General features: G+C 37.0%; 8 protein-coding genes and 1 long non-coding RNA gene across 17 annotated transcripts; 3 read left to right on the top strand and 6 right to left on the bottom strand.

Annotated features, from left to right (window-relative positions):
- Nucleotides 1-23,520: 23,520 nt before the first annotated feature.
- Nucleotides 23,521-30,393, bottom strand: LOC110800060 (uncharacterized). Of its 4 annotated transcripts, none has more exons than XM_056840004.1 (11): nt 29,927-30,393; nt 29,589-29,840; nt 28,870-29,043; nt 26,449-26,481; nt 26,294-26,338; nt 26,041-26,200; nt 25,813-25,949; nt 24,294-24,326; nt 24,149-24,193; nt 23,888-24,047; nt 23,521-23,784 (listed from the first exon to the last, which is right to left on the bottom strand). In XM_056840004.1, exons 1-11 carry the CDS (start codon nt 30,249-30,251, stop codon nt 23,760-23,762), a joined length of 1,389 nt encoding a protein of 462 aa, XP_056695982.1. In that variant the 5' UTR covers nt 30,252-30,393; the 3' UTR covers nt 23,521-23,759. The 4 variants fall into 4 exon arrangements, with proteins under 4 accessions (XP_056695982.1, XP_056695981.1, XP_056695983.1 ...); XM_056840003.1 differs by having other exon boundaries at nt 28,861-29,043; nt 29,927-30,392; XM_056840005.1 differs by lacking the exon at nt 26,449-26,481 and having other exon boundaries at nt 28,861-29,043.
- A 282-nt stretch (nt 30,394-30,675) lies between these two features.
- Nucleotides 30,676-32,296, bottom strand: LOC110800054 (non-specific lipid transfer protein GPI-anchored 20). Its single transcript, XM_022005338.2, has 4 exons — nt 31,837-32,296; nt 31,405-31,434; nt 31,198-31,257; nt 30,676-31,071 (listed from the first exon to the last, which is right to left on the bottom strand). Exons 1-4 carry the CDS (start codon nt 32,165-32,167, stop codon nt 30,854-30,856), a joined length of 639 nt encoding a protein of 212 aa, XP_021861030.1. The 5' UTR covers nt 32,168-32,296; the 3' UTR covers nt 30,676-30,853.
- A 1,416-nt stretch (nt 32,297-33,712) lies between these two features.
- LOC110800051 (non-specific lipid transfer protein GPI-anchored 5-like) lies at nt 33,713-34,579 on the top strand. The gene is made up of 2 exons (XM_022005336.2): nt 33,713-34,131; nt 34,331-34,579. The coding sequence occupies exons 1-2, from the start codon at nt 33,804-33,806 to the stop codon at nt 34,438-34,440; spliced, it is 438 nt and encodes a 145-aa protein (XP_021861028.1). The 5' UTR covers nt 33,713-33,803; the 3' UTR covers nt 34,441-34,579.
- A 24,008-nt stretch (nt 34,580-58,587) lies between these two features.
- LOC110800062 (mediator of RNA polymerase II transcription subunit 30) lies at nt 58,588-68,691 on the top strand. 3 transcript variants are annotated; one of them, XM_022005347.2, is made up of 6 exons: nt 58,588-58,756; nt 58,963-59,029; nt 59,292-59,458; nt 66,313-66,685; nt 67,583-67,663; nt 68,016-68,691. In XM_022005347.2, exons 4-6 carry the CDS (start codon nt 66,335-66,337, stop codon nt 68,118-68,120), a joined length of 537 nt encoding a protein of 178 aa, XP_021861039.1. In that variant the 5' UTR covers nt 58,588-58,756; nt 58,963-59,029; nt 59,292-59,458; nt 66,313-66,334; the 3' UTR covers nt 68,121-68,691. The 3 variants fall into 3 exon arrangements, with proteins under 3 accessions (XP_021861039.1, XP_021861038.1, XP_056695980.1); XM_022005346.2 differs by having other exon boundaries at nt 66,310-66,685; XM_056840002.1 differs by lacking the exons at nt 58,588-58,756; nt 58,963-59,029; nt 59,292-59,458 and having other exon boundaries at nt 59,485-66,685.
- Nucleotides 68,692-70,783: 2,092 nt separating this feature from the next.
- On the bottom strand, nt 70,784-74,010 carry LOC110793041 (MLO-like protein 15). Of its 2 annotated transcripts, XM_056840001.1 has the most exons (13): nt 73,767-74,010; nt 73,480-73,694; nt 73,115-73,231; nt 72,971-73,028; nt 72,774-72,859; nt 72,498-72,572; nt 72,280-72,368; nt 72,132-72,181; nt 72,009-72,049; nt 71,625-71,834; nt 71,462-71,529; nt 71,301-71,361; nt 70,784-71,176 (listed from the first exon to the last, which is right to left on the bottom strand). In XM_056840001.1, exons 2-13 carry the CDS (start codon nt 73,687-73,689, stop codon nt 71,051-71,053), a joined length of 1,191 nt encoding a protein of 396 aa, XP_056695979.1. In that variant the 5' UTR covers nt 73,690-73,694; nt 73,767-74,010; the 3' UTR covers nt 70,784-71,050. The 2 variants fall into 2 exon arrangements, with proteins under 2 accessions (XP_056695979.1, XP_021853557.1); XM_021997865.2 differs by having other exon boundaries at nt 73,480-74,010.
- A 425-nt stretch (nt 74,011-74,435) lies between these two features.
- Nucleotides 74,436-79,551, bottom strand: LOC110793047 (MLO-like protein 1). Its single transcript, XM_021997874.2, has 15 exons — nt 77,859-79,551; nt 77,609-77,758; nt 77,436-77,493; nt 77,086-77,291; nt 76,883-76,999; nt 76,738-76,798; nt 76,429-76,517; nt 76,202-76,276; nt 76,020-76,108; nt 75,874-75,923; nt 75,609-75,649; nt 75,167-75,376; nt 75,021-75,088; nt 74,867-74,927; nt 74,436-74,766 (listed from the first exon to the last, which is right to left on the bottom strand). Exons 2-15 carry the CDS (start codon nt 77,729-77,731, stop codon nt 74,626-74,628), a joined length of 1,389 nt encoding a protein of 462 aa, XP_021853566.1. The 5' UTR covers nt 77,732-77,758; nt 77,859-79,551; the 3' UTR covers nt 74,436-74,625.
- Nucleotides 79,552-80,581: 1,030 nt separating this feature from the next.
- LOC110793046 (protein CDC73 homolog) lies at nt 80,582-88,698 on the bottom strand. Its single transcript, XM_021997872.2, has 4 exons — nt 87,583-88,698; nt 86,739-86,821; nt 86,491-86,605; nt 80,582-81,140 (listed from the first exon to the last, which is right to left on the bottom strand). Exons 1-3 carry the CDS (start codon nt 88,622-88,624, stop codon nt 86,516-86,518), a joined length of 1,215 nt encoding a protein of 404 aa, XP_021853564.1. The 5' UTR covers nt 88,625-88,698; the 3' UTR covers nt 80,582-81,140; nt 86,491-86,515.
- A 3,293-nt stretch (nt 88,699-91,991) lies between these two features.
- On the bottom strand, nt 91,992-98,364 carry LOC110793039 (uncharacterized). 2 transcript variants are annotated; one of them, XR_008930259.1, is made up of 7 exons: nt 97,808-98,364; nt 96,621-96,680; nt 96,165-96,286; nt 95,502-95,749; nt 95,257-95,316; nt 94,891-95,092; nt 91,992-92,247 (listed from the first exon to the last, which is right to left on the bottom strand). It is a non-coding gene; the product is annotated as an uncharacterized lncRNA (long non-coding RNA). The 2 variants fall into 2 exon arrangements; XR_002534571.2 differs by having other exon boundaries at nt 96,165-96,327; nt 97,808-98,363.
- Nucleotides 98,365-104,440: 6,076 nt separating this feature from the next.
- On the top strand, nt 104,441-127,235 carry LOC110793045 (folate-biopterin transporter 1, chloroplastic). Of its 2 annotated transcripts, XM_021997871.2 has the most exons (10): nt 104,441-104,663; nt 105,746-106,677; nt 110,486-110,721; nt 114,645-114,709; nt 114,797-114,959; nt 119,812-119,960; nt 120,043-120,297; nt 125,723-125,891; nt 125,968-126,060; nt 126,465-127,235. In XM_021997871.2, exons 2-10 carry the CDS (start codon nt 106,431-106,433, stop codon nt 126,762-126,764), a joined length of 1,677 nt encoding a protein of 558 aa, XP_021853563.2. In that variant the 5' UTR covers nt 104,441-104,663; nt 105,746-106,430; the 3' UTR covers nt 126,765-127,235. The 2 variants fall into 2 exon arrangements, with proteins under 2 accessions (XP_021853563.2, XP_056695977.1); XM_056839999.1 differs by lacking the exons at nt 104,441-104,663; nt 105,746-106,677 and adding an exon at nt 109,836-109,851.
- The last annotated feature ends 16,944 nt before the right edge of the window (nt 127,236-144,179 follow it).

Below are 144,179 nucleotides of genomic sequence, written 5' to 3'. Positions count from 1 at the left end.
TTCTTGCTCAAGTAGTAAATGGCTCGCTCGGATCCATGTACACACTGTGAGAGCATAGCTGTAACACCCCCAATTTACTAACTATAAATAAATAAGAATATAAAAGACTTTATAATAACATTGCAGAAGCTTACACCTAAATCGGAGGTATCACCGCCACACTTGACCACATTGTCAAGTGTTAAGGCTTACAAAACTCAAACTATTACAACTCAATTACTAGGTGATCTATTTACAACTGTACAACTGTCATAAAAGACTAAACGGTGACACTTGAGCTCATTTAACTTCTAACTGCAATCCTTCACGATCAATCTGCTCCAGTCATCTTGACTGCTCACCATAGAGGACAAATTCCAAAAGGATCGTCACAGGGCCACCATAAGAAAAAGACATGGCCGCAAACACACATAGCAAATAAACACACACGACAGCAAAAGCTGGGTAATCACCTGTTACAAACAGAAACATGCTAAAATAGAATAATAAAGTCTCATGTAAATAATGTAGTATGAAACTACATTTCAAGTACGATCCCAAAGATAAAACTAACTCCATACTCTATGGAAACTATAAATTTCTCTTCATATGAACCTCGATTATAATGATATGATCTTTTCCTCTACTAAACGTACTCAACCCAATAGGTTCCATATTTGCTCTTTGTTCTATACCTAGCCTTGGACATGGGTAATTCGAATAATAAACCAACAAGTATAAAAACTTGAAACTCTCAATAGCTGCTAGAAAGACTCTCTGAGTCAAGACCACTTTTGGACCAAATCCCACTTTTGGGATACTAAGAAAATAAAGATTGTATCTTGCTCCTCTACTAATGGTTATCATCTCCTTACCAAACATGCCAAGGACTAAGGTCTATAACATTGAGCCTCAAACCAAAAATAACCGCAACCTTTTCTCATTATATATATGAACAATAAACCCATCATGGGTTAAATTTATACACTTCTCAATTACGGCACAAGATCCCAAATTTAAACAATATATAACTCTGATGGGTAACTAATAACACTTATCAAGATCAACAGTCTAATATTTCCCAAACTAATTGAGTAAAACTCACGCAGGTCTAATATTCTTCAAAAGACCATATACATCTAGCATCATCAGTAACTCATATTACCTATCTAAAGAATCTAAACCAAAACTTAATGATATGGTATTATAAAAAAATAAACTAAACATAATTCCTAAAGAGTAATCGAAACATGGATTACACTCATGTATACTCAATCAATGAAGCAGCACACTTTGAATCATATATCATAACAATATCGAATGAGACCAAACACATAAAACTAATTAACAGATTCCAATGCCGCATAAACGAGACCCTAATTCAGTAAAACTCCAAGAGATGCATGATTACTCATAATTAATACGAAGAATAACATATATACACAAACAACTCCAATGTACTAAGTGTGTGTGATTACAAATAATAATATACACGAACAATTAGAAGGGACTAAGTGTGATTACCTTTCAATAAAAACAACCATATAAACAATAGATCGCAACATACACGATAACACAAGCCGTTGGATCACGCGAGAGGCTTTCTACATGACTGTAAACGGAAGTACGCTACAAATGAGTGATTTGTGGCACATGACATTATTAGTGGTGATGGAAATGTAGAGGTAAATGATAATGGAGGAATTGATGGAAAAAGGTCAATTCTTTCCCACTCTAATTATAAGAAACTCACACACAAAACTCTGCAAGTGCATATAGAAAACGGCAGAGGCAAAACATAACCTTCCTGTACAAAATAATTAGGGTTACGAAATATATATAGGTGCTTATATTTAGAGTCCTACTAATTTTAAAATAGTGTTTTTAAACTTCGGAAATTATTAAAAGAGACTAACTAAAAACGGAAATAATTATATTTTGACTATAAAATATATTTTATAAAATTATAAAATATTGGGGGTATTACAATCTATCCCCCTTAAAAGAAGTTTCGTCCTGAAACTAAAATTGGAAAATTTTAGGGTATTACAATCTACCCTCCTTAAAAGAAGTTTCGTCCCGAAACTTAAAATTAGAAAAATATAAAAAATTATACATACCCTATTTAAAAGAAGGTTTTCCCGAAACTTAAGTTAGAAAAACTTTGTGACTTTAACTTCAAAAGCTTAAAAAAAACAATATATATATATATATATATATATATATATATATATATATAAATAAAAAAAATAAAATTTATTCCAAATTTTAATATAAAAAGTATTAGGGATATTACAATAGCTCCTGCTGCAGTATCCGTGACGGTTAGGTATAGGCGTAAAGGGATTCCGGGCAAAGGCGGGGAAAGGACGGGTGGTTTGCTTAGATATTCTTTGATTTTATCGAAGGCAATTTGGCATTGTTCATCCCATTCGGCTTTTTCTTCTTTTCTTAATTTTTTGAATATTGGCTCGCAAGTCATAGTAAGCTTGGAAATGAACCTACTAATGTATTGCAGCTTTCCTAGGAAGCCACTTATCTGTTTTTCAGTTTTCGGTGGGGGCATTTCGGTAATGGCTTTGATCTTGGATGGGTCAATCTCGATTCCTCGCGTACTAACAACATATCCTAGCAACTTTCCAGATGTTACTCCGAACACACATTTTTGTGGATTTAGTCTCATGTTATATTTCAAGATTCGGGTGAAGAACTTTCTAAGTGCCGGGAGGTGACCGTGCCGGTCTTTAGATTTGACGATCATGTCGTCTACATAGACCTCGATTTCTTTGTGTATCATGTCATGGAGTAACGTGGTGGCTGTTCTTTGATAGGTGGCCCTTGCGTTTTTCAAACCAAAAGGCATTACAGTGTAACAATATGTACCCCAAGGGGTAATGAAGGTTGTTTTTTCCATGTCTTCTTCTTCCATAAGTATTTGGTTATATCCGGCGTACCCGTCCATAAAGGAGAGAAGCGCGTGTTCTGCGGTGTTGTCTACTAGTATGTCAATGTGAGGTAGAGGGAAGTCATCTTTGGGACTGGCTTTGTTGAGGTCTCGAAAGTCTACGCACATCCGCACTCGTCCATCTTTTTTAGCTACGGGGACAATATTGGCCACCCATTCTGGGTAGTTGGAGACTTTTATGAAGCCGGCGTCTAATTGTTTAGTGACTTCTTCTTTTATTTTCAAGGCTATCTCTGGTTTGAGCCGCCGTAGCTTTTGTTTTACTGGCGTCATTTTGGGATCTATCGGAATTTTATGCTTAGCGATTTCTCGATCTATTCCTGGCATGTCTTTGTAGGACCAAGCAAAGACACCCTCGAATTCCCGCAAAGTGGAGATTAGATCGGCCTTTTCAGTGGGAGTTAAGGTGAGGCCAATTTTAATGATTTTAGGATTTTCTTCTGTTCCAATATTTACCGATTCTGTGTCCTCAATTATAGGAGTTTTGAGTTCTTGTTCATTTACAGCTTTTATTAGTTCGGTATATTCCTCTCTTGGCTCTTTTTCGCGCTCATTAGTGGCGAGACATTCTGCATTATTACTCGGATTTTTAAGCGGCATATACTCAAAAGTTTTGTTTATCTTATTAAAGTCATGAAGCATTACATCAAAAAGATCTCCCGGAGTAGATATTTCCGGGTCTAAACTATTTTTGGGAGGGGTTACAATTTTGCTAGGTTCGGACTCGGAGTCAGACTCGGATTCAGACTCTAATTCTTCGTACATCGGACCCTCTCCTGCGGATATCTTGAACTTCATCCCACGAGCGTTAGTCCATTTGAAAGTCTTGCGCCACCCTCGTTGGATTTGGTCATCTTTTGAGGGTGATGGAGCGATCAATTTAGTAGGATCGAACAATTCATCTTGAAGAGCTAATGCCATAATTTCTGTTTCATTCTTCGCTCTTTTCTTTTCTAACCCAAACAATAGCCCGAAAGCATGTGAGTTGAGGAGCGTTTTTGGCATAGCACGATTCTTTGAGGCGAGTGGCCTTTGAGAACGTAAAGGGTCGTGTTCCAGAGCATGCATCTCTTGGGTTTGTGCGACCTCTAGGTATAGATGTTCGGGATATGCTTCTTCCATCGCGTTCCTTGATGGCTATCACGGGTAGGTATTCAGGGGCCCTGCATTATCGTTGTGGAGTAGGAGACACATTAGTTTGTTTCGTGAGTCGGTTTTTTTAGACATTCTATGACTACCCTTAAGTCGGACTAGTATATTTGGACTGCTATGTGTGCACTTTGAACTCTTTATATTTTCGAAAATCTTTTCCCGTGTGACATTCATAATTATTAGCATGTTCGGTTTTTAGTGCCGAGCATTGTCGTCGTAGGAGGCCTAACTACGACGCAAAGAGTTATTAATTTTTTACGAGTCGCTTTTGAAATCGAGTGCTTTTCTTACGCCCTCGTAGAAATTCTTTTTACGAACGTTTTTTTGTGCTACGTATTTTCCTTTTGCGCGGGCACCGAGGCTGCTGCGCCTGACCAGAAGGCCAAGCAGCAACTTCAGCGCCCAGCGTAGGGCGTGAGAAATTCTGGCGCCCAGCCAGGGGCGTTGAAAATGCGTCCCTGGCTGGTTCTCGTTTTCTGTTTGCATCTACTTTTGTTTACGCGACTTCGATTTTGCGTGCTTGCCTAATAACGTCCTTTACACGTTGTGCAGCGTTTGTGGGATTCGTTACAGGCCATCCCGAGCGTCGCTTATTTTTGTGGCGATCGTTCGGGTTTGCGGAACACGTGTTTCGGTATAACTCTTTGGCAAATTGGTTTATGAATGTTTGGGCAATCTTTAAGGTCGTTGGTTTTTCTAGGACAGTTTGTCACACACAATCATATATTTCGCTACACATAACTAACATTCCATCATGAGGCAATAATAATATGTCATGTAGTTTATGATAGGCTTGTATGGGTAGTTATCTGCGCCTGGTTTGGTACCGCTTCTATCGTAGATCCAACACATGCCCCGGTCGAGGTAGTGTCTTCAGCAGACGAATTTCGCTCAAGAGGCCAACCCGTAAGTGCAAGCCAAGGGGGCATGCAGGCGAGAGGGACCTAATGAGCGAGCGATTGGGTTTGGGACGGGTGTACTACTAGCGAAAGTGCCGAGTGGACAACATTCGAAGCGTATGCACCCCCCGGTTGGCGATGGGTATCCTTAGTCCCAACTCCCAAGATGAAACACCAAGGGAGCCAAGATTCGTTATGCGGTTCTGTCCGTTCACATTAATATGCTGATTTTCAGGTCGTCCCAACTTGATTGGGAAATAAACGCGGGGTAGGATCGTTTCACCCTTCGGCTATTTTGATTACCTACAAGCACGAGTATTTCCTTCACTTTCCCCAGTGGAGTCGCCACTGTGAAGGGGTCGAAAAAGCACGAGGCTAATGCGTGACCTCGTCCCTCGTGGGTGTGACGCTTCTTTTTGTCAAATCAAGTGTAATTGGATTTCATGTGAGTTTACACCCAATTGACTAGTAATATAGGAGTCGCCATTCAGTTTTTAACGACAATGAGAAAAACTAACAAAACCCGGTTATCGTGACATAAAGGGAGTGCAATTATGTTTGACCACGACTGTAATCCCCCGTAATTTTATTATATTTTATTTATATATTTTAACGTATATTTAATATATTTAAATGTAATTTACGAATTTTAGAAATGAATATGTAATTAAAATATAATTATGTTATTACATTTTGAATATTTTAATGATTTATGAAATCAAAATTGATTTTGAATTTTACGTTAAAACGAATTCGGATTTTGAAATCACGTTCTATTGAAATCAGAAAGCAAATCCTAACCATTTCGGATTCAGCAACCTAAATTCTACTCCTAGCCCAATTGGGCAAAGCCCAAACCAACAAAACCCAAAAACCATACTCCCTTCTCTTTTCCTCATTCACGTAAAAAAAAAAAAAAAAAAAAAAAAAAAAAAAAAAAAAAAAAAAAAAAAAACAAAACAAAAAAACAAACAAACAAACCAAACCCTCCTCTCTCTTCCCTCCATACTCACGTGAAACAAAAAAAGAAAGAAAAGAGGAAACCCTCCTCTCTCGTCCTCTCTCCCTCCACGCCGTCGCCGAGCCACCCAACACTCCTCAGCCACCGGCGACCTCACCGGTAATCCTCTTCTTTTTTCGTCTTCCCTCTTTCCTTTCTTCCTCTGTTTTCGGTCCTTCCCTCCCCCTCGTTTTTTTCGTGCTTCCCTTAATGCTTGCGTGTTCTCAGCCCCGCTCGCGCAGCAGCCACCGCACGCCGCCGCCGTGCCCAGCCCCTCGTCGTGAGCCACCACCTACCAGCCGGCCGAACCTCTCTCCTCTTTGGTTCTTGGTTATTTCTTAAACCCTAAGTAACTAATTATTTTAAATTAATTATAATTGTTAATTTAAATTATGTTCTTGATATTAAATTCATAATTTTTATGGTTTGAACATGATTTTCAGATGTTGGTTGAGTTTATAAACGAATTAATTTCAAGTTTTGCTTGATTGAATTATAAGTTAGGGCTTATTATGATTTATTAATTTGAATTATGTTTCCTTGAATTAAAGCTATGGGTTTTGTGATTTAAATTATGAATTTAAGATTATATGAATTTTATAATAAAGTTATTAATTTTCAGATTATGTAATTACATTGAAATATTGGTTTTGATTGTTTAAAGTATGAAATTCAAGGTTTTTATGATTATTAATCATGATGAGTTGAGTGTGGATTATTGAATTGGTTGTTTTGAGATACTAGGAACGTAGATTGACCATGGTGAAGCTTTTAAATGAATTTATATTGCTGAAAATTTAAAGTACGATGTTTGCAAAAGTTTTCAACGAATTTCAATCACTAATTCAATAATTATGATTCTAGGAAATCAAATGTTTAAGTTTTGATATTGGGAAAAGTTCTAAATATGTTTAGGATGCATTTAGAATGCTCTCTTATGGTTATCAATGATTAGGAATTGATTGGGAATATTTGTTGGTTGTTTTAGGCGGAGAATTCTCTTTAGGCGACTTTTGAAAGTGTTAAAGTGGCCTATCAATTTGTTTATACAAGGTACGTACATACCTGCGTGCTTGGAATGTGTGCTAATTGTTGAAATCATGTTGATATTATTGTTGAACTTGGTGATGTTGATATTATAGACAAACTTGGTTATATGGAATGCGCATGTTTAATACTGTTGGACAAACTTATTGAACTTGTTTTGCACTAAGAGAACTGTAACATGTTGGTATGGATTATTGGTACAAACATGTTGGTTAGGAACACTAGATTATTCTATATGATTGGTTTGGATCGATTGGTTGTTGTTCCCTTTTTAGCTTTTCACTACTTTATGAGGGCCGAGGACCTTGTTTAGTAAGTTGAAACTTTATACCCATATACAGGGTTGATCATGGTTAAAGGAAAGGTTGGGTAAATTGGAATGAGTCTTGATTGATGCCTTTATGATCACGTACTTAATTCCAAGATAAAAACAGTTGTGAACGAATGTGGATTATATGCCTTATGTGATTGTTGAGTCATAACAGAGTATCAATTTGTAAATCATGTAAAGTGAAACTGAGTAGCAATAGCTTTAGACTGTGCACGTCTAAAGTGACGGACAAACAGGAGTTGGGGTTCATGGTGGTAGCCCATGGCCTTTCTGGGACCGGATTGATCACCGTGTCCTATTTTTATTTAAACGTTCCTCGATATCGCAGGTCACTGAGGTTACGGAGTCGCGCCCGTACCTCGTCTTCCTTAGTGAAGACTTCTGGATGGACAACTCGGTCCATTGTCTATTTCAACTAAAATAATATTATTGTTATAAGTCTAGCTTAGTCTAGTCAAGTATGGTCGTCAATTTATCATGTTTTGTCTGCCCTTAATTATGTTCATTAGTATCATGTTAGGGTTGTTCGTTTAATAGAATCATGTTAGGATTACTATTGATTTAGTATGTAGTACTCAGCTTTGCTGATTACGTACTTTTGCTTGTGCATGTTGATCATGGCTATGCCTTATTGATCCTGTGATGACCCAATCTTTGGTGAGCAGTCTCTAAGGATCAATAAGCATTGTCCATCTGCAGGTTTGAAGATGATGCATCATTGGGATCGGGATTAGAGAGCTCGTAGTTATATTTGTTTTATTAAGTGATTTGGTTTGTTAACTTAGATTTGAAAGTTGTCGTACTATTCGTATTTCCTTATTTCCGTTAATTGGTTTTGGACTTAATATTAATATGTAATCGATTATTTATGAACCTAAAAGTTAGTTTTATGTTTTCCGCTGCAAAATTCTGAATAAGTCGTTACGTTTTCACACGGGCGATAATGCCTTGATAATTCTCTATAGTTATATTTATAAAAGGGTTGTTTTAGAAAAAGGGAATTGTCGGGGTGTTACAAAGTGGTATCAGAGCTAAGGTTTTACTTTAATAAATTTTTAGGCGCCTAACTATCTAGTTATTTAAAATAAAATTCTTAAAAATCGAGCTTCTACGTATTATAGTGTTCAAAAAATTGGTACTTTTTTTTTGGGGGGCAGATTTCCTTTTATCTTGTTTGAAAGTATATAATATTTCTTATTTAAGTTCGAAATCAAATTATTTATTCGAATTAAAGTGACTTTCGAAATTTTTATTCTTTTTCTTATTATTTATTATTCAAAAAAAAAATGAGTACAATTTTTTTTAGAAGTTCAAATTTTTTTTTTTTTTTTTTTAAAAGTTGTTTCAAAAGTTAGAATTCGTTATTTAGGAAATATAAATTTTTTTTCGAATAAAAAAAAAATTATTTTCGAATTTATTCGCTACGCATTTCCTTATTTTATTTTACTTTATTTATTTCATATTTATATTTATGTTATTATTTTATGTTATAATTTTCTTATATTATCGTCCTTTTACTCTGTTATTTAAATTATCCCAATGCTTTAGTTTATGAGAGATGAGTAATATAAGAAGGGCATATAGGATAGAATTATATGTGCATTAGTAGCTAGTCAATGCTAGCATAAGAAATTAATTGTTATGTACGTGCATGTGTTTATTGTTTAAATGTTGCAATTATATGTGCATAATAGAAATTGTTTGCTCCCACCAAACTTATTGTGTTATCGAATTTTGATTATGATTTATGTGGGAATAATGTGGGACAAGTCGCCCAACGGTAGTTTAAATTTATTACGTAGCGCTTTTATTTCATTTTGGGACAAGTACGTTATTATGGTTTAGAGATTGTTATTAATATTCTTTTAGGAAATACAAGTTTCTTTTGAGGAATTAAAGTTAAATATTTAATTATCCAAGTGGTCAATGATTTAGTTTGGGCACGCGAAGTGGAATAATTTCTTTTATTATTATTATTATTATTATTATTATTATTTGTGATGATTGAATTTGATTTGTTTCCCTCGATCGGATGTCCTTTATGTGAATGTCGTTCGCGAATGATCGAGGAGAATTATTTTGCAATGATTGTTGCACCGTCGTAAATGATTTTATGTGAATATTGTTTATTGAGGCGATCTCTATGGTCAAATCAAATATTGCTTGATATAGAATGACATGTAAGTGATGTTTAGAACCTAAGATAGAATATATTAATTTCAGGTCGTGTTATAGAATGGCCAACAATAATGACCTAGTTGTTGCTATTTGCCTCTTGGCGGAAAAGCTGATCCAAGAGAGAACTGAGCGTCCCGATTCTGTTAGGGACATGTTTGAGAGACTAGCCAAAGTTAAGTCACCATAATTTAAGGGGCAAAACGATCTTACTTTTTAGAGAACTAGGTTAGAGAGTTTGAAAAATTGTTTGGGGCTGTGAACTGTCCTGAGAATATGAGAGTGGGTCAAGTTGTCATGTATTTGAAAGATTGAAGCTGAGTTATGGTGGAGAGAGAATAGAGTTAGGCTTAGCACTGCTGAAAGATTCAATTAGGATTCAATTGTTACTGCCTTAAGAGGAAGTTTTACCGTACCTTTTATGAGAAAACAAAAAGTTTAGGAATTCATAAACCTTAGTATGGGGAACATGACCATCGATGAATACTATAGAAGATTTATAGCATGACCACCTTAGGATTAGGTGGGGAAACCTTTACATCTCTGGATATTGTGTATGGAGAAGCTGCTCATATTTATGGTTTGCAGCCTAGAAGGGACAAGAAAAATGTTGTTGTCGGGGAGAAAAGAAAAGAGGAGAAGAGAAAAGAGTTTAATGCTGGGGAAAACCAAGGGAATTTCAAGAGAAGTATGAATGAAAATGGGAATGGGAATGGAAACTTTCAAGGAAGGAACAAGCAGGGTCACAACAATAAGAACCAATATGAGAGAGTGTATCACTGTAAGATGTGCAATAACAACCATCCTGGTAGGAATTGTAAGGGAGAATTAATGAACTGTAACTATTGTCAGAAAAAGGGGCATAGGAAGTATGAGTGCTTTACTAAGCAGAAAAAGGAACAAAATGGTAATGAAGTGGTAACCAGGTGAAGTCGGGATTTAACCAGTCCAGAAATTAGAGTTCGAAGCCTATAGGGTCGCAAGACAGCCAAGGAAACCTCCATAAGTCTGCTAATTAGAATAACAACCATAACAAAGCCCCGGGTAAACTGTCTGTGATAAGTCGAAATGAAGCTGAACGACCTGTTGACTTAGTTTCTGTTACTTTTCTATTAACTCCGTGCTAGTTAGAAAGTTATTTGATCCGGGGAAAGCTTATTCTTTTGTTTCGTCATCTCGTATTAAGAGTCTGAAGTTAGTAGATTTTGAGGTGATTGATTTACCTGTTAGTATACCTACTGGTGTAACCTTAAGGTGTACCAAGTTATTTAAGAACTTTCCTTTGAAGATAAAAGATTGCGTTTTCTTTCTGACTTGATAGAGTTTAATGAGAAACCTAGATGTAATTCTGGGAATGGACTGGCCAAGTTTTTGCAAGGCTAAGGTAGATTGTGAAATTCCGAAAGTAAGTTTAAGGAACCCTATGGGAAGGTTGACCTCATGTGGATGTTTTGAGAAGTCCAAGAACCTTAGTTATTTCTGTAATGCAAGTGAGGAAATTGATGAATAGAGAGTGTGAACGATTTTTCTGTAGTGTGTTAGAGGTGAGTAAAGAAGTTGGAGTTAAAATCGAGGATGTTGCCATTGTGAGTGGATTCATTGATGTGTTTCCGAGTGAAATTGCAAGTATGTTACCAGCTAGAGCATTTGAGTTCACTATAGAGTTAAATCCTGAAACGACACTTATAAATGATCTAATTAGGACACAATTGCAAGAGTTGTTTCCTTAAGGAGTATGTTAGGCCTAGTGCGTCACCGTGAGGAGCTCATGTGTTGTTTATTAAGGAGAAAGATAAGAGTATGGAATTATGCATCGAATTTAGGGAGCTAAACACCATCAAGAACAAGTATCATTTGCCTAGAATAGATGACATATTGGATCAATGAATTGGGCGAGTGTGTTCTCGAAGACTGATTTGTGTTTGAAGTATCACCAATTGAGGATAGCTGATAAGGGACTAAGACCTCATTAGGACTCGTTATTGTCATTATGGGTTTAGAATAATGTCTTTTGGGTTAACCAATGCACCTACCATAATTATGGATTTGATGAATAAGATTTTCTACGAATTCCAAATTAAGTTCGTTATTATGTTATTGATGATATCCCGATTTGTTCAAGGAATGAGAAAGAGCATGACAAACACTTGAGAATTACTTGGAGACGCTTAGAAAGAATCTAGTTTTATTAAATGAAGTATACAAATCTTGAAGTCATATGTGTATAAGTGACACCGACGGAAAAGTGAAGGACTAAATTGCTTGAGAGCTATGTTACGTAAGGGAATAAATTTAAGAGAAAATTTGAGTGGTCCAGGATCGTTAGAAATCATTTGTTGTCTTGAAAAGATGGTAATGTATGAATTGGTGAAAGTGCTAAGAGTTAAGCCCAAGAGTTATACATCCATGAAAGCCGTAATGAGGATCACTAGAAAGAGAAAGCGGAGTAGAAGGAGTTTCTGTAGATCCTACTAAGAATCAAGTTGTGAGTGAGTGACCAACTCCAAAGGAACGTGTCTGATATCTGAAGTTTCCTAGGCCTAGCTGACTATTATAGGGAGTTTGTGAAAGATTTTCGAACAAAGAAAAACCAATGACCAACTTGTTGAAAAAGGAATCGAAATTCAAGTGGAGTGAGAAATGTGAAGAAGCTTTCCAGATTTTAAAGGAATGTTTGACCTCTGCACCTGTCGTCACGACAATTGAAACCTTATGAAATCAATTACCCTACCCTTGATCTAGAGTTAGTTGTTATTGTGTTCACTTTGAATGATTTGGAGACATTATCTTTATGGGGCAACATTTGAGATCCTCACCATAAAAGTCTGAAGCTTTGGCAAAAAGGTCTAGTGAATCTTGGGGGCGACATTGAAAATGAGTACTGCTTTCCACCTGCGATCGATGGACAAACTGAGATTACTAACGGAAAATATGTTGAGAGCCTGTGTTATTGACTTTAAGGGTAATTGGGAAGACCATCTAAATTCGATTGAATTTCTTGCAACAATAGTTACTATGTGAGCTTTAAGATAGCACCTATTGAGGCATTGTGTGGAAAGAAGTGTAGAAATCCCACTTGCTACGATTTTAGTGGAAATATAGCATTGGGGAAATGATTCGATGAAGTAGAAATATCCAAAGTTATTCCCTGAGATGAGTTACGAGGGCGTAACTCGTTTTCTTTAAGGGGGGTAGAATGCGATAGAAATTCGCGCTTTTTACCTATTTGTATGGTATTTTTATGCATTTTTATGCTTATTTTTAGCAACTTATTCATGCTGATGCAAAGTACATAGATTCTCCGCATAAGAAAATGTGTTCGTGAATATTACAAGTAACTTTAAGTTGGCAAAAGAGTGCACATGAGTGGCACAAGTACTTCTCCAATAAGAATAAGTTGAAAAGTTTGGAAAGATATGTGAATTTCCGTGTTAAGTTTCGGGACGAAACTTCTTTTAAGAGGGGTAGATTGTAATCCCCCGTAATTTTATTATATTTTATTTATATATTTTAACGTATATTTAATATATTTAAATGTAATTTACGAATTTTAGAAATGAATATGTAATTAAAATATAATTATGTTATTACATTTTGAATATTTTAATGATTTATGAAATCAAAATTGATTTTGAATTTTACGTTAAAACGAATTCGGATTTTGAAATCACGTTCTATTGAAATCAGAAAGCAAATCCTAACCATTTCGGATTCAGCAACCTAAATTCTACTCCTAGCCCAATTGGGCAAAGCCCAAACCAACAAAACCCAAAAACCATACTCCCTTCTCTTTTCCTCATTCACGTAAAAAAAAAAAAAAAAAAAAAAAAAAAAAAAAAAAAAAAAAAAAACAAAACAAAAAAACAAACAAACAAACCAAACCCTCCTCTCTCTTCCCTCCATACTCACGTGAAACAAAAAAAGAAAGAAAAGAGGAAACCCTCCTCTCTCGTCCTCTCTCCCTCCACGCCGTCGCCGAGCCGCCCAACACTCCTCAGCCACCGGCGACCTCACCGGTAATCCTCTTCTTTTTTCGTTTTCCCTCTTTCCTTTCTTCCTCTGTTTTCGGTCCTTCACTCCCCCTCGTTTTTTTCGTGCTTCCCTTAATGCTTGCGTGTTCTCAGCCCCGCTCGCGCAGCAGCCACCGCACGCCGCCGCCGTGCCCAGCCCCTCGTCGTGAGCCACCACCTACCAGTCGGCCGAACCTCTCTCCTCTTTGGTTCTTGGTTATTTCTTAAACCCTAAGTAACTAATTATTTTAAATTAATTATAATTGTTAATTTAAATTATGTTCTTGATATTAAATTCATAATTTTTATGGTTTGAACATGATTTTCAGATGTTGGTTGAGTTTATAAACGAATTAATTTCAATTTTTGGTTGATTGAATTATAAGTTAGGGCTTATTATGATTTATTAATTTGAATTATGTTTCCTTGAATTAAAGCTATGGGTTTTGTGATTTAAATTATGAATTTAAGATTATATGAATTTTATAATAAAGTTATTAATTTTCAGATTATGTAATTACATTGAAATATTGGTTTTGATTGTTTAAAGTATGAAATTCAAGGTTTTTATGATTATTAATCATGATGAGTTGAGTGTGGATTATTGAATTGGTTGTTTTGAGATACTAGGAACGTAGATTGACCATGGTGAAGCTTTTAAATGAATTTATATTGCTGAAAATTTAAAGTACGATGTTTGCAAAAGTTTTCAACGAATTTCAATCACTAATTCAATAATTATGATTCTAGGAAATCAAATGTTTAAGTTTTGATATTGGGGAAAGTTCTAAATATGTTTAGTATGCATTTAGAATGCTCTCTTATGGTTATCAATGATTAGGAATTGATTGGGAATATTTGTTGGTTGTTTTAGGCGGAGAATTCTCTTTAGGACTTTTGAAAGTGTTAAAGTGGCCTATCAATTTGTTTATACAAGGTACGTACATACCTGCGTGCTTGGAATGTGTGCTAATTGTTGAAATCATGTTGATATTATTGTTGAACTTGGTGATGTTGATATTATAGACAAACTTGGTTATATGGAATGTGCATGTTTAATACTGTTGGACAAACTTATTGAACTTGTTTTGCACTAAGAGAACTGTAACATGTTGGTATGGATTATTGGTACAAACATGTTGGTTGGGAACACTAGATTATTCTATATGATTGGTTTGGATCGATTGGTTGTTGTTCCCTTTTTAGCTTTTCACTACTTTATGAGGGTCGAGGACCTTGTTTAGTAAGTTGAAACTTTATACCCATATACAGGGTTGATCATGGTTAAAGGAAAGGTTGGGTAAATTGGAATGAGTCTTGATTGATGCCTTTATGATCACGTACTTAATTCCAAGATAAAAACAGTTGTGAACGAATGTGGATTATATGCCTTATGTGATTGTTGAGTCATAACAGAGTATCAATTTGTAAATCATGTAAAGTGAAACTGAGTAGCAATAGCTTTAGACTGTGCACGTCTAAAGTGACGGAAAAACAGGAGTTGGGGTTCATGGTGGTAGCCCATGGCCTTTTCTGGGACCGGATTGATCACCGTGTCCTATTTTTATTTAAACGTTCCTCGATATCGCAGGTCACTGAGGTTACGGAGTCGCGCCCGTACCTCGTCTTCCTTAGTGAAGACTTCTGGATGGACAACTCGGTCCATTGTCTATTTCAACTAAAATAATATTATTGTTATAAGTCTAGCTTAGTCTAGTCAAGTATGATCGTCAATTTATCATGTTTTGTCTGCCCTTAATTATGTTCATTAGTATCATGTTAGGGTTGTTCGTTTAATAGAATCATGTTAGGATTACTATTGATTTAGTATGTAGTACTCAGCTTTGCTGATTACGTGCTTTTGCTTGTGCATGTTGATCATGGCTATGCCTTATTGATCCTGTGATGACCCAATCTTTGGTGAGCAGTCTCTAAGGATCAATAAGCATTGTCCATCTGCAGGTTTGAAGATGATGCATCATTGGGATCGGGATTAGAGAGCTCGTAGTTATATTTGTTTTATTAAGTGATTTGGTTTGTTAACTTAGATTTGAAAGTTGTCGTACTATTCGTATTTCCTTATTTCCGTTAATTGGTTTTGGACTTAATATTAATATGTAATCGATTATTTATGAACCTAAAAGTTAGTTTTATGTTTTCCGCTGCAAAATTCTGAATAAGCCGTTACGTTTTCACACGGGCGATAATGCCTTGATAATTCTCTATAGTTATATTTATAAAAGGGTTGTTTTAGAAAAAGGGAATTGTCGGGGTGTTACAACGACGGCCGTAGGTTCCCTTGTGATCCCTGGTGGTGGGGATCGCTCAACGTACACCCGCAGGGTAGAGATTGAGGGTTCGGGGGACTGTAACTACCGAGAGGAGTACTCGCTCTTCGATAACTCCAGAGGCAGGATATCCTTAGTAGCTCAGCATAAATAATTGAAGGGACATGCGTTAACTATTAAACTAATCTGAGTTGATTTTATCAATATGCAACATATAGTACTAGATCGAACGCGATTATCTGATTTAGATTGTTTTAAGGGACCTAGCATGATAATCCAATTTCCCAAAAATATCATATTTATTAAGCGTGATCGAACAATCAGATTTCAGTTAGTTTAACAGTTCATAAAAGGGTGAGGAAAGAAATTAAACCATGGAAAAGGGACACATTACGACGCACCCTTGAGAGGTGCGTCATGGTTCTCAGAAAACTAACCACTTTGACTTTGCTATTTCTCCTTTTATTTAACGAATCTCAAATTATGGGACGGGATACGTTCTATTCGATTTATGGATCGATTGCGACAGAACGCGTGATCAGTTTTGCAGCGTGAGGCTTAGGCTTAGGGGTTTAGAGTCAATACTCATAATATAATTGTGTGTTGTTGTTCTTTTCACGTCGAACTTAAGGCCCTATTTATAGAAAAGAGTTCGTGGAAAGATAGAATTGCAGAACCCTAATCCACGAGAAATTAGGAAAAAACACGTACCAGGTATTTTCAGCGCCCAGGCCTGGGCGCCGAAGGTTTCGGCGCCCAGAGCCAGGCTTTGAAAATAGGATCTGGGCTGTTTTTCTTAGTCAGATTCGGATTCCTAGAATCCGGAGTATTTGAGATTTAATTGAGTCCTTTAGTGCGTATTAACCTTGTGACGGGATGCGTCTGGGCCCGTTACGAACTCTAGGCTCGTTAGGATTTTAATTAATACGTGACTCTTACTTTCGAATCATATTAGGAATAGGATTCTCTCGCAATTTCTATCTCTTTTAGGATTTATGTTGGAGTGTAACACCTAATTCTGACAGGTTTCTATCTTTTATGACTTGCCACTTTTAACAACTACCCATTACGGCAGTTACTATTTTTAGCAGGTTTCCATAAATAGAAGGTTTCTATAAATAGCAGGTTTTGGGTGAAATGAAAAGGGGAATTGAGATTCGTTATTTTATAGGAGATGCGTTGTCAAGTGGAGATTTACGTTTTCATCATCGAACCTTCCCTTTCGGGAATGGGGACAAAAGTAGGTGTCTACAGAGACCCCCTTTCTCCATATCTTTTTATCATGTGCGCAGAACTATTAACTAGAAAACTTAGCTTTCATTGCCTTAATGGTCAAAGGCTAATAGGGGTTACTCCAGGCAATTCACGCATGAAAATTCCCTCCCTCACTTTTGCTGACGACACGATGATATTTGCTAAAGCCTCTACTCAAAGTTGTGAAATTATAAAAACTATTTTAAACAAATATTGCCAAATGTCCGGCCAAATAGTCAACTATAATAAATTTGCATTCCAATGCACTAAGAATGTCCCCCAAGATGACTTAGAGGAGTTTAAGGTAATTATCCAAATGGAAAATTCAAGCTCTCTCGGTAACTATCTTGGATGTCCAATTATTGATAGTATAGTGACAAATGAAACATTTGCTAGCATTTTCACTTCCACTAAAAACCAACTAACAAAGTAGAAAGCTAATTCCCTTTCCCAAGCCGGAAGGTTTAATCCAGTCAAATTTAGCGTCTAAAGCTACATACCAAATGCAAAGCTTCACTCTCCCACATTCCATTAACTTGAAGCTAGACAAAGTTTATAGACAATTCTTTTGGAATAAGGACCCAACTTCCAAAACCCCGAATTTGGCAAGTTGGGATCGAATTTGTAAACCAAAGTCCTGGGGAGGATTGGGTTTTAGGAAGGCGGAAGTCAACAATAAATCCATGCAACTAAAGCTTCTATGGAGGATTATTTCTTCCCCATAAACTCTATGGGTTCAACTTGTTAAAAACAAATATCTTAAATGTGCTTCGTTGTTAGATTACGTCCCGTCCTCAAGTGTTTTTTTGGCAATGGCGTAACATAATGATGTTGAGACCCGTCCTTAAAAAATAAATTCGGTGACAAGTAGGTCAAGGATCAAACATTGATTTTTGGGAAGATAATTGGGTTTTTCCGTCCCCCTTTAGAAGCTTCTCTTCTAGTAATCAATCCCACGGAAAACAAAAAGTCTCAGAATTCATAACCTTAGATAAGCAATGGGATGCACATAAATTACGACAAGTGGTTTATCCCACTATAATGTCTAAAATAATGTCAATACCTATCCCTAGGAATGATATCTAAGACAAAATGTTTTGGGGCCCCGACCCAAGTGGCAACTTTGCAACTAAAACAGCTGCTTGCTTAGTGCAAGGTCTTTCTCTGGAAACGGAAAACAAAGTTCCTTTTAACTGGATTTGGAAACTAAATATAGCCCCGATAATTAAAAAAATTCTTTGGAAGATGTGTAGTGATGCTATCCCCACAAAATAAAGACTTTTTAGAAGTCATGTTTCGGTTCCTCTCGAGTGCCAATTTTGTTCCCACCATACAGAAACTAGTGATCATTTGTTCCTCTCTTGCCCATTTGGTGAGGATCTTCTTAGCCATCTCAACCATTCACATGGTTGGTGTCTCACTTCACTTGATCCCCATGTTTCCTTGCTTGATAACTTAATTCACATTAAGGACATCCTAGGGTGGGATTACATAGCAACATTAGCTACAATTTGTTGGTATATTTGGTATACTAGAAATTCCATAGTGTTTAAAAATAAAACAAGGTAAGTCTCGGAAATTATTTGCTTAATAATTAACCACATAAAGACGTGGTCCGACATTGAAGATCAAGCCTCTCTTTCCTCTCTTTCTAAGAAAAGTGCGGTCCAAGAAAAAAAACAAGTGTCGTGGAATCGACCTCCTTCTGGTTACTTTAAATTAAATTTTGATGGTTCCAAAAGAGGAAGTTCATCCACAAGTTTGGGGTTTGTTATTCGCAATGATGAAGGAGCGTTGTTAGTGGCGGGAGCCAAAGCTCTTCACCGGAGGACTCCATCCTATTTGTTGAAGTTTCGGCACTCCGAGAAGGAATCAAAAGTGCGGTGGCGATGGGGTCCAAAAATCTTATTATTGAAGGGGATAACTTGGTGGTGATCAACTCGATGAACCGAATTTGGAAGCTCATATGGGAGATTAGTGGGCTCGTCAAGGATGCTAGTCGGGAATTGTCGAATTTGGATTCATTTTCGGTCATTCATTGTTACCGAGAAGCCAATCAAGCAGCAGATTTCTTGGTGGCGAAAGGAAGCTCTTGTCCTACTATGTCGTTATGGTTTTTGTCTTTTGATCATTCCCTCTCCATCATCATCCGAAAGGATGAGTTAGGTTTTCCCTATCAAAGGGGTTAACCTGGTTTCTTTTCCTTATCAACAAAAAAAAATGCCCCCCTTATAAATAAATTTCACTACCAACTATTATTCGTTATGTCACTCACACAACAAACTATATTATCAATTCGTCATACATTTTTCAAAGGTAATACTACCTCCCTTTTATAAAGATATTTACAGTTACTGTTTGCACAAATATTAAGATAAAAGTAGAAAAGTTGGTTGAATATAATAAAATATGGATACAGTAAGATAAAGTGAGTGGGAAATTGGTAAGGTAGTAAATATCCATGTCCAAACATAGAATAAAGCAAAGTGAAAAGAATATTATGAAACGGACTAAAACGGAAAGTGTAAAGATCATTTTGAAACGAAGTTAGTATGTTTTTACTTTATGTATTGTTCCTCTTTTTCTATGGCCGGTATAATATCAAATTTCCTCATTTATTCCTCATTTGTTTTGATTGTTTAATTGCTAATTATTTTTTTCTTGCTATTTTTAGATTAATTATATTGTATGTTACATTTTCCCTCAAAAAAAAAATTTGTCGTTGATTGTTTCCCCAAAATATTATTTAAAGTAAGTTTATAATAATCGTATCTTAATGTAGGGTAAGAGTAATGGACATAAAATGGTTCTATTTACACTAATTACATATTTGTGGTACCATAAACAAATTTTTATTTTGTGATACCTAAAAGTTGTATGTCGAATGATTAAATTTTTCATACACTTTGTGTAATGCTCTCGTGCATTGCACATACAAAATTGCAAGTTTGTTAAAAAGCTTACCCAGAGTTCATTTTCTTAGACTTCAATGTTTTATAAGGGTATTAATAATAAATTTTTACTGCACCTCTTGATGAGCGGCATTTATGTCGCTATTAACTAATGAATTCTTTATCCTTTTCATTACTTTTTGCTTGATTTTGCATGCATACTTTTATATCCATTTATATGCTACTTACTAGCTTTGGTCTTGCATAGGTTACATTGGATCATTCCATGGTTTTCAAGAAGAAATAGCAAAAAAACAGAGTTGTGCGCGCGCAGAGGTGCCACATGTGCGCGCGCACGAAGAAGGAATTCATAGTAAGCCAGAAACAGAGTCTGTGCGTACACATAAGAGTGTGTGCGCGCGCACAAAATGCTGAATTTGATCAGTTACTCTTCAAGGATACGTGCGCGCGCACACCCTCAACCTGTGCGCGCGCACATGCATGTTCAAAGGCCTTCAACATTTGCAGCAGTCTCATCACAAGTGTGCGCGCGCACAAATATTTTTTGTGCACGCACAGGACAGAGATTTTTGGTCTTCGCTTTGTGCGCACACACACCATCAACTGTGCGCCCCCACGTACCCTCTTGTGTGCGCGCGCATATATATTTTGTGCGCGCGCACAGTGACGCGAGATGAAATTTTCTTTTTAATTTGTGCTAAATTAGGAAAGCATATAAATAGACGTCTTTTTCTAATTTTTTAAAAAAAGTTCTATTGTAGTTCTAATTTTTAGATTTCCTTAGCTTATAGAGAGAGAAACACTTAGCTTATTTCATTGTATTTGAATCTCAACTTCAATGGTGGATAAATCTCAAGCTTTTAGTAAATTTCTTTCTTCTTACTCTTTTCATTGTCATTATTGTTTTTCCTCTATTGCTTTTCAATATTGCTTACTTATTATTGCTCTTCATCTTCCTAGTTTAGAATTCCATGTTTTTTTATTAGTTGATTTTAATTTTGTTTTGTTCAATTAGCATGATTAATTGTTTGATTTCAACTCTTAGCTTCATTTTCAATGTTTATGACTCTTGAGTAGTTTCATGCTAGGGATAGGGTGAAGCTTGGGAATTAATTAGGGATTTTTTGAAGGGAATTCATGATGATGTTGTGATTAAACTTTGATTTGATAATTAGGATTTCCATGTCTAGTTAGATTAGTAGTTGCAAATGCTAATTGTAGTTAGTTGATTGGAATGCTTCATGCATGTTAGTTTGGCAAGAAGTTGTGAATAAGTATGAGCATGTGGATGAACTAGTTCTAATTGTTAGTTATCTAGTCTAGGGGCATGCGAGAGCTCTCCCTCGGATTTAGGCAACTTAATGCGTTCTATCCGAGAGGTGGCAAATGCAACATTATCCGGTTTCCCCCTAATTGTCATGTCTTTGCAATATCAAAGTGATTGAACCTTCGTCATTCCCTAATGAAACCAACACTATCCCCAATTCCCTAGTTTATTCCATTTGATTTCTTCTTCTAATTAGTTGTTAGCTTGTCACGATTCTATTTCCTTTTCATTTCTAAATTAGCTTGATCTTGTTGAACTCTCTCATACCGTTCTCTTGGGACGATCCCTACACTTGCCACTATAGTCAATATAGTTGGTTTATTTAGGTGGTTTATAAATATTGTTTGTTTGGTTGGTTCTCGTATAACGACGCGGAAAGCGCCTATCACCTCTATTATCCCACATTAGAGAAAAATGAATATAATCTATCTATCTATCTATCTATCTATCTATCTATCAATTATCCACGGAGTATTACTTTATACTAAAATAGACACTATCCCTAGAAAAAATAGACACTAGTAATGACACGTGTCATTTCCTGGTGCAAAATGTTCTCGCCAAAATCCATTTTCCTAAAAAGTATATATGTTTTATGTTATTTTTATTCTCTATCCTCTTTTATAAACAATTTATGTATGGAAAGAAATACTAGTTTATAAATTATGGCAATAATAGATATCACATAGTAATAGTTTTGCTAAATATATTTTGGTAATATTTTAGTCAAATCGGTACATTAATAATAGAAAAATACAAATTCACATATCTATTATCTATCTATTACTCTTTATACTAAAACAGACACCAGAAATAACACGTGTCATTTTCTGGTGCAAAATTTTTCCGCAAAAAATCATTTCCTAAAAAGTGTATTTGTTTTATTTCATTTTTACTCTCAATCCTTTTATATAAACTATTTATGTATGGAAAAAATATTAGTTTGTAAATTATGAAAATAATAGATACCACGTAATAATAATTTTGCTAAATATTTTTTTGGTATTATTTTAGTCAAATCGGTATGTTAATAATGGAAAGTATATTACTCAATATTTTGGTCAATATAGTATATTACGCATATAAAATATGCATATTAGATAAATAAATTTAAATGAGTATGTTCAAAATTTTATAATTATGCAGTAGTTTGACGGATATTCAATTAAATATTTTATAAAAAAAATGATCAAAAATTCCGTGCGTTCACGAGATCTAATCTAGATACGCATATAATATGCATATTAGATGAACTAATTAAATGAGTATGTTCAAAATTTAATAATTATGCAGTAGTTTGGTGATATTCAGTTAAATATTTTGTAAAAAAAATATCCGTGCGTGCACGAGATATAATCTAGTTGGAGAAATGAGAAAGACGTAAAATATTATTCGGGACCTCATCCCTTAATTTATGTATCGATCGTTATGGTGGGCACATAACGACGTAAATGATTGTTGATAGGAATCTAGTATTTATTATAGAATATTGCGATTTGTAGACCGTGCATTGCACGAGTACTATAGTAGTCTACTACAATTAAATTAGTTATCTATAAGCCTATAAACAATAAAATTTTGTGGGTTTCACCAGTAGCACTAATGCATTTTCAAAGGCAAGGGAATGTTTAGAGTCACAAAGTCTACAAAGTAGCAGAGAGCCAAGCCTTGCTCTTCGTGGCTAGATTTTTATGATAATGTCATGGTTATACATTTCTAGTTATTCGGTTTCATACTAGGACATATTTTGTGTAAAATGAAATAAGAAGTTTATGCTTGACTCAGCATATAGGAACATGTGTCATTTATCTCACACAACTATGGACGAGGCAGGGCAATGAGATACCTACGGAGCATGGACGGTTTGATGCTGCAAAGCAAGAATATATTGACAATAGCTCCCACAAGGGATATTCAGTTCCTCAGAGGTAGAATTTATGATGATAACTGGTGTTTTGATGCTTCAATGCAAGAGAATTTTAAGGGTGCAGCAGAGCATAGGTCAAGAGCTACCCTCAGAAAATGATATAAGGATGAATATGAATAGTCTGATGGCTGGAAGTGATTATTTGTTTTATATATCCTCATAATATTTTTTTTCTTGCTAATGTTGGTGAAGATGACTTGCTTTGATGCCATAATAGATACTTCATGACAAACTGATCTAAATAGCAAGCAGGGTAGACAACTAATTACATTTGTGTTATTGCTGTAATAGTGTGTAATGTAAATTGCGGATGCAGTGTAAATTGTTCTAAAAGGTCAGTAGAGAAGCTATCTCAAAGATTGACTTGACATGCTTAACATCTAAACAAATAATTCCTTTCTTTCACTATTTTTGGTTACCAACAAGGAGCTTATGCTGAACTGCTGAACCTGTACATCTAAGAAGAACATATCCGGAGTAGTTGGGAACAGGGTTAACAAGCTCCATCAGCTCCTAATCTGTACATTTGACAGAATTCAAACAACATGAGCTCCACCTGTTACCGTTGAGCGTTTTATGTAAACTACAAATGTAGTGCCTGGTTTATTTGAAAAAGAATACCTGGAGAGAATCAAAGAAAGAGGAGTACTCAAGCTGATCCTTGTTGCTGATGAAGCTTGAGAAGAGTCCAAAAGCAATCCTGGTGGTGCTGGATGTAAAATATCAGCTGCTATTGGTGTCAAGTCCATTTCTGCAGATGGAAGCAGAGGAGTTGGAGAACCTGCAAATCACCACCAACCCAAGGATTATTACAGTACTACTACTAATCACTCGCTTATGTAGAAACTATGATCAAGACTGGTAAATGGTAAGTCAAATTACCGGAGAATTGCTCAGTACAACTAGCATCAATTCCAGATTCTGGACCTGCAGTCATGAGTTCGATGCATTATTTTCTTCATGGTTTCCATCTTTGTTTCCTTAAAAACTCAATTAGCAAATTAAACAATATATGCCAACATAGTACCTGCGCTTTGGAGAGGGGGTGATGCCTCTGAATCTGGCCAAAAGAAGAAGCAGGAAAAGGCAAAACTATTATTCCAGGGAAATGATGGCTTGTTCGTTACAAGGTCCTAAAACAAGTTTATAGTAATATGATTGTGCGAAAAGAAGCCTTCACTTAAAAAGACTGTCCATTGAATTCCTTTAGCACAGAAATTGTCATAGTTTATACTCAATTGTGACGGTACCATGATCTAGTTTAGCCAAGTACTGTCTCATTTGATTGTTGTAGACAGTAGTTCTGTTCTGATTAGTCCGAATGGAGGGTTTCAATTTTCTGCCAACTATACCAACTTATCTTTCGTTACCCCTAATTCTGACAGAATCTGAAGTTCATTACAGTCAATGAGGCAAAGACATCCATCTAATAACATCCATAAAGCCGAAACTAAAAAATCCTACTGAGTCGAATATCATTCATCCAGAACTAACTACATCCAGTGAATTAATACGTATTCAACCCTTTACATTGAGCTGTCTTTTATAATAAGTCGAAACTCATTGCACTGTATAACTAGAGAGCAAGTCATTTCACATTTTCCCTCGGAAAAAAAAAACATCATTACACATTTCAACCAGAAACTCAATATACTGGAACACCTCTAGTGATGTAAATAGATCATCGCTATCATTCATTTTGAACGAAAAAACCCATATAATTGGACATAGTAGAAGGCTTGAAGATGCATCACCCCCCAACACCAAAATATGAGGAACTAGCTAACCTCCTTAAATTAGCATGTGACCAAAACAAGCCCTTCTAACCTCCACCCTAGGAAGAAAATAGTCAAATACAGCTGATGTTTTAGTAGATTGCAGGTAGAACCTAACACACCAAGAATAAACCCGAGTACACTGGTACACCTAGCTCTAAGTGTACTCGGGTACAAGATAGATTTTGTACAACCGCACCATTGACGCTGCCAAAGTACCTCAACACCACAAGTGAAAAAAACAACCAAACATCCCTCATCATTTCACTTTACCCAAACCACCACTCTTTGATTTCCAAAATAAAATATATTGTAAACTGCACAAGCACACACATCATAGCACTATCACAAACAACTAGTTCACAAAGTCACTCCAAAAGTAAATCGACAGTAGCAAACAGAAATCGCGTTAACCAACTTCATATTTTGTTTTGACAAATCATAGTGAAGGGTCGAAAATGAATCACAAAACCTATTGATCACAAACAACGGACTAGCAATTCATATTAACTGTATTTATAAGATAATGGCAGAAGTTTCCCAAATGTGGGATTCAACCTTTTTAGGTTCCCTTTTGATTAATTTTAACTACGGAAGTACGGAGTATATCAATTTAAGTTACAAAGTAAAACTACAAAAATCAAATTAAATACCAAAATTAGGGCTGAACAAATTCTAACTCAAACAAATACAAATTCTTAATGAAATCAAAGAAGCTGGAACACTAATGAAATAAAAGAAATCAAAAGCAAGAAAATGAACAAAACAAACCTGAGCAGAATAATTCGAGAGAGAAATTGATCAAGGAATCGAAGTTACTCTGGCGAGGAGGACAAACGGAGGAGAGAGAGAAGAATTCTAAAAAACACGAGCTCCACTGCCTCCACCTGATGAGCGTTTTATGTAAACTGCAAAATGTTGGCTAACCCATGGTCAGCATAAGAAAAAAAAAAAACAGCAAATATAGTCTCGTCTCATTGTAAATTGAGGCAGGAATACCTGGAGAGAATCAAAGAAAGAGGAGTACTGAAGCTGATCCGTGTTGCTGATGAAGCTTGATAAGAGTCCAAAAGCAATCCTGGTAGCGGTGGATGTAAAATATCAGCTGCTATTGGTGTCAAGTCCATTTCTGCAGATGGAGACAGAGGAGTTGGAGAACCTGCAAAAAATACCATCAAACCCAGGATTATTACAGTACTCACTCTCATATATAGAAACTATGATCAAGACTGGTAAGTGGAAAGGAAAATACCGGAGAATTGCTCAGTAGAACTAGGATCAACTCCAGATTCTGGACCTGCATTCATGATTTTGGTGCAATTATTTTCTTTATGGTTTGCATCTTTGTTTGCTTGATTCCTTAAAAAATCAATTAGCGAGTTAAGCCAATATATACCGACATAGTACCTGCGCTTTGGAAAGGGGGTGATGCCTCTAAATCTGGCCAATAGAAGAAGCAGGAAAAGGTAAAACTATTAGTCCAGGGAAATGATGGCTTGTTTGATACAAGGTCCTAAAACAAGTTTATAGTAATATGATTGTGTGTAAAGAAGCTTTCACTTATAAAGACTGTCCATTGAATTCCTTTAGCATGGAAAATGTCATTGTTCTTACTCAATTGCGACGGTACCATAATCTAGTTTTGCCAAGTACTATTTCATCTGAGTGTTATAGACACTAGTTCTCATCTGATTACTCTGAATGGAGGGTTCCAATTATCTGCAAACTATACCAACTCATCTTTCATTATCCCGAATTCTGACAGAATCTGAAGTTCAGTACACCCAAAGAGGCAAAGACATCTATAATCTACATCTAATAACATCCATAAACCTGAAACTAATAAAACCTACTAAGTCGAAAATCATTACATCTAGAACTAACTACATCCGATGAGTTAATACTTATTAAACCCCTTACATTGAGCTGCCTTTTATAATAAGTCAAAACTCATTGCACTCTGGCCAGTTCATTTCACATTCTCCCTCGGAATAAAATTTCATTACACATTTCAACCAGAAACACAATATACTGGAACACCTCTAGAGATGTAGATCGATCGTTGCAATCATTCATTTGAGATGAAAATACCCATGTAATTGTACATAGTTGAAGATGCATCACCCCCTAAAACCAAAATATGAGTACCTAGCTCACCTCCTTAAATTAGCATGTGTACTGAAACAAGCCCTTCTAACCTCCACCCTAGGAAGAAAATAGTCAAATACTGCTGATGCTGTAGTAGATTGCATATAGAAACTAATGCGCCAAAAATAAACGTGAGTACAATGGTACACCTAGCTCTATGTGTACTCCGGATAGATAGATTTGTACAACGCACCATTGACACTGCCAAAACACCACAAGTGCAAAAAACAACCAAACATCCCTGATCATTTCGCTTTACCCAAACACCAATTTTGATTTCCAAAATAAAAAATATTGTATACTGCACAAGCACAGCACTAACACAAACAACTAGTTCACCAAATCACTCCGAAAGTAAATCAGCACTAACAAACCGAAATCGCATTGGAATCACAGCCAAATTCATATTTTGTTTTGACGAATCATAACGGTGGATGGAAGAAAATGAATCGCAACACCAATTGATAAGAAACGACGGACTAGCAATTCATATTACATGTATTTATAATATAATGCCAGAATTTTCCCAAAATGTGGGATTCAACTTTTTTTTTTTTTTTTGGGTTCCTTTTTGATTAATTTTAACTACGGAGAAGCTACACAAAAATCTAATTAATTACCAAAATTAGGGTTGAACAAATTCCAACTCAAACAAATGCAAATTCTAAAAGTACTCAAAGTAGCTGGAACACTAATAAAATCAAAAGCAAGAAAATGAATAAAACAAACCTGAGCAGAATAATTCGAGAGAGAAATCGATTAAGGAATTGAAGTTACTCTGGCGAGGAAGAGGACAAACGGAGGAGAGAGAGAAGATTTTCAAGTCGTTGAGCGGGGCGCCGAGAATAGGAGGTTGAAGAAGAAGATAACACAAGCAGTGTCCACGGCCAGAAATGAGGATATTGTTGTAGTTGCTACAACAATCGTTGGAAGCATTGGAGGAGAAGTTGCTTGGAGGAGATGCAGTGTATGGAAGACATGGTGAGAAAGAGACCAATTCGTTGCTGCAATTTTCTGACTCCATTGTTGAGGTGGAGAAGGAGAGAGGAAGGAGATTAATTGAGAGGAGAACAATGAGGAGAGAGAAAATTAGAGAGTTGATGACAGCCATTGTTGAGTAATTGAGTTGCTGTGACCTCGGAGATGGGTTTCTGTGGAAAATGAGCTAATGTATAACGGTTTTATATTGTTTGTGGCGGGAAAAAAGGTTTTTTATTGAATTTTTTTCAAGGAGTCTAAGAGATGCAACAGTATAAATTATAATTAAATACAGTAGTAATTACTACTCAATATACTAATATACCCTGATTACTAATATCTTGTAGTATATTGCCTTGATTGATTTTCATCTGAAGAAGGGAATAATAGCCTCGGTGGTGGCCGGTATAATGGTCTCGCGCCGTCACGTTCTATCGACTGACACAAGTCACGATACAGTACAACCTACATGTAAGTCATTTATGTCTCGTATTTGCTTCTTTGCCTAAACTTAATTTTCTTAATTTTTTCGGGTGGAAATTTTTATTTTGTAACATGCTTTCCTAACCAAAGATGTGGCCCAAGAACAACTCAATCACATGCCTCGTACTTTCTCTGTGTTGTGCTTTATGGTATGTATTGTTCATGTGCGCGCACTAAGGGAAGAAAATGAATGTGTGAAGTGAGAAGTACCTTCCTTACCCCCACCTCCATCAAAGGAAAAGCGAGTCTGATCATCAGTGACCTGAGCAAACCCCAGATTCATAGAAATAGGTGTTCTAGGATCCCTTTTCCTTCTAGAGACCACTCTCCAGCCATCATCCTCCCCTTGGGTTGTTTTCGGGATAATTGTACACCCGCGTAAAGGGTAGACACCTATATATTACAAGGAAGCTAATTCAAAATAAGGCAAATATTTTTTCAAGATCACACATAAACGTGAAATCAAGAGTAAATTGGAAATGGGGTCGGGTGTTAGTGGTAATAAGAGGCTAGGGTGTAGTTCTATTGAATTGTATTGTTTCTGTCTCTTTGTTTCAGAGTCAATGTTGTTCATCCACATTTTCCTCCTAGATAGTTTAATTGTGTAAATGAAGATATACTTCCAATGTATGAAAACGGTAGCCAAAATGTGCTAGGCTTCACCACATGAATATATAACTTGAAATAAATTAAAACTAGCATGATAAAAGAAATTCATTGGTTACAAAATCATATTCATCTTTCAATTTCTCTTTTTAGTTAGGCATCCTTCATTTCTCATTACACAGTTACACTTAAACATATCTTCTGACTACAAATAGATGAAGAGTCAAAACATCACAAAGCAAATTTAATTAGGGTATTAAAAAAACCAAGGAATAAACAGCTTAAGAAAACAAGCAAATGAGGAAGCAGAAAAGATGAGGTCTCTTGACTACCAGATGAAGACACATTGTTCTGATTCTCCACTACATGTAGCGTTGAAGTAGCGTTTTTGCTCGGATGTGGCTGTTGCTGTTGCTCCACCACAGTAGAATTGGCATTTGGTGTATTGGGGTCCAATGAACCGCCAATTTCTTGAGGAGGAGGAGGAGGAGGTAGAGGCACTAGGGGCGTTTGTTGAGCTGTACTTATTTCCTTGGGTGGACTGTTTGGTGGAATTGGAAGAGATATCGGCGTTGTACCTAAATCTTCAACGATGAAACGAAGATTTGTGTTAAAAAAACCCAGCAAAATCCTTTCTATGTTGTTGTAGTTGATAGAAAAGAAAGTATACCTCGGCACATTGTCAATGGAGGGACCATAATGTAGCAGCCTGCAGACAAGGACAAAGAGAAAATGGTGGTTAATTGAGGAGCATCAGTCATGAATACGGAGCATAAACAGTGGAACCCAACTCGAAGAGCTTGGTTAAGGGCTCTGCAGCAAGGCTCCAAGAACACATATTCTCCTTGTTGGTTCAAACACTTATCAAGATGTAGGCTCTCAAATGAGCAACCCAGGTCCTGAGATACTATCCTATCAGGGTAAACACACAATATTAAGGTTGTTGCTACAACTAATTTTATGCACATCTTCGCCGTGAATCCCATTACATCCATGGAAGTTCATTACCAAGTGTTTCAACCTACACTATATATTTGCTTTGTGCTATTGAGGGGCAGTTTGCACTTCCTCATTCCATTTTCATGATTCCAACATTGCCCCTTTCCTTTTTTTTCGATTAGTTTTGCCCATCTTCTGCGTCTTAACAATAGTTTTAATAAAATGATGGGGTGGGATTAGTAATTTCAAAGGAGTCACACGAATGGAAAACCCATGTCATGGAAAGGTGAAGGGTGGCAACTATGAGGGAAGGTTAAATGAATGACTTATCGCACAATCAAAGCATTGACTGTATGACTAATAGGTTGAATGAACTGGTAGCCATTCATGTGCATTTTGATCACACACCAAATGTGTGTATCTTCTCTGAATCAAGACCATCTATTAAGTTTCTATGCTGATTTGCACACAGACACAGTATAAGGATAACAATAAAATTTTATTTCACAATAACATGTACATAAATATTTCCTGATAATTAAACAATCAACCTTACAATAAGAAGAAATGAACACACACCCGAAACTAATAATCACAGCTCTCAAAAGAATGATCCTCATCCATATATTACGCAACAGAAACAGAAACAGAAAATGGTCTAGTAGTACTTCATCATCGCGACAGCAACTGATAGAAGCAGGACGGCAGGTGAAATACTCAGAGAAGGCATTGCTGCTGAAGGATTGAGAGAAGAACCCGCTCCTGTAGCTGTGGATGTTGGTGGCAGAGAACCATCTGCTGTAGATGGTGGAGTTAGAGTTGGATTTGCATCAGAGACTGGAGCCAAGGCTGGTGTGTCCGATGTAGGAACTGTACCTGTTATATAGTTAAACAACAGATCAGAATCAGTCTAAACACTGTACTAGCTAGCTAGTATTACAGATTAACTTTTCTCATATAATATATGGAACTGAAACTAAGTTGATGATAAAAGATACTAACCCACGGGACTAGGAGAGATGGAAGATGCAGGGGAAGCAGATGGGCCGAAGGCAGCAGGACCTGCAAGCATCAATAAACATTTATCCAATTAACTAGTCACTAATATATTAGTCAACGACAGAAACTTTAAACAAAGATATTCTAGTTATTTGATTTGATAGTGAGGTTTCATGAAATGAGAAGAGAAAGGATAAGAAGTAATTGTACCTGGAGCTGGAACTGGAGCACCAGGAGAAGCTGAAATCATAGGGAAATTCATTAGGATCAAACACAATAATACTCCCTCCGTTCCTAAATACTTGTCCTGTTTCTAAATATAACGTTCCCTTATAAGTGTTATGTTTCTATTTTTGAACATACACTTTTCCCATTTTTTCTTACACATTCTACAATTTTCCCACTTTCCAATCCCCCATCAAATTTTATTTGTACTTTATCAATAAACAATTATCTACTTTATGCTTTCCCCCAAAGAAAAACACTCCTAATCATTCTTACACCCTTCTCAGCATTCATCCAAATATGACACATATTTAGGAATAGAGGGAGTAGTTACGAAAATTAGCCTCAAATATTGCAAGCAAGTAAACAGGATCCCTTTAGTAAGAAACGGAAGTAGAGGGGTTATAGTAATATCACCTTTGCATTGAAGTGGAACACCAGGTTGTTTGCAAGCCCTGGGGAGAGAAATAGCAGTGGTGCGGTTGATAGGAAGGCGGAAAGGAACACCTCCAGTAACAATTTGACAAACACAGTCAGTACCATTGCTCATAAGATTCCTTAACGAGTTACAGCAATCGGTTGTTGGTGATGATCCGGTGCCACTGCTGTTGGTAAGATAGTTTACGCAAGGAGTAAAGCTTGATAGCATTGAGGCTGTACAAGGGGAAGTAGGAATTTGTGCATAAGCAACAATATTTAGTACCATAAAAGAAGCTGCTAATACTAGAACACCTTTCATCATTTCCATGAGGACTTAATTTTCTTGCAAATTTTAAGTAACAGAAATAAGAAAGATTATTGTATTGATTAATCAATTAAGTATTTCTGAGTTTGGTGATTTTGAGGAGGATTAGTATGCAGTAATTTATAGACAATTTTGTGCTACTTGTATTAGGAGCTGAAAAGAGAGAATATTTGGTAGTTTTAAAGTGGGTTAGGAGCTCAACTACTTATAACTAATTTCTAATTACTATAGGAGACGACTAAGGTTAGGTGAGTTTTACCTGTTTTTGGGGTTAGCCATCTGACTTTGGATATTGCTCATTTTAATGATTGCTCATTAGCTTAAGTAACAGTTATTGTCGATTACGACACTTATAACTGTTTTTGGCATCAGAATAACCCACTCTATTGAATTACTGCAGTTAGAAAACGGACAGGAAGAGTTTTGAGGAAGCTAAGCTCGGGTTAGGATTACATTCATGTCAAAATTTTAAATATTATTCCTATGTCCGGCTAAAGCTAAACGACCACTACAAGTTTCAAAGTATAAATAGTCATTTTCTAATTTTAAATGCTACGGACTATTCTATTCATTCCTATATCGATGTAATTATAATTAAATTTTGATTGAATGTTAAAAACATATACTCTCTCCATCCCACAATAATGTTTTAGTTCAGAATTTCGACACTATTCATAATTGAAAAGAATCTTCTAAATTCTTTTTAATGTATAAGAAAACATATTCATATGTGATTCGTCTTAAGATCGAAGTACTTTAAGAATATCAAAATTTTATATTTTTTAATAATGTGCAATTAGAGATAAAAATGATATAAAATATGCACTGGCAAACATAAAAGTAAAATTCAAACATCATTATGGAACGTAGAAAGTAATTGTAAAATATCGTTTACTACTATTCTAGATCAGATCAAAGTGAATAATATTATACTTGGTAGTAAAAGTAATATTGGTACAAAAATACTAGCTAGTATGAATATGGGATAGTGTCCAATATAAACACTCAACCAATGCCAAAAAATTGGTATCATATATTCATCGTATGATATTAGTTTTGGGTTAGGTAACCTTCTCATAATCCTTCAGCTGGACCTGCGCCATGTGTATTATAGAAGCCACCAGGCCATATTTATATTATTGTCACGATTTTAATTGACTTAATTATATTTGAAAACACGACAATTTAAAACCACAAATGTAGATATATATTTGCACTGGCCTGAAAATGACCACAAAGGGTTCAATTTGTCTTTAAGGTAGTTAACCGGTCAATAAACAACTTTCTTAGTTCACTGTTCACCTAGTACGTGCCCAAACTGCTGCATTAAACTCGAGCCCAAAACTACTTAAAATTGCAAAAACAAATTCATTATATTTGAAAACACGACAATTTAAAACCACAAATGTAGATATATATTTGCACTGGCCTGAAAATGACCACAAAGGGTTCAATTTGTCTTTAAGGTAGTTAACCGGTCAATAAACAACTTTCTTAGTTCACTGTTCACCTAGTACGTGCCCAAACTGCTGCATTAAACTCGAGCCCAAAACTACTTAAAATTGCAAAAACAAATTCAGATATTCATAGAAAATTGAAGTTTCTGGTAAGCTTATTATTATACATCAAATATAGAATAATGGGTGTAGGACAGTTAGGAATAATGAGTATGATAATTATGGTTGTAGTGACATTTTGGGGAGTGGTTAGTAATGCACAGCCAAGCTGCCCTGGTGCGTTAACGTCGTTGACACCTTGCTTGAGCTTTAGCCTTCGAAATTCGTCAACACCGTCTTCTTCTTGTTGCTCCGAGTTAGCTAATATGCTACAGACGGCGCCGGTGTGTCTTTGTAACGTGCTTAATGGTGTTGGTGGCCAACTACTTGGTGGTTTCCTTAATCGGACACTCGCTCAAGCTCTTCCTAGTGCGTGTAATATCCAAACTCCACCTATTACTCAATGCGATGGTAACTCATCAATACTCTATTACTCAAATATTTAGTCATCAAATATATAAATTTTACATTATAACACAGCACAAGTGATCGATCTGTATCTTTTTAAGTTTTTCAAAGTTTTTTTAAATCTTTACATCACATGAGATAATACAATTTATCTTTCCATAAATAAATACGGAGTATTAATTTAATTTAATTTAATTTGCAGGAATGGGCTCTCAAGGTACAGGTGATGGTCAGTACTCTCAAGGATCCATACTAAAGATACCATTGTTGCTTATTGCTATCTTCTTCACATTAGTGGCGTCACATTTTTAATAAATTATCTTGTCATTTTACAAAATTCCCTTATATTATGTACCACCAATTATACGAGTAATATTCTTTCAATTTGTATGGCTGCTGCCTGTTTTTGTAATTACATGCACTATATATATTACAATTTACTTACATTCAATTAAAAAAATTACAATTGATTCTTACCGAGTACGTAGTAAATACCAATAAGTTCATGGTCTATTAGTTTAGATTGAGCGGAACCGAATACGAAATACTCAAATACATTATTGTCCCAAGCTCTACAACGTAAATATTTTGATGGTATGTTGAAGGAGAGGTCGGATGTATCTAATGCGAGCAAGGGTATTCTTAATAATGTTGATGTACTTTAAAAAGTATCAACATGGCAGTGGCAAATTGGCTATAGTAGGAACCAATCAATTTGTCAAATCATAAAATGGGCCGAGTCCATCTCTTATTGCCCCAGTGATGTTGATGATATCGAGGAACTAAATTTCAATATCAGAGAGTGAGAACATTTGAAGTTCTGGTTTGTAAGCAATGCACATATAGAAGTAGCCATTCAACCCTGCTTGTTCATTCATTCATTTTGTGATAAAAACTGTTTTAACAAGGAGCATTACAATGCCTTATATAGGCAGCGTATCTACATGAAAGTTGGTGCCCTAAAACACCTCACTAATCCCTAGACATGTGACTAAGGAAAAAGACAAAATAGTAGATACACTTTCACATGGGACAGCTTAAGGAAATAACAACTATATGGCCCTAAACTACTACTACAAACTGGGCTGGGCTTCAGTTGTGGCTCATTGAGGCCACTATTCTCAACACTCCCCCCTCCCCCCCAAGCTGAGAGTGAGGAGGAAGAACACACTCCCAGCTTGGAGAGAAGGTGATGGTGTTGCTTTGTAGACAACAGCTTGGTGAACACATCAGCAAGCTGGTTTGTAGCGTGCACATAAGTAGGTTTGATGACCCCATCAGCTGCTTTGTCTCTGATAAAGTGACAGTTAATGTCAACATGTTATGTTTTCTCATGGTGCACTAGATTAGCAGCTATAGCCAGAGCAGCTTGATTATCACACATGATAGGAGTTTTTTTGAGATTTTTCACCCCTAAGTCGTTGAGGAGCTATTTCAACCAATATTTTTTTTTTATGATAGTAATTAGTAACATATAGTGCAGTGTATAATTTGCAATTTTTTCCATGTTACGTGATTGATAATTTTCATATTAATATTAGAAAATCAATAGTAATAGTGCAGTGTATTATTTTCAATTCTTGCCATAATAAATGAACTTGTAATATTACTTGTAATATACTCCGTACATTGTTCTATGATATGGAAGGAAACAAATTAGAAAATTTATAGTTTTTAAAAGTTTCTTTAATGGAGTAGACATTATAAAATTAAATTAAAAAAAAGTCAAAGACACATCGAGAGATGACACGTGTCAATCATGATGTGTATTTTAGTACATAGTTATTGAAGTTATTGATTGATTAAAAAATATATATTTAATTAGATAATAAAAAAATTGTTGATTAACATATGATTAATTATTAATGAATAATTTTAAAAATTTTAAAAACAATTTTTAAAATGTTATTACGAGGTAAAGTAAGGAGAAGAGATAAAATAAATAAAAATCCATTGTTTTTTTTTTTGATTCATCGGAGGTTAAGAAACCAAGAAAAGAAAAAGAAAGCACAAACAACTACATCTAGAGGGGGACTAGCCGTGGAATAGCCACGCCTCTCCTGTCCTCACTAATTATTCTACCAAGCTCTACCGGTGCATTATGGAAAATATAAGTCTCGATGTGGTGAGCGGCTCCATGGTTTGCAAGCCAATCTGCTGCTCGATTTCCTTCTCTATAGACATGTAGGAGCTTCACTGTCCATTCTGGACACTCAATCCTTGTGAGACAATCTTGGAGTAGGTGTGTGCATTCGCTGCGGCTTATAGTTCTGTTTAGAAGGGCCTGCACACATGCCAAATTATCCATTTGGACAAGTAGCTTCTTGATATGTAAGCTCTTTGCCAGTTCCAAGCCTTTAGATAATGCCTTAACCTCTGCCATGAAGGCTGAACATTGCCCAAAGCTTGCTGCAAAGGCAGACACGAACACTCCCCTGTGGTCTCTAATTATACCACCACCCCCAGCCGGGCCTGGTGTCCCTTTCGCGGCTCCATCCACATTCAGAGAATACCAGCCATCATGAGGTGGAGTCCATCTGATATAAGTTTCATTCTTTGGTCTGCTTCCATTGCTAGTTACATCATACATTCCATCAATAACTCTACGAGTCTCATCGTACCGCACTTGGAGAAAGGCTCCTTGGTCGATTGGTATAGCATCTTGTCGCCCAAAAATTGCATTGTTTCTCCATCTCCAAATCCACCATAGAGCAATGCCAAAGTATGTAGCCCAGACCGGGTAACCTTCCTCATCTTTGTGGTTCAAGTTTTCACTCACCCATTTCTTCAAGGGGCTGTGATAGAAGTGAGCATGGTCTGCAGGCCCCCCTAGTCTGTTCCATATTACTTTAGCCATGGGACAATCTCGAATGATGTGGAGTGTTGAATCCTCTCTTGCATCACATATAGCACATCGTGGGTTATCCGTCATGTTCCTCTTGAACCTGTTCAGGTTCCCCATAACTCGATCATGACAAACAACCCACATGAAGGCACGTATACGTTGTTGGACCGGAGCCGACCAAATCATGTTCCAGCAATCATCATCTATGGAGTCACTGTCATTTCTCATTATACTAATTGCAGACTTAATGGAAAATTTACCTTTAGAGTTGCCTTGCCAATAGATAAGATCTGCTAAGTTAGGGTCATTCTTTAACTCATGTGCTTGAATGAGTTTTAGATGTTCCTGCTCTAAATAGGGGGCGAATACCTCCCATTTCCATCCTTGTTCATGAGACCACATTTCCTCCACCGTGGCACCCGCAATGTCAGCAGGTATAGGTTGTGTTACTACCTCACATAGCGGCACTGCAGCAGCCCATTTATGGTCCCAGAATAGCGTGTTTGCACCATTCCCTACCGCGCTTCTCATTCCTTCACATAGAACCTTGGAGTTTGTTGTGATACCTCCCCAAACATTAGAGCTGACGGCCTTGGGAACAAACATGTCGACATCACATCTTCCTTTACAGTACTTATACCGGAGGACCCGAGACCATAAAGATGTAGGTTCATTAAGTACTCTCCATCCTAATTTAGTCAGGAACGCCGCATTGGCTTGCCGACTCGATTTTACAGCAATGCCACCTTTCTCAATTGGTTTTTGGAGGTTTTCCCACGAAATAAGGTGTGTGGTCCTCCTTTCATCCGTTCCTCCCCATATGAACCGTTTGATCCTCTTGTCAATGCCATCACAAGTCCCTTTTGGTAACTTAGCTGTTTGCATTGAATACATTGCCATAGTTGAGATAGTTGAATTAGCCAACGTAATTCGGCCCGCAAGTGAAAGATACTTGGCCTTCCAACCTGTTAACCTTCTGTCAATTTTTTCACATAGGTGACTAAAGGTTTCCTTGGTTACACGGCTCGTAAGAGTGGGCATCCCAAGGTATAGGCCTAAGTCTTGTGTTGATTCCATGCCAAGTTTATTGCAAATTTCCTGCTGTACTCGTGGGTCAGTGTTGTTGGAGAAGTACACTCGAGACTTGGGGAGGCTAACCTTCTGCCCAGATGCTCCACAGAACCTCTCTAGACATTCACGAATGACCATGGCCTGATCCTCCTTAGCTTCTGCAAATAATACCACGTCGTCTGCAAAGAATAGGTTGGATAGGAGTGGGCCGTTACGACTTGCTCTTATAGGTTTCCAACGGTTCTCAACAATAGCTTCTTCGATGGTTTGGTAAAACCGTTCCATACACATAACAAACAAGTACGGAGAAAGAGGATCGCCTTGTCTTACTCCTCTAGTGGGCTTAAAACTGTCAGTAGGTTCTCCATTCCAGAGTACCCGAAGGGAGGCTGTCGTAACACACTCCATGATTATATTTACCAATAAGAGTGGTAAGTTCATTTGCAGCATTGTATCTCTAATGAAAGACCACCTAAGGCGATCATATGCTTTCTCAAAGTCGATTTTAATTGCCATGTACCCTGTTGCTCCTTGCTTCTTTCTCATTGTGTGCAGGACTTCTTGAAAATCACTATGTTGTCTGTTATTTATCGTCCCGGAATAAAGCTAGCTTGGGTGTTGGATATGAAGAAAGGGAGATGAGGCTTGAGCCTATTAACAATTACTTTTGTAATGATCTTATAAGCAACGTTGCACAGACCGATAGGACGAAACTGAGAGGCCAACTCTGGGTGTTCTGTTTTCGGGATCAAAACTATAAAGGTCTCATTAATGAGCTCTGGCATTCGTTTACCTGACAAGACCTCCATAACTTGCTTGTGAACGCTAGGTGCAATCAAGTCCCAATTCTTTTGATAAAAAAGAGCTTGATACCCATCCGGACCCGGGGCTTTGAGTGCTCCTAGTTGCTTGATTACCATGTCAATTTCAATTGTGGAGAAGGGTTTTGAGATAGTGTCCCAATCCCTACGTGGTAGCTCCTGGAACACGTCATGTGGTACGTCAATATGGTAGGTGCTTCCTTCTTCTTTGAAAAGTTTGGTGAAGTATGATACAAAGTGGTTTTTAACCAAATCTTTTTCATGTATCCATAGCCCATCATCACCTTTTACAGCTACTACTTTGTTTTTCCATCGACATATTATAGTGCTTAATTGGAAAAAACTGGTGTTGCGATCACCATTTTTAATCCAATCTATTCGAGCTTTTTGGTACCACATAAGCTCTTCCCTTTCTAGTATGTCATCCAGTTCACGACGGAGCCTGCTTTCCAACTTGAGAAGACCTCTATCATGCTGAGTTGATAAGATAGCTTGTATTCCAGAGATACGAGCCATAATATGTCTCTTTTGCCTGAAGATATTACCAAATACTTCCCGGTTCCATGTTTGTAATTCTACTGACAGCTTCCCGAGGGCCCTCATCAAAGTTTCGTTCTTGTCCCATTTATCGTGGATCAGTTCTTGGAATTTTTCATGAGTGAGCCAAGATGCTTGGAATTTGAAAGGTCTATTCAAGCTCTTCAGTGGGGTAAAACCATTCGGAGAAACAAGAATGGGGCAATGGTCTGATTGTAATGCAGGCAAGTGTTTAACTTTGGCCTTGTCAAATCGCATACTCCAGTCTCCGTTGCAAAGTGCTCTATCTAGTCTTCCACTATGGCGTGTTTCAGGTGTCAGTCCCCTGGCCCAGGTGTGTGCTGCACCCGCAAATTCTACTTCCACCAACTGCATATCATCAATCCAGTCATTGAACAACCTTGACCTTCTAGTTGTCTCAGAGCATGAACTACTCCTTTCAGAAGGAAACCGTGTGTCATTAAAATCTCCTGCTAGTAGCCAGGGTTTGTTATGGGTTCGAGCAAATTCTTTAAGTTCATCCCATAATTCTTTCCTTTTTGAAGGATCCGGGCTTGCATAGACAGCAGTAAAGTACCACGGTTGAGCTCCCACCCTAGTTATGTTCATGGTAATGTGTTGATGGTGTTTAAGGATAGGTTCAACCGTGACAAATTCCGGTTTCCAGTAAATCCAAATGCCACCACTGAACCCCATTGCATCAACTCTTGTGTGCCCACCATAGCCTATGATTGAGGCAATTTTTTGGGCCTGATTTCCCCCCATGTGTGTTTCAATTAGGGCTAGAACATTAGGCTTGTGCATTCGGACTACTTCCTTGAGTGCTGAAGTGAAGGCTGTGTTTCCCGCTCCTTGTACGTTCCACACCATACAAGAGATCGGTAAGTTATCCGGAGCAATATTCGGGATTCTATCTTCCATTAAAACTGGTATTGATGATAAGGAAGTCATATATGCTTGACTGATTAAGCGCATGATACGGTTAATCTCAATGGGTAGCATCAAGTTCACCACCAATTCTGGCAGTTCCGGGGCAGACTCCAGCCACGAGTCCATCCTTACCTCCAATACATGAGTCAGGGGGTTCGCCTGCACCAGGTATAGCTCGTCCGTCGCTTTCCCTACACAGAGAGTCTTCTCTGTTGGAACTGATAATTGGACGATGTGGGGGAGTGGAGGTATCATCTGAGGGATCTTGGGGTTGGCGAGATTGTGCTTGAATTTCTTTGCTTCGAACAGCTTGAGTTATAGCTTGGGATTGGGCTTGGAATATAATCATATCATTCTCTTTTCCCTGGGTTGTTGCTTTTATGGTAGGCGTTGAGAGATTTTGGATAGAATTAGGATCAATGTCATTGAGCACATTGAGGAGTCCTTGATTGGAAGATTTCCTTTTTTCTTGATATATTTTGTTACCTCCTTTAGGTAATGTGGATTTTTGGCTTTGACAGGAACTTCTTCCTAATTGGAAGGGATTATTATTTTTCATGAAATTTGGAATATTTTGAGAGGTTGCACCCAAATCAACCGTTGACATATTGACTAATTCGTCAGTCGAATAATTTCCTTCCATATCATCCTTATCTTTACCCTCAGTTGTATCTTGGTTCGAATTTTCTTGGTTTTCCAGTACCGCAAATCTCGAGCCAATCCCTTCAGTCACGCCTGAAATCACGCCTTTCTTATTTACTGCATTATTCTCCTTGCTTTGACCACTTCTTCCGGTAGTCCTGTCATCACTTCCGGTAACTTTTCCGGCTGCATTATTCTGTTTTTCCGTTCTTGGGATCCTTTTTGAAACAGGTTTCTTGACCAACATCCAAGAGCCAAAATCCTCCAGTTCTTCCGGGTTATTTTTCTTTGGTTGTTCAGAGATTCTTGTTTCAATCAACCGGGTGTGAATATCTTCCATGGCAGCCTGATTTTCAATGTGCAAGGTTGGGCAGTTTTCCTCATTATGTCCCATGATCCCACATTTAAAGCATATCATCTTAATCCCCTCATATTGCACTCTCCATACCTTCCCTTTCAACCAGAATTTAGAGAGTAGAGGCTTAGTGAGGTCAATTTCAACACTCAGTCTTGTGAACTGTCCTCTGTCAGCTTGGGCAGTTGATTTATCAACTCGCAATACCTTTCCAATCTTAGAACCAATTTTATGGAGGAAGTTGATGTCAAAGTACTCTACCGAGAGATTGGGTATTCTCACCCAGCAGTAAGTATTTTTAGGGGAGCATTATCTGGAACAAAGTTCGGCACCCACTTACGAATTGTTAGGTAGCAGTCGTCTAACATGAAGGAAATAATGCCCTTGGTCCAAGTATGCATTCTATGTTAAGTCTAATAAATGCGGTTCAGTATTAATTAACAAGTTAATAATTCAGTGAGATCAAGTGAGCTGAATGCCTAGCTAGAGGCCGCTTCAGTTCAAGTGGAATTAATGATATTAATCCACAGCTTACTCTTGACTGAACCCGTAGGGTCACACAAATAGTACGTAAACGGATCAAGTATTTAATGGCATTAAATACTCCATCTATGAATATTCGGAACCGACGGATCTTGGTTTCAGTGGGAGCTAAGATCGTCACAGGCAAGAAATGAATACTCCGGAAACGATGATATTGCCGGAAACGGAAATATGGATCGTATCGGAAATATGAATATTATCCAAGTCGTAGATGTTGCCGGAAACGGAAACATGGTACGTATCGGAAAATATTATTGGAAATGGAAATATTACCAGAATCGGAAATATTGCCGGAAACGGAAATATTGTCAGAATCGGAAATATTGCCAGAATCGGAATATAATTCCGAAAACGGAAATATTAAATATTTGTTCGAAACGGAAATTAATTCCGGAATCGGAAATATTAAATATTGTTCGTATCGGAAATAGATTCCGGAAATGGAAATTTAATCGGAAGCGTATCGTACGAATTAGCATCGGACGAGGCCTGCCGGACGAAGGCCCAGCACGAAGCCAGGCCATCGCCCAGCAAGCACGCACGCCACAGCCCAGCGCGCACAAGGCCGCGCATGCGTGGGCCGCGCTGCGTGGGCTGCTGCTCGCATGCGTGGGCAGCCCTTGTGGCTGCCGTGTGTGTGTGAGTTTGAGCTCATGCGAGATTCCTGAATCTGCAAGAGTCAGTGTATGATTAAATGTCTATTCCTATTGGATAAATTGATTAAGTAGAATTCATGTAGAATTCTAATTCCAATTAATTCGCATCCTACTAGGATTACGATTCCTTTTCCATAACTCTATAAATAAAGGCCTAGGGGTCATAATTTATACATAAGTTTCAAAGTATTCAAAAGTGAGGTTTTTGAGAGAAAATTCAAACACCCATCTTGCCCCAAAAGTGCCGAATTTTCTGAGTACCTTAAGGGCGATTCTAGTTGGTCAATCTTAAGGCGGATCCGGACGTGCTGTGGACTTTCTACGGAGGGACGACACTTGGAGTCCTAAAAGACTTGTTCTTGTTCGGTTCGGGCGCAGCTAGGGAAGGCACGCAACAAAGAGTATGCATCTAATTATGCTATATGATTATGTGTAAATAATATGTTTCCTGGGTTAATGGTTGTTTCCGCATGATCTATGTAAATGTCATATGTATCATAACCTAACAGTGGTATCACGAGCCCCTTATTATTTTCATAATCTAAATTGCATGAACATGGTTAAATATTACAAATTTGCAAGAATTAAAAGGGGTGATTAATTTTCGTAATTGTTAATTAATTGCAAATTGCGTTTATTTAATTATATGTACGCAGTTTTTCGGCAGTTTCTTCATTACTCATCCGAATTGAGTGATTTTTGTGTCAATTCCGCATGTAAAAGGCATTCTAAAATTTTGACAAAAATAGTATTTTTCTGCCGAACCCAGAATTCTCAAATTCGAAGCCTAACTATGACTTTTCGAAGGTTTTAGTTTTTCGGATGCAAAATTTCGTAAATTTAAGATGTTAAATTAAATATTTGCGATTCTTGTTGATAAATCTTGAATTTTTGATTGACCTACTGCATATGTTTAACAAGTTTGAATGCCTAGTCTTGTTAATTATGCAATCTAATTTGTAATTATGATTAATTTGTTGAAAATTAGAATAATTTAGAATTAATTTGATTTTCATAATTAATTGTAATTTAATTAGAAACCTATGATTAAAAACCACCATAAAAATTGTAAATTTACGATAAATTTTAAATTTTTATGACCTAGACTTGAATCCATATCAATCGGAAATCAATTGGATAATAAATTTTCGATTTTTCGCCCTAAAATTATGAAATTAATATTATTTATTAATTTGTCATTAATTTTAAATATAAATTTTAAATTTTTATGCGATTCGTTCAAATAACTTGCACGCACGAAGCAATGGACGCTTCGTGTTACCCTTAAGGGGTGTTGTATAATGCGGGCATGCGACGACGAGCAAGGGAGCTCGTCGCCCGTGCGGCACGAATGCAATGAGCAAGGGCGTAGTGCACGAGCACAAGGCAGCAGCCCTGCCTTGTGTCGTGTGCCACGAGCAATGAACGGATGGGCATGGGCGAGGGGCGAGCCAAGGCAGTCGCGTGTGGGCAGCAAGCGAGCTGCGCCACAGCGCGCGCTGCCTCGCACAACAGCGCGCAGCCTCGTGCGCAGCGAGCGCAAGCTCGCGTGCCACGAGCGCTGCGCACAGCATCACTCGCGCGCACAGCGCGCGACGTCGCCCGCCCAGCGAGCGATGTCGCGCACCAGCGAGCGATGGCTCGCGCGCGCGCAGCGAGCGATCTCGCGCGCCAGCGAGCGATGGCTCGCGCGCACCAGCGAGCGATCTCGCGCGCCAGCGAGCGATCTCGCGCGCCAGCGAGCGAACCAGCGCGCCCAGCGAGCGATCTCGCGCGCGCACTGCGAGCGATAGCTCGCGTGCGATGGGGCGCTGTGCGGAGGCTTGCGGATAGGACAGCAGCAGCTATGCGACGAGCGCATGGGCTGCGCGCACATGGCCAGCAATGGCTGTGTGCGTACGGCCCATGGGCGTGCAACGCGTAGGGTGTTTGCGTTTCGATTAGATCGTTTTTGAATGTTTAATTTGAAAATTTCAGTTCACGTAATTTTAATTGATTTTAAAATTAATAATTTGAATTAATTTCTTGGATTTTAATTTTGAATATTATAATTATAATAAATGGAATTTATTCTAATTATTTTACTAAAATTAAAATCATGAATTAATTTAAATGCGACTGAAATTAAATTAAATTTTGGATTCAATTATAAATTTATATGAGCTTTAAATTTTAATTAAATTTGTATGTTTCCGGTTAGACTAGAAATACAATTTTATGTTTAAAATTAGTAAAGCATATGAATTTATTGGTTTGAGTGGGAGCACTTTTTAGTCATAAACTCTTGATTAGGTCTACAAATCCTTAAGGTTAAAACAACTCGATTAGAATTAATAAGGACTGAATAATTGGTAGATTATTGGTGCCCTTGATTAATTGCTGCAAATGTTTACGTGATGCATAATGTGTTTAACTAACCAGCTATGTGGGCCATTCATGATAATGAATGGGTGAATGGTATATATTGTATATGTACTGTTTTGCAGGTTATGAAGTGACTAGTATGGCCCAAATAGGATAGAAAATATGGTCTGCGTACCATTAATTTGAATGTAATTGGTCTAAAGTACCAAAATTGTTTTTCAATTCAAATATGGTCTGCGTACCATCAAATAGTTGTAATTAGTTATAACTTATCCTATTTGAAGAAAATGGTGCCTCCCACGGAGATTTTCAAGACGGACTTTGAAGTCAAAGCTTCAAGATGAAGTCGGGCCATACTAGATCACAAATATCTTATGCATGTTTTAAGTTATTTATTGCTTTAAATATGTCTTAAAATGCATGAGATCAAAAGCTTGATTATGTTGCATGATTAAGGATTTTAGTTCACTTAAAATCTAACCAACATAGTAAGAGCCTTAAGTTCCAAACTTAAAAATTGAGTTAAAAGGTGCCATGCCAAAATATACACTTGCTTGGATATCCTTTACATCAATCTAGTAATAGTTTTCGCTCAGCGAGGTGTTACTTATTGGTCCTAAAGGGGCAAGGTACACAAATAATTGTGAGTACATGTTAGTTTTGGTGAAACTCAACGATATAAGTAAGGAGTCCTTTTATGTCGTGGCAAATTCGATAGGTTTACCTAATAAGTTCTTAGACGTACCTATCAACCAAGAATAGTTTCTAGACTATTAGCAAAAGGCTTTTGCTTACCTAAGATGTTCTAGGATTAAGTCGACAAACTGTGCTTAGTTCTTCAATGATTTTAGGATCTTGGAATCATTTTATTCACACCTGCCGGAACACATAACTTGAATAAAATGCTTAATAAACATTGAATTATGCATGAATGCTAGAATTTAAGTTTATTAAGAGAAACTGTGAATGGTTATTTATTTGTTTATTCTTTTCAATTGTAGTTTTTAATATGGCAAACAACAATTCATTCAACATTCGATCAATTCTCGAAAAGGAGAAGTTGAACGGGAAAAACTTCCTTGACTGGCAAAGGAACTTGCAAATAGTTCTTATGCAGGAAGAAAAGGAGTATGTCCTAGATGAGGCGATGCCCGAAGCTCCAGGCGACGGGATCACTCAGGCAGCCCTCAATCGTTGGATTGATGCCAACAAGGATGTGAAATGTCTAATGCTCGCCACCATGAGTGCGGATCTGCAGAAAACGTTCATCAACTCAGATGCTTTCACAATCATCAGTGAGTTGAAGAACATGTTCCAAGATCTGGCTCGAGTCGAAAGATTCGAGACTCATAGGCAAATTCTTGAGACCAAGCTTAAGAAAGGCGAGCCCGTAAGTCCACATGTTCTCAAAATGATTGGACTCATTGAGAATATGAGTCGGCTGGATCAGCAATTTTCTCAGGAAATGGCTATAGACACCATCCTCCATTCTCTTCATAGCGGGTATGATCAGTTCAAACTGAACTACAGTATGAATAGTCTGGACAAAACGCTCACTGAGCTTCACGGTATGCTGAAGACCGCTGAAAAGACGCTCAAAAGTGATAAGCAAGATGTGCTTATGGTGCGTGGGGGCAAGTTCAAGAAATCTGGAAAGAAGAGGAATGCTAAGAAAGGTGGCAACAAGGCCAGCCCAACTAAGCAAACTGGCGCCAAATCTGCAAAGAGGAAGGTCAGTCAACCCACTTCTGAATCCGAATGCTTCTACTGCAAGAAGAAGGGGCATTGGAAGAGAGATTGCTTGAAGCTAAAGGAAGATCAGAAGAACGGAACAGTCGTTCCATCTTCAGGTATTTTCGTTATAGACTGTATACTTGCTAATTCAACTTCTTGGGTATTAGATACAGGTTGTGGCTCACACTTATGTTCCAATCCACAGGGACTAAGAAGAAGTAGAAAGTTAAGCAAGGGAGAAGTCGACCTACGAGTGGGAAATGGAGCACGGATTGCTGCATTAGCCGTAGGAACTTACTATTTGTCGTTGCCCTCCGGGCTAGTTTTGGAACTGGAAGAATGTTTCCATGTTCCAAGTCTTACTAAAAACATCATTTCAGTTTCTTGCTTAGATGCTAAGGGATTTTCCTTTATAATAAAAGGCAATAGTTGTTCGTTTTATTTTAAAGAGATGTTTTATGGATCTGCTAGATTAGTCAATGGACTTTATTTATTAGATCACGACAAACAAGTATATAACATAAATACCAAAAAGGCCAAAAAGGATGATTCAGATCTCACCTATCTGTGGCATTGTCGATTAGGCCATATAAACTTGAAACGCTTAGAAAGACTTCAAAGGGAAGGAATTCTAGAACCATTTGACTTAGAGGATTATGGTAAATGCGAATCATGTTTACTTGGCAAAATGACAAAGCAACCTTTCTCTAAAGTTGGAGAAAGAGCAAATGAACTATTGGGTTTAATCCATACAGATGTATGTGGACCAATGAGTACAAATGCTAGAGGTGGTTTCAGCTACTTTATCACTTTCACTGATGACTTCAGTAGGTATGGTTATGTCTACCTAATGAAGCATAAGTCTGAATCCTTTGACAAATTCAAGGAATTTCAGAGTGAAGTAGAGAATCAATTAGGCAAGAAGATCAAGGCACTGCGGTCTGATAGAGGCGGTGAATATCTGAGCTATGAATTTGATGACCATCTGAAAGAATGTGGAATTCTATCAGAATTGACTCCTCCTGGAACACCACAATGGAACGGTGTGTCAGAACGGAGGAACAGAACCTTGCTAGACATGGTCAGGTCAATGATGGGTCAGGCCGAACTTCCATTAGAATTTTGGGGACATGCACTAAATACAGCTGCACTCACTATAAATAGAGCTCCGTCTAAAGCTGTCAAAAAGACTCCATACGAACTATGGTTTGGAAAGCCTCCAAATGTGTCTTTTCTTAAGATTTGGGGATGTGAAGTATACGTCAAACGATTAATTTCAGACAAACTTCATCCAAAATCTGACAAATGTATCCTTGTGGGCTATCCAAAGGAAACAAAGGGGTATTACTTCTACAATACATCTGAGAACAAAGTGTTTGTTGCTCGAGATGGTGTCTTTTTGGAGAAAGATCACATTTCCAAAATGACAAGTGGGAGAAAAGTAGACCTCGAAGAAATTCGAGTCGAACAACAAACTCTAGAGAATGCTCAAGATGACATTCAAGATGAAACTCAGAGATCTTTAGAAGAATCTGGTGAGAATCATGGTCAATCTAGAAATGTTACCCCGCGTAGATCGCAAAGATATAGATCTCAACCGGAAAGGTACTTAGGTATTTTGACGAACGAGAGCTATGACGTTCTATTACTTGAAAGTGATGAACCTGCGACTTACAAGCAAGCTATGACGAGCCCTAGCTCCAAGCAATGGCAAGAAGCCATGCAATCTGAATTAGACTCCATGTCTGAAAACCAAGTATGGGATTTGGTCGATTTGCCAGATGGCAACCAAGCCATTGGAAGCAAATGGGTTTTCAAACTGAAAAAGGACAAGGATGGGAAACTTGAAGTTTTCAAAGCTAGATTGGTTGCGAAAGGTTACAGGCAAGTCCACGGTGTGGATTACGATGAAACCTTTTCACCAGTTGCAATGCTAAAGTCTATTCGAATAATGTTAGCAATCGCTGCATATTACGATTACGAAATATGGCAGATGGATGTCAAAACTGCTTTCTTAAACGGCGTTTTAACAGAAACTGTGTTTATGACACAGCCTGAAGGTTTTGAGGATCCAAAGAATGCTAAAAAGGTATGCAAGCTAAAGAAGTCAATCTACGGATTGAAGCAGGCATCCAGGAGCTGGAATATACGTTTTGATGAAGCAGTCAGTGACTTTGGTTTCATCAAGAACGCGGACGAATCTTGTGTATACAAGAAGGTCAGTGGGAGCAAAATTGCTTTCCTAGTATTATATGTCGACGACATATTGCTTATCGGAAATGACATTCCTATGTTGAACTCTGTCAAGATTTGGCTTGGGAAATGTTTTTCGATGAAGGATCTAGGAGAAGCACAGTACATATTGGGCATCAAGATTTACAGAGATAGATCTAAAAAGATGATTGGACTTAGTCAAAGCACTTATATCAATAAGGTGCTTGATAGGTTCAAGATGGCGGACTCCAAGCGAGGCTACCTACCCATGTCTCATGGAATGACTCTAAGCAAGACTCAGTGCCCAAAAACACTTGATGAGCGTAGACGAATGAATGGGATTCCATATGCATCATTGATTGGTTCAATAATGTATGCTATGATATGTACACGCCCGGATGTCGCGTACGCACTCAGTGCTACGAGCAGATACCAGTCAGACCCAGGAGAGGCGCATTGGACTGCTGCCAAGAACATTCTGAAGTACCTGAAAAGGCACAAAGATGACTTCCTGGTCTATGGTGGAGATGATGAATTAATTGTTAAAGGCTATACGGACGCAAGTTTCCAAACCGACAAAGATGATTTCAGATCACAGTCTGGGTTTGTCTTCTGCCTCAACGGAGGAGCAGTAAGCTGGAAAAGTGCTAAGCAAAGCACCATTGCGGATTCTACAACTGAAGCGGAGTACATTGCTGCACATGAAGCAGCAAAGGAAGCTATATGGCTAAGGAAGTTCATAGGAGAACTTGGTGTAGTCCCCTCCATTAAAGGACCAATAGCCCTGTATTGTGATAATAACGGAGCTATTGCACAGGCAAAAGAGCCTAGACACCACCAGAGAGTCAAGCATGTACTTCGTAGATTTCACCTTCTACGAGAGTTCGTTGAAAGAAAAGAAGTCGAGATAAGCAAAATTGGAACTGATGACAACATATCAGATCCATTAACTAAACCTCTGCCGCAAGCGAAGCACAACTCGCACACTGCAGCTATGGGAATCAAGCATATTGGAGAATGGCTTTGATGTCTCTGTTTAATGTTTTAAAGTTTTAGAGTTTAAATCTTTGTAAAACATTATTGGTTAATCATTCACAATAAATGAAAGGAATTCATTTTTCCATTTAATTTGTGGTTTATTAAATGATGAGTCCCTTCAACTTGACGATATATTCAAGATAGACTGTCAGGACCAGTCCTGTGACTAAGAAATGTCTATCAAGTGAACTTGAATGTCAAAGGTTGAAAATGGTCCCTAGTCGGAGTTTTCTATAAAATTGGACGCATAGAAAACGTTAGACGATTAGAATGCAAGATGACTAGTAGTTCTGTTTCTTGAACTATGTGGACATGGCAATGTCATAATCATTTGCATAGATACTTACTTTGGGAAGACTAGTATCGGACAAGACCTATGAAACTTTACTGTAAGAGATGAAAGTCTGTCATAAGTAAATTTCATTAAATTATTAGACACTAAATCCTCAATACCTGAGTGATTTGAGATTACTTGTTTGAGAACTGGTTGCTTTGACGTTGACCAACCGTCGCACCGTAAAAGGAGGCTATAAAGGCAACGCTCAGGTAATCACCTATCAAACGAAGTCTAATCTCAAGATCGCAAGATTGGGATTGTCCTCCCATAAATCGGGATGAGATGCTTAAAAGTTGTACAAGGCCACTCGGAGAGCTAGAAACTGTGAAATGCATGGCCGTGCTCGGATGAATCATAGGCTATGATTATCTGTTTATTTGATCAGTTGAACTCTGAAACCGAGGAACACCTCTGGACATAATAAGGATGACAACTCTTACCTTATGTTCAAGAGCAAGCATCGAGCGACAAAGGAATTAGGAAATGCACACTTGTCCCTAAGGACAAGTGGGAGACTGAAGGAAATAATGCCCTTGGTCCAAGTATGCATTCTATGTTAAGTCTAATAAATGCGGTTCAGTATTAATTAACAAGTTAATAATTCAGTGAGATCAAGTGAGCTGAATGCCTAGCTAGAGGCCGCTTCAGTTCAAGTGGAATTAATGATATTAATCCACAGCTTACTCTTGACTGAACCCGTAGGGTCACACAAATAGTACGTAAACGGATCAAGTATTTAATGGCATTAAATACTCCATCTATGAATATTCGGAACCGACGGATCTTGGTTTCAGTGGGAGCTAAGATCGTCACAGGCAAGAAATGAATACTCCGGAAACGATGATATTGCCGGAAACGGAAATATGGATCGTATCGGAAATATGAATATTATCCAAGTCGTAGATGTTGCCGGAAACGGAAACATGGTACGTATCGGAAAATATTATTGGAAATGGAAATATTACCAGAATCGGAAATATTGCCGGAAACGGAAATATTGTCAGAATCGGAAATATTGCCAGAATCGGAATATAATTCCGAAAACGGAAATATTAAATATTTGTTCGAAACGGAAATTAATTCCGGAATCGGAAATATTAAATATTGTTCGTATCGGAAATAGATTCCGGAAATGGAAATTTAATCGGAAGCGTATCGTACGAATTAGCATCGGACGAGGCCTGCCGGACGAAGGCCCAGCACGAAGCCAGGCCATCGCCCAGCAAGCACGCACGCCACAGCCCAGCGCGCACAAGGCCGCGCATGCGTGGGCCGCGCTGCGTGGGCTGCTGCTCGCATGCGTGGGCAGCCCTTGTGGCTGCCGTGTGTGTGTGAGTTTGAGCTCATGCGAGATTCCTGAATCTGCAAGAGTCAGTGTATGATTAAATGTCTATTCCTATTGGATAAATTGATTAAGTAGAATTCATGTAGAATTCTAATTCCAATTAATTCGCATCCTACTAGGATTACGATTCCTTTTCCATAACTCTATAAATAAAGGCCTAGGGGTCATAATTTATACATAAGTTTCAAAGTATTCAAAAGTGAGGTTTTTGAGAGAAAATTCAAACACCCATCTTGCCCCAAAAGTGCCGAATTTTCTGAGTACCTTAAGGGCGATTCTAGTTGGTCAATCTTAAGGCGGATCCGGACGTGCTGTGGACTTTCTACGGAGGGACGACACTTGGAGTCCTAAAAGACTTGTTCTTGTTCGGTTCGGGCGCAGCTAGGGAAGGCACGCAACAAAGAGTATGCATCTAATTATGCTATATGATTATGTGTAAATAATATGTTTCCTGGGTTAATGGTTGTTTCCGCATGATCTATGTAAATGTCATATGTATCATAACCTAACATAACATCCATGGGCCCTGCGTGATTACAAAGTTGCAGGGTCGTCTTAAACATTTCGGAGGCCCTGTTCTAAAATTTTCTAATATTTAAAATGGGGCCCAAAAGTTTCTTGTATCGAACTACGATAAAATTGGAAAACTTATTCGTAATACTCGTACTTTCTAACTTCAATTTTTAAACTTAAAAACTGAAAATAAAATACAAAAATCAATAGCCATACAAATAAAAATAATAATCAAAATATATTTTTTATTTTATTTTAACGAGAAGTAAAGATTTTAACTTGATTAAATTAGATACTCCGTAATTACTTTTAAAAAATAGATAATTAAAATTAAAAAAAACACACAAATTTGGTAGTTCTTCTGGGAGTTTTGTGAGTGCTCCACCAAAGTCCCACTTTGTTGCATCCAAATCGGGGAATGGAATTTGATGGGTGGGAATATGAATCTGGTGATTTGGTTTAAAAAAACTAAAATTGAATTATTTGATTTTTGATGAAAAGGTAGATATGGGTAAAAACATATATTTGGGGCAGCAGTTGGATTTACAAATACAAATAAATTCAACAAAAATGAGAAGAAATCTAAATTAAATCTTCCATTAACATCAACTCAAGGAATGAGAACGTTTACCCCATTGTTAAGTGAATGATTGAGAGAAAAGGTGAGATTTATAATGGAAATTAGAGTTATTGGAATACAGAGGGTTGGAGATCATTGGAATTGAAAAGATGCGAGAAACAAGGAATGAAGTAATTAGGGAGAAGAATCTGGGGTGAGTTATTGGGCGTTAATTTTGAAATTGACTGTTGCAGGGTTCAAGGGTTGATGGGAAAGAACCGAAGAAACAGCGTTATTTTTTGAAGTAAAAATAATTGGGCTCAAAAAAATTGGGCCCTTTAAATTCCGGGGGCCCTGTGCTGAGGACCAGGATGCACAAGGCCTTAGCCGGGCCTGCAAAGTTGTAATCTGCTTCACTAGTGAACCTTGCAATAAAATATCTGCACCCTATGTCAGTTAGGGAAAGCTCTCCCTTAATGCTCCATTTCTTTTTAAGTCTCCTCATAAATCCCATATAACCTAATTTGCCATCAAACATCTTGATGATTAGGGAGTTTTTCCATGGGCGGCGCATACGCTTTTCCTCTTTTGATAACAGTATAACCGGGCAGCGCTCATCATGTATGTAATCCTCTAGTCCAACATCATCATCAGATACATCATCATCCTCATCTGGGTATGCTATTTGAGACTCACCATGGGGTTGTTGTGGGCCTCGTACCATGTCTCTGAATGATAGCTGGTGAGATTGGGTATCCGTAGTGGTATTACCATTACCTTGTTGGTCCCCTAGATTGTGATTTGTAGGTTGATTTTCTGCCTCCTCCATATTTTCATCTCGGTTGATGTTTCTATCAAAGATTAGGTGGGTAATTTTGCGTTTATGTTTTTTGTTTGAGCGATGAATCAGATCTTTTTCTTGGGGTGATTTTGGTGTTCCTGCGGGGGTTTCCCTTGAGAGCATATTGTTTCTTTTCTACACTTTAACTGACAGTGATAATAAACAGATTCTTTGTAAACACAAACACAAATTTAAAGTTAAAGTTTTGTGTACAATGTTCTAATTAGTGGCATTTATGATATTTTTAATGCATATAGTCATATCCATATTTTGTTGACTATTCAGTTAGACCCCGTTTGGTTCGACCACTGGTATAAGGTATATGTTTGAGTATTAAACTCATGGGTTTATAATCAACGATACATAGAAAATCATAACTTATTCCACCTGTTTGGTAAAATAAATTTAGAATTTAATCCTACCGATAATATACTCTCCTACTCCTTATTCTCATTTTTTTTTACACCTTCCCCTCCTCCTTCTATTTAAAGATGTAAGGAAAAAAAACTAAAATTCAATCAAATATAAAAAGGCAGACATTATCTATTACTATATACTAAAAGAGACACCAGGAATGACACGTGTCAATTCCTGGTGCGATTTTTTCCCGCCAAAATCACTTTCCCAAAAAAAGTGTATCTGTTTTATTTTATTTTTATTCTCTACCTTTTTTTATAAACTATTTATGTATGGAAATAAAATTAATTTATAAATTATGGCAATAATAGATACGACGTAATAATAATTATTCTAAATTGGTAACATTTTAGTCAAATCACTATATTAATAATGGAAAATATATCACTCAATATTTTAGTCAAATTAACACATTAGCATTTTAAATATGCATATTAGATGAATAAACTTAAACGAGTATGTTAAATACGAAGTATGTTATAACTATGCAGTAATTTGGGGATATTCATTTAAATATTTTGTGAAATTATTTTATCAAAATCCGTGCGTGCACGGGATCTAATCTAGTATTTTGATATATGGCACCATCTCCACCACCACAATCGCTCGCTTTGCTTCAACTCTAACAATCACATTCTTCTGTCACTAGACGAAATTTGATTTTTGGTGGTTATTTTTTTACAATTGAACCTACAAATCTAGACTTCAATGTCCATAATTTCGACAATTAACAATATATCTAGGTATTTTATTCAAAGATATATTTAGTTAAATTATTTTTCGGGATTCTTATTCGTCATTTTGGGTTCTTACGGGGGTGTATGGTGGCGTTAGGTAGCATTGGTGATTTGATGGCGAATCGACAGGGTAGTAACTTTGTAGTATAATTTTTATGATATTGATTTTTTGGGTAGCTTGGGCGGCGACGGTGGTGGAGTAACATTAGTTAGGCGGTTATGGTGTTTGTTTGATCGAGTTTGCACTGTCGATTTTATTTTCAGTTAATATAATTCCATATACCCACCTCCCCTTGAGTACGAGAACTCGATACCATAGGGATTTTGAAGGTGGGTCCCCAAATATATATATATATATATATATATATATATATATATATATATATATATATATATATATATATATATATATGTTTAGGCTCACGTGAAAAGTACAAGTTAGGTGAGAAGGGTGAGAAGTATTTTTGACCTTTGGATCGCTAAATCTAACGGATGATAATATATCGTGTCATTGCGGATTTGCGGTGCTAGTAAATTTAGGAACATCAATTCCCTGCACACAAATAATGATGTCACCCACGTGGTCATGTACTGTAAATGTGAATTAATCCAAATAGCATCACTTTTTTCTCTCCTCTCTTTGACTCCTTCCCCCTCTGTTTCATGTGAGCTTTGTGGTGCTGCTACTTTAATGGCAGCAATATGGTGGAGCATAGAATAGCGCCTAAAATAACAAAAAAGAGGATGAAGTTTCGTTGCAGCAAATAATGGATGGTTTATTGATTTCTTATGATTATAATTTAAACAAAAAGTTTTGAGTTGAGGTATGATCTTTCCATTGTTATTAGTTATTTCTTTTTCTCCCCTATTCAATATACCTAGAAAGTAGAGATACACTAAGTATCCTTTAAAGATACATTCAGTTGCCATTAGAGATACATTAAGAAGTCATTACAGATACATCAATAGTGTACAGTAGATACTTCCTCTAAATGGAAGCCATGGATGAATGCTTGAGCAGGAGAGAAAATGGAGAAAAATATAGTTAAGCTGATGATTGAATTCTGCATAGTGGTGTTGTTCGTTTTTGTAAGCGCGGGAGCCGGAAAAGCCGATTTATTTGTACATAACCATCCCAAATTAAATGGACCCGTCTTTTTCCTATGCCGGGTAAAAACAGAGCCATTTCTTTCTCCTCCCAGCTTTTTGAACCTTACGAAATATAATTAGAATCGAACCTTCAGATATTTCAATTGCAAAATAAGCAATAGTTCATCACAAATTCTTATTTATAATGGGTGTACAATAAATATTGTACACCGAAATAAAAGTTGACTCAAAATGATTAAAAGTTACATTTATATGGGTAAAAGTTATCTATTTTTTAATGATAAATTTTTTCATTTGAATCAAAATTATTTCTTCCAAATCCCTAATAATGTATAAATTAATCATTTAACCCTTTAAAATGTTTATCTATCAACTTTTTATTTTTATAATATAAAAGTTACAGAAAAATAGGAAAACTAACAAAAGTTAGACCTTTTGATAGATCATTTCTCTCTCCTCCTATCTCGTCGATGTCTTTAAAATTGAACCTTGGGATATTTCTATTGCAAATATAATTAAAAATTGATGTACTTGTTTTATCAATTAATGTATCTATAGCTCTAGTGTTAACGGAATTGCAAAATTAGTTATGTGATTGAGTGATAATTGCAGTTGAGTTGGGATGTATTTGTAGGGTAACATCAATGTATCCGTAGTTCAGAGTTGATGTATCTACAATATAGAGTTGATGTACCTCCAATTCGTACTGATGTATCTTTCATGCAATTGAGATATATTTCGATGGTATTTGCGTGTGTATTTGCATTTTTTATGATGAAGATGAAGAGGGTGAACAAGGAGGAGACAGAAAGAGAGGGGAGGTATGGAGGTTGGAGAAAAGAGGACTCAAACGAGTATGTTTTGATGATTTTATTTTGGTGCTGTTTGGAATAGAGGAAGGAAGAAGATGGTAGAAGAATGAGAAATGTTGATTTAGGCCTCCCGTGGGAAGTCTTACCTGGACTCGTTATTTAGTTTTTGCAGACCCACTCTTTTATCTAGTTGCCGGCCGCGGATATTAGTTAAATCGCATGTATTAATGAAAGCCGTAGGATCTGTTTAATTCAAAGGCTGATATTGCTTCTCACGCTTCTCACCTTAAGTATACTTCTCACCGGATCCCTCCCTTATATATATATATATATATATATATATATATATATATATATATATATATATATATATATATATAAAGGAGACATATTTGTTGAAATATTAGAGCGACACCAATGATTACTAATGGTTTCGGCCAATGAAAAATAAGATTTCTAATTTATTTTTGAATTAAAAAAATCGAATGCCACGTAGATAATTAATTAGGTGCCACGTAGATATTTAAATTAATTAATTAAGTACTAATATATACATTTCCATCCAAAATCAAACGCTCTAATAATTAAAAAATAAATCTAAAATAAAATTCATCCAAAATCAAACACTAATCTAAAATAAAATTCAATCCAAAATCAAACATTAATCCAATATTAGAGCGCCACGTAGAGAATCTAATGGTTTCTCAGGTGCCATGTAGATATTTTTATTAATTAATTATTAATATTTTTATATTCAATTTCATCCAAAATCAAACACTATAAGTCTATAATAATTAAAAAAATAAATCTAAAATGAAATTCAATCCAAAATAAAAAATAAAACCAATCTAATATAATATATAAAATATAGCAGTTGATATATATAGGAGTTTTATTTTAACGCAACAAATTAATAGAAACCGTGCATCGCACGGGCTATAATCTAGTATATATATAAATGGGAGTTTTATGGAGAGCATTCGGAGCGCCACGTAGGATTTCCATGTCATCAATCAATAATATTATTTTAGATTTATTAAAAAATAAAAATAGATAAATAAAATTCGATAAAAGATAATAAGAGAAAATTAAAAATAGATAAATAAAACCGGTAAAAGATAATAACAGATAAACGTAAATAAAACTCAGTAAAAGATAGTAACAAAAAACTAAAAATAGATAAATAAAGAACAGTAAAAGATAATAGATAAATCAAGACCGGTAGAAGATAATAAGAGATAAATTTTAAAATTTTTAATAGATAAACAAAGACCTACGAAGTATTAAAACTGTCATGCTCACTGATTATAAAAACAATCACTGTTCTAACTATCGCTTAGAGTTCAAAAAAAAAAATCTCATAACAAAAAGAATTTAACCCGTGCATCGTACGGGCTTCAAATCTAGTTATAAATATAAGGAATTATCAGGGTGTTACGTTATAGCTCCGGCACTGATACTCTATATTGTGTTTACGTAAACACCCTCAGCTCTTCCCTTATAGAATAGAGATTTTAGATATAAAAATAAAAATAATTGACTAATTATGAATATCAACCAATAAAATAAACTGGCACACAGATAAATTGAAATGATACACAAATTGCAAGATACTCCCTCCGTCTCTTTTTGTTTTTTACGTTTTCCTTTTTGGGTATTTCAAAATGTTCTTTACATTTCCTTTTATATTATCATATAAATGACTTATTATTCTATCAAAATTTGTGTCTAATAATTATTTTAACCAATTAAATTCATTGAGACATTAAATTTTTCACACTTTTCCATTGGGACATTAAATTTTTCTCATTTCCCTATATCAGAATTTTGATAAAAGTGAAAACATTATAAATAAACGTAATTTATCTTGTTTAAATAAAAAATTTGAGAATCTCGATGCAAATTAATTAATCGTTAAAACGCGTGAAAAATACCAAACGTAGGAGGGAGTAGAAGATTTTGACTCATGCGTGCTTACAATACCAATACATCAGAGAAATAGAAATAAAAGCCGTTTATACGGTTAATTCCCTATTATTTTTTCTCCCTAAACAAAAAAGAAAAGAAAAAACACCGTCGTCAGTCCTCACTCCTCAGACCTCGCCTTGGAATTCCCTTTGACACTCTTTTCCTCTCTCCTCTCATCTGTATAATCTGTACTTTTATTCGAAAGCTTCTCGCAATTTCCGTAAATATGATTCGATCAGGTACCTTTAATTTGTTAAATTTTCTTCTTTTCGTTCAATTTGAGCTTAGATTGTGTTGATTTTTCTTTTCCAGAAAATTGAAATGCGAAGGAAATGGGAAATTTTCTTGTTTAAAATTTAATTTGAGTTCGATTTTTAAAAATAACTGATTTTGGTAGGATTGCAGAATTTTAATTTTTTGGGGTTTTTTTTAATCTATTGTTCAGTTTCAAGCTCAAGTTGCTAAGAGAGGGAAATTAAAGCATCAATCATCACTTTTACAGGGGAAGCAAGGTTTGCATTTTCTGTAAAATTGCCCAATTTTCACCCTAATCCTAGTTTTATAAAAATAGTTAACCAAACAAACATCAAGTATGGGGTTGGATGATTTCAATCCCATACCTTATTCCAAAATATGCTGAACCAAATACACCCTCAATGATTTAATTTTCATTTGTCTACTTGGGCCAGGCCCAAATTTGTAGCACAGTTTCGAATATAGGCTATGCAAGTGTGATTTACAGAGTAACTGAGATCTTCTTCAACCTAATTTCAGTTTTCTGGCGGAAAAACTTTGATACAGTCAGCAAGTTTGCTTGGGAAACGTGAATATTAGATTGAAATCTCGTTTCCCATTCGTTTCCGGGATGAATTCAGTTTCAAACACGTCTCCATTTTTCTGAAACGGTTTCGCGCGTTCCGAAACGCGTTTCCCGGTTTCCGGTAAGTCGTGATTTTTTGGCGTTTCCGTGCTTCGTAGATGATACACCTTAGTTTATGTGCATTTTATTTTAAAAATGTTTACCGTTCATCCAGTTAGGACTTAGGAATAAAAATCCTGGTTCCGTCATTGTGTGTCTACATTGCACTGATATTTTCAGCTTTTAGAAATTGTCAGTTGTTCTTTTAAGTTATATATGTAATTACTAATCGGAATTGTGTCCCTATAATGGACGAGCTTTGCTGGCGGTTCCGTGGTTATGAAGTCATATTTGGAAAACGTTGAATCTACGATTAATTACTTAAAGATTTGCCTAGGGTTCCCATTTCTTTTGCGTTTCCAGGGTCTTCTATCATGTAATAATGACAACTCCTATATGGAAACGGGAAACCCATTCTGATTTCTGATGGATAGGTTGATAATCCTGATATGATGATATCTAATAGTAAGTTGTAATTCTATTGGAAATTAAGTATGTTTATGTTTTGTGGTTTATCTTGTTTTGTTGAGGCTTTGACATACATAAAAGTAGATGACAATGCTTGATATGTCTTGTTGATGGCTCCTATATTCAATGTTCTGGGGTTGGAATTTTATGTTATAGACAGGAAATTACCCTTCAGCTTATAACTTAACAAGAACTTGTAGTTTTTAGCTGCCTTTATTTTCTGAGGTTACATTACAAAAAAGTTTCCAGCTGTCAAGGGCATAACTAAAAGGAAAGTAATAGAGTTAGGGGTCAGTAGGGATTCCTGGCTTTTCAATTCTTTTGTTATCATTTCTTATATCAGCTGGACTTGTAATTTCGCCTCAACTACCCTGGTAGAATCCTTGACACTTCAGTAGGGGTATGGAGTATGGACATTTTAACACTTCAATTTGGGTCAAAATCATGGGAATTGTAACTGGCAAATCAATTTAACCTAGACGTGACTTGTTGTTTTGTTAATTATCATAGTAAATTCTCAATTTTGGAACATTCCACTTTGATTTTCGTTTAAATTCTGTTTGATTTTAACTCACTAATTTATAAACTGACATTGGCCTCGTGAACTAATAGATTATTTCTTTGCTTTAGCTTAGGCAGGAAGTTTGTTTGAACTGGTGTATGTCTCGGTCTTTCTTTAGAAAGGGAGTTTTGCTTTGATTATTGAAATAATTTCTCAATGTTGGTTCTTGAATCCATCAACTTCTTCTTCTGTGCTTTTTGTGTCACTAGTCATATCTCCTTTTTGTTGGGCATCTTTAATTTTAATTTTCTTTTTAGTTTTGTTGTAGTAAATGTGATAGCCTTGGTGGCAAATAAAGGTAAAAATCTCATTTGTGCAGATTGCAGAAAAGTTAAAATTATCAATTTACAGCTTTTATACTAATATAGCCAGGGCCAAACCTTGGGAAGGCCTATCGAGACCATGCCCCTACCACAATTAGTAGAATAGTGTTTCTCAAAAGTACTTTAGGATAAAATCTTAGTGGCGATCCGAAAATACATTTTTTGATTCGAGGTAGTTTAGTGGCTTAGTGCTTGCATAAAGGAACGAAGTCGCTAAAGTGAGTCGATTTATCCTACTATCGAAAACTCGCTTAGAGGTTCCTGGGCATGCTGACGAAGGGTAAAGCTCAAGAAGATGAGTTTTGTACTCGATTAATTTCTCAGTCCCTTGCACCGGCGCCTCAAAAAGACGGTTTGTGGTAGTTTTGCGTTGACTATCGGGCTTTGGACAGAGAAACAATTCCGGACAAGTACTCAATTTCCATAATTGATGAGCTTTTAGATGAGTTACACGACGCCAATTTTTTTTTCCAAACTCGATTTAAAAGCAAGGTATCATCAGATTAGAGTAGTTAGAGTAGTAAAGGCTGCATTTCGCACACACGAGGGGCATTACGAGTTCTTGGTGATGCCATTTGGGTTGTCAAATGCTCCAACAATATTTCAATCCCTCGTGAATGAGGTATTTAAATCTTTCCTTTGTTAATTTGTCTTAGTATTTTTCTATAATATTCTAGTCTATAGCTCTACTCTTGAAGAGCACACGAGTTATCTGGAAAAAAAATTGAGTGCCCTGGTAGCACATGAGCTTTATGAGAATTAAGAAGTGTGAGTTTGGAAAGGGGAGATTGGCATATTTAGGTCACGTAGTGTTCGGAGAGGGAGTTTCAGTTGACATGGAGAAGGTCCGAGCCATGGTTGAGTGGACAATCCCAAATAATTTGAGAGAGTTACGAGGATTTTTGGGTCTTACTTGATACTATAGAAAGTTTGTATCTCGTTATCCTTGCACACCCTTTATCCGATCAGTTGAAGAAAGATGCGTTTGGGTGGTCTGAAAATGCTACTGAGGCTTTTGAGAAGCTGAAACGGGCAATGTGTGGGGCGCCGGTGTTGGCAATGCCCAACTTTAACAAGATATTCGTAGATGCCTCGGCTTCGGCCTTGGTGCGGTGTTGATGCAAGAGGGTAAACCAATTGCTTTCTACAGCAGGTTGCTCGGTCTTAGGGCTCAATGCAAGTCATTCGAGAAGGAGCTTATGGCGGTTTGTCTTTCGGTTCTTAAATGGAAACATTACTCGCTTGGTAGGAGGTTTGTGGTGCGGTCTGATCAGCAGAGTTTGAGGTTTATAACGCAACAAACAGAAATAGGGCCGACTACATAAAATGGGTGAGTAAACTAATGGGCTTTGATTTTGAAGTCCACTACAAACCGGGCTCTTCCAATCGTGTTGTTGGTGTGTTGTCCAATAGAAGGAGAAGTGGAGTTTGGGGCTGTTGAAACCACGCACGTAGTAGCGTGGGAAGGGTGGAAAAGGCGATTGCAGTGGATTCGTGGATTGAGGAAATTAAACTAGAGATATTAGGTTGGGTAATACCCAAACGAGCCATTGTGATACCATCTCTCTTACATGAATACCACGACAGCCCTATGGGAGGTAACTTAAGGGATGTAAAAACATACCTATAGATAGCTCGTCGGGGATGCACAAGGAAATAACTGAGTATGCGCGAAGGTGTGCGGTACATCAAAGAAATAAATTGTCTCAATAGAATCCCTCTGAATTGCTCCAACCGCTGCCTATTCCAACACGGGTTTGAGACGATATTTCAATGAATTTTTTAGAAGGGTTGCCAATTTCCAAAGGGGTGGACACTATATTCGTAGTGGTTGATCCTCTGTCAAATTAATGTGCATTTTATTGGCCTACTACACCCTTTTACATCTATGTGGTTGAGGGATTCACGAAGGAGGTAGTACGCCTTCACGGTTTCCCCTCTTCAATTGTCTCAAATCGTGACCGTGTGTTCTTGAGCGTTTTTTGGAAGGAGATGTTTAAGCTTTACGGAACCATATTAAAAGGGAGCACGGCCTACCATCCTCAAATGGATGGGCAGACCGAGGTATTAAACAAGAAGTTTGAAACGTATTTGAATGTTTTGCTTCCGGCAACCCAAGGCCTGGGAAAGGTGGCGAGCAAGGCCTACCATCCTCAAATGGATAGGCAGACCGAGGTATTAAACAAAAATCTTGAAACGTATTTGAGTCTTTTGCTTCCGGGCAACCCAAGGCGTGGGCAAGGTGGCTCCATTGGGCAGAGTACTCGGATAATTCTGATCCCCACAACTCAACAAAAATGACTCCGCTCAAAGTAGTCTATGGGAGAGACCCACCACCCATCATTAAGGTTGGGCACGGCCAAACCACAGTGGGCAGCTTGGAGGAATCATTGTTGGAGCGTGACTTCATGTCGGATGAACTCCGCATAAACTTGTTAAGAGCGCAACAACGAATGAAGGACCTAGCTGATCGCAAAAGGAGGGATGAAGAGTTTAATGTGGGTGACATTGTTTACTTGAAATTGCAACCATATCGGCATAAATCACTAGCAAGGAGACCTTTTGAGAAGCTAGCCGCTCGTTTCTATGGCCCTTTTGAGATCACTCAACGCATGGGAAAGGTTGCATACCAACTGAAGTTCCGGAAAGTAAAATTCACCCGGTTTTCATATTTCTCAACTCAAAAGGGTTGTTGGTCACACCATAACACCACTCAATCTACCCGCACAGCTCACTCATGAGTTAGAGCTACCTGTGTAACCGAAAGAATTAAGAGATGTGCGCACAACACAGAGGAAATGCATGGCAGTGAGGTATTGGAAGTGTTGATCAAGTGGAAAGGCTTATCGAAGTTTGAAGCAACATGGGAAGAAGCCAACATACTCCAATTGCGTTTTCCAGCCTTCCACCTTGAGGACAAGGTGAGTGTTTGGGGGAGGGCCATTGCAATGAACTCAACTATCCCACCTGCTACCCGTACTTTTATGTGAGGAGAAGACACAAACAGCTACATGACAACGGTGGGGCAGCAACCTAAGTACAAGGGGAACCACTAAGCAAGCAGGCAGCGGCTACAACTCTTGGGAGCTCATTAAAAGAATTTGTCTTGCTGCAAGTACTTTTGTCTTTTTTACTTTTTGTTAATTGCATTTGTCTTATATCATGGTTTGTAATTAAAAGGGAGAGGGAAGAGAACAGAAATCATCTTGGGAATTATTGGGTAGTAAAGGGAGAGAAGAGAACCTCTCGAATGTTCTCAACTTTTGTAGTTACAAGCTTCAAGCTTTCTTAATCAAATATACAATCTTCCCCTACATAGTTGTGTTTGCTTGCTGTGAGTGTTGGTAGCAGGTGCATAGCCTATCTTGTTTTGTTCCATCCCTCTGATATTTATCTTAGGTGGTCTCCCTTAGTCCCTTGTACTCTAAACATTTGCTTAGTACAATTCAGGTGATATTTCTAGATATTAGTATACAGTCTACTGCTGCTCATTTGTTTTCTTGACACCCCACCCCACCCTTCCCTAAACAAATCAAAGGAAGAAACTGAAAACAAGACTAGAGAAAGTCTGTCCCGTATCTCTGTAAAGCGGCATCTAACATGGACCTTAAAGGGGGTGTGGTTGTAGCCATTGTAGCTTTTCTTAGAACCAAAGTCTTTTTGATATAAATTATTTCTCATCACGGGCCGAGCCAAACTGCATGCTGAACAGATGGAATGCTAAATCAGATATTCGTATTTAGCAACTTATATTGCTCATCTTACCTTCATGGTGCTCCTATCTTCCCCTTCTATTTCTGTGTTGGTTGTTCTTGTTGGAAATAATGCAAAGAAAGTATTTTACCATTTGTGAAAATGTCCCACATTGATAGAAATTAAATGTATGGTTTTCAAGGGAAGTATTTAAAGTAAAGGGGATTGTCCCACATGGGAAGAAAATGAACTCTTCCTTTTGTTTAAATATAGGGAATGAATGTTTATACTTTGAAGTGCTTCCCCTAGTGGTTTGGGCTAGAAAGGGAATCCCCACACGCGCGCCGCCGCCGTCCGGCCGGTTCGTGGCACGTGCGCGGTGTGGTGGGGCCTCCTTTTTGGGCCATGTCGTAACTGACGGTCCAGTTATTATGAGACCGTTCAGTTACGTAGCCCATTCCGTTCCTTGATTTTCGCTTCCGTTTTAATTCCCAAATCAATTCTGATTTTCAGTTTAATTGGCAGTTAATTGCATGATCAATTCTAATTGGCAGTTACAAGTGTTTAATTGCCCAATTTAATTCTAAATTCGGTTACAAACCCTTGCTTGCTTTATAATCAGTTTTGGGGAATCAGTTTTTTATACACCGAAAAATTCCAACTCTCTTCTCCTATTCTTCTGAGCATATTATGAGTTCCTAGTTCGTTTTATTCGAGTGCACGTTAAAACGAATTGCTGTGTAAAATCTTGGGGGGCAACGCCTATTACGATTGCACCATAGTCGGGGCGAATTTTGCTTCTAAGACAGTGTTTGCATAACACGTCACAGCTTTATATACATCAAATATTCGGCCCACATTTCATTTACATTTTCGGATTTTACAGTATTCTTTCCTACAGTTCTATCTCGTGATCTTACCACTTTAGGAAGACATGAAAAGGAGCTGGATGATTGAGCTTGACTTCTTTAGGTAGGCTCTAGAGTCTGAAAACCTGAACTTATGCAGATTACAAGGTATGTCTTGATAGGAGACCTTAGTTGGCAGATAGCTCTTATTTTTATCCTTTGTAATGTCAGTTTTATGAAACCCTATTTGACATCTCGATGTGGCCAAAAGTTGTTATTGGAGCACCTACATTTGTAGTCTTCTTTCCAGAATTACAATTGGTTTGTTCGAGTACCCAAACAGACGTGGGCCACTTTTTAAGTGCTTTTGTATCGTTTGAAGTGGCTGATTTAGTCACTTTTGTTACTATTGCTCGCTGCATTGTATTATAGTGCGGGATCTCGGTAGTTCCTACAATATATGCAGGATATTAGTTCTATTATTATCTATGCAACAGGAGGAGCAACAAATTTTTGTTATGGTTCCTACAGAAGTAGGAACACCGTGTTTTCCACTTATTCTATATAATTGTTCTTTTCTTCGAGGACCTGAAGAAGATGGTCACGTGTTTCTTGTTCCCCGTTACAACAAGCCCTTTTTTGCCCGTTATGAATGACGTGTTTTATAATCTATAAGTTGTTAGAAACCTTCCATGTTCCTCTGAAATTCCCATTTATATCCCACCAACGGGGGTTTAACTTGAATGTTATAAAGCTTTTAATTTAAGACATTTATCGTTGAATTCATGGGTAGTGTGTTACTCCCATTTGAGATTGCTAGTCACAACTATATGGTTGTGAGACTTATGACTTTTGATCAGTGACGAACAAAATTTACTGCCTTGTAAGTTAACAGGAAGTCCATAAAATATTACATACGTCGTATTAGGTTTTTTTTATTCCCAGAACATCTTGATACACTCTGTTTCATAATCATCAGCAGTACAACATTGGGAGACAAGGTAATGGCAATTGAAACCCTAAAATCAACAAAGGAGCTAGCAGCAGAAGGTCAGAAGCATTTAGAAGAGACAGTTGAGGCCGCATTTCGGATCTTATATGCAATGAATGATGAGCTCTGCAGCCCAACCTTGTGGTCTACAACTACCTCTTCTCCTTCTGTCATTCCTGATACTAGTACTCCCACTACTATCACCGGCAATGGGCATAGTGAGGGTTCAAATGGTGATGTTTCGTTAGATTCAACCCACCAATTTGATATGGGTGGTGGCACTCTTGAACAAGCTCGTCTTCGTTATAAATCTTCTGTGGCTTCTCTTCGTGTTGTTCTCAATGCCATGCCTCAGAACCACAAGGTAAGTTTCTCTAATTCTCTTTTTTTATTGCAAGAATTTAAACTTGATAATTGAACTTTGTGACATTGTTCTTTCTTAAAATTGAATGACATTTGTTTAATAGAATCATAGGGCTTTAGAAATTTTACATCAAGTGTTCTCAAGATATGAGAGTTATAGAGGGATCCCTCAAGATATTCGAACTCATGCTGATTAACATTCTATTTTGTACAGGAAAATGGCTAATTGTAGTTGAAAGGAAAAACAATCCCTGGAAACCAAGTCTCAAATTTCCCTCAGTTTTATTTTTGAAAACAGAAATAATGCAAGTTCAAATTAGTTTCCAAAGATGGAAAAGACTAATCCTCCTTTGAAGAAGGGTGCCTTACCTTTCATTTCTCCTCCCTTAAACCAAATACATCCTAAAGGAGTGGTTTTGTTGTCAGCATTTACTCCGTATTTAAAAAAGAGATACACTATCCTTAAACGACCGTATTTTTAAAAGAGATACACTATCCTTTTTGACATGTTTTGGTCCCCACTTCCAATATACGGAGTATTAATATTTCTCTCTTTCTTGTGGTCCCCACACTTACTCACATAATCTTTTAACTATAATAAATAATTTACCCATTACCCTACTTTCATATTATTTTAATAAATTCAACTCACTCTCCTAAAAACTGTGTGCCGGTCAAAGTGTATCTCTTTTTAAAATACAGAGGGTGTACTTTACATGCAAAATACAGGCCATAGGCGATCGGCCATATGGGTCGACTATGATCATAGTTTTCTTGTTTGCTCAACGTTTTTCCTCTTCAATCAATATTCAATTATTAGATTTTCAAACAATAGGGTTGCTGCTGCTGTGTTTGTAGGCATCTGACAGACTTGTGCAATTGTTTTCCTTTTGGTCAGGAAGATGTGGATGGTTCTGTCTCTAAAGAAGATGAAGCTGAAATCGGAAAGTTAGAAGATCAAGTATCTAGTTTGAGGATGGTAAAGTTAAAACTTAATAACTGTTGGTTGTTCTTATCTCGAGAAAAATTTACTGTTTATAAGTCCAGCTCCTGTGAACTATTTCCGTTTTCATGGAAGCATGATGTTGAGTACTTATGTGAGGTCATGTACATCAAACTTATTAGCTGGAAATAATAGCTTTAAGATCAAATGTTCCTCGTGATTGTTGTTTAATTGCTACTGACCAATGTGACTGATTGAATGGGTTTTATTTAAAGGATATACCGATATATTAAGTTATTTGGATTAAATACTCCGTATAAGATCGTGTCATTTTAGATAGAGGGAAAATCTCTACTGAGTATTTATTTTTCTGGTTTTGTAATTGCAGGATCTTGCAAATAAGAACAAGCACCTCAAGCATCTCATAGATCAGTTTCGAGATCTTATTACAGATATATCAACTTGGCAAAGTCCTTGTTCTGTTGCAAGATAGCTTGTTTTGAAGCAAAATGCATCAGCAAGTCCCGTACTTGTTTTTCTCGAAAGGGAGCTTCCATCACAATCTTTGCAATAGTTGGAAGAAATTGACTCCTCCTGTCAACTTCGAAACATTTATTGACAGGAATTGTGAATGCTGCAACTCATATTGGTATGTTTTGTCAGCAATAATTTTGATTGAAGAAATCCCTTGTCATGTACTAGGAGTAAACCAAACAATGTCTTAGACCTATTGAAAATGATTCTACTTTCAAACCAAAATGTTGGAGGCTCCCCTTACCATTCTCCCCCACTTTTAAAGTGTCTGACCCGCTTAAACGAGTTTGGGGTATCGGAGAGGTGTTCCGTCCCGAAAGGGTTTTTCATCTTACCTATATCAGAAAGTGTACTAGCAGTTGATACTAGCCTAGAACTTAACCTGGAAAACTCAGTCTAAGTAATTTTTATTTTTATTGAAAGAAAAGATACATGAAAAATAGGATAGTCTTTACTCAAGATTATTTCCTAACTTATCTAAAGAACTGAAATAAGAAAATTTACTATCTAATGGTTAAACACCTTGATGAGTTTGTGTATGATTAGCTTTACGATACACACGTGAGATGTAAGTTTTTCAAAATGAGTTGGCAAATGCTAGACATCATTCATTACCAATTGGATTTTTTAGAGATATTGTGTTTTACCCTGCAAATATAAAATATCCCGTATTAATAATCATGAGTTATCACCCTCAATGCTAAGATGACATTTTATGCTCAATAGCTAATAAAAGACCATTGCATAGAGCTATTACTTCTGCAAGAATTGGAGATGATGTACCAAGATTATAGGTACGACTAACAACATATTAACTCACATGAGCTCTAAATAATTGTGCATTGAACACAAAAAATGACCATAAACCAACCTTTATGAATTCGAACTTACCAGCAGCTAACTGTTGAAGGGTCTATTATTTGGTGTTGGCTCCAATTCGAGTTGACATTAGAATGAAAAGTGATAAAAGGGAGTGAAGATAATTGATCTGTTTACCGACCATTTCAAGATATCAATCATCACAACTCTTTTTACTGCTGCAAGCACCCATTGCTGGTTCCCCCAACAGGAAAAAAAAGAAAAAAAAAAATTGAAAAATCACCAGTGGAATAAAATAAAATTTACGGAGTAGTACACAATGATACGTTACTCTATGCCGTTAAAATTGAGGGAAACTACCTTTTGCCGTAAAACTAAATTCACCCTGTTCGTTGAACTCTGTCACTTTATTATAGTGACTGGTCTATCACTCCATCAAAGTGAAAGTTGTCACACAGCCAAGAAAAAACTACGGAGAGCTCCGTAGTTGATATTAGGGGTGAGCATAATAGGGTACTTGTCAAATTTTCAAGAATAGGAATCAAAACCTGTTGCAACAGGTTCCTGAAAAATGAGAATCGGAACTTGTTACAATAAGTTCCTAAAAATGAGAACCGGAACCGAAATCTGTTCTAACAGGTTCCGACTCAGGGTACCCTGCCATTTTAAAAATTTAAATAAATTATTGTTAATCTATTGAGAAAAAAAAATCTACTTTATAGTGTGGGCTTTGATTGTTTTATAGCTTGGACTTAAATTGTAGTTTCATATTTATAATTTCCAAAAAGTAGCTTACATTGTTTTATATTTTAGGCATATGAAGCCTTTTTATAAGGCCCGAACGGTCGAACCCTTATTTTGGATAATTCATATTAGAATTGGTGTGTACAGGGTACCCGTTCCTAAGAATTGAGAACCAGAACCTTTTGTTACGCAGAACTGGAACCTTCACAACAGGTTCCGATTCCGAAACTGTAGGTTCCTAACAGGTTACGGTTCCGATTCAGGGTACCCTAACTTTTTGCTCACCCCTAATTGATATAAAATGCAAATTGACATAAACAAACGAAATAAAATATTCGGTATTCTTTTTTGTTTACATAATTATGGTTTTTTGTTTTTTTTACAAAATAAAAAACAAAAATATGAAACAAAAAGTAGATCCCATTCCAATTTCTTTTGACAGTTTTCAAAATCAATAAATTACTACATGTATGACCAATCTTTCATACAAAATCAAAAACCAATAGTAACACCAAAAGAGTCTATAATAATGCACCCAAGCCAAAATAGAAGTGATAAATTAGATTGCGGAAATAAAATAATGATGAATAGGCCCACGTAACAGCCCATTTTGGAGAAAAGCCCATCTAGTATAAGCTTGCACATCTCTGTCCTTAAATCAATAATGTCTTAGACTCTTAGCTAGCTCTAGCCTCTAGCTGAAGAAGAGGTCCAAAATCAAAATCATCTTGTAAGATTTAAAGTCAACCTCGTTTCCTAGTAAATTTTGTGTGTTGTAAATCATTTGAAGTCATATTTAACATCCTAGTTTTATACTAAGGAAGTACGGAATCTTGTTACATGGAATACATGTTCGCGATGTAACGAAAGTTATGTGTGTATTAATTCATATTCCTAATACCTCAGTAAGAGTTGATATAATTAATAATTTTAAAACAAGCCTGTTATTACCCTGTCTTGTCCTTTGACTCATCTGAGTAGATTTAGAGTTTTTGTAGAGTTGTTATCTTGTTCCATACACTATATTAAGAAATCTGAAACATTCAATTTGCATGGAAATCCAAGAAAACTAGGAAAATTCTTCTAAATTCTGAAACTTCTTACCAGACAAGACACAAAAATCCAACTATATAGTCTGACTATCTAGGAGGTTCAGCAACTAGAATCAAAATGAGAAATCTTTGAATTAGTTGTCATTGCCTTATATATCTATAGTCTTGTGTGTTTGTGTGTTTGTTACTTTTCTCTAGATGCTTATTGGTTTGATCAATTATTACAACCGACAAATTTCTCTTCTTTTGCATTTCAAAAACTGTATAGTCCTCCCTACTGATTTGTCATCTCAACTGATGTTGTTGCATTTGGTCCTTGAAGAATCCTGTCTTCTGTGACGCGGTTGCTAGAAACATAGCCATGCCTTTTCATCGCCTCCTCATTGTAAGAACTTCCCATCTTCAACAAAACCAAACAATATAGTAACAATACAAACTACAAAAACATTCTGAAATCGAATGAGATATATAGAGTAACTGGTTTATTTTGTTTTACTATCAAAAAGGGTAAGTTAATAACATACCTGTGTCACTATTGCATACAGTGGTAGAGTGCTGTAACTGCAAATAGTTTGAACAACCACCCTTCATCCAAAAAAATGAGGGTTGACAATCAAACGATTATTTATGTCATCCAAATTTGTGAAATTTAAGGTAAACCAGCTGAATAATTAGTATTACATACATTACAATTATTCTTACAATCACATATTTTGCTTCACCCATGACACATGAGTGGAAACCGAATTTAAGCTGTAACAAATCAACAACCAAGATGTTAGTCTTAAGAGTTAAATATTTTTGTAGTTTGGAGAAACCTGTAGTTAAAAAGGGTTGGAGGGTCTAACCAGTGTCCAGAAAAAAACTGCAAACCCAAATGAATTCAGGAATAGAATCACATGAATCAAGCAGAGGACAAATTTGGGTTTGCTGAACCAAAAATACTCATCTGATGGTTGAATTCTTACTTCTCCAACAATCACGGTATGTCTTTGAGCTACATAGACAGCCAACTCTGTGATGACTTGTTCCAGTTTGGTGCCAACAACAAGTAGGAGCTGTAGATAAAACTTAAGGTATCAATATTTCAATCAGTAATAAAGATGTACTTCATATGATAGTGGCTATGTATTGCTAGTAAGTAATGAAGATATAATATTATTTCTTAGATTTATTAAATATCTGATGCGTTCATAAACATGTATATCCTTAATTTGCTTGTTGTTACTTACAATTAGGGGGATGATTGATATCCAAAGATATATATTCCAACCTGCAGCAAGTGTGAATGCAGTCAAAAATACATACGGACATACGTGTGTGCGTGTATAAATACATATATACTCCCTACTTACTTGCTACATTGAGTGTCAAGGAAATAACAACAAAAATCCAAAGGAACCAACTGCAACCCAAAAATTTCCAAGAATTAGAGAAGAGGTTGAGGTCAGATGTCAGATGTCCAATATAGATTATTTTACTTGTCAAAAATGTAATTAAAACCTAATTGAGACAACTTTCTGAAAATCAGCTTCATAGGCATACACCATGTACTTGTGAAAGTTAAATCTCTGATTCGCGTTGCAATGTGTCTGCAAAAGCCAAAAGGATATCAGAGTGATATGATGAACACATATTCTATGCGTAGTATATGCTGTCAGGCAGAGAATATTTTGAAACAATTCTGTCGAAGACTTCATGTAATTTCTGAAGGTTATTACCAAAATGAAGCCCAATCTCATTGCTGTGTAATCTGCTTTCGTTACAATCCCAGAAAGGTGCTTGAAGAATGACATCTGAAAGCAAAATGTGAAAAGTACACTGAATCTTCTTCCATGAGTTATAATCAGTAAGAAAGTAACAAGGACTAGTTTTAAGATATGCAAGCAAAAATGTTGATAAGACCTTTCATCATTTGTAGAAATTATTTGGGGAACAGCACAAAGACAAGAACTTCCATAAGGGAATTGTTCCTCGAGTGATTAACATTTACTTACAATATAATTCCGTTTCTCAGCATCAACACCTTCAAACCGCTCCTTAATAAATGTGAGGCTTCTGACATCTATGATCCTGTTACTATCTGTATGAGCATGATCATAATAGTTACCGAGTAATAGTCAATGGTTGAAAAACTACTCTTGACGCACACTTATCCCATGGAAGAAAACATAAATTGCATGTGAGGGATTACCGTTGTTAAAATCAATCTGCTTTCTTATAGATTCCTCCCACTTCCGCCACTGACTTATCTACAGTTTGCAATGCACAAAATTAGAAAATTATTAGATGGATGGCTTCTCGTACCAAATAAGTTTTTGAAACCTCTCAGAGTTACCTTCACTTCTCCCAGGAGAACTGTGACTGTGCAGCTCACCACATGAACAATTGCTAATATAAAGATAAGGTAATGAAGGTGATGAAGTACACCAACAGATACAAAAGGAGCCTTTCCCTGCACCATAACATGTGTAAATAACCGAACTTGCAATGGGGTGGATGGCGTGTAGTATTGTAGTAAATTATGTTTTGACATAAACTGTTGTTGTCCATCCATGAATTTGTTTAACAGAATAGAATAGAGTACTGCTAGTTTCTTATAGCTTCTATGAAAGCTCATCACGCATATGCTTTTTCTGTTGTTTCTAACTTGTGTTTCATGCAGATAGTATTAGCTAGAGAATTTCAGACACCAGAGAGTACCGTTGGGCAGGAAGAAGCGGCAACCTCTTCAGCTAAAAGGCGGCGTCCAACATTGGAAAATAGAGAGATCTGCAAATGGGAGGTAGCTTTACTGGTTGACTTGTCATAATGACAAGGAATCCACTTCTTTGCCATATTTTCTGGTATGCACTTACTTGCAATCTCATCTTGAAACACAGCTAGCAACAGAGATACGAATCCCAATAGCATTAACTCTGCAGGAGAAGTGTCAGAGCGTAATTGTGAGGAAAAAGAAGCAAACAAGGAGCTAGAAGTTGTTTGATCACCTTCTTTGATCTTCTGCAAGGCCTCATAAAGTGGTTTCTTTTCTTTCTTTTTCAACCTCTGCAATCATGTTTTCTTGTTTTAGTTTTCCAACAGAAAAAAATTGCTGGGTCTAAGGTCTGAGGGAGGGGATAGGGATACTTGCCTGACCAAGGAAACCGAGAAATTTTTCCATGGCCCAAGAAACTGCAACCATTAGAAAAACCACTGTCCCAATGATCCATGACGGGGTAGACTCAAACGAGGGGCCTCCTTCTCCTCCTGCCATCTTTTCTTACATTTCCTGCACACTCTTTCCAAATTTTCTCTGAAACTATACATGACTTCCTAAGAAAGATAGTTCAATATTATATATTTGTTGCAAAGAATGTGCTTGCACATCTTTGTCTAAGAGAAATGGTAATGCCATGCTTGACTAATAATGGATTAGCTTGCCTAATAATAATTGTGAAATTGTCGAGCATGTTTCAAAGTTAATCTGCAATCTGTAGTAGTTGCTGCAGTATAAATATAAGGCAAGTAGCAATTTAAAATCAGAAAACTGGTTTTCACGTTATAATTTGCATCTGCAGCACCGGTATTATAGCAATTGAGATCATTGGCTATCTTTACAAAGTTGTAGAAGAGAGTATAAATGGTTGTAACGCTCGTTCTGTTAGATTCACACTAGCTGTAAAATTTCTTCCAGCTCAATAAAAGAAAATCTTAGTACTTGTACAAATATATACATTTCTTTGAATCTGTAGGACCTTGCAAAACTACAATGGTTTTAATCTATGTACATTTTAATTTTTGTGTTTTCTATCAACAGGTTCTTCACTGGTAACTTACAACTTGTCTGAAGTTGCAATTTTAAAGAATTCAATGCCGTTCCTGGTGATTTGACATCTCAACTGATACTGCTGCATCCGCTTCTTCTGGAGTCCTGTCTGCAATTGCACCAGCGCGGTTTAATTCATTGCCAAATCTCTCCATTGCGTCCTTGTTGTATGAACTTCCCATCTTTGATATCGAAACAATACAGTAAATACACACGTTAGTGATTTATTTTGCCTTAAAAAGCAAGGTAAATGATTACTAACTAGCTAAAAGGACAAATTACCTGTGTTACAATTGCATAGAGCGGCAGAGTGCTGTAACTGCATATCGTTTGAACAACCACCCTTAACCAAGGAAATACAAAACCAGGTTAGTACAATAGCACAGATTTCATGTAGTTAAGGAAAACAAGGTAAGAATGTGTAAAGTATTGTTACATTATAATGATTCTTGAGGTGGCATATATTGGTTTGTCCATGACGCAAGATTTGGGACCGAATTTAAACTGTTACAGATCATGTTAGTCTTATAATAATATCAACAAGTTTGATTAACCGTAGTTTAGGAGGTATGAATATCTAACCAGTGTCCAGAAGTAGATTGCAGAGCCAAATGAATTTAAGAAGAGTATGTAGTGGATCAACAAGAGGGCAATCTTGGGTTTGTTGCACCAAAAGTAGTCATCTGACGGTTGAATCCTCAGTTCTCCAAATACAACAGTATGCCTTTGAGCTATATATATGGCTAATTCTGTTATCACTTGTTGCAGTTTTGTGCCCAGTACAATTAAGAGCTGGAGATTAACATTTTGTGCATGTTAATAGAATAAACATTCAGACAAGCTATTTTACTGTTTGATACTTCTTCTGTTCCGATTTACATTATGTTTGGTTTTTAACTTATTTTTACTTATTGCAGACTAAATAACTGCAAATAAGTTGGCATAAGTTTCTAAATGCTAAAGTACAAATAAGTAGTTAAGTTCATACAAAATAAGTTGAAGGAAACAAATCTTAAGTACTTACAATGAAGGGGATGAATGATATTGCAAAATATACATGCCAACCTGCACATTATATCAAAGAGATTAAAAAACATCCACTTAATTGTACTCCGTATATAGTAAATTCTTATAAATAAATAAATAAATAAATAAAAAGGTTTGCTAGATTCTTATTTGTTAAACCTAAGTATTAGTTAAACAAAGAACATTACTGATTAACGTAAAATCTATTACATACTGATCAACTGAATTATTATCTTTAATACAGAGTAAGTAAGAAAACATACCAGCAACATTGAGCGTCAATGAGATGACCACAAACAGCCACATGATCCAACTGCAACCAAAATTATAAATATAAAAGATAAGAAGTAATTAGGTTATTATATATAAGGCATGAAAATGAGTTTGATTTGTTTGAAATGTAATCTACCTGATGGACACAATTTTATGAAAGTCAGCTTCATACGCGTATACAATATATTTGTGAAAGTTGAACCTCAGGTTTCCATTACAATGTGTCTGCAAAAGAAGAAAAAAAAAGGATTCTCCTTTATTAAATAATCATTGTACAAAAACAAAGGATATTTCTAGAAAAATGTCAGTAAAAATTACCAAAATGAAGCCGGTTCTCATTGCTTTGTAGTCAGCTTTTGTTATTACCCCAGCTAGGTGCTTGAAAAATGAAATCTACAAGCAAAATAATAATATGAATGGTATAATGAAAACTAACTTGATGGATAACAAATATTAAGGTTGAAGGGAAATTTGATTGTTACGGTGTTTTGATTACAGTACCATATAGTAATATGAAGTGAATAAATAACCAAAGTGTAGCCTACCACATAATGTCGTTTCTTTGCATCAACACCACCAAACCGATTCTTGATAAATGAGAGGCTTCTAACATCTATCACTCTGTCATTTTGATCTGTATTAACAGCGCAAAAAAATGTATATAATGAGATCCACGATACATTACAGGGACATTATTTCTTTTGAGCATAATCATACCAAAAATAATTCCTCTGTTTGGAAAATGTGAAAACAATTATTAATTATTAAAGTTAGTGTACTTAAAAGTCAAAATGGTACAAATCAAGGTTGTATAATCATGAATCAGAGGAAGTAGATAGTTTTGAAAACATTACCATTATGGTCAGCGATATTCTGTATTCTGATAGCATCTTCCCACTTCCGCCACAGACTTATCTACAGCGTCAGCGTGACGACAAACCAGAAAATTATTAAGTTTTGTTGCATAAATATATTGACCTATATTCGCAGAGAAGATACCTTTATCTCTCCAAGGAGTACTATGAGCATACAGTTGAGTACGTGGACAATTGCTAATATGAAGATGAGGTAATGAAGGTCATGAAGAACACCAATTGATACGATAGGTACCTTTCCCTGCAATTTTAAAACATACGAAGTATTACATTTAGGTAAACATATTGATGATAAGGTTTAATATGACAATATTGAGAGTTTCATACCGCCGGGCAAGTGGAGTTGGCAACATCCTCGGCTAAAAGGCGGCGGCCTCCTGCAGGGATCTGATAATTGGCAGTTGATGCAGTATCTCCTTTATCTTTAGCACAAGGGAGCCATCTTTCTGTAAGCTTTTCTGGTATGCACCATTTATCAATCTCATCTTGGAAAAACGTAAGCAGCAGAGATATGAACCCCAATATCATCAACTCTACAACAAAATCCATATTGTATTAGTATGCTATAACAAATAAGGAACACTTTTACTATTGTCGCAATTTGCCACCTTTTATCACTTTCCAAATAATTTATATCAAAATTGAAACAAAAACTAAAAAAAATATTAAAAAAATACCTTCTTTAACCTTGTTTAAGGCATGATACAGTGGTATCTTCTCCTTCCTTAACAACATCTACAAGCATATAATATTGTAATTTGTTAAATATATATATATATATAAATCTGAAAGGAATTGAAGTTGATATGATGGATAAGTCGATGAGATGGAGGAATGAAGACTTAATTACCTTGCCAAGATAATGTAAAAGTTTTTCAATGGCCAAAGAAACAGCAATAATCACAAAAACTACTCCTCCAATCACCCATGATGGTGTACCCTCAAACGTTGGACCCCCTCCTCCTCCGGCCATCCTTGCTTAATTTCCTTAATTAAGAATCTAACACCAAGTATTCAAGGTTCAGTCTCTGTATAACTCTTAATTAATTAACTAGCATGCATGGCAACTTAGATACAATATATAAGCACAGCCATTATACCTGTCTCAAACCCATTTACGTATGTCTTTCTATTTTTTTAAACCTTTGAAATTTCTACAACCTTGACTTTGTCAGACATTGTTTTTTGTCTTGTAATTCTTTTCTTCTTCACCTGTATATTACATTTCCATATTCTTTGGCCAATTGAAGATCATAGCTATTTGTGTCAGTTACTTAGTTAGTTACTTATACTTCCATAGGTAAAATGTGGAATAAAAATAAAGATGTTGGATTAACATTTTGGGAGAAACGTGAATGGATTTTTTAAAAAACTTTTGGGTAAGAAAGTGAAAGTTGTCAACAGATTGAATGTCTAGAAAAAGTAGACAAGAATTTTCATTGATTTAATGGTCTATGTGAAAACCTTTTTCACCGATAATAGATCGTGGTAATGAAAATGAGGTTAAACATAATTGTAAAAGGCCATATATAACACCTTTTTGTCCATGATAACGCAATTTATATGTCCCAATGTGTTCTCATCTGCACCCAATACCATTCTCGTAATGATAATGGATGGTAATTAAGAAAAGGCCGAGTTTTTTTTTAAGATAATTGACATTTCAGTCCACTTTAATTAGTACATGATTTATCTTATAGTTTAAAGCTAGAAACTTATTTTCATTGTCGCCTACCAATAGTACCAAATTAGTCGTAAAGGAACTTCCAGATTAAACACACACACTTATTTTCGACATTAAAATACATTGTACTCTTGTCAAAAAAAAAAGAAAAAGAAAAAAAAAACATTGTTCAACAAAAACTTGTGATCAATATAGAATGGCGGCTACCAGAGATTTAGAAAAGAAAAATATTCCAAGAACGTTGATCATTATCTACTACATATGATTGGACTTGTAATATTGTATTCTTATGCCATTTGAGATTGATTGGATAGCTTAAACTACCGAATTAATATTATTTAAACAATAATACTCCATATATAGTTTAATAATAAAGATTTCCTCCGTTTCAAATCATCTTAATATATATACTCCCTCCATCCCTTAATACTCGACCCGGTGGGTAGAGTATGGGTTGAATTTTTTATTATTTTTTGTATGGAGTAAGGGGTAGGTGGGTTAATAAGGAAGGAGTGAGAAATAATATAATATTGTTAAATATTTCCATTTTTAGAAACAGGTCAAGTATTAAGGGACGGTCCAATAAGGAAAACAGGTCAAGGATTAAGGGACGGAGGGAGTATTAAGATTAATTTTTTATAATATTTCTTATACATATCATATTAAAAACTAGTTACGATACTAAAAAGAAACGGATGAATTATAATACTTCCTCCGTTCCGGAAATATCGCACCATTTGTTTTGTACACTATTTACACTAAGACTTTGGCTATTTTTTGTGATTCGTACGTAAGGAAATTTTAATCATGTGGTGTCATGTTAGATTCGTATCGATATATATTTTCTAAATATTAATTTTTTATAATTTTTATTTGCACACGATTTGAGATATTAAGAGTCAAAATAATGGTTAAAAGAGTAAAAGTCAACCATGGTGCGATGTTTTCGGAACGGAGGAAGTATAAACTTTATACTAAGTCTACCAAAACTCCCAAAGTACCCATATATGTTTACTAAGGGGGCGTTTGGTTGGGGGTATTCAGGAAAGGGAAAGGGAATGGACTGATATCATTCCCTTTGTTGTCGTTTGTTTGGCATGTTTCACCATTCCCTTTACCCAATGTCATTTTTGGGTTACCCCCAAAACCTTCTACCTTGATTCCCCACCCCCCCTAGACTTTTCCATTCCCATTCCCCCCAACACCTCTCAAAAACGTTGACCACCACTTGACCAACCTTGACCAACCTAGGTCACCTGAACCCCCACCTCACCCAGCCACCAGATCAACCACCGGCGAAAAGGAGAGATGGAGACGGAGGGGGTGGCGGCGAAAAGGAGAGAAGGAGACGGAGGGGGCGGAGAGGGGCGGCGGCGAAAATGGAGAAGGAGAAGGAAGGGAAACGAAGAGGAGATAAGGAGACGGAGGGGGTGGGGGAGAGACGGCGGCGATAGAGGGAGAAGGAGAGGGAAGGGCGGCGAAGAGGAGAGAAGGAGACGGAGGGGGCGGGGGAGGGGCGGCGGCGACAGAGAGAAGGAAAGGGAGGGGCAGCGAAGAGGAGAGAAGGAGACGGAGGGGGGGCGGCGGCGACAGAGGGAGAAGGAGAGGGAAGGGCGCGGCGGCGAAGAGGAGAGAAGGAGACGAAGGGGGCGGCGCCGGAGGGGAGGGGGAGGTGGAGGTGGTCAGAAAAAATGGTGAGAAGGAAGGTGAATGAAATTAATAAAAAGCTCCCAAACAACATTTTATATCAAAGGGAATGATTTCCATTACCCTTCTATCCCATTCTTGATTCCATTCCGTTTACCCCTTGCGAACCAAACGGCCCATAAAGTCGTAATGGTTTGACCAACTTTAAATGGCTAGTATGTCCAAAATAAAAAATTTAAATGGATAAATTTAGACATTCTATTAAAATAGTTTGAATTCAAAGTCGTTAAATCATCCCTATCCCTATTTCTATAATTCAGACTTTATTTGGTTTTCTTATATATATTTTTATTTTGGTGGTCGTGTGAATGATTGTTTCTCTTTTGGTGTCCTCAAATAGTCGGATCATGCCAAATATATTGTTCAACTTTCTATTATATTGTTGAACTTTCAATATTTGTTTGAGAAAATAAGAACTCCGTAATATTTTAGTAGCAAATTAAAAGATTTGGGCCCCTTTCAAAATTAATTAGAAAGCTTGTGGAAACCTGAATTGTTCTTAGGATTACACGGAGTACTAACAATTCCAAGACACCACAGTCAAGACACCACACAACTCACCTCATATCTTTACTCAAAAATTTCCCCATCTAGCAACCAAGATTTCCGAAAACATAATATTACATTCTACCTATCTAAGGCTAAAAAGAATATACATGTCCAGGGAACCCTCACAAGCACCGGCAAGAATAGCAAAAGGAATGGTTTCGACAATAATCGTGCTACGACATGCTATAGCCACAACTTAAATTTCAGACATCATTTGGATGCACCAACATGTTTGCTAACTTGCTAAGTCTGTCACCATGCTCTTCACTACATTCCTCTATTAATCATACCCATCATCTAAGTGTTGGAATCAACTCGCAAGTCTCAAACAGACAACCCAATAAAGCATGTGCTTTGTGCAAAAATAATGGAGGTTCTTCACTGGTTCTCTATATCCATCAAACTCAAGCTGGATCAGTCAGAAACTCAGAACACGCAAAGTCTGCAAAAAAGACATTCGTTCCGTTATTACCAGCTAGCTTCATTTTATAATGAAATTGTTACAAAACAATTTCAAAATCCATAATACGGTTCCTGTAATATTCGGTGTGGTTTGGGTTATGGACCAAACCGCACCAAAAGAGACCGCAGACACCCCTTTAAACCCTCAGACTTCCCCAACTAGTACCTGTTCAGGAAAAACTCCTCTCACCCCCAGACAAAAAGAGGATATAAACTGATCACATAAATGAATAGGGAAATTGTACGTAGTACAAACTGCAGAGTAGTATCTTAAGGTAAATCTCTACCCGCAGCATTTACTTCTATCTTGTTGATGGATATCAAAACTTTCCATAGAATGGCAATGACGTGCATGCACAAAAACAAAAAAAGTTAAGGTTTTATCTTATGTTGCATGTTACAGTATGTAATTCGATACAAAACAAAGTTTAAACAGGCTCCTTTGACAGTAATCTTTCTTTGTCTTTCGTTATCGAGTCACTGTCTATCGCAATTCAAAAACAATTTCTAGTTAGAATCCCCAATTTCTCTGGATTAAAAAAACTTTTGTATTGCAGCCTAGTGTGGACTGTAGACTATACCACATTTACAATGAACCACTTTGATCCCCAGGTCTTTGTTAAGATATCATTTCATCCTATTAGAAAGAAGTTTAAATTTGTGACATCTCTATTAGATCTTGAAAACATCATTGATGTTATCATACTACCTCCGACCTAATTTAATTGCAAAATTTACTTTTTCAGTCTCTAGTGCACATGTTTGGCCATTGTACATTACTTTATTGAAAATATTATGAAAAGTTGATTATACACATTGCAACTTCTCTAACAATATTCTCACATGATCTCAAAGATGGTAACAAGCTAATAGATAGGCCTCAAAGTATACTTCTGGAACTATTCAATTGGATTTGATGACTAAGGCATCGTGCCATATCCACACTTTCACGGAGTGTCTCACATCCATTAACCACCTTACCAGGATCTTGAATGAAAAGGTACACAATTTTACTCTCCATCCAGCAACAGAAAGCTCACTATACAAAAAGAGGCCAAAAGTTCTGCTTCGATGTTCGAAACTGTTCTATACATATTTCTCTAGCAATAAATTAAATCAACGATCATGACAAATTTCCTATCACGTCAAAGACCCCGACAAATGGTATTTAGAAAGGATATAGAGACCTTCCAAACAGGTGCAATGAACTGATACAGGGGGAGGGGTAATCTAGGTAGTATCTTAGTTATAGGTAGCTTGAAGAATAAGCTAGGGAGTTTATCACTATATACATAGAGCATACTAGAGAGGGAAGGGCATGTTGTACATTGATAAGTTTTTTATTTAGCTTTTAAGAGTTCATTTGGGAGAGAATCAAGCCTCTCGAAAGCTTGAGTATCATCTAAATTTTGTACTTCGAACTTCATTAATCAAATCATCTTCTTCCTATTTTCTGCCATTATTGATGCTCAAGCTATACTAATTCAAAGGAAATGGTATTAGAACGGTCGATTCTAGGAGATTAAAGTTCATCAGAATTTCTGATTTGAAAAGAAAATAAAAATGGAGGTCGTCGGAGAATGTGTAGCTTGGCAAATGCAAATGTGGGTACGAGAGGAGTTCTCCTATATCACACGCAAGAGAGATCTAGGAATTTCAGATCTCGAAGAGGAGCGAAGAATCCGACAAGAGCTTCAAAATCATAAGTTCAACGGAAGAAATTCGAGGGACGAGATCCTTCAATTGGAGGAATTTTTGAACTTTTTCCAATTAAAGGAGGAGGAGAAGGTGAAGGTTGCCATCATAAGACTTGACGGAGCCACAGAGGGCGCGTCGGTGGTTCGAATGAGAACACCAGCATTGGCCGTTCTATAAGTGGCAAGAATTGAAGAATCAGTGATGCATCGTTTTGGTTCGTCGCCAAACCTTAAATTCTCGTCGGAGAACAATAATAAGGCGGCAAATCGGGTGGCCGAAGAAAAAAGGGTTGTGGAAATAGAATTGAAATTTGAAAATGCCGGTGAGAATTCTAGTGGTGGAGCACAGCGGCGGTCACAGTGGAACTTTCGGAAAATGAGGTGGAGAAGCTTCAATGAGTCACTCGTTGGCTTGGAGAGGAAGCCAAAATTTGGAGATGATGATAGATTGATAATAATGGTCAAATTGGTAAATAACAAGCATGATGACATCAGCAAGGAGGCATGGTTGGTGAAGCTACATGCCTTGGCGGAAAGAATGGACAGAATTTCAGCAAGTAATTTGAAGGGAAACTTTTTAAGTGGCCTACAAACTGGCACCAACAAGGACGCCGTTTACTTCTCATATGAGGACTCTAAGGAGGTCAGGGCCTTATTTGGGAAAACTTATCTCCCAACCAACACGATAAAACCTATTCATTTCCCAATCCAGTCCTTCTGATCAACAAATCTCCACATCATCAACTCTTTCATTTCCACAACTACTTTTAAAACCATTTTTACCACCCAAGTCTCAAACCCACTAGTTCCCGCATAGTCCAATAGCAAGTCTAAGGAAGGAGTATGGCTCCGCTCTACTTAAAATTATATTATCTGAACTTATTTGAACTTTCTGAACTTATCTGAACTTATCTGAACTTATTAGTGTATGAACATGATTGAGAAAAACTTATTTTTTCTAAGCCTATCTTATCTTAACTTATATGTACTTCTTTGAACTTATTTGTCTAAAATAAGCCAAAATAACCCGAACAAAACAGACCCTACATTTCAACAATCAAGCTATCAATGGAAAGTCAAATACCTCATTGATAAGGAGTTCCAAGGCCAGATGAAGCAAGGTCTCAATTTCAAAAGTCACAACATATGGTTCACGTGTCCATCTTGAACACAAGGTGGAAGTTTTAGGGGGGATGTAATGCAATGAGGGGGGGAGGGGTACTCTAAGTAGTATCTTTGTTATGGGTAGCTTTAGGAATAAGCTAGAGAGTTTATCACCATATATATAATTATATATATAGAGAGAGAGCATAATAGAGAGAGAAAGGCATGTTGAATATTGATAAGTTTTGTATTGAGTTTTTAGGAGTTCACTTGGGAGAGAATCAAGTCTATCGAAAGCTTGAATTTCATCTACATTTTCCAAACTTTCAATCTTCTTCTTCGTGCTTTCTGCCATTATTGATGCTCAAGCTATGTTAATTCATAGCAACAAGCTAGACAAACTTGTTTCATGACACTTATCACGTATTTTTCGCCAGATTTAGAAGTTAAAACAATAAGGCGGGCCACGGAGACAATCGTATGATGAAATAATGGAGAGAGCGCCTGTTTGACAATTTTGAATAAGATTTTGACAAAAATGTGTTACTTGATGGTAATGCAATAGCAAGGGAAGAGATAATCAACGCAATAGTCCCTGACATATATGTAACGTCATTTGTTCTTATTCTATGTACATTTATTTCATACAAGGAAAAGAAAATCCATACCAACTTTCACCAAAATTTGTTAGATTATAGATCCTGATGTAAATATACGTAATACTGCATCAAAGGGGAAGTTTGGTATGGGGTATACAACAGAGCATAAGAGAATGAAAACTCTTAATTCCCTTACTTGTGTGTTGGTCATTTTTTTCATAACCCCGCTTTCCTCTACCATGATTCCCCACCCCCTCAAGGGTATCAACTAAGGGAATGGATCTTCAACCTTAGACCAAGTTTGACCATTACCCAACCACCACTTCTACTCCAGCACCCACCCCTAACCATTCCACCGTGGATAAACAACAACCAACCTACCAAATCCACCCGAAAACCCACCACCAACCCTGAAATCCACTTCCACCACCTTAAGCCTGCCCCACCCACTCGAAAACTCACCCCACTATAGAAATCCACCCACCAGCCACAAAAACCCACCCCAAACACCCAAATAAACTAAATCCGAGGGAGAACGGAAAAAAGCTAGATTAGAGGGATCCACTATCATGAGATGCGCAGTGGCGGCGGCATAGCAGAGGGGACCTTGGAGAGACAAGAGAGAAGGAGAACATGGTGGAGGAAGGGTGAGGATTGGGGAAGAAGAGTGAGAGAACCCAAAGAATGAAAGAACTATTTACATCAAAGGGTTTTCTATTTCATTCTCTCCATAACCTTTGTTAATTTCATTCCCTTTCCCTTTAAATTTCCGAACACCCCTAAATCCAAACCAATGTTCTATGTGGAGCCCAATAAAGTTATGCTATAAATGCAGTCACCTGTAGGCTATAGCTAAATAAATACTCCGTAAAATACTTGTGTGGTTTCGATATTCCAAAAGATAATCACAAGGATCTAAGTATCTGACATTGCTCCAAGCAATATCCCAAGATGGAGTGGAACGCAATAGTTTGCTTATAAAGATACAAGCAACCAAAAGTGAAGCTCAAAATTCAGAAGATGTCGATACTGGTAAACTTGAAGATCTACCCTCGGGAGACACCTAGAGGTTCTCCCATATCCGTCACTAGGACCAACTAAAGTCTACCATTGCCACAATTTATACTTCATAGAGGTGTTAAAAATCTTAAGGATTAATCTGATTGAAGGGTGTAGATGTGGTGAGAAAATGACTTCAGACACTTCATAGTTTACTCCAGGGATTTATCTATATTTCTGCTGTAAAATAGGATGTGTTGATGACAAGTATACCTTGTCCACAATTCCATATAGGAAAAATTAAATGATCTAACATGCAGTAGTAGCATCTATCAGTCTTAACGAACTCCGCTGACTTAACCCCTCTAAATAAGTACTGTTACCTAAGATCTTCTACCTTTAACAAACCTTTCAAATGGAAGGGAAACTGAACTTACAAATCAATTCTAGCTAATAAAATAACTAAGAATAAACATCTGTTCAAATAACCATTTTTAAAAAGTCACCCCTATATTACCATAAACCTCTTTTACATTATAGTGTTATGATTTCCTATGAGATAGTTTATCATGTTTAAAGCATATTCATGCAACGCACTCATACCGAAATAAAGACAGTTTAATTTCCAGAGACAGGAAGAACTAATATTCATTGAAATATAATAGTTGAAAATTCACAAAGTGAAATTCCCGTAAACAGCATAAATTAACTCTCTATTTTAAAAAGACAAATTGATGTATAACTCATGCAAAAGTGTAATTATATTCTGAGCGCAAAAATGCAAACAACAAAACAAGGATGAAAAAATTTATACAAAGAAAGTTACAACCGCATATGCAATCAAAGAACTCAATCCCCATCGTTCAAAAGTTAACTCTCTCAATCCATGAAGTAAAATATGGGGACACAACAGATCCAAAAGAAAACTTACAAGTATGTTCTTATGATATATAGCCTCAAGAACGAGATCGAGCAACAAATTCTTCTAATTTGCCCCATACCTCAAGGGCTGCAGCCCTATCCTGATGCCGTTTGTTTTTGCTGATCTGCATTATTACATTTACATCTTGTGATATTAAAACAATGCACTAATGCACACCAACAAAAGGGGTTATGAAAAGAACGGAAAAAACCCAAATGGAAGGAAAATACGAGTACCAATGGCAAGGTTACACTCACCGATATTATCTTTACATTCCACTGTTTCACAACTTTTGCAGATTCTATACTATCATCCTCAAAACGCATGTAGAAACCAATAACTGCAGAATACACAATAGGTTTTTAGACCAAGTTTTTTTACATATACATAAAATCTGAGCTTTTATAATTCAATGTGGAAGTCCTCTGTAATATTTCAAAAAACAAATAAATGGCAGTGGACCTTTAGATAACTGATACAATGCAAAAACTATAGCATTAATGTAACCGCAGGCAACCAACTACAACAAATTGCTAGTTGCTACACAAAAGTAGGCACCGGAAGCAATCAAAATTAATGCTTTAGCTTCACAATTTAGAATATGACACTAACTAATCGTGAAGTTATACTACTACTTTAAAGATTGCAATGGTACCCAATAATGAATCAAAGAAAGGTTGCATTTAGAATAAGAAGAGATCTACCAAAAAGTAACCAGTATAGGAAATTTTCTAATTAAATAACACTACATAGCTCTAAAAACAATGACTTCCAAACCCCAAGTGCCATCAGGGAATTTGTCAATATTCTTTTCCAAAACATATAAATTTTAGTAGTTATCCAAGGGCATGCACTTGTTCAATAATCCAAGGACATAAGTGAAACAGAAGCAATTTTAAACTAACTGAAACATAAAGATCATTCGCTCATTCTACACTTCAATCATAAATCCCCAAGCACATAATATGCAACTTGAAAATCTTCAACACAAATGTCAGCATCAATAACCAAGTGAAACAAGCTACAACAGCTACAAAGGTCCATATTGATTCACAATACAATGTGATCATCACTAAAACAAATCAAAGTTCCGCAACTTACTCTTATTGAATATCTCAACATGGTCTTTGAAGGGCCAATCTTTAAACTGCCATTCCTTCCCAAGGACAAAAACTGCCACAACACGGTCCCAATCATCGGCCTTCAATGTTGACGGTTTATCTCTAACCTCATAAGCAGTCATGACCTTATCCTTATCCCTACTAAACTTCTTCTGAACCGTCACACATTCCGGCTTTGGTCCCTTCATCTGCTTCATCTTAACATCAGTAGAAATAAAAACTCCATCCTCCAAAAACTCCTTCACATTGTAAATAGTGATCAAGGTACTAGAAGCACTTGGCACCAAAATAATGGGCACCCCTTCCCCAATCTTACCCCCACCTTTAAGCATCTTCGCTTTCGGACCAGAATGAAACCCTTCATCTTTCTCCCCACCTAAAGGACGTCCTTTATTCCCTCCCACATTCGCATCCTTCCTCTGCTGCGGCTTCTCCTGCTCCCTCCTCAACGCTCCAACATAAATACCATAAAAATCGCGGTTACGAACTTGCAATACAGCGTTCCGATCCCGAAGCGGCTTTTCACTCTGCCTAATCAGCCCCATCAAATCAACACCCTCACCCCCACCACCACCCTCCTCGGAAACCCTAATTTCAGAATCATCTTCAATTCCCAAACTACTCACCCCATTGTTGTTCGGAAGCGAGGAAAAGAACTGGGGGTCGTCGGGGCGATACTCCTCAACATCGGTGGCGGTCGTAAGGACAAATTCGATAGCGTCAGACGACGAAACATGGCCATCAAGATAATCAAGCACAGGTTTCCTATCAACGTAAGTGACGGTGGGAATGCCTTGATTTGTAGCGTTTTTTATGTACTCGGGTTGCTTGCAATTGCGGTTTTTGATGCAGAAAACTAGGGTTTCGAGAGTGTAGAGATTCCCTTGCTTTGAACGGTAAGCGGTTTCGGTTTTACAGGGGAAGGAGTATTGAGTTGAGAATCGGAACTCGTCTCCGACTCGGTGGATTTTGTCGAGGTCGCCTCGGATTGTGTAGTCTCGCAGTGCTGATAGAGGATCCATGGAGGAGAGAGATGATACTGAAGTGGAGGGAGTTCGAATATGAGACAATTGTGGAACACGAGTGCTAATCCTATACGAAAGTATATTTAACTAGCTTTGGAGCGCGTTTTAAGAACGGGCAATTATATATTGTTTGTTAAGCCGTTGTTTAAAGTGTTAATTTTATTGAGGTCTTGTGATTTTAGTTAGAGTATAATGTACACAGAGGTGATCAAATTTCTAAGTTGAAAAAATATATAAATTATATGGTGAATTAATATTAAGTGTTAAAGATATAGATGAAGTAGTGAAGGTTGAATATGAATTCAATGGTGAATTGATGTTGGATGAGGAAGATGAAGTGGAAAATGTGTTAAAGTTGTGAAATGCTTCGTATAACAAACAACAACGTGAAAGATTGAAAAAAAATTAAAAATTCATGGATGAAAGCAGGAGGTGACACGTGTCATCTAATCATGTATAGTTATCCTTTTTAAATACTACTAGGTATAGAGGTATATATGTTATTTTCCGCCTAAAACCACAAATTTCTAAAAGCGATTTCTTTCAATATCGTAATCGTAACCCTTTAAAACATACAAACTTCAAGTTACTATTGTAGTAACAGTGTGCTGTCAATTTTTCCCCTATCTATATCTCTTTACTACTCATTTGCCCTTCTTTCCAGATCGTGACACGTGCACTCTTCACCCGCCATTTCTCCCATTGTTGTCGATTTTGTGCCATTTCTCCCTCTTCGGTCTTCGCTGCTTCCCTTCTCTTTTTCTATTTTTAGGGTTTTCCCCTTTCCTCGTCGCCTTTCGGTGCTTCCGTTTTGATCTTCTCTTCCCTTCCCAGTTTCTGCTGAGTTTTGTCGATCGAAACCAAAATGTCGGGAGCAGCCTCAACGATTTTCCTTTTAGCATTAAAGGTAGAGTTCTCATATGGTGGGAGTCAATTGAGCTATATTATGCCTGTTTTCTCCAGGAAGCTTCTCGCCGATGGAGTTGTCGGCGGCGTCTCTAAAACTGCCGTAACGCCTCTTGAACGAATCAAGATTCTTTTTCAGGTGATTTTTTATCTTGAAATGATTGTTCTATTCAATTTCATATATTTAAATTCGATTTTTTTTTTGTCTTGGATAAATTTGGGTTTTAAATTGTCTATTTTGTTCAATTTGAAGTTTGGTTAAGCCTTTTCTTGTTTGTTCTTGTAATTAATATTTTGATTTTAATCAAGCGGGATAGATTTGGATTGTTGCAATTAGTTGGATTTTTCCTGTCTATTAGATTGTTAAGGGAATTAATAATTGAGTTGAATCAACAATTCGAATGAGTTTCATGGAGTGTGGAATAGACCTGATCAAGATGAGCCCGGCCCGTCGGCCCGGCCCGCCCGAATTTTTTGCGGGTTTGGGCAGAATTTTCCGGCCCGGTTTCCGGCCCCGACCCGACCCGGTCCGAAAATTTTAATTTTTTGGGCGGGTTTGGGAAACACAAAAATACACTTTTTAGTTATAAATTTGGCCCGGCCCGAAAATAACGGGTTTGGGCACAAAATATGGCCCGAATCTCGGCCCGACCCAGCCCGGTCCGACATAGTGGGCTCATTTTTTACGCTCAAGCCCGGCCCGGCCCGCCATTTGATCAGGTCTAGTGTGGAACAGTTTGTTTCCTCTCATAATAAAGTTTTTGTTATATATGAGTCCAGAAGTGCATAAAGGTCTGGAATATGGAAGATTATGAGTAGGAATCTTAGTTTGCTGATGAATGTATTAGGTTTTTGTTTGAAGGAGTTAAAGTACGAGTTCATCATACTTCAAATTGGAAGGGCATTCATGGAAGAGATGGTAAGGTTATGGAGAAATGGGGAAGTTTTGGCTGGATTGATTATCTATAGGGGACTATGTGTAATACCTCGTATTTTTCTGAATTTATAAATATATTTTATTATATTTATAAAGCATTTTTATGAATTTTAGAAATTAAGTTGCATTTAATAAAAATTTGAATGTATTTTTATTTAAAATAATATAATTATTATTTTATTAATTCCGAAATAAATTAAATAAATTTATTATTTTATTTTTTAAGCCTGAAAATTTATTGGGTCATGTTTTAAATTAATTCCGAGCCCAATTCCATTTAGTTGGTGAACCCAACAGAGTTTTAAAGCTTTTAATTCTAATCCAAATCCAATTGTGAAAGCCCAATGCAAACCCCTAAACCTAAGCCTACTAGGGATTAGGAACCTATAAATATAACCCCTCACATTGATGATCCCCATATTTCATTAAATTTTCTCTCTCCACTTGCTCTCCTCTCCTTCGGCTCTCTTGCCTCGTGTGCGCTCATCCCCTCACCCGCACACACGCACCAGAGCACCCCGCTCGTCGTTGCTGCCTTGTGCTGTGCCCTCGAGCACTCGCCCTCACCTCACCCTCGTGCACGCTGTTGTTGCCTCTCGCGCACAGCCCGCACACGCACCACACTCCCTCGCCCTCTCGTCTCGCCTCTCTTTCCTCTCGCTCGTGCCCACACGAGCACAGTGCCCCTACTGCCGAGCCAAGCCCCGCCTTTGCTGCTTGCTCGTAGCTGCCCGCGCACACACACAAGCCCACTCGTATGCGTTGTGTGCATTGTACTTGTTCCGTTAATTCTGTTTGCGCCCAATCACATTCAATTCATGATTGTACCGTGATACAGGCTGGTTTGGTATAATTCTCTTCTTCCTTGCCTATTCTATTTCAATTTCGTATTTTAAATTATATAATTATTATTGATTTTGATTAATTAAACTGATGGGAACGGTTATGAACACCGTATTGTGATGTTTATATTTCTGGATTGATGAAGAGTATTTTAAATTAAAGAACTATTGGTGACGAAAGCGGTAAAATATAGATTCAGGTTACAGTATATAGTATACTGCGGTTCTCAAGAACCACTAGTAGAAAAAACCCTTATTGCAGCGGGCTTTTAGACCCCTGTTGCAGCGTACATCGTATGCTGCAACTGGGGGGCCTGCACCAAGTCTGAACTTGTTGCAGCGTACAATGTTCGTTGCGAAAAGTACTTTTTTGCAGCGTACATATACATGTACGCTGCAACAAGTGCCAAAATTTTCGCCAAAATCTTGACTTGTTGCAGCGTACAAATTCGTGTACGCTACAAAAGACCCCACCTGTTGCAGGGTACATCTATTTGTACGCTGCAACAAGTCTAAAATTTTGCCAAAATTTACACCCTTGTTGCAGCGTACATATATATATGTACGCTGCAACAAAACACTTTTGGCGGGAAAATTTTAATCTTATTTAGGGATGATTGTCTAGCACTAAATATAGAAAACTGTCACAACAATAATAATATCGCAACCTGTATAACAATTATAAAAACAATAACTGGTGTTTTGTATATTATATATCCCAAAACAAAGTGCATGTAGTACATTTAAATATATGTGTTCCAATTTCAACGTACGCATACATTTTAATATAAAAGATTGTTCTATAACATCTAAGCCAACTCGATCAAACGCGCTCAGGCCAATAATAAATACTTGCAGGTAAAAAACTTATCCCATTGCTCACGAACCACATCAATTTCCTCACTACCATAAGGCGCATTCCTCGGAGTATAGACCTTCAAAAACAAAATTTTGATGGGAGCATTAGATTAAATGTCATTTTAGTCTAAATATGACCTATAACGACCCAATGAGCCTTAAATGTGCATAATTATTTTGTAACGAGTATTGAAAACTTTAAAACTAAGCATATTAATCATGTAATAAGTTTGAAATGAGTCATTAGGTTCTTTAGTTCAAAGTGGGGAACGAAAATGTTATTTTAGTCTAAATATGACCTATCATGACCCAATGAACCTTAAATGTGTGTAAATATATTGGAAAGAGTCTTGGAAACTTAAAACTAAGCATATTAATCATTTAAAGGGTTTAAAACGAGTCTTTAGGTTCCTTAGTTCAAAGTTGGGGGCGAAAATGGCTCATTTTAGCCTAAATATGACCAATACAACCAAACAAGTCTCAAATGTGCATAAACCGATTGGATTGAATCTTGGAAACTTAAAACTAATCATATTAATCATGTAATAAGTTGGAAGTGAGTCCTTAGGTTCGTTAGTTCAAAATTGGGAGCGAAAATGTCATTTTAGCCTAAATATGACATATAATGGCCAAACAAGCCTCAAATGTGCATAAATAGATTGGATTGAGTCTTGGAAAGCTAAAACTAATCATATAAATCTTGTAATAATTTTCAAATGAGTTCTTAGGTTCGTTAATTCAAAGTTGGGAGCGAAAATGTCATTTTATCCTAAATATGACCTATAATGGCAAAAAAAGGCTCAAATGTGCATAAATAGATTGGAATGATTCTTGGAAAGTTAAAACTAATCATATGAATCATTTAATAAGTTTGAAATGAGTTCTTAAGTTCGTTAGTTCAAAGTTGTGAGCGAAAATGTCATTTTAGCCTAAATATCACCTATAACGGCCAAACAAGTCTCAAATGTGCATAAATAGATTGGATTGAGTCTTGGAAAGTTAACACTAATCATATGAATCATGTAGTAAGTTTGAAATGAGTTTTTAGGTTCGTTAGTTCAAAGTTGGGAGCGAAAATGCCTCATTTTAGCCTAAATATGACCTATAACGACCAAACAAGTCTCAAATGTGCACAAATCGATTGGATTGAATCATGGAAACATAAAACTAATCATATTAATCATATAATAAGTTGGAAGTGAGTCCTTAGGTTCGTTAGTTCAAAGTTGGGAGCGAAAATGTCATTTTAGCCTAAATATGACCTATAATGGCCAACCAAGTCTCAAATGTGTATAAATAGATTGGATTGAGTCTTGGAAAGTTAAAACTAATCATATAAATCATATAGTAAGTTTGAAATGAGTTTTTAGGTTCATTAGTTCAAAGTTGGGAGCGAAACTGTCATTTTAGCCTAAATATGACCTATAATGGCGAAACAAGTCTCAAATGTGTATAAATAAATTGGATTGTGTCTTGGAAAGTTAAAACTAATCATATAAATCATGTAGTAAGTTTGAAATGAGTTCTTAGGTTTGTTAGTTCAAAGTTGGGAGCGAAAATGTCATTTTAGCCTAAATATGACATATAATGGCCAAACAAGTCTCAAATGTGCATAAATAGATTGGATTGAGCCTTGGAAAGTTAAAACTAATCATATGAATCATGTAGTAAGTTTGAAATGAGTTCTTAGGTTCGTTAGTTCAAAGTTAGGAGCAAAAATGTCATTTTAGCCTAAATATGATCTATAATGACCCAATGAGCCTTAAATGTGCATAAATAGATTGGAATGAGTATTGAAAACTTAAAACTAAGCATATTAATCATGTATTAAGTTTGAAATGGGTCCTTAGGTTCTTTAGTTCAAAGTTAGGACCGAAAATATTATTTTAGTCTCGTTTGATCGTTATATGTCATATTTTGACTTAAATAGTCGTTTTCGCTCCCAATTCTCAACTAATTAACCAAAATAGGTATTTTAAACCATTCATATGTTTGATATACTTAGTATTAGGTTGCCAATACTCATTATCACATACTTTGGTCATGTTATGCACATTTAAACCTCGTTTGACTAAAATGGCCGTTTTCTCTCCCAACTCTCAACTAATGAACTTAGTTTTATGTTTCTAAGACTCATTCTCCCCTACTTCTAAGTAGGCAAAACAATTTTGAAATTAGTCACATCACATATAGAATCCAAAATGTCGATAAGCGAGCAGTACACTAAACCACATCGCCCGGTGATTTAAACACATGGATTCATTAGTGGGTCTCGTGATTGAGCAACATAACTTCATTTATCTCGTTAAATTCAATGCTCTTCTCTTCCCCTTTTTACTTGTCATGAACTACAAGCCAAAACTCTACTTCCATCAACAAAAGAGGCAAACTGATGACAGATTACTAGTCAGTGACAACATAGGTGGGATGTCAGGACTTGTTATCTTACTCTAGCTAGACACTTGACCCTTAATTTGGTTTGCTATTAATACCGCGTAATCCAACCAACTTGCTAATACTCTATATCAATGCAGCAATCCAAAATGGGGTGAAAACCGTGAAAACAATAGCACATTAATACCATAAATGGTATAGAAATCCATATAGTCTTATACTCTATATCGATGTTTCTGATTCCAGATAATAAAAATAAAACAAATTCATCACCTACATTGAATCTACAGATGAAATAGAGGTTATAATAAAGTAATGGTTGGTACCTGAAGTTTACTGATAACTTCTTGTTGTTTTCTTTCTCGCCTCGAAGCAGCATCTGATGCTCGTTTTAATTCTTCTTCAGCCTCGGACTGAACCCTTTGTATTGAAGCTTTCAGATCTGCAGCAGCCTTTTCTCGCTCTTCTCTTCTTTGGTCACGCTCTTCATCTAGCTATGTTTTCAGTTCAGCTATAGATGCCTTCTGGCTGCAACAAGCAATCCATAAAAAGGTTACTTTCTGTCTTGGACAATTACTCATTTACACAGAATTTCTTAGCCCTGCTTTAGACTACAATCAACAAATTCTTCTTGCAGCAGGAGAAAATAGGAAGAGAAAGAAAAGGAGATAAAAAGAAGTTTCCCCTTGTACCTTTTCTTTGTCTAGATCTTTCCTCATTCTTCTCGTTTCACTTTCAAGTTCTTCCATTCTCTAAATAAGAAGTGCAAAAGGGAAACTAATCAGCTATGGAAAAGAAAATGTCATCTCATACACAAACAGGGACAACACCATTGCGGTCAGCACGATTCTTTGCCTTCATGTCATCAGTGACCTTTCTCGGGACTAGGAATGAAAAAAGTATGGTCACGAAAAAATTAACCGATAGACATCCCAACCTTTGGTTTTGAAGAGGAAGGTTTAGATCTGAGAAGAAAGGAGCAGGAGGTGGTGGGGGTGTTGCAGGAGCAGCTGGTGCAGGGGATTTAGGCGCAGCAGAGACAATAGCTTTGCTACAGAAACTCCACAGTGGTCCAAGTGGATAGAAACTCTTAACATAATCCCTCAAACCTGGTAAGTAGAGCTCCTTCAAAGCCTTGGCCCACTCCACGTGATTAAGATCCTTATTTCTGTACTCAACCAGAACCTGAGTAATTAAGAACAATGAACAATCCGAACAATCAGAAAATCCATATCAAGTACTTTTGTATAGTACAAAGCCGCAAAATTTTAAATTACAACAGTATGCGTGATGGCAAACCATCTTCTGAAGAACATCAGAGGGCCAAAAACGAACTGACAAAATAATTCTTTCTAAATTCATCCAAAAATAGTTGTTTGTTGACTGTAAGCATATCTGACTCTTTAGATACTTGCATTAATTTTATATCATTCAAAAAGAGTTTCCAAGCAATACTTTGTTGCTATAAAATTCAGCAATTTGCCAACTTTTTGCACTAGGCATACTCATACCTAGCAAGAAGAGATGTCTTAGAAAACCCAGAAAAGGAATGATGGGATTGAAAAATTCAGCATTTGAAAGTTCAGAGTAAAATACATACCACAATCTTTGCCTGAATAAGCAATCTATGCCAAAGCTGCAAGGTTGTCAGAAACAGATTTCTGATGGTTGAAGAAATCAGACCCCCTCCCCTCCGTCAAGGCATTATGCACGCGTCAATTACTTGGGAGCAAATAGATGAGAAATTATGTATGCATCAATTACTTGGGAGCAAAAAAATGAAACGTCAGTTACATAAGTACATGGATTAGAAATCAGATGCCCAAAGCTTTTACACTAATATTTATTTAAATCAGATGCCCAAAGCTATTTCCCATGTTTTTCAGTTAGCCTCAGCCATCGACAAGAGATGGGTATCTATCCAAACATGGTTTAAATATATCCATATATCCAAGAAGAACGTGCGGGAAAATATTTCAGAACATACAAAGCTGCAAAGATGTCAACTCAAGCGGAAAAAAGTACAATAAATCAAAACAGGTCTGGTATTACATACCTCAAGCTTAAAACACCAAGACTGCTCTACAACAAGCTGACTGCGTACAGATTAGAGCTCCTACATCACAAGGTTTTCAATTAAAAAATGAAATAAAACATAGAGTGAACCCCGTGTCTGAAGTATTATGCTAAAAATTTAAAAAGGTCTTGAAGATTCGTTGCACGAGGTTCAAATATATTATTTTCCTGTACACAATTACCATGACATGGATTTTAAATCATATACCAAGAACCAAAAACAAAATCTTCTTATACCAAAAACCAAAAACAACAGCTTATTTCATCTACATTTATGATTTAAATTGAGATGATTTTCAACCTCAGTGAATCCCAAAGTTATAACAAGGACACGGCAGATACGTTTACATCTAAGATTTCAGGATATTGCATACAAATAAAAAGATTTTCATAATTGAATATGTCAGTTGATGCTAAACTAACTAACCTCAGGCAACCAGTGTTAGTTTTAAAACTTTTAAATTAAAATCACTTGATGTCAACCATTGTTCTTCCAACAAATGCATCAAGTTACAATGTGACTCAATATGAGTATATCGATCTCAAGCTCTTGAACCTAGGAGATCTAATTGCATAAAAAGTTACGGAGTAAATGAAAAGACTGATGTTGAATCTCTGTTTCTACTACCCTTTAAATGGTCAGCCTCGACATGATCTGTTTCCCAACTGCAACAGAGACTAACTCAGTAAAAAAAAAACACACACACCTTTTTCTTTCTAGTTAAAACCTCATAACAAGCTCGGAAACCCGCAAATATAACCAGCAAGTCATAAGCATATGCATTAAGAAGGAATAATTTACATAAAGAAATCACATATTACAAGCAATTCAAGTACATTAGACAATCACTGATTCACTGAACCTCAACAAAAACAGAAAACGCAAAAAACTATCACCACATACTCAATTGAAGAAATTCTTACCTTTCTCATAAATTCAGATAAACTAACAACAACTGCAAAACCAACACAGGTCTGCTTACAACCCAAACAACAAAGAAGCAAAAGAAGAACAAAACCAAATGCTAATAAGCAGTTATTTCTAAAACCCAAGCACTTGGCTCAAAGCACTTGAGTATTTTCTACTAGTGTATTATATTCCTACTGAAATTGGACATTTTCACAATGGAATATATGACTTATAATCCCCATAATAAATCTACTAACCTGAAAGGCAATAGATACTCATAATCCCCAGCAGAAATAAACTTAGCAACCCTAGAATTGGCCCAATCAGCTCAAATCACAGCATCCACCTCCAATGTCCGCTTCTCACCAGCTGCCCCAGTCGCATCTAATGTCTTCGGCATATCCATCTTCGAGAACAACCCTAAAACGAATTGAACAAACCCTACAAACGAATTGAACGAACAAACAAATTGAACCCTAAAACCGAATTGAACAAACGAATTGAACAAACCCTAATAACGAATTGAACAAAATCACAGAACCCTAAAAACGAATTGAACAAACCCTAATTCTTAAAACAAAAATCAGATAAACGAATTGAACAAGCCTAAAAGAGATGGGACAACGAAGAGAACTAGCTGCGGCGAGAAGGTTGACGGAGAACAGGATGCGAGCAACGAGAATTGAAACTTTGGGATGCAGTTTAGCTTTTTATTTTTTGAGGGGACGACGCAAGGAAAGGTAAGGGGAGAAGAAGGGAGTTGAGCGCCAGAATTAAAATTTTGAGACGCGGCTTAATTTGTTATGAATTAGCTAGAGAATAATTTTGTTTCCCTGGTTATTGCAGGGGGCTTTAAATTGTACCCTGCAACAAAAACGGGCTATTGCAGGGGGCTTTTAAAATGTACGCTGCAATAAACTTTTTTGCAGGGAACAATTAAATTGTACGCTGCAACAACCCTTTAAAGGGTTTGACCTGCGTTGGCCGATTGGTTGTTGAAGCGTATTAATACATGTACGCTGCAACAAGGGGGCTGCAACAGGGGTTTTTTCTACTAGTGAACATCTATCACTTGACCTTACTAGCTTTCCGTTTGGCTTTAGAACTTTCTGATGACTGACTGACTACGGGACGGGATTCTTCCAGAGTTTTTGTATGTTTTAGGCTTAGGAATTGGGTTGAGATTTCGGCAGCACTTCGGTAGTATTCGGACTAACTCGGATGATCGTGTGGGCAGGGTCTGCTTAACAGAGTGTTAAATGCGGCAGACACACGAATTCAGGACAGAGAAAAGCTTTGGTCAATACTCAAGCTTAGGGTTTAGGGTTATGAATGTGTGTTATTTTCCGGATTTCAGAGGCCCTATTTATAGTAAAATAGGGCAGAATAAGATAAATCTTCGAACTGAGAGTTTTTCAAGTGAGATATGTGCAGCGCTAGAAAATTTCAGCGCTTGGATCAAGAGCGTTGTTTATTTCTAGCGCTTGAAATCTCAGCGCCATATATGTTCTGGTGACAGCTGGATTAACTCTATCTTCGCGTGATTGTGTGAGAAACAAACTGCTACACCGAAATATAACGACGCTTAGGATTTATGTGTTGGAAAATTGTGGCGCTTAGATTGCCAACGCTGGTGCTTTACTTCACTTTTCCAGTCTTATCGGTTTTTACCCGAATCTCACTCACGGTTTCCATCCTTAGGAATGCGACTTAAACACTCGGATATTTTATCTTATACAGTTGCCATTCTGGGCAGCGTTCAGGCATAGCAGTTATTATAAATAGTAGTTTCTAAAAATGGAAATATGGTTTACAGGAAAAGTCAGTCATGGATCGTTCATAGCATATTCAGGAAAGCTTAGCCAAGCGGTGTTTGGTTTCATCATCGAACACACTGTGTCGGGTCTAGGGACAAATGTAGGAGTCTACATTATGGTTTATTGTTGAATTATGAAGCCTATGTGGACAGTCATGTTGTGATCATTTTTAATCGCTGAATTATGTCAAGCATGTTGTTCAAGTTTATATGCATGTATGGGTGTTTCACATGCAAGGATTATGTTTATGCTATTATACGGAATGTCTAGCATACTTTGAGCCAAGTATTTGTGCCTTATGCACCATTTATTCTACCCCGCTGTAGGGTATGATTTGGGAAGTCTATGTGAATTGAACTAAGGACTATTTGTGCCTTGTGCATTCCCCGCTTGTTAACTGGCAATGTCGGATTATCTCAAGAGTATATTGAGAAGGAACAATGGGAGTAATATCACTTGAGTCTTATGTTTGATCACAAGTCCTAAAGGATTAAAATGAAGTGTCAGTGTTTGGTTGCTTGTATTTTATGTCTTGTTGTGGTGTCTTGAGTTCACCTTGTGCATAAGATATTTATTAACGTAAAGTGCAACCCGAATGAGCTTCGAAACTGTTGGAACATATATACCTTGCGTATGAACAATGGGGGGAGTCTTGCCGGAAAACTTGTACTCCTTGAATGATAGAAGACATTGTTTCATTCTTTCTTTTAAGCGCGGAAATTTCGTCAGTATGACCCGACAATCGGTATGGCCCGACATTTAATTATTATTTTGGTGTGTGGTTGGCTTCCAACACCCTTTTCCCTTTCATGGATATTTTCTTTTACCCATTCGACGCTAATTCTTATAACTAAATGTATGAGTCAAGAGTCGAGTCAAGAGTCGAGTCAAGTGTCGAGTCTTGTCTCCATGATTACTTGTTATTAAATGGCTTTTACATGTGGATTATTATATTTTATATTGTTGAGTGAAGCATGTTAGACTAGGATTTGTTTCTAGCTTGTTCGTACTCAGCTTTCGCTGACTTTGTGCTTCATGTTTCCTTCGGTCATGGCCTTTGCCTTAATGACCGTATGATGATCCATCATTGCATTTTTTTTTATTTTGGCAAATAAAGGAGATTTATTACTTACCAAAGAAAGCAGTACAACAGCCTACAAGCCCAACTGATAATTTAAAGCTTCAGTTCTAAGTTCCCCCACCTTCTAGGAAGGGTTGGGAGTTAAAACTTCATTAGCCATATTACATAATCAACTTCGCTTTCACTACATCGTTACACCGACAAGCAACTTTAAAAATAATATTTCTATACACCACTTCCGGCCTCTCACAATCTCCCGTAAAAAAATTCTTGTTTCTTTGTAACCAAATTGCGTACACTGATTCAGAAAAGCACATTCCAAGAAGTTGTTGAGTAGGATGTCGGCATGTTGCAGCTGCTTGCATTACTTCCTGGCCTGGTCAAAAGTGAGGCTGCTTCTACCTATCTTCAACAAACCCAGAATTTTGTGCCAGATCACTGAAGAATAAGCACATTGGAAGAAAAGGTGATCTAAAGTCTCTGAAGATGCATCACACAGGTAGCGTACCCCATCAATCTGCATTCCCCAACTAAGCATCCTATCTTTAGTTGTCAACCGATGCAAAATGGCTAACCAAGTCACGAAAATGCTTTTAGGACTAGCCTTATTGTTGCAGCATACTCTTCTCTATGGAACAGAAGGAAATGGACCCCTGATGTTCTTATATAATTTCCTAACTGAAAATTTAGTCCCTACTACAAATAGCTGCATACTTCCTTGATGTAAGAAAACATCTCTACAACTCAGCACCTTTTTGAGAGCCCATGACAGCCCGTGAGGGACATCCTTGGTCCATATATCTTTTGCTTTAATGTAGTATGAGTGAAGCCATCTAATCCAAAGCTTATCTTGTTTCAAAGCGACTGCCCAGAAAAGCTTACACGTGGCTGCTTTGTTCCAAACAGGAAGATCAAGCAAGTTCCAGCCCCCAACAGCCTTGGGTAAACATAATTGATCCCAAGCTACCAGTGCTTTCCTTGACTGTTCTGTTCCTCTTGTCCATAAATAGTTTTTACAATTTTTTTGAACCTCTTGCATTTGCGTTGTTGGGGAGTAGATTTTAAATAACAGGTTTGTAGAGATAACTTGCGGGAGAAGTTATCATCATGGGATTGAGTTTGAGAGATTGTTTTCTCTTCCTCATTTATAAACTCTATAATTATTTTCTAGTCGTGACTATATTAATTACTTAAACTTTTAGTTAATGGATTTAAAAATATTTAATGTTTTGGTTTTGGGCCTTAATGGTTCCGAGTTGTACGGTGGCCATTAACTATTATTACATTTGAAAGTTAGTTAAATTTCGTTGCGTAATTCTGGTAAATAGCCTTAGCCGTTATCACGGTGGCGGTAATATCTTAGTAATTCTTTTATCTTAAGTTATAAAAAGTTTTATAAAAAGCAAGGAATTACTCCGTATTAGGGTGTTACAGCTACTTCCTAACGAGTTTTGATGACAAGAAGCATTTCAGTCATGCCACTAGGAATGGAGATTATTGAAGCCAGTTTTGCCAGTGCATCGGCGAATTGCTTCTCTTCCCTTAGAAGGTATGTGTACCGAAGCTCTTCGACTTGCTCCGAAAACTTTTCAAGATATGATTGGTATAGAGCTAGGTTTTCACTTCTGACTTTCCACTTGCCAAACATCTGGTTGATGATTAAGGAGGAATCGCCGTATACCCAAAATTTCTGAACACCAAGAGCTAATAACGGCTTCCAGACCCATTATGCAAGCTTCATACTCAGCGACATTATTTGTAACATTGAACTGGAGTGTTACAGAGATTGGAGTGTGAGTGCCGTCAGGAGCTATTACGATTACCCTGATACCTCATCCATTTTGATTGGATGCACCGTCGAAGTGCAGCGACCAGCTGCCGTAGCTTGTCATTTAGTATTTGCTCACCCGACAACTCGTAGATTTCTTCCTCGGCTTTGATAGGACAATCTGCCAAGAAATATGAGACCGCAAAACCTTTGATGGATTTTTGAGCCAAAAGCTGCTACTCTCGTATCACAATAACTGAGTTTTGTCAGTTTTCCTCATTGTCTTTGAAAACTGAATGGCGAGTCCAAGGTCTAGTAAAAAGAGGCTAGCGCCACAGGTAGTCCTGTTTTAATTAATATTGCCACACATCCGTGGGAAGAGAACAAAAGAGACCCTAAACCAGTTCTTTTCCGATCCCCTCACAGTTACAACTTTACCACCATCATTCATTTGTTAGGTATATTTTGGGTACATAAACTTAAAATCCTCTTTTGATGTAATAATTGTTATGTATTTTTGGGTACATAAACTTAAAATCCTCTTTTGATGTAATATTTGGTAGGTATATGTTGGATACAAACTTAAAATGCCCTTTTAATGTAATATATGTTAATGGTGTTGGGAGCTCTAAATGATTTAGTTTTTTCTGATTGCTCCAGGAAATTTTGAACAAAGAACAAATGAAAACCGTAAGTCTAATATTTTGCCAAAAGAAGTTTTAGAAAGCAGACAATAATAAGCAGTGTCACAAAGTTGTCTCCAATAGGCCAATTATTCTCTGTAAGTTTCAAAGCAATTACTCATTAATGTCAAATTCCACTATCACAGAATAGTCCTATTCGAATAAAGTTTAAGAGTTGGGTTGTTTGGCTTGACATGATTTATTACTCCCTTCAATCCTATGTTTTACACTTAATATGATAATAAATTAGAATGAAATGAAACCAAATGATATGGAAGCACAATTTAGGTTGGGTATCTATTACTATATACTAAAAGAGACACCAGGAATGACACGTGTCATTTCCTGGTGCGACTTTTTCCCGCAAACATGTTTATTTTTTATTTTTTTTACTTTAAAATAAATAAATTACAGTACGTTTTTTTAGGAAACTAAGATAAAAATATCTTTTAATTACCATAGATGTGTACTGCATAATATATTATTGGAGGAAAGCTAAATCAATATTATTTTTTCCTTTATGATATAATTTTATTTATGTATTACTATAACTTTTTAATCTGATAATAAAAAATATTGATAAATGAACTTCTAATGTTATTCTACTATTAATAATATAATACATGATAACTGGTAAGTAAGAATGTTAATTAAAATAATAATACATGGTAAGTAGACTAACAAATAAGTTTATTTATCAAGATTTTACTCAATTCAAAATATGTTGTAATTTGACTAACTCGGTTATGCTCGGGTCTTTTAGAAAATTAGTCTTCAGTCATTCGGGGTTGGTTAACGTTGTTAGATCGCTCTACATACAAGTAAACGACTATAATTTTTAACTTTGTATAGTAATATGCAAATTTAGTTCATTTGAATATTTTTTTTACACAACTTTGAATTTATACTTTTTCATATATCTTTTTTACTTTCATGTTTTCCTAATATCACAAGTCTTTTAGTTACTATTAAAATAATAAATTGTTTTAGTAGTAGCCGTGCGTTGCACGGGCCCTAAACTAGTATAAACTATTATGGAACCCAAAGCGATCTCGATACGTTATTCCCTCCGATTCGTATATTTACGCTTATCCAAATTAAAGGTTTTAAAATGTTGCGATAAATTGCAAAACAATAACTTAAAAGTAGTGTAAATAATAACATTAAGTTGTTCCATTTCCATTTTCTCGGAACAAGTAATAAAAATTAATAATATAGACTTATGGTTGAAGTTACTATTTGATCGGGTCAATGGCATGTCGGGCTGTCACAGGTCGGACCAATAACAGGTTTCATCGAGTTACAATCTGTAATACCCCAATATTTTATACTTTCATAACATATATTTGTTTTAGAGTATTGTGTAAAATTTCGGATTTATAGTAGTTATTTCTTTAAAGTTCCGAAAAGAAAAAAAGAGACCTTATTTACTATTAATAGAACTCTCATATGTATATATATATATATATATATATATATATATATATATATATATATATATATATATATACTCTTTTAAACCCTAAAAGTATTATGGCCGTCAAATTAGTTTTATATATCTCCTACTTAATTCCTCTTCTTTCTACTTACTGTGGATTGTGCGTGAGGAGCAAAGAAATAAAATTCCTTGATTTTATTTTGGTTATCAAAGAGATTAAGCTCATGCACATCCTATCATCATTGAGCAGCAGCCGCCTGCATCCCGTACCCGATTGTTTTAAAAGTTCGCTTGGATTTAACTATTTGGTATTATTATTCGGAAAGGTAATCACTGCACGTCTACCCCTTTGAGATTCTAGTCTATATACTAGCCGTAACCAAGTGTAGTTGTATTGGAATAGTAAAGTACTTACTGTTTATGTGTGTTTATATGATTTCATGTTATTATATTGGATGGTAGATGCGTGTAATTGCTTTGCGTGACTCACTTTTGATATACTTGCGCTTGATCGTATTGCAAATAGTTAAATTAATTAGTTTATAGTAGTAGCACTTTTATTTCGTGTAGATTATATTGGCGGGTTGTTATACAAATTCAGTTAATATTGGAAAATTCAATATCGGTATTATATTTGAGATTGATCGTATCATATTATGGGATTGATCCATAGTTATATTTGGGTACTAGTTTTATTACTTAAAGGAGTGATATTATTATATTGAATGAGTTACATTATTTGGGAATTTGTGCCGTTATTGAGAAGTATAGATTCTTAACCCTAAATGGGTGTTGATCATATTGATCAGATTATGAGAAAAGGTTTGAGAATAATTATTACATTTTTGGTTTGAGGCTCAGCGTTATAGACCTTACATGTTGGTAAGTGATGATAACCATTAGTAGAGAAGCAAGATACAATCTTTATTATTTTCTTAATATTTTCAAAAGTGGGATTTGGTCCAAAAGTGGCCTTGACTCAGAGAGTCTTTCTAGTAGCTATTGAGAGTTTCAAGTTTTTATACTTATTGGTTTATTTATTCGAATCACCCATGTCCAAGGCTAGGTATAGAACAAAGAGCAAATATGGCACCTATTGGTTTAAGTAAGTCTAGTAGAGGAAAGAATTATATCAATATATTTGAGGTTCATATGAAGAGGAGATTAATAGTTTTCGTAGAGTACGTAGTTAGTTTTATCTTTGGGATCGTACTTGAAATGTGGTTTCATACTACATTGTTTACATGAGACTTTATTGTTCTATATTAGTATGTTTCTGTTTGTAACAGGTGATTACTCAGCTTTTGCTGACGTGTGTGTTTATTTGTTATGTGTGTTTGTGGCCATGTCTTTTCCTTATGGTGGCCCTGCGACGATCCTTTTGGAATTTTTCCTTTATGGTGAGCAGTCAAGATTGACTGAAGCAGATTGATCGTGAAGGATGCAGTTACAAGTTGAAGGAGCTCCAGTATTATCGTTTAGTCTTGTATGACAGTTTAATGTTTTTCAGTTGTAAATAGACCACCTAGTAATTGAGTTGTAACAGTTTAAGTCTTGTAAGCCTAAGCACTTGACAATGTGGTCAAGTGTGGCGGTGATACCTCCGATTTAGGTATAAGCTTCCGCAATATTTTTATAAAGTCTTTTATATTCTTATTTACTTAAAGTTAGTAAATCGGGGGTGTTACACAATCAGTTTGGGGTTGACATCGGATGGGGTGTTGAATCGTGTTCGGCTCAGTGTCGGGTCGTGTTAATTCAATTATCGGTCATCTTCAGGTCGAGTGTCAGATTCGGGTCATACAGTACCACGCCAAAATCGGTTATTGATTTTATCGGATCAGGTGCAGATCGGTTTACGAGTTTTTTTATTTTAACAATATTTCAAATTTCGATCGATTATACATATAGTCTATTCAGATCGGGTCAGTATTTGACTACTCTACCTCCACCACTCCACCCCGTTAGTTTGCATTGCATAATGCCGTAACCAACACTATCTAAATACAAATGCTGGTTAGTACGGTTCCTCATTTAAAATTACAAAAAAATTATAGAAAAACTGAACTGTATTTTAAAATTCAGTTTAATCCATGTTAATCTCCTACATCATACCACCCAAAACTCCGCATTTCCCAATTCCTTCTCTTTCTATACCTCCTACTATCTACCAGATTCACCAAAGGAAACCCTTTCTGGTTACCGGCGTCTCCAGATCCTCCCGCCGGAAACCTCGCCGGAAACGCCTTGAAGCTGACATGTCTGTATCGATTCCGGTGCCGCCTTCCACCACCCACCGCCGCGATAGGGAGGATGAGCCCTTTCTTGCTTCCGCTAATGGTAAGTCACTAAGTGCATTTTGTTACCTTCTTTTCAGATAGTTCAATTTTTCGGATTTTGCTTTATGTTTGAAAGATGTTTATTTTTATGCTATGTTACTATGTTAATAAATTATGATCTTGATGATACTTATGTGTTCGGAAAATCGAGCTTTTGTTAATGGCACTTTTTTGTTGCGGTTGGAATTAGAATTGTTTTGTGGCATGGTGTGATTATAGAACTGATGATAATGGCATGTATGAATTTGTGGTTAGGAATTGAGGGATATTATGTAGGAGTAGCCCTGAGTTTCGTCTGGAGGTAGTGTGTAGCAACTAGCAAAGCGCACTTGTTTTGCTCTGCTATGCTAGTGTGCTTGCATAAGGTGTATGCGTTGAAGTATATTGCCCATAGTTGGAAAAATTGGCTACTACGAGTGCAATGAACATGAACCTTTGGATCCCATGTCTAACATTAGCTGATTTTGTTGTTGAACCATTATGATTTTAACCTATGTATGTAAGATTATACAACTTGTTCTTCATTAATGACACAAACCCTGCATCACTAATACTGATTATTTTCCACCATGGGACATACTTCTTTTGATGTGAAATACTTACATGGAAAATAGGTTATAAAAACTCACAACTAATGAGTCAATAACTTGAATTAAGTAACTTTAGAAACAGAAGCTCACAATGACATTCTTTGTATATTTCCAAAAAGAAATCGTCATACTATCAATCATAAAATCCTTTCCCACCTTATGAATGGGAAATTATGTTTCAAATATATGACTTTGATGATTATGGTTAAAGACAGTGGGATGGAGGGATCAAAGCCAACATATACAACTACAAAGGTCATCACTCGTCCCCAACCAAACCTACCAAATTTTATGGTCAATTTCCTAAGGAATACAAAGGAAATGTATCTGAAGGATGAACACAAAATGAACCTCAAGGCGTATAGCGTATTGCCAAGGCAATATTACATGAATGTCTGAGTGGAACGAGGTACCCTTTCCGTTGGACCTATTGCATACAACTTCCATCATGTGAGGATATTATAACCTTAAATTTCCAACACATAATATTTGTGGGGAAACTTTTGAAGAAAAAGCCTCCTAGTTTCATTTGTTATAAAACATATTTTACTGATTAAGAGAAAGGTGTCAGAAACATTCACTGATTCATGAATACACGTAATGGAATGTCGGAATCAGAAAACATCATATCATTGCCTTATAAAGTCCCGCATAAATTTCATCAAAGTACATGCTTATAATATACTCCTGTCCCATAATAGTACAACATGTTTTCTTAAGGTCACACATCCCAATTTTAACTTTAAATTTTTACCAATTTTTATGAAAAATAATCCAGTGGGATCTTGTTAGGTTCGTGTAACTTTATATTATCCAAATACTCCGTATCAACTTTCCTCAATTTTATTTAATACATAATTATATATATTGATGGTCAAAGCCTTAAATGCGTGTCTTGTAGACCATGGAAAATAAAATGTGCTATTATTTTGGGACGGTGGAAGTACATGCATTTAAGATTATAAATGAATCCTATAGATGCATGGGTAAAACCACAAAGAACGAGTATCTTAATATCTGTATAATCGTATAACCCACTCAAAACATAACGTTGGAAACATATGTATTAAGTTGTTGGGATTTGTCATATATGTTTGTATAACAAAATGTACTCCTTATATCATGATTACGTTTCTGGAAAATAGATTCAGTATGAGTAACCCTTCTAGCCCAAAATTTATAACAAGGTCATACTCATCATAGTTAGTCTAATGAAGCGTGAAAAAAGCTTAGTACTTTAATAACTTCTGGCGGAAAAGCTTCTAATCACTTGTACTCCCTCCGTCCCAGATTACTTGTTACACTTTCCTTTTTCGTCCGTCCTAAATTACTTGTTACACTTTCCTTTTTCGTCCGTCCTAAATTACTTGTTACACTTTCCTTTTTCGTCCGTCCCAGATTAGTTGTTACACTTCTAAATTAGAAATGACTGCACAAATATTATATTGTCTCTCTCTTCCCACTAACTTTTTTTTTGCCCCCACACCCTCTTTCATTCAATTAAAAAAATACCGCACTAACTCTTATCACATCTACTTTTTCAATAAAATAACAATTGATAACCAAACAACCACTTATCACCTAAAACTCTGTGCAAAGGTAAGTGTAACGAGTAATTTGGGACGGAAGGAGTAATACTCTACATTCCTCGATAGAAAGGTAGGACAGATAGCTAGGGGTAACATATCAAACTAGATACCAGAACTAAGAGGTTCAAGTCAAAAGATTGGATTGGCCTAATTCCAGCAGGCTTCCATTAATTTCCTCCTGCTCCTGTAAGTGCAAAAATGTATGTATGTATTAATCAATTCTGTAAGATATCTCTAATTCTCTACCAAGTAATACGGAGTAGCAACAGAAATACAACCCTTACTGGTCTTGCTAAATATCGAAAATTATACACTTTCAATCTCCTAGAACTCGCTGTCAAATATGCTTTATGCTCATAAAACTGTTGAGGCATGAGATTTCTTTTCATGAGGAATGCCTAGAAATTTTGTCTTGGTTCTGTGAATATCGGTATGCTGCTGCAGCTGCATTAGAGGATGAAATTCTCGATCATGGTACCTGCAGATAAAACTGTTCATAAGGTGATAAGGGGGATTATATTGTATGTTAAGTTACAAGAAGCATTTAAAGTAATGGAAATGGTAGAACATGCATCAATCGCTGCTGCAGGTTACTAAAGTCTAGAAGGTGACTCACGGCATTTACCTGATATCAGTTTCATTATTTTCATTATCTTGAGGCAGTTGCAAATTTTTGATGTATATCATTAAAAGTTCGCTAATTTATTTTACTAAATGTCAATTTTGTTGTAGGGGTCTCAAAAAAATTTGAAATGATTGGGAATGCTTTATCCATATCTACATGGCTTAAAATAACAAAATAATTTGTGCAGGATATTGCAAAGGATCACTTCTAAAGTTGCCCAGAATTAATGGCATTTGTCTAGGCATTTGTCTACGGGGCTCTAAAATTTATGAAATACTTCATCCGGAAGAAAGTTTACGAGTAAACGATCAACTACTGTTTGGGATTTGATTATCTTAAAAAATCCATTTTAGATTTTTGTGCTTTATGGGGTTAGATCTTTATCCTCTTTTTAGCATGTGTCTCTTGCATTTCTCTTTTGAGTATTGATAACAGGTGCGTTTATCCTCCTGATATTTGTTTTATTTACTCCCTCCGCCAGTCCTCCAACAAAAGATGATCTTGTATTCTTTTTTAGGATGTTAGCAAAAGATCTTGTTACTTAAAATGGATAATTCACAGACTCAATCCATGTGATATGGACCCCCTCTAGCTCTCTTTCTTTCACTTTCTCTCCATATCTCATGTGATGTAGGTCCTTTCACCCACTAACTATCTTTCAATAAATTTGTTATTCTTATTTCCCCACTATCTACCAAAAAACCTAACACACCGTACTAAAATCTTAAATATGCATGCCCACAGCTAAGAGGAAGATTGTTTGCAGACGGAAGGCGTATGTTGTTAGATAAATTGCTGAAGAAAATGTGCACTTTTGAATCTTTTTCTTCATGACCCTTTCTCTCTAGATTTTTAGTCTTTCATGTATTGATCTTTTAGAAAATCGAGGGGGCATATTAGTTGTGAGTTGGTTGTTACATGGCTTCTTGGAAGGATTTACATTCTAATTTCCCTTATGCTGTATATAGCAACATCTGAGTAATTTTGTATTTGTTTTTGATCCAGATTCAAAAGAAGGAGATTTCTTGACAGCTGAAGCAGAGAATGAGGCATGCTCCTCAAGTAAAATTTCTGTTAAGCGCAAGCATAAACCTAAGAGCTGGTTCAGCTGCTTTGGTGTGGACATGTCACCAGATACAATCGCTGTAGCCATGGTTTACTTTGTCCAAGGTGTTTTAGGCCTCTCGCGGCTTGCTGTCAGTTTTTATTTGAAAGATGAATTGCATCTAGATCCTGCAGAGGTATGTTATGTACCTTTCCTCTCCTTCCACTTTCTTTGCTATTTTATTGTTATGCGATTGACCCATGTCTGAAAATTTTATGCCCTTGGCACCAGAAGACACGATATATGAATGAATTACTGCATGGTGTCTGATTAATTAAAATTAGCGAATAAAAGTCAGTCCCACAAAAATGAGGTGAAAAACTTGTGCCATAATACTAACTAGCTGAAATTGGGGACTAGGCTATAGAAAGCTACGACTATTGTTTGCCTCTGCTCTTTGCTGCTAATGCTCCCCTTAAAGTCTTCAAAAGTTTATGCTTCATGCTCTTGTAAAGAACTAATAATTTTGAGCAGAAAATTAATGGCATAATATGTAATAATCTGATTGATAGATGAATGAACCAAACTGAGATACAAAAATAGTGACTTGAGGCCACCAATCTCCAAGGGTTAGTGACTTGAGGTCACCACTCTCCAAAGCCTAAGCTTTACTAATTTTTCCACACCCCTTCTAAACCTAGTGTTCCCTTATTTATAGCCTCTCTACTCTAACCCCCCTAATTTGTCTTCTAGCATTAATACTACTTGCACTACCCATTATAACCTTTACTGTTTAGTTCATTACAATATCGGCCCCCTAAAATTCCACCTTGTCCTCAAGGTGGGTAGTAGTCGGCACGAGATTCTCGACCTCGGCAACTCGGGTCAATGTTGTCTTCAGAACACTGCTGCCATGGATGTTCAAGCTCCTCTTTGTTGTATGTTGCAGGCACCTTGAGTCGGATTTCATGGAAGAGTAGAAGATTTTCGGGTGGTGAAACTAAGGTGAGAGTGGTCATGTGTTGAGATGGTTTTAATACGTGTATGACAGGTTTTGGGTTGGGAAAATCGGAAAAGAAATTTGGTTTAAAAATAAAAGGCGGGGTGATTTTGTTAAGAATTGGGATATGTGGGTGGTTGAGTTGTGAGGTGGAGATTTCGGGTCTCAGAAACTAGGCAAAATTGAAGTTGGGTGGGGCCATGAGTTGAGGGCTGTAGTAAACAGAAATAGTGGGTTTCAAAGGTGGGTTTGGGTTATTTAAATAGGTGTTGGGTTGTAAAGTGAACAATGGGGTAGAAGTTGGGTATTACAACATGGGAAAAGAAAATGGGCCTTATTTTAGTAAGCCCCGGAAAGGGACTGACCTCCTTTAATGAGTAGCTATTGGATTGATTAGGGTAAGGGAGGGTGCAATAAGGCACGTGCCTTACTTTTACAACTGTTGTGTCATTTTTTATGGCTCTAAAACTGCCCCCACCAGTATCCTCTAGAGTCGCCTTCTTCTCCAAGGCAACAAAAATTTTAATGGAGCTTCTGCCATACCCCACAATCTCTTGAGGTTTATGCGGCGGCAAGTATTTTTCTCCACCAAACTTACTGCCGGTACCTAGGCCACCACCAGATCCACTAGCTTTTGATCCTCCCTTCACGAATATGTCTCCAGCACAGTCCAGGCCACCACAAGTGGTGGTTCCACCACAAGTGGTGGTTCCACCACCAAACTTACACTTTCTAACTAAGTAACCAGGACCACCACCGGATCCGCAGCCTGCAGCACCTCCTTTCTCAAATGTCCTCTTCTTTCGCTTCCTTATGAGAACATCAGACACGCCACCATCGTAGCCTCCTCATCCTTGACCTCCGCTCATCCTACCACCAAAATCCTTGACAACGAAACCTCGCTTACCTTCGCCGATTTGACCACGTGCGAAAAAAACTGGAACCACAACATGAGGCTCCTTTTCCTGCATCTGGTGCCTCCGCATTTCCACCGGCGACAAAGGGTAGATTTTCTCTAGATCCACTTCTCTGTAGATTTGCATGCTCCACCACTTCCGCTTCAACCACCTCCGAATCCGCCACTGCCTTGTTCTTTTCCTCTTTGAGTATCTCTTCTCTAATTTCAGTAAACTTCTCTTTGATTTCCTTCAATTCTTGCCGGAACGAAGAAAAGATCGGAGAAAGACCTTCCATAATGTTTTTCACGAAATCTTCCTTACATTTTTTGAAAATCTCATCCCACTTCTCCTGTGATTTCTGATCAGAGCTGTTAACATCCATATATATATATATATATATATATATATATATATATATATATATATATATATATATATATATATATATATATATATATATATATATATATATATATATATATATATATATATATATATATATATATATATATATTTTGGAACTCAGAAAATCAGATAAATAATCCCTCCTAGAAATGTACCGCTTTGATACCAAGTGTAAAGAACTGATAATTTTGAGCGGAAGATTAATGGAATAATATGTAATAATCTGATTGATAGATGAATGAACCAAACTGAGATACAAAAATAGTGACTTGAGGCCACCAATCTCCAAGGGTTAGTGACTTGAGGTCACCACTCTCCAAAGCCTAAGCTTTACTAATTCTTCCCCACCCCTTCTAAACCTAGTGTTCCCTTATTTATAGCCTCTCTACTCTAACCCCCTAATTTTTCTTTCTTCTAGCATTAATACTACTTGCACTACCCATTATAACCTTTACTATTTAGTTCATTACAGCTCTCCCTAATCTACTGTTTGTTTGGAGAGATAAGGTTGTGTTAAACATTCTTACCCTGGATTTCTCAGATTTTGTACTTTGTCCGATTGTTTTTTTATCTTTTCTTTTATAATTTCAACGTTTCTTTTTTTGGGAGTTGCATATTATTTGCGACATCACACACACACACACATACATATACATCTCCTCTCCAAACAATGTTTTACAACCCCTACACGTTGCAATTATAAAAATACGGAGGAAGAGAAGTACAAATAAACAAATTAAATAATATGCTAAGGCATTATTTTTCTAATAGCAATTTACTAAATACTTCCATTTTGACTCTTCTTACTTTTTTTTTTGTTTTTTTTTCCTATTTTGAAATGTACGTATTTTACTAATTTATGTATTTTAAACTTTACTTATTTTTATTATCTCTTATAATATTTTTTCTGTAATATATTTTATATTTTCCACTTATCTTACTTTAATTAATTCCACTTTCTCCCTGTTCCTTGTTTATCCTTTTAACTTCACGCTCCTTTTTTGTTTGACCGGTGACAATAACGATCTCCTACGACGATTCATGTTAGCCGACCCCAAAATATTTTGGGACTAAAGCTTTGTTGTTGTTGTTGACTTGTTGTAGCAAGTTACTAAATACGACGTATGAAAATATGCGATAAATCGAGTTAAACAGTCATGACCTTTTTTTAATGTACTTTCCTGCTTAAAATGCATGTTTTTTGTTCATTTGTTATGGATAAATTTGATACGGAGTACTTGGACAAATTACAGATTTAATTCAAATGGGTTGCCTATGTCATTATCGATTTCTGTTTCTCTATATTTTTATTTTTATTTTTATTTTTTATTTTTAAAATTCTTTCAAATTTTTAAATTTTACACGCTATTTTGAAATGTACTTATTTACTTATTCATTTATTTTAAACTTTACTTATTTTTTATTATCTCTTACAATATTTCTTCTATAATACATATATACATTTTTCTCTTATCTTAATTTCATTAATTCCACTTTCTCTTCCTTGTTTTTTCTTTTTTATTTCCTGCCCCTTTCTTGTTTGATTGGTGACAATGACGATCTCCTACGACGATTCATGTTAGCCGACCCCAAATCATTTTGGGACTAAGGCTTTGTTGTTGTTGTTGTTGGGTTGCCTATGTCATTAGTTGTGCTCTAAAAGGTGAAATGCTGTATATGGATGTGATGATTCTCCTGTAATATCTTATCCAAATGGATTTTATAGTAATCCTAGTACCTATAGTAGTGGTAACGTGATTTTGTTCCTCATTTCCAAGCACCGAAAGATTAACAAACTTACTGTTCATTGACTAGACAGCTGTCATATCTGGGTTCTCTTCATTCCCATGGCTAGTTAAGCCTCTTTACGGATTTATAAGGTATGTGCATCCTATGCATGATATTTATGTTTATTCAGTCAAATTTTCTGTCTTATGGATTAATTCGTTGAACACTAATGATGGCAGTGATTCTATTCCTCTTTTTGGATATCGGAGAAGATCATATTTGGTATTGTCTGGGCTTCTTGGTGCATTTTCCTGGACTTTGATGGCCACTATTGTTGACAGCAAGTATAATGCTGCTTTCTGCATACTTCTTGGATCTCTTTCAGTCGCCTTCTCTGATGTTGTAAGCATTTTGTATGCTCTTTTATCTGAAACAGCTTAAGCTTTATATACTCTTGGTTAGAGTTGTGCGTCTGGAATCTGGAGACAGTCGTTGCCTTTTCACTGTGAAAATCCCGCAAGTGTAGTTCATTGAAGTTTTTTAACTGATGTATGAAGTCGTAGTGCGATTGCTAATAATGTTTGCACTTATTATATTCCTTTACCTGAACCGAAATTTGGTTTCTTGGGTATCTTAATTTTTGGTGTCCTTGTATTTTTTAAAATTTTGAACAGTTTATGATACTGAGTAGACTCCTAACAAATAATGAAAGTTGTTTCACACAAAATTTTCAAGATCAATTCAGAAATATTTAAGATTTTAAAACCAAGAAAAGTGTATATAAGCCTATGATTCCATTGGATGGACCTTTCTTGAAACTGTTCTTAGTTTCCTATTGGTCCTTTCGCAGATATGTCTTCAGCGGACATTATGATAAGATTTAGTAGCAAATGTTTTTTGCACGTTTATTGAACAAAAGTATGTTTTTTACACGTTTATTAAACAAAAGTAGCAAGTGTAGCTCATGGAAAACTGGATTTTTAAATATTCACTAAATACCATTAGCTATTAGTTATTTATGCTAAGAGTTCGGTAGTCAGAAGAAATAAAGCTGAGGGTGATGGTAATGTTAAAGGTTAGGATTGTGGTCTATCTTTCTGAAAATGAATCACTTAGAGATATTGTTGCTTGCTCTATCTGCATCTAATGTTACTACTTTACTAGGTATTTTGTGAGCTTATATAGTTAACTTTCCCTATTTTTATGTTGTAACATATTTCTCCCATTTCTCAATAGATGAATTGCTTTGACTTTTATTGTGTTACACACTCAACACTTTGACAAGGGTCTATATTTCTTATTGAACACTTAGTTTTACAAGGCGTGAGGCGCACCAATGCGCCCCTGGAGCCTATGCGAAGTCTCGCACCTTTCATAGGCAAGACGCACAATTTCTTTTGGTGGTATTTATTTTAAAAAAATCAAAATAGTATTACTTGTTGTCACAAAGGAGTAAAATTAACAACCTTTATTAGAAATAAACCAAAGAAGTTGGGGTGGGGGGGTGGGGGGGGGGGGGGGGGGAAGACTTGAGAAGGTTCAAGTGACTTCTTAGTCATTGAATCTTTATTTGAGATTCTCAGAAGAAGTGGGTCACACCTTACATAAATCAGTTACTTTAATATGAAAAAGGAGGGGTTTACATGACTTGTGCTCTTTTGTTGTAAGAGACAAGAAAAAAAGAGGGAGGAAAAAGGTATATAATTTGGGTTTCTCCCTCCTCTAGTTATTATAGTAAATCCTAATTCTTGGGGAGCCATACATGTCACGTGGTTTTATTTTTTATTTTTAAAAAAAAGTTGTTGCATATCAACAATTGAAGCCTTATACTATAAGATGCATAAGGCACTGCGTCTTGAGCCAGGAAAAAGGCGCATAAGGCCCGCGCCTTTTGTAGGTGCCTATGCCTGTCACGACTAAGACGCTACCTGCCACTTGCTCCTAGGCACGCCTATGGTGCACTTTGTAAAATAATGTTGTCATGAAATACTCCCGAGGTCTTACAAAATTCATCAAATACCCGCTAAGTTTCCAAAATGCAACAAATACCCCTAAATTTTTCATAAATACATCCAAAAGCCCTTATTGACTAACGGTGTTAACGACTGTTAGTCATTAACCCCTAATTAATCTAACTAACCCTAATTTAACTCTAATTTAATCCTAATTACTATCTCTCCCCACATAACACCAATGATGCCACCAACCGCCAATACCATTGCCAACACCATTGCTGACACTTGTGCGCTGGCACCGTTGCCCGTGTCTCTGTCGTTATCCATACACGCCGCCTATGTCCGCGTCCACCTCATCGCTAGCCCACCTCCTTCTCCTCCCTCCCATTTCCCTTCTCTTCCCATGGAAGAATTCATGTTACTCTCTCCTATCTATTAGGGGTGAGAAGAATTCATGGTTCCAGGACCGGGTACCCGATTTTTTAAATATTAATATACTTCCTGCTAATTTGTATAGTAGGACTTAATTCAGAAAATACGTAGTTCACATTTCTATTTCTTCGATGTCAATATGACTTTCATTGCTCCATGATTCTTCAAACCATCTCGAAAAAGAAGAAAACAAGTCACTTGTTTCATAAATTTTTATAATATCAACAACATTAGCTACTTAATACAATTTACAAACCACTTTTTGATAAGAACAATTATATAAATTAAAAAAAAAATCATATAAGATCTTGAGAAAAGAGATAATTAGATGATATAGAGTAATACCTGGAGTTGGTTGATAGTCTTGGTACTTGAAGATGAACAATAGTTGCAAATTTGAGAGATTGGAGGTGAAAGATTGAGAAAAAATTAAGGTCTAAGAACATGAAAGGTTTTAGGGTAAGGTGTTTTGACTACCTTATTTCGCCTGTGTGAGTAAGTAATGACTGTGTAAGATCCCAAAAGATTGGGGTTAGTTAGTTTGTGAGCAAATTGAAGTCCACTAGTCTAGCATTCAAAATTCGGAAAGATTTATAAGATTGGTATCGGGTACACGATCTCAGAGCCTCTACCAACGGATACCCGAAACAGGAACCAGTTTTGGCTAGGGGTGAGCACAACAGGGTACCGTTTTCAGGAACCGGAACCTGTTGCAACAGGTTCCTGAAAATCGAATCGGAACCCGAACCAGTTGCAACAGGTTCTTAAAGATTAGAAACGGAACTGGAACCTGTACCTTGTTGTTTTTAAAATTTAAATAAGTTACTGCTAATTTATTAAAAAAAACATAATTTTTTTTTTATGGTTTGTGCTTTGATTGTTTTATAGTTTGGGCTTAAGTTGAAATTCTATATTTATATTTTCCAAAATGAGCTTGAATTGTTTTATATGTTTGAAAATATGAAGCATCTTTATTTGTTACCGGTTCATATTTTTGGGTACTCCATATTAAAATTGGCGTGTACACGCCTGTTCCGAAAAATTGAGAACCGGAACCTGTTGCAACAGGTTCCGATTTTTTTTACCCGGAACCGACATTGTAGGTTCCTAACAGGGTTTGGCTGCGATTCAAGGTACTATGACTTTTTTCTCACCCCTAGTTCCAGTGGTTACCCAATGAGTACCGGGCCCAAAGAATCAAGAACCGGAATGAGAACCATTATGACCGATTCCTAAATTTTGGGATGCGGAACCGATACCAACCCAACCAGTTCTGGTCCTCGGATCCTTACCTGATTCGGGACCGGGTACCCAATCTCTATCTCCTCACTAATCTGATTATTTTATCTACCAAATTCATGACTAAATTCGATGGCAATTAAATAAACAAACTTGAACTAACCCGTAAATCCGAGCACAATTTTTTTCATTCAAAATAGAAATCCTAATTTTCTTCCCAATTCTATTTGGATGTGTATTTGATTTCATATGCTAAATCTAAATTGTCATATACATTTTGTTTGACAGAAAATAATATATTATACTTACATATATGCCTAAAGTCAAACAAATTTGGTTAGAAATTTTCCCTAAATTCTATCAAACTTTTCGACAAATCTGGGTATACATTGCCAGTAATTTTTTTTTATTTTTTATGTTTGTGCGGTGTGCGGCAGCTGTGGGGTTGCTGGTGAGAAAGAGAGTTGGGCGTAGGAGGACGATAGGTTAGGGTGTCGGGAGGAAAGAAAGACAAGGGAATGTGAGTATTAGGTAGAGGATAAGGAGGTGGCCAAGTGCCTTCGTAGCCGGCTGGGGCAATAAATTAGGGGTGGCTGTGGGTCGAGGGGTTGAAGGGGAGGCGATCATAGCAACTAGCAAGCAAGAGCACTGGCACCACCGGCGGGAGCTTGCGCTGCACATGCGGTTGGTTGGCTGGCGGTGGTGGTGGTTATGTGGAGGGAGAGTAAATTAGGGTTAGTTAAGGCCAAATTAGGATTAATGAGGTTTAATTAGAGTGACATTAGGGGTTATTAGATTAATTAGGGGTTGATGACTAACGGCCGCTAATGTCGTTAGTCCATAAGGGCATTTGGATGTATTTTTTAAAATATAGGCGTATTTGGTGTATTTTTGAAATTTAGTGGGTATTTGGTGAATTTTGTGAAACCTCCGGGGTATTTCATGAAAAAACCGTTTTAAAAACTAAGATTGGGCTTTTCTGTTATCATCAAGACATTTCAGTTTTCTCGAACCACATTTGCGGAGAAAAATTGTAACATTTGCTCACTATTGTGCTTAAGCTTGTAATTTTAACAAGAACAAACAAGTCAACCTACATTGCGTTTTTATGTATCCGTCATCTGTATCGATGTCACGGTGTCAAAAATATTAGTCTTGCCAAGTCTTATACTTGGATATGTGTCATTAGTACACATATTGTTTTTGAGTATCATACATATCAAACTTCCATTGAGATTTCTACATTCTAAAACTTCTTAAACTATTTAATCCTAAACATGAAAGAAGTCATCCTTTGTGACATGCAGTAAAATGAAGGATTCTAGGTCGTATTATTTGATGTGATAAAATATGGTGATGCTTTCAAATTCTTTTCACTCGCTCCTCTTCTGTCACAGAAGTATTGGCATAATTTGAGAATCAAATATGCATAATTTCTTATTCTTTCCCTTGAATCTAATTCATGGAACACGTTGTTGACTAAATTACTAAACAAATGTTTCCATAAATTATGATGCATTTCTGTCAGATATTTAATTTAGGGTGTAGTGATATTGAATGAGCTTAATTTTCTATTCTCTTGATTCTATTATGTCCTTCACAATGTCAGGAACTGATGCATGTTTTAGGTTGTAGATTCCATGGTTGTAGAAAGAGCTCGTGGTGAGTCACAAAGTATTTCAGGTTCTCTACAGTCTTTGTGTTGGGGATCTTCAGCATTTGGCGGTATTGTGAGCGCCTATTTTAGTGGCTCTTTGGTAGATGCTTATGGTGTGAGGTATGTTCGGATGTTTAGCTTAGATTCGTAGTTTCTTGGCTGTTTTCTTCTGAGTTAAACTTCCTTTACATGTGAATTTCAGATTTGTTTTTGGTGTCACTGCATTGCTTCCTTTAATCACATCTGCAGTTGCTGTTCTGGTTAATGAACAACGGGTCCTTGGGCCAGTTTGGGATTATAATCGTAGTGGTGGAGGGCCTAGTTTAAAGGAAAGCTTCAACCAGAGTGTTGTCCAGTTGTGGGATGCTGTCAAGCAGCCAAATGTGTACTATCCTACCTTATTTGTCTTTCTGTGGCAGGCAACACCTCAGTCAGATTCTGCTATGTTCTACTTCACGTATGTACCTATGAATCTACAGTTTATCATTTCAATTATATCTAGCTATTTTTAAATAGACCCCTGTGCTGAATGAAATTAAATACTCCCTCAATCCTTTTTATTCCGTACGTATGGTATCATGCACCCAAACTTAAGCATAATATAAAAGAGCTTTGATTCCTTTATTTTTTTAATGAAATAATAAAAATTCTGGTTTCCTCATTTACTAATTGAGGTGAGTGGAGTGAAGGAATGAGGAATGGTGAGGTGAATTCAATGTAGGAATATTTTATTAAAATTTGGGTACATGTTTTGTGGAATATTAAAAGGAAATATTCTTAACAACAACAACAACAACAAAGCCTTAGTCCCAAAATGATTTGGGGTCGGCTAACATGAATCGTCGTAGGAGATCGTCATTGTCACCAATCAAACCAGAAAGGAGCAGTAAGTAAAAAGAGAAAACAAGGAAGAGAAAATGGAATTAATGAAAGTAAGATAAGAGAAAAATGTATATACATTATAGAAGAAATATTGTAAGAGATAATAAAAAATAAGTAAAGTTTAAAATAAATGAAAAAGTAAAATAAGTACATTTCAAAATAGCATGAAAAATGAAAAAAAAGAAAAAAAGAATTTTAAAAATAAAATATAAAATAAAAATAAGAGTAAAAAATAAAATAAAATAAAAAATAGAAAGAAACAGAAACATGAAAGCTGTATAAGCCAAATGAAGTAATCAATGTATATTCTCTCCCTCCACTCTGTCTTATCCAACGCCATATTTTCCTCAATCCCAAGAAAGCTCATATCGTGCTCAATCATCTTCCTCCATGTTTTCTTAGGTCTTCCCCTACCCCTTGCAATTCTATCGGTTTGCCACCCTTCTATCCTCCTAACCGGGGCGTCACTTGATCTTTTGCTTACATGTCCAAACCATCTTAAACGATTTTCCATCATCTTAAACTCAATCGGTGCAACCCCTACTTTCTTCCTAATAATCTCATTCCTCAAACGATCGTTTCTTGTATGCCCACACATCCAACATAACATGCGCATCTCCGCCACATTCATCTTGTGCACGTGACAATGTTTCACTACCCAGCATTCCGTGCCGTATAACAAAGCCGGTCGAATTGCCGTGCGGTAAATTTTCCCTTCAATCTTTGGGGCATGGCTGAATCACATAGGAACCCTGTGGCACATTTCCACTTCAACCAACCTGCTTTGATTCTCTGAGCCACATCGCCATCCAATTCTCCATCCTTTTGGATGTGTGGGCATATTCTTAACGTAAAGAATAAAAAGAGACGCCCAAAATAATAAAAAGGGAAGGAGGAAGTAACTTTTAAGGAAAACATAGGTGTGGTTTTCATCTAAACGATATTTGCTTCTGGCACCACATTGTATGGGATCTTTTGCTAGGAAATAAGAAATATAATTCAGCTGAACCTAGTCTTAAACTGACAAATTATACATATTTACTATACTCCCAATTTTGATATATTATTGTTGATGACGCAGCTGCGATTGCAGGGTTATCTCAGAGTTGTTCATTGCCCTAGCACCACAAAAATTAAAGTACAATGTACATAACCGAATGAATCCAGTACTCTACACCAGTTGCCTATATCAACGACAGCCTAGTATGAATCTCACTGAGTGTCACAAGTTTCGCGAAGAGTGTAGAAATAGATGATTACCTCTGTCAGAAAGTAATGCAAGCCACAGCACAAAGGAGACGTGGGTGTAAAATATACCCAAAAGTCTCTCCCCCATATATCTTTCTTCTGTCTCTATATCTAAAACATTTATAAGGCTTCCCAACACCTGTATTTACCATTAAGCTCGGTAAATCAGGTTTCTTGGGTCATCTTTTCTTCTGTAAGAAATCTTCACCGGAGGACACTCTGCTCTGCAGTGTCATCAGGTGCTAAACATTCTCAACTCTAGGAAAAAGTAGTACTAATAGAATATGGATCCTCCTTCGTGCAAGCTCATAACTGCTGATCAGTTCGCCAAACTAAATGAGAATCAAGGAAAAAAACATGATATAAATAGAGAATTGACAGTGTGCTCTGACTTGAGAAAGAGACCAGCTTTGAGGAGTTAGACTTGAGATCTCCAAAGGCGGTATTCCCTCCATATGTAGTAGCGACAAAAGGGCTGGTAGGTGATTTCCTTTCGTTTGGCAGTTGCGCTGCTGTGGAGGGCAATTTCAGGTTTCATTGGTGCGTGCCTGTCTCCGAAGTGACCTTAGGACATTAGGTGTGCTGATGAGGTGGAGCCGGTGAGTTCTCTTGCCCGAAATTTATCAGGAGGAAGAGATGACGAAAATGACGAGTTAAGCGAGTATGAAGAAGATAATTGAATTTTGTTAGACGAGCTGCAACAAATGGAGGACATCCCTCTTTCTATTTCTGAAGAACCTGTTAAACTGTTTCGATATTGGTACAAATAATTGACTGGGGGAGGGTTCCGTTCATTATCAACCAGATGTAGTATCACTTGCACTTACAGGGGATAATTATGATGATAGAGATCACAACTAGAGTTTGTGAGTGTTTTTGGACAGCCATTACAAGTGCAGGTTGGTTCCCAACGCTCCTCTCAAAGAGGTAAGAAGAACCGGCAAATTGAACTCACTGATCTTCAGTTTAGTGGGAATTATGACTACGGAGGTGGTCGAAGGACTCGGGTTGCAAGTTAGACCTTATGAAGATTCTCAGTTGAAATGTAAATGGCTTAGTCTGACATTCTAAGCTCACTCCATGATTAAGGGGGTTCTTTCAAAGACAACACCAGGTGTGGTTTTCTTCAAGAGACAAAAGTTGAGATTTTTGACTCTTTCTTTGTTACGATTTTTTTGGAGGACAAGAACAAAGATTGGTTTAATATCAATCTATGGGTGCTTCTGGTGGAATCTTTCTTGATTCGGATTCAAGATTCGCAACAAGTTCGAAGATCGTAACCGGGATTCTCTATTTCAGTTTGCTTAGAGGTCCGGGGTAGGGGCAAATGGTGGTTCACTTCTTTGTATGATCTTTGTCTTCGCCATGAACGTGCTGATTGATGGGAGGCTTGGTTGTTCACGTGGTTTAATTCTTTTATTCGTGAGACTAAACTTCGTGACCTCCATTAAATAATGCTTGGTTCACCTCGAACCACCATCAAAAGTTTTTTAGGTTGGAGCGTTTTTTTTGTTTTCTACCAAGGTTCAAGAGATTTTTACTCGACCCTTTGATCATTCTCCTGTTTTTCACTCATCTACTCATCTCTAATGGGGACCAACACTTTTTCGGTTTGAAAAATATGTGGGTGAAGCACCACTGGGAGAGTGGTGGGGTGAGTGCAATGTTCAAGGGTGGAGGGGTTTTTGTTTTATGAAGAAGTTGAAGTTATGGAATAAAGAGGTGTTTGAAGATGTGAGGCAAAGAAAGGATGCTCTTTTACGAAAGATTACTTTCAACGACTTTGCAATGGAGAGACAGTGTGGGACTTTAAGAATGAGTTAGAGAGGTAAATTTGAGTAAAAACGAAAGACAATGTTAGAAGATGAAGGTAAAGTGGGCAAGGGAAAGACAAGGGGATGTGTGTTCGAGGCTTTTCTTCAAAGTAGTGAATGGGAGAAGGACGAGGAGGAGTAATTTCATAACACAGAAAGAGAGTGATGATGGGGAGGTCTTCCAAGATATGGAAGTAGAGAGACATCAAAGAATGGGAGGGAAGACCAAAATTTAGAGTTTGGCCTCCCTTCCTTCTAATGTCGCGTTTGGCTACAAAGACCTTATGAAGAGGACTAGGTTAAGAAGGTGGTGTTTGCAATGGGAGTGATAAATGATAAAACACATATGGTTTCACAATGGCTTTTTTCCAAGGTATGGGATGTGATCAAGAATAACGTGTTTTATTATTTTTATTGTGGAGTTTCATGATTACTAGATCATTGGAGAGAGTATGCATTCCAATTTTATTGTCCTAGTATCTAAGAAGGGTCAATTGATAAAAGAAACGAATATTAGTCTCCTTACTAGTGCGTACAAGATTGTGACAAATGTGTTGGTAAACTGGTTAGGAGAGGCGTTTTCTTACATCGTCTCCCAATCTCAATTTTTTCTGGTTCACTTGAATCGATCCCCTAAGTTTCGGGCGTTTCCAGTAGCAAATTTCATTTGGAAGGCGAAGGTATCTTTTAAGGTAGGGCTTTTGTGTGGATATTGGCGTTAGGAGACTAACACTAATGACATGCTGCAAAAGCGTAGGTCAGGTTTGGTTATTTCACCGGACATGTCCTTGCTTTGCCTGCTAACGTTGAGTCACGTTCACATGTTTTCTTACATTGTGAAATGGCACGTTATCTTTGGAGGAGATTTTTTGCGCTTCACGAGGAAACATGGGTTTTCTCTTCACATATATTGGATTGTTTAAAAATTTGCTTTAAAGGGTTTGGTTAAGGTAAGGAGAATAGATTGTGATTACGCAACGCTTTCATAGAAGTTATGTGTTGTGTGTGGTTGGAAAGAAACTCGAGGATTGTTTCACGAGTTTCATTACCTTCGGAGTTATTGTGGAGCAAAATCACATTTTTAGCATCATTATGGGCTAAGGCAGTGGGGGCTTTCAAGAGTTACTCAGTTGGGAAGGTACAAAGAAATTAGGTAATTTTTTTGTTAATACAATATAATCTCTCTTACAAAAAAGAAAAATATGACAAGATATTTGTCAATGACAGTGATACCCGAACGTGGTATGTTGGCATGTTCCACGAACTGGGTTCGTTCATCCCGAAACGTGGTTGAAACACGAACCAGTTCGTTGAATTTGACGACCCGAAAGTTTGAAAACCTAGATCTGGAAATTGAAAGTGAAAAACAAGAATTGGGCTTTTGGTCGCGATGTTGAGGCGAGTCTAGGGGAGTGAAAAAATGGAGTTTCTTTTAATTGGAAAATGAGGAAAAGGAAAGGTCCTCATTTCCCTTTACTCTACCCCACATGATTTACTCCTATCTACAGTACCATTATATTTATTTGTTATTTTAATGTATTTTAACATTTTACCCTCTATTCCTTTTAACTTTAAAAATCTGATTAATTTCACTACTATATATATTTTTTTCCAAAAGACCAACGTTTTCGGGTTCTCCAGAGGCCACGTTCCGCGTCTCCGTACAACTTTATGCTCGATTCCACGTTCCATGTATCATTGGCAATGATCACCGGTAGTGGTGATAAAATATTTTGTTCATGCAGTCGACCCATCCTTTTGGGATTAAGACTTTGACATAGTTGTTGTTGCACTTTGACATAGTTGTTGTTGCACTTTGACATAGTTGTCTACTCATTACTACAGAGTATTATATTTAGAACCATCTCTATTTCTTTATAATTGCTGACGTTCTGAATTACTTCTGCAAACTATTAATGTACGATATTTGGATTTCAGAACAAATAAACTTGGTTTTACCCCTGAATTTCTTGGGCGGGTCAAGCTCGTAACTTCCGTGGCGTCGCTGCTTGGTGTTGGCCTCTATAATGGTTATTTGAAGAAAGTTAGTTTGAGGAGTATATTTTTGGCAACAACTATTGCTGGAACTACTCTTGGAATGACACAGGTTTGTTGATAACTTTCGATTTTTCTTCGATACTAAAAGTATACTAACTGAGAAGAGCTTTGGATTCGTTTTTCAGGTTTTCCTTGTAACTGGACTAAATCGACAGTTAGGTATAAGTGATGAGTGGTTTGCTGTAGGAGATTCCCTAATCCTCACTGTTCTTTCCCAGGTACATTCGCCTAAAACTGTTTTATGTTCTTGTCATCCACTCTTCTGCTGTTTGTTTAAACCTAGTACAAGGGAAATGAGAGTTCAACTATGCCTTAAGTTATTATTAATGTTGAGGTTTAAATAGAATAGTCCCAGCTTCATACTTTTAAGCAAAGGACACCTTGTCAGTGTGGTGAAATGGTCTTGTCCGATGTCCATTTAGTGATAATTTGCCTTAGAAAATTGATCTTTTTTCAACATTTCGTAGGAGTTTTATAGCATGAAATAGGTTTTCCTATTGAGGTCAAAGCTTATTTTACTCATTCGTTTCCCATATCATAGATTATCGATTATATAAATTAATTATTTGATACACTTTAAGAAAAAATATAAGGCCTCAACTGACAAGTCTCTGTATTCCAGATTTCTTTTATGCCTATCCTTGTCTTAGCTGCAAAGTTGTGTCCCGAAGGTGTGGAAGCGACTCTGTTTGCCACATTGATGTCAATATCAAATGCTGGAAGTGTTTTAGGAGGACTTATTGGTGCTGGATTGACTCAGGTCTTTGGAGTCACCAAAGACAGATTTGATCATTTGGCTGCACTCATAATCCTATGCAACCTTAGCTCGTTGTTGCCCTTGCCACTTCTCAGCTTTCTCCCTACCGATGATTTTAATGAAAAAACCGATGAAGAAAGTGATATTGAAATGAAGTCTAATTGATCCCTTGATCAAATTGTTAATCTGACATGAAGCAATCGCATGGAGAAATCGTATTCTTCGCATTTAGCTGCTATGCCACGATGACACGTAACGCCCTTTGCTATGTCGCTGCTGAATCCTGCTATGAAGACAAAGTCCACTTCTCCACTCTGCGTTCCAACACCTGAGGGTCTACTAAAAGAATTCACACTCATAATTGTATTCTTTATTTAGTTCAACCACTCATAAAACATAATACTCTCAATTAGGTTTTACCATGATCTTGGAAGCTTTGTAATCTATATAAAAGGAAGATGGTGTTGTCCGTAATGTGACCGACATTAAGCTTATATCCAAGACACTATTCAAAATGTTTACCTCAAAGGCTCAAAATGTATAAACTTCCTTCGTTTCTAAATATATACTTGTAACAATTTGAATTCGTTTTAACGTTTTTGTGCCAATATCAAACAACTGAGATTGAACTGTGAACTCAAACCCATGATTAGAGGTGTCAAAAGCTGACCCGACCCGAAAACATCACCTGGTTCGAACTCTAACCGAACTGGTTTGACCCGGAAAATTTAGGACCCATACTCGATCTTTAACCGATTGGACTCTACCCGACATCCGTTTCACCCGATCTGAACTCTACCCGTAACCAGTTTGATCCGACTCGAACTTCACCTGTCACCGCTTGGATTCCACCCAAACTCCACCCGACACCGGTTTGACCCGACCATAACTTCACCGGACACCGATTTTACCCGATAAATATCTGATTTGACCCGATTTGGTTTGACCCGAATTGTTATCTAATCGACACCGGTTTGACCCGACCTAAACTCCACCCGACACCTATTTGACCCGATTTGATTTCACCCGAACAATTACTAACCAAACTAGTATTGAACCATCATGGTTTTAACCTAATCTATATCCGACCCACTTAATTTTAACTTCAAATTTTTTATTACTCAACTTCATGTATTTATTTATTTTTACTTAACAACCTATTTTCCCTTTCTAATTCAAAATAGAATATTGAATTGATAATCTAATTTAGTTAACTTCACTTTTCTTTACTTATAAAGTACTTAGAACGTTATAATTACTTTATTAAATTCTATGTTTACTATCCATAAATGTAAATATGAAGTATAAATTTGCACAGTTTATATTTAGCACTCTGATTACATGGTATATCATAATATATTAAGGTAGATACAATGTATACAGCTTGACTGCTACAAAATTGTCATTGACTCAGGCTTATATTGTTTTTAAAACTTGGTGTATATTGCATCAAGTATTTTTATACAAGCTTTATCAACTAGTAGTATTATTTAGTAATATTAAATAAATTTAAAATTAAGTAATTGTTAACCTATTAACTTTACTAATTAAAAGGATATTTACTAAATGAGAGTTGTTATTATAATTCTTAAATGCAAATAGAAACTACAGTACTCAGAACAGCGTCCATTATTCTTAAACTAGCTCCATAATTACAAAATACTGGATTCGTTGTTAATTGTGATTACAAATTGATCCGGAACCATAAAATCATTAACCACAAAAATGCTCGCTCAACAATTGACAACGAACCAGGAACATTCAAGATTAATTGACGGCTTGCTTGCAAATTTTTAATGGGTTTTTGGGGTTTCTATGGCTAATCAACAGGAGGAATATTAAGGGGGTTTCGGTGTTGTCTGATGGGGTATTCGGACGACGCATATGGTAGGCGGTCGTCAATAGCGCTGGTTGGTGGGGTTTGGAGGTCCGAAAAGCAGAGAAGGGAAGAGCAGCTTGAAAAAGAGGGAGGGAGGGAGAGAAGAGGAGTGGGAGGCGGGTAGGTTGAGGGTAAAGGGTTTTAAGGAGTAAGTTTTTATAGTAAGGTCACGATCTGTGTATTGGGGGGTGATTTGTTGAGAGCCGTTGATTTTGTTTAATCAACGGTGTGATTTTCATTGAAGAGAGTTGTGTGGATTATGTTTTCTCTTTGCGACTTTGAAAATTAATAAAGCATCCTTTTGGTTCAATTTAATTCGTAAATATTAATTTGTCAAACTAAAACTTTTTTTTTTGTGTTAGCACTCGGTTTACCTTTAGGGTTAATCCGGATTCGGGGCAAGTTATGGGTGGATAGGTTTCAGTCCCCTCGCAATTGTTGTTGCGGGGGATCGAACACGAGTTCTCCCTACCATGTGAAAAGGGTAGGCAATACAGTAGCTCACCATGTGGAAAGGTGGGATACTAGTAGTAGTTCGGAAGTAATTTGTATGAACTTAAATGAACTTATCTGAACTTGACTGAACTTATCTGAACTTATTAAAACTTATTTTGTCTGAAATAAACTAATTTGTGTGTGAAAACGTCTGAACAAAACTTATTTCTGCTGAACTTATATTATCTGAACTTAAGTGAACTTATCTAAACTTATTTTGTCTGAAATAAGTCAAAACAAGTCCAAAAGAACAGTGCCTAGATGTGGTCAACGGGTTGTATTTGGTTTCAAAGCTAATACAGATCGGAATATAATAATTACATATTGGTTCTTATTACGTATTGTATTGTTGGATACTTATAGTCTTATACGAGTATAAGTTATATGAAGTGCTCTATAGAATATATATTTCGTATTAATTAGTCGTTCAACACATTGATCTCTAATGATATATATAGTCAACTAAAAGAGATCTCATAGATTACGTCCCTGCATGTGTCTCATTATAATGTTATCAGATCCAATTAACTATTTACAATTAAGTACTTTGTATACTAGTAATAATTGACCAATGTTTAATGATATAATCCAACTCCTAATAGTTATTTCCGCCTAGTTGTTATACTTTCAATTCTTACACTTGTAGAGTACGTTAATGTCTTGTGAATTTTGCGTTCTTATATGTCATTATGATCGTTAACACTTGACATATTGGTCGTGTTTGGTTTCCTGTCGACTGATACAATCTCATAGATTTATTGTTTCATACTTTAATGTATATGTTATCTCGATATAGCATTATCAGTTTCAATTACCTATTTCTTGTTAATCAAGTACTTGTATACATGTAATAATCATTAAATGTCTAATGATATGATCAAATTCATGATATAAAAATGAATACTATGTTCTTTAAACCTGTTAGGACTACTAGTAAATTGAAGAATTGTTGTGATAAGTTATACGGAGTAGTTGTTTAACTATATTTGGAGTATATATTATGATGTATGTTCTTATACACTATAATCGTTATTATTTAGTAAGTTGAATTTCGTGTTAACTTAAAGAGTTATATTCTTAATTTCTTATAGATTTACATATATTGTATATCTATTATTTACATATGGTTCTCGTTATATAATCATTAATCATCTAATAACTTAAAACAAATATTGATATAAAATTATAACGATGTTGTAGTTTAGTAAATTTAAAATACTCGTAAATACGTAGATTAATAACTTGTCTAATTAGAAATAGAATGGAAAAAGTAGTCGATAATGACTTGAAAAGATCTAGAATGAAATCGATTCAACCCGAGACCTAACTGAAATGACCCGAACCGATATCGAACTGGTACTGAATTAACCTGAACTGAAATGACCCGAGTCAAAGTCTACCCGGCCCAAAGTTACCCGACCCGGGTTTGACCCGACAAAACCCGTTTAGAACCCGACCCGGGAACACCGGGTCCGTTTTTTACCCGAATCGAACTTGAACCGACCCGAAATTTACCCGGACCCGACAACAATTGACCTGAAATTGACCCGAACCGAATAGACCCGACCTAAACCCGATCTGATCCCGATAACTTTTGATCCGAACTTGACCCGAACCGAATAGACCCGAACTGTCATGGGTCAACCCATAACCCATCCGGTGACCCGATTTGACACCTCACTGACTTACTTGCTGATCAAGGATCAAGGGATATGGTCTGTTTTACAAATTTATGTCTAAACGGTAAAATACATACGAAATAATAAAAATTTGTTTAATCAGCCCAAATATTAGATAAAATGCATAACGGTTTTATCTATTTTTTGTTTCCCGGTGGTAAAAAAACATGTTATAATTGTTTTTAGGTGTAATATACAAGTTTTAATTTATTAGGTAATAAAAAATAATTTTTCAATTTTTATAGTTGGTAAAAAACGTTTCCTCCCAAATATACTATACCAAAAAATAGATTGAAAATACACAAATTCTTATTTACAAGGGTTGTACAATAAATATCGTACACCGGAGTAAAAGTTAACTCAAAATGCTTAAAAGTTAAGGTTATATATGTAAAAGTTATCTTTTTTTTTAGAGATAAATTTTTTCATTTTAATAAAATTTATTTCTTCAAAATCACTAATAATCTATAAAATTAATCATTTAACCCTTTCAAATGTTTATCTATCAACTTTTTTTTACTAATATAAAAGTTAATCAAAACGAGGTTAAAGTTACAAAAAAATGGGTAAAAGTTATCTTGGTGTACAATAAATTTATTGTACACCTTGTGCGCGCAAGACCTTTTGTGCAAAATATCGACCGGGCGATCCACGTGTATCTTTATGAAAATAAACAAATAAACATTTTATAATTCGAATCTTATTTAATCTATCCCCCCTACCTGAGCTAAAATTCCATCCGAAATACTGTGATTTCAAATGTGTAAACCTACATAATACACCAAATATCTTTGTTTTAGTTTAATGCTTAGTTCAAAAGACATTATTGACAATAATTCGTGATTTCTTGTCATAGTTGAATCATTAAGGAGAATTATTTATAATATTAGGACAGCCTCATCATTGTAATTTGAGTTTTGCGGCTACCCTCTAATAATTTTTCTTACTACGGCGGCTACCCTCTAATTTTATCTATCTGAGCAAAATAATTATGATATGAATTCTACAGGGAAACACTGGAGTTCCACTTATTTTAGTTTCTTCTTGTTAAAAATTTATAATAACCTATTATTGTTCGTTTGGGAATACAAAAGGTTCACGACACGTCGACACATGGGCCATACGTAATAGGCCCAGGTGAATTTTAACATGGATAAAATACGAGTATTAGGGATGACCCACGGGGGACGGCCCATAAGGGTCGGCCGGCCTGTAGTCATTAAGATCGTCCAATTATACTCCGCCAAATGGATGGGCTCCCAAACCTAACAGAAGTTGGCTAAGGAAAGAGTTCGTGTTGACCAAGGAACCAGATTAGGGTTTCTATCCTATATTCCTATATATACGGCCCGGATGCACATCAGAAGGCACGCAATCAATAAGCCTTAAACCTAATTCTGGAACTTGAGCTCGGAACCTCCGTCTTACTCCGGTCTAGGAAGAAGACTCTTGAAGACCTCTCGCCGTCTTTAACGTACGACTCATTAGTCAAGGATCCCCTGTATTTGTACCGAAACAATTTGGCGCCGTATGTGGGGATTCGAACAAAAAGCCAGCAAAAAAGCATGTCTAATGGAGATTACGATGGACGAGTCCGTACCAACTCTATGGGGTCTAGAGAGAACGGCTGCCACAAGGACCAACTCATGGCTGTCGCGGAACCCATAGGTCTCAATATGACCAACCGGGTATCCGACGATCGACCAAGGGTGGAAACCCCTGTTGTGGCTAGACTGATTGCCGAAAACCTTCCAGGTGAAGGAAATAATGCCCTTGGTCCAAGTATGCATTCTATGTTAAGTCTAATAAATGCGGTTCAGTATTAATTAACAAGTTAATAATTCAGTGAGATCAAGTGAGCTGAATGCCTAGCTAGAGGCCGCTTCAGTTCAAGTGGAATTAATGATATTAATCCACAGCTTACTCTTGACTGAACCCGTAGGGTCACACAAATAGTACGTAAACGGATCAAGTATTTAATGGCATTAAATACTCCATCTATGAATATTCGGAACCGACGGATCTTGGTTTCAGTGGGAGCTAAGATCGTCATAGGCAAGAAATGAATACTCCGGAAACGATGATATTGCCGGAAACGGAAATATGGATCGTGTCGGAAATATGAATATTATCCAAGTCGTAGATGTTGCCGGAAACGGAAACATGGTACGTATCGGAAAATATTATTGGAAATGGAAATATTACCAGAATCGGAAATATTGCCGGAAACGGAAATATTGTCGGAATCGGAAATATTACCGGAATCGGAAAATAATTCCGGAAACGGAAATATTAAATATTTGTTCGAAACGGAAATTAATTCCGGAATCGGAAATATTAAATATTGTTCGTATCGGAAATAGATTCCGGAAATGGAAATTTAATCGGAAGCGTATCGTACGAATTAGCATCGGACGAGGCCTGCCGGACGAAGGCCCAGCACGAAGCCGGGCCATCGCCCAGCAAGCACGCACGCCACAAGCCCAGCGCGCACCAAGGCCACGGATGCGTGGGCCGCGCTGCATGGGCTGCTGCTCGCATGCGCATGGGCAGCCCTTGTGGCTGCCGTGTGTGTGTGTGAGTTTGTGCTCATGCGTGATTCCTAAAACTGCAAGAGTTAGTGTGTGATTAAATTCCTATTCCTAATTAGATAAATTAATTAAATAGAATTCATGTAGGATTCTAATTTCAATTAATTCGTATCCTACTAGGATTGCGATTCCTTTTCCATAACTCTATAAATAAAGGCCTAGGGCTCATTATTTATATACAAGTTTTTAAGTATTCAAAACTAAGATTTTTAAGCAGAAAAATCAGCCAATATTCTTGCCTACCCAACCGAAAATATTAGAACCTTAAGGGCGATTCTAGTTGGTCAATCTTAAGGCGGATCCGGACGTGCTGTGGACTATCTACGGAGGGACGACACTTGGAGTCCTAAAGACTTGTTCTTGTTCGGTTCGGGCGCAGCTAGGGAAGGCACGCAACAAAGAGTATGCATCTAAACTATGCTAAATGATTATGTGTAAATAATATGTTTCCTGGCTTTATGGTTTTTCCGCATGATTTATGAACTGTCATATGAATCATAACCTTACAGTGGTATCACGAGCCCCTTATTATTTTCATAATCTAAATTGCATGAACATGGTTAAATATTACAAATTTGCAAGAATTAAAAGGGGTGATTAATTTTCGTAATTGTTAATTAATTGCAAATTGCGTTTATTTAATTATACGTACGCAGTTTTTCGGCAGTTTCTTCATTACTCATCCGAATTGAGTGATTTTTGTGTCAATTCCGCATGTAAAAGGCATTCTAAAATTTTGACAAAAATAGTATTTTTCTGCCGAACCCAGAATTCTCAAATTCGAAGCCTAACTATGACTTTTCGAAGGTTTTAGTTTTTCGAATGCAAAATTTCGTAAATTTAAGATGTTAAATTAAATATTTGCGATTCTTGTTGATAAATCTTGAATTTTTGATTGACCTACTGCATATGTTTAACAAGTTTGAATGCCTAGTCTTGTTAATTATGCAATCTAATTTGTAATTATGATTAATTTGTTGAAAATTAGAATAATTTAGAATTAATTTGATTTTCATAATTAATTGTAATTTAATTAGAAACCTATGATTAAAAACCACCATAAAAATTGTAAATTTACGATAAATTTTAAATTTTTATGACCTAGACTTGAATCCATATCAATCGGAAATCAATTGGATAATAAATTTTCGATTTTTCGCCCTAAAATTATGAAATTAATATTATTTATTAATTTGTCATTAATTTTAAATATAAATTTTAAATTTTTATGCGATTCGTTCAAATAACTTGCACGCACGAAGCAATGGACGCTTCGTGTTACCCTTAAGGGGTGTTGTATAATGCGGGCATGCGACGACGAGCAAGGGAGCTCGTCGCCCGTGCGGCACGAATGCAATGAGCAAGGGCGTAGTGCACGAGCACAAGGCAGCAGCCCTGCCTTGTGTCGTGTGCCACGAGCAATGAACGAATGGGCATGGGCGAAGGGCGAGCCAAGGCAGTCGCGTGTGGGCAGCAAGCGAGCTGCGCCACAACGCGCGCTGCCTCGCACGAGTGCGCGCAGCCTCGCGCGCAGCGAGCGCAAGCTCGCGTGCCACGAGCGCTGCGCCCAGCACTACTCGCGCGCACAGCGCGCGATGTCGCTCGCCCAGCGAGCGATGTCGCGCCCCAGCGAGCGATGGCTCGCGCGCACAGCGCGCGATGTCGCCCGCCCAGCGAGCGATGTCGCGCCCCAGCGAGCGAGCCAGCGCGCCCAGCGAGCGATGTCGCGCGCCCAGCGAGCGATCTCGCGCGCGCGCACTGCGAGCGATAGCTCGCGTGCGATGGGGCGCTGTGCGGAGGCTTGCGATAGGACAGCAGCAGCTATGCGACGAGCGCATGGGCTGCGCGCACATGGCCAGCAATGGCTGTGTGCGTACGGCCCATGGGCGTGCAACGCGTAGGGTGTTTGCGTTACGATTAGATCGTTTTGAATGTTTAATTTGAAAATTTCAGTTCACGTAATTTTAATTAATTTTAAAATTAATAATTTGAATTAATTTCTTGGATTTTAATTTTGAATATTATAATTATAATAAATGGAATTTATTCTAATTATTTTACTAAAATTAAAATCATGAATTAATTTAAATGCGACTGAAATTAAATTAAATTTTTGGATTCAATTATAAATTTATATGAGCTTTAAATTTTAATTAAATTTGTATGTTTCCGGTTAGACTAGAAATACAATTTTATGTTTAAAATTAGTAAAGCATATGAATTTATTGGTTTAAGTGGGAGCGCTTTTTAGTCATAAACTCTTGATTAGGTCTACAAATCCTTAAGGTTAAAACAACTTGATTAGAATTAATAAGGACTGAATAATTGGTAGATTATTGGTGCCCTTGATTAATTGCTGCAAATGTTTACGTGATGCATAATGTGTTTTACTAACCAGCTATGTGGGCCATTCATGATAATGAATGGGTGAATGGTATATATTGTATATGTACTGTTTTGCAGGTTATGAAGTGACTAGTATGGCCCAAATAGGATAGAAAATATGGTCTGCGTACCATTAATTTGAATGTAATTGGTCTAAAGCACCAAAGTTATTTTTCAATTCAAATATGGTCTGCGTACCATCAAATAGTTGTAATTAGTTATAGCTTATCCTATTTGAAGAAAATGGTGCCTCCCACGGAGATTTTCAAGACGGACTTTGAAGTCAAAGCTTCAAGATGAAGTCGGGCCATACTAGATCACAAATATCTTATGCATGTTTTAAGTTATTTATTGTTTTAAATATGTCTTAAAATGCATGAGATCAAAAGCTTGATTATGTTGCATGATTAAGGATTTTAGTTCACTTAAAATCTAACCAACATAGTAAGAGCCTTAAGTTCCAAACTTAAAAAAAAATTGAGTTAAAAGGTGCCATGCCAAAATATACACTTGCTTGGATATCCTTTACATCAATCTAGTAATAGTTTTCGCTCAGCGAGGTGTTACTTATTGGTCCTAAAGGGGCAAGGTACACAAATAATTGTGAGTACATGTTAGTTTTGGTGAAACTCAACGATATAAGTAAGGAGTCCTTTTATGTCGTGGCAAATTCGATAGGTTTACCTAATAAGTTCTTAGACGTACCTATCAACCAAGAATAGTTTCTAGACTATTAGCAAAAGGCTTTTGCTTACCTAAGATGTTCTAGGATTAAGTCGACAAACTGTGCTTAGTTCTTCAATGATTTTAGGATCTTGGAATCATTTTATTCACACCTGCCGGAACACATAACTTGAATAAAATGCTTAATAAACGCTGAATTATGCATGTATGCTAGAATTTAAGTTTATTAAGAGAAACTGTGAATGGTTATTTATTTGTTTATTCTTTTCAATTGTAGTTTTTAATATGGCAAACAACAATCAAAACATCATCATGGGTTCTGAGCTTATGGTCAAGCTGAACCTGACAAATTTTCTTGAATGGGAAGCTAAGCTAGTTGAAATAGTCAAACTCAATGGACTTGAGTATGTACTGTCACATCCCATGCCAAGCTACTATGCCAGAGACATGACCCCTGAGAGATTTTACGCCTGGGATGCGGATCTCAAAAAGGTTATGAGTCTCATGCTGAACAATATCCCTGATGATTGGGCTAGAAGGTTTGTAGCCTATGAACCTTTTACGCTCATCAAGAATCTGAGGGATATCTGTCGTGGAAGTACGGAGGACAGGGACCTGAACGTCCATGAGTTGATTGAATCAATGTCTGGTCTAAAGGTTAGTTCTCCCAACAGGTGTTATAGGATGGAGGTCCAAGAAACACATGTTCAGCTCCTTCGCACTAAACAGAGGGTAGGCGTCCCACTGAGGTTCCATGTGGATCTTATGTGTTCATATTTTGATCGCCTAAGTCTACTAGGAACACCAATAAGCGAAAGGATGGCAGTCTCTGTCTTGCTCAATTCACTACACAGTGGGTTTGGTCGCTTCAAGCAACTATACCTAAGTGAACCAAGAGAAGAAACAGTTGCAGAATTTATTCACCTTGTCAGAAAGGCTGAAATAGACTGGACTGTGAAGCCAAAGATTTACTCAAGGCTAGAAAGAGACCATTCAAGAAAGGTGGAAAGTCCAAGGGCAATGCTAAATCAAGGCAGGACAAGTCCACATCAAGCTGTCTTTATTGTGATGGAATAGGCCATTACAAAAGAGAATGTCCAAAGCTAAAGGAAGATCAGAAGAACGGAACAGTTGTTCCATCTTCAGGTATTTTCGTTATAGACTGTATACTTGCTAATTCAACTTCTTGGGTATTAGATACAGGTTGTGGCTCACACTTATGTTCCAATCCACAGGGACTAAGAAGAAGTAGAAAGTTAAGCAAGGGTGAAGTCGACCTACGAGTGGGAAATGGAGCACGGATTGCTGCATTAGCCGTAGGAACTTACTATTTGTCGTTGCCCTCCGGGCTAGTTTTGGAACTGGAAGAATGTTTCCATGTTCCAAGTCTTACTAAAAACATCATTTCAGTTTCTTGCTTAGATGCTAAGGGATTTTCCTTTATAATAAAAGACAATAGTTGTTCGTTTTATTTTAAAGAGATGTTTTATGGATCTGCTAGATTAGTCAATGGACTTTATTTATTAGATCACGACAAACAAGTATATAACATAAATACCAAAAAGGCCAAAAAGGATGATTCAGATCTCACCTATCTGTGGCATTGTCGATTAGGCCATATAAACTTGAAACGCTTAGAAAGACTTCAAAGAGAAGGAATTCTAGAACCATTTGACTTAGAGGATTATGGTAAATGCGAATCATGTTTACTTGGCAAAATGACAAAGCAACCTTTCTCCAAAGTTGGAGAAAGAGCAAATGAACTATTGGGTTTAATCCATACAGATGTATGTGGACCAATGAGTACAAATGCTAGAGGTGGTTTCAGCTACTTTATCACTTTCACTGATGACTTCAGTAGATATGGTTATGTCTACCTAATGAAGCATAAGTCTGAATCCTTTGACAAATTCAAGGAATTTCAGAGTGAAGTAGAGAATCAATTAGGCAAGAAGATTAAGGCACTGCGGTCTGATAGAGGCGGTGAATATCTGAGCTATGAATTTGATGACCATCTGAAAGAATGTGGAATTCTATCAGAATTGACTCCTCCTGGAACACCACAATGGAACGGTGTGTCAGAACGGAGGAACAGAACCTTGCTAGACATGGTCAGGTCAATGATGGGTCAGGCCGAACTTCCATTAGAATTTTGGGGACATGCACTAAATACAGCTGCACTCACTATAAATAGAGCTCCGTCTAAAGCTGTCGAAAAGACTCCATACGAATTATGGTTTGGAAAGCCTCCAAATGTGTCTTTTCTTAAGATTTGGGGATGTGAAGTATACGTCAAACGATTAATTTCAGACAAACTTCATCCAAAATCTGACAAATGTATCCTTGTGGGCTATCCAAAGGAAACAAAGGGGTATTACTTCTACAATACATCTGAGAACAAAGTGTTTGTTGCTCGAGATGGTGTCTTTTTGGAGAAGGATCATATTTCCAAAATGACAAGTGGGAGAAAAGTAGACCTCGAAGAAATTCGAGTCGAACAACAAACTCTAGAGAATGCTCAAGATGACATTCAGGATGAAACTCAGAGATCTTTAGAAGAATCTGGTGAGAATCATGGTCAATCTAGAAATGTTACCCCGCGTAGATCGCAAAGATATAGATCTCAACCGGAAAGGTACTTGGGTATTTTGACGAACGAGAGCTATGACGTTCTATTACTTGAAAGTGATGAACCTGCGACTTACAAGCAAGCTATGACGAGCCCTAGCTCCAAGCAATGGCAAGAAGCCATGCAATCTGAATTAGACTCCATGTCTGAAAACCAAGTATGGGATTTGGTCGATTTGCCAGATGGCTACCAAGCCATTGGAAGCAAATGGGTTTTCAAACTGAAAAAGGACAAGGATGGGAAACTTGAAGTTTTCAAAGCTAGATTGGTTGCAAAAGGTTACAGGCAAGTCCACGGTGTGGATTACGATGAAACTTTTTCACCAGTTGCAATGCTAAAGTCTATTCGAATAATGTTAGCAATCGCTGCATATTACGATTACGAAATATGGCAGATGGATGTCAAAACTGCTTTCTTAAACGGCGTTTTAACAGAAACTGTGTTTATGACACAGCCTGAAGGTTTTGAGGATCCAAAGAATGCTAAAAAGGTATGCAAGCTAAAGAAGTCAATCTACGGATTGAAGCAGGCATCCAGGAGCTGGAATATACGTTTTGATGAAGCAGTCAGTGACTTTGGTTTCATCAAGAACGCGGACGAATCTTGTGTATACAAGAAGGTCAGTGGGAGCAAAATTGCTTTCCTAGTATTATATGTCGACGACATATTGCTTATCGGAAATGACATTCCTATGTTGAACTCTGTCAAGATTTGGCTTGGGAAATGTTTTTCGATGAAGGATCTAGGAGAAGCACAGTACATATTGGGCATCAAGATTTACAGAGATAGATCTAAAAAGATGATTGGACTTAGTCAAAGCACTTATATCAATAAGGTGCTTGATAGGTTCAAGATGGCGGACTCCAAGCGAGGCTACCTACCCATGTCTCATGGAATGACTCTAAGCAAGACTCAGTGCCCAAAAACACTTGATGAGCGTAGACGAATGAATGGGATTCCATATGCATCATTGATTGGTTCAATAATGTATGCTATGATATGTACACGCCCGGATGTTGCGTACGCACTCAGTGCTACGAGCAGATACCAGTCAGACCCAGGAGAGGCGCATTGGACTGCTGCCAAGAACATTCTGAAGTACCTGAAAAGGCACAAAGATGACTTCCTGGTCTATGGTGGAGATGATGAATTAATTGTTAAAGGCTATACGGACGCAAGTTTCCAAACCGACAAAGATGATTTCAGATCACAGTCTGGGTTTGTCTTCTGCCTCAACGGAGGAGCAGTAAGCTGGAAAAGTGCTAAGCAAAGCACCATTGCGGATTCTACAACTGAAGCGGAGTACATTGCTGCACATGAAGCAGCAAAGGAAGCTATATGGCTAAGGAAGTTCATAGGAGAACTTGGTGTAGTCCCCTCCATTAAAGGACCAATAGCCCTGTATTGTGATAATAACGGAACTATTGCACAGGCAAAAGAGCCTAGACACCACCAGAGAGTCAAGCATGTACTTCGTAGATTTCACCTTCTACGAGAGTTCGTTGAAAGAAAAGAAGTCGAGATAAGCAAAATTGGAACTGATGACAACATATCAGATCCATTAACTAAACCTCTGCCGCAAGCGAAGCACAACTCGCACACTGCAGCTATGGGAATCAAGCATATTGGAGAATGGCTTTGATGTCTCTGTTTAATGTTTTAAAGTTTTAGAGTTTAAATCTTTGTAAAACATTATTGGTTAATCATTCACAATAAATGAAAGAAATTCATTTTTCCATTTAATTTGTGGTTTATTAAATGATGAGTCCCTTCAACTTGACGATATATTCAAGATAGACTGTCAGGACCAGTCCTGTGACTAAGAAATGTCTATCAAGTGAACTTGAATGTCAAAGGTTGAAAATGGTCCCTAATCGGAGTTTTCTATAAAATTGGACGCATAGAAAACGTTAGACGATTAGAATGCAAGATGACTAGTAGTTCTGTTTCTTGAACTATGTGGACATGGCAATGTCATAATCATTTGCATAGATACTTACTTTGGGAAGACTAGTATCGGACAAGACCTATGAAACTTTACTGTAAGAGATGAAAGTCTGTCATAAGTAAATTTCATTAAATTATTAGACACTAAATCCTCAATACCTGAGTGATTTGAGATTACTTGTTTGAGAACTGGTTGCTTTGACGTTGACCAACCGTCGCACCGTAAAAGGAGGCTATAAAGGCAACGCTCAGGTAATCACCTATCAAACGAAGTCTAATCTCAAGATCGCAAGATTGGGATTGTCCTCCCATAAATCGGGAAGAGATGCTTAAAAGTTGTACAAGGCCACTCGGAGAGCTAGAAACTGTGAAATGCATGGCCGTGCTCGGATGAATCATAGGCTATGATTATCTGTTTATTTGATCAGTTGAACTCTGAAACCGAGGAACACCTCTGGACATAATAAGGATGACAACTCTTACCTTATGTTCAAGAACAAGCATCGAGCGACAAAGGAATTAGGAAATGCACACTTGTCCCTAAGGACAAGTGGGAGACTGAAGGAAATAATGCCCTTGGTCCAAGTATGCATTCTATGTTAAGTCTAATAAATGCGGTTCAGTATTAATTAACAAGTTAATAATTCAGTGAGATCAAGTGAGCTGAATGCCTAGCTAGAGGCCGCTTCAGTTCAAGTGGAATTAATGATATTAATCCACAGCTTACTCTTGACTGAACCCGTAGGGTCACACAAATAGTACGTAAACGGATCAAGTATTTAATGGCATTAAATACTCCATCTATGAATATTCGGAACCGACGGATCTTGGTTTCAGTGGGAGCTAAGATCGTCATAGGCAAGAAATGAATACTCCGGAAACGATGATATTGCCGGAAACGGAAATATGGATCGTGTCGGAAATATGAATATTATCCAAGTCGTAGATGTTGCCGGAAACGGAAACATGGTACGTATCGGAAAATATTATTGGAAATGGAAATATTACCAGAATCGGAAATATTGCCGGAAACGGAAATATTGTCGGAATCGGAAATATTACCGGAATCGGAAAATAATTCCGGAAACGGAAATATTAAATATTTGTTCGAAACGGAAATTAATTCCGGAATCGGAAATATTAAATATTGTTCGTATCGGAAATAGATTCCGGAAATGGAAATTTAATCGGAAGCGTATCGTACGAATTAGCATCGGACGAGGCCTGCCGGACGAAGGCCCAGCACGAAGCCGGGCCATCGCCCAGCAAGCACGCACGCCACAAGCCCAGCGCGCACCAAGGCCACGGATGCGTGGGCCGCGCTGCATGGGCTGCTGCTCGCATGCGCATGGGCAGCCCTTGTGGCTGCCGTGTGTGTGTGTGAGTTTGTGCTCATGCGTGATTCCTAAAACTGCAAGAGTTAGTGTGTGATTAAATTCCTATTCCTAATTAGATAAATTAATTAAATAGAATTCATGTAGGATTCTAATTTCAATTAATTCGTATCCTACTAGGATTGCGATTCCTTTTCCATAACTCTATAAATAAAGGCCTAGGGCTCATTATTTATATACAAGTTTTTAAGTATTCAAAACTAAGATTTTTAAGCAGAAAAATCAGCCAATATTCTTGCCTACCCAACCGAAAATATTAGAACCTTAAGGGCGATTCTAGTTGGTCAATCTTAAGGCGGATCCGGACGTGCTGTGGACTATCTACGGAGGGACGACACTTGGAGTCCTAAAGACTTGTTCTTGTTCGGTTCGGGCGCAGCTAGGGAAGGCACGCAACAAAGAGTATGCATCTAAACTATGCTAAATGATTATGTGTAAATAATATGTTTCCTGGCTTTATGGTTTTTCCGCATGATTTATGAACTGTCATATGAATCATAACCTTACACCAGGATCCTCGAACGCTGCACCTATCACGCCGGAACAAGTGGACGGATGCATGAACTTGATGAAAAACCTACTCGAGGCCAAAAACCAGCAAAAAAACATGTCTAATGGAGATTACGATGGACGAGTCCGTACCAACTCTACGGGGTCTGGAGAGAACGGCTGCCACAAGGACCAACTCATGGCTTTCGCGGAACCCATAGGTCTCAATATGACCAACCGGGTATCCGACGATCGACCAAGGGTGAAAACCCCTGTTGTGGCTAGACTGATTGCCGAAAACCTTCCAGGATCCTCGAACGCTGCACCTATCACGCCGGAACAAGTGGACGGATGCATGAACTTGATGAAAAACCTACTCGAGGCCTTCTCTCAGGCCGCGACACCTCATCAGAACCAACCTAGGGCAGAACATGCCCACCGGGAGAATAGGGTAGAGCCCTCCAGGGAAACCCTAAGCAGGCCAAAAATCGGTGAGACAAGATCTCACCGCAGAAGTAACGTCTGGAGAAGAGAGGACGCCCCAAGCCAAGCGAGGAGACGTTCTCCCCTTAGAGGATTTGTCCGGACCCCCAGAAGTTGGGAACGTTTGAGAACAGATTGGGAGGAGGAAGAATGGAATAGCAAGAACGTCAAAGAAAGACACCCCTCGTGGTTCGTGGCCGAGCAGTAAGAATCATCTGGGTACTCTCGCTCTAAGTACGCTCCGAGGCGACGAAGAAGGACAAGGACACCACCCAAGAATATTGAGAATGGGCAACCCCGCCTACGATCCGAGGTGGTCCTCCCACCACCAAGATCCTTGATCCCCTACCAGGGCTCGATCACGGAGGACGTCACCACACAACGAAAGAGGTCGATCTCCCACTCGATCATCCATCAGTCGATCACCTCCGAGGAAGGAAAGGTTTGATCACGACGCCCGAGGGCACACCGGTCAACAACACCCCAACGAGATCATGATCCCGAAAGATTCCCCTTTTACTCTGGGGATCCTTGAGGAACCTCTCCCAAGGATGAAACTCCCTAGCCACATCAGGTATGATGGCTCCACAGATCCTGACGATCACATAGCTACGTACGAAGGATATATGTACTTGTACACCGCATCCTCAGCAGTATGGTGAAAGTGTTTCCCGGCTACGCTAAGAGATTTGGCCCAAACCTCCGGGTCCATCCGCAATTTCAGACAGTTGTCGAACCAATTCTGTGAGCACTTCGTCAGCAACAAGCGTAGGGAGAAAATATCAGCCGAACTATGGAGCATGAAGCAGCGAGGGGACGAAAGCCCAAGAGACTATCTTGGGCGATTCAACCGAGAAGCTGTGATGATACCCGATATTAAGCCGGACGTCGCAGTACTGGCTCTTACTCATGGCTTACGTAAAAG

Source organism: Spinacia oleracea, chromosome 3, assembly GCF_020520425.1.
Source record: "Spinacia oleracea cultivar Varoflay chromosome 3, BTI_SOV_V1, whole genome shotgun sequence".
Classification (NCBI taxonomy): Eukaryota; Viridiplantae; Streptophyta; class Magnoliopsida; order Caryophyllales; family Amaranthaceae; genus Spinacia; species Spinacia oleracea.
This window is presented reverse-complemented; position numbering and strand designations above follow the sequence as displayed.

What these genes read in the sequence shown, in the direction of transcription:
- LOC110800060 (XM_056840003.1), bottom strand. Translation starts at nt 30,251, where the DNA reads ATGGATGTAATGGGATTCACGGCGAAGATGTGCATAAAATTAGTTGTA. An exon ending in ACCCCCTTTCCAAAGCGCAG is followed by an intron (nt 26,339 to 26,448) that starts GTACTATGTCGG and finishes TCATGAATGCAG; the next exon opens with GTCCAGAATCTGGAGTTGAT. An exon ending in CTTTCTTTGATTCTCTCCAG is followed by an intron (nt 25,950 to 26,040) that starts GTATTCCTGCCT and finishes AACATTTTGCAG; the next exon opens with TTTACATAAAACGCTCATCA.
- LOC110800054 (XM_022005338.2), bottom strand. Translation starts at nt 32,167, where the DNA reads ATGGAAATGATGAAAGGTGTTCTAGTATTAGCAGCTTCTTTTATGGTA. An exon ending in TGCTCCAGTTCCAGCTCCAG is followed by an intron (nt 31,258 to 31,404) that starts GTACAATTACTT and finishes TGATGCTTGCAG; the next exon opens with GTCCTGCTGCCTTCGGCCCA. An exon ending in CATCTCTCCTAGTCCCGTGG is followed by an intron (nt 31,072 to 31,197) that starts GTTAGTATCTTT and finishes ACTATATAACAG; the next exon opens with GTACAGTTCCTACATCGGAC.
- LOC110800051 (XM_022005336.2), top strand. Translation starts at nt 33,804, where the DNA reads ATGGGTGTAGGACAGTTAGGAATAATGAGTATGATAATTATGGTTGTA. An exon ending in ACCTATTACTCAATGCGATG is followed by an intron (nt 34,132 to 34,330) that starts GTAACTCATCAA and finishes TTTAATTTGCAG; the next exon opens with GAATGGGCTCTCAAGGTACA.
- LOC110800062 (XM_022005347.2), top strand. Translation starts at nt 66,335, where the DNA reads ATGGCAATTGAAACCCTAAAATCAACAAAGGAGCTAGCAGCAGAAGGT. An exon ending in CCATGCCTCAGAACCACAAG is followed by an intron (nt 66,686 to 67,582) that starts GTAAGTTTCTCT and finishes CCTTTTGGTCAG; the next exon opens with GAAGATGTGGATGGTTCTGT. An exon ending in AAGTATCTAGTTTGAGGATG is followed by an intron (nt 67,664 to 68,015) that starts GTAAAGTTAAAA and finishes TTGTAATTGCAG; the next exon opens with GATCTTGCAAATAAGAACAA.
- LOC110793041 (XM_021997865.2), bottom strand. Translation starts at nt 73,689, where the DNA reads ATGCTATTGGGATTCGTATCTCTGTTGCTAGCTGTGTTTCAAGATGAG. An exon ending in TGAGATTGGGCTTCATTTTG is followed by an intron (nt 72,369 to 72,497) that starts GTAATAACCTTC and finishes TGGCTTTTGCAG; the next exon opens with ACACATTGCAACGCGAATCA. An exon ending in CAGAAAGTTGTCTCAATTAG is followed by an intron (nt 72,182 to 72,279) that starts GTTTTAATTACA and finishes TTTGGGTTGCAG; the next exon opens with TTGGTTCCTTTGGATTTTTG.
- LOC110793047 (XM_021997874.2), bottom strand. Translation starts at nt 77,731, where the DNA reads ATGGCCGGAGGAGGAGGGGGTCCAACGTTTGAGGGTACACCATCATGG. An exon ending in ATTGACGCTCAATGTTGCTG is followed by an intron (nt 75,650 to 75,873) that starts GTATGTTTTCTT and finishes TATAATGTGCAG; the next exon opens with GTTGGCATGTATATTTTGCA. An exon ending in ACCTCAAGAATCATTATAAT is followed by an intron (nt 74,928 to 75,020) that starts GTAACAATACTT and finishes TCCTTGGTTAAG; the next exon opens with GGTGGTTGTTCAAACGATAT.
- LOC110793046 (XM_021997872.2), bottom strand. Translation starts at nt 88,624, where the DNA reads ATGGATCCTCTATCAGCACTGCGAGACTACACAATCCGAGGCGACCTC. An exon ending in TGTTGAGATATTCAATAAGA is followed by an intron (nt 86,822 to 87,582) that starts GTAAGTTGCGGA and finishes TGTATTCTGCAG; the next exon opens with TTATTGGTTTCTACATGCGT. An exon ending in GGAATGTAAAGATAATATCG is followed by an intron (nt 86,606 to 86,738) that starts GTGAGTGTAACC and finishes GTAATAATGCAG; the next exon opens with ATCAGCAAAAACAAACGGCA.
- LOC110793045 (XM_021997871.2), top strand. Translation starts at nt 106,431, where the DNA reads ATGTTAATCTCCTACATCATACCACCCAAAACTCCGCATTTCCCAATT. An exon ending in TGCATCTAGATCCTGCAGAG is followed by an intron (nt 110,722 to 114,644) that starts GTATGTTATGTA and finishes TTCATTGACTAG; the next exon opens with ACAGCTGTCATATCTGGGTT. An exon ending in TCCTCACTGTTCTTTCCCAG is followed by an intron (nt 126,061 to 126,464) that starts GTACATTCGCCT and finishes TCTGTATTCCAG; the next exon opens with ATTTCTTTTATGCCTATCCT.